General features: G+C 37.9%; 6 protein-coding genes, 2 non-coding genes and 1 pseudogene across 8 annotated transcripts in view; 5 read left to right on the top strand and 4 right to left on the bottom strand.

The window, feature by feature from the left end:
• Nucleotides 1-22,467, bottom strand: part of LOC140234956 (serine/threonine-protein kinase PAK 4-like) — a 38,512-nt gene extending 16,045 nt beyond the window's left edge. The window contains exon 1 of the mRNA XM_072314996.1: nt 22,373-22,467. The gene's annotated coding sequence lies outside the window, so the exon portion shown is untranslated. The remainder of the gene's footprint in view (nt 1-22,372) is intronic.
• A 2,815-nt stretch (nt 22,468-25,282) lies between these two features.
• LOC140234949 (uncharacterized) lies at nt 25,283-29,721 on the bottom strand. The gene is made up of 4 exons (XM_072314988.1): nt 29,338-29,721; nt 28,256-28,432; nt 27,609-27,746; nt 25,283-27,178 (listed from the first exon to the last, which is right to left on the bottom strand). The coding sequence occupies exons 1-4, from the start codon at nt 29,429-29,431 to the stop codon at nt 27,003-27,005; spliced, it is 585 nt and encodes a 194-aa protein (XP_072171089.1). The 5' UTR covers nt 29,432-29,721; the 3' UTR covers nt 25,283-27,002.
• Nucleotides 29,722-34,266: 4,545 nt separating this feature from the next.
• Nucleotides 34,267-37,651, top strand: LOC140246149 (uncharacterized). The gene is made up of 4 exons (XM_072325621.1): nt 34,267-34,354; nt 34,714-34,890; nt 35,919-36,056; nt 37,491-37,651. The coding sequence occupies exons 1-4, from the start codon at nt 34,279-34,281 to the stop codon at nt 37,649-37,651; spliced, it is 552 nt and encodes a 183-aa protein (XP_072181722.1). The 5' UTR covers nt 34,267-34,278.
• Nucleotides 37,652-40,101: 2,450 nt separating this feature from the next.
• On the top strand, nt 40,102-43,230 carry LOC140246042 (uncharacterized). Its single transcript, XM_072325524.1, has 4 exons — nt 40,102-40,177; nt 40,555-40,731; nt 41,491-41,628; nt 43,070-43,230. Exons 1-4 carry the CDS (start codon nt 40,102-40,104, stop codon nt 43,228-43,230), a joined length of 552 nt encoding a protein of 183 aa, XP_072181625.1.
• Nucleotides 43,231-47,548: 4,318 nt separating this feature from the next.
• Trnad-guc (transfer RNA aspartic acid (anticodon GUC)) lies at nt 47,549-47,620 on the bottom strand. The gene has a single exon. It is a non-coding gene; the product is annotated as a tRNA-Asp (tRNA).
• A 5,245-nt stretch (nt 47,621-52,865) lies between these two features.
• On the top strand, nt 52,866-79,283 carry LOC140228418 (uncharacterized). The gene is made up of 4 exons (XM_072308640.1): nt 52,866-52,969; nt 66,755-66,931; nt 72,962-73,099; nt 78,822-79,283. The coding sequence occupies exons 1-4, from the start codon at nt 52,879-52,881 to the stop codon at nt 79,004-79,006; spliced, it is 591 nt and encodes a 196-aa protein (XP_072164741.1). The 5' UTR covers nt 52,866-52,878; the 3' UTR covers nt 79,007-79,283.
• A 9,329-nt stretch (nt 79,284-88,612) lies between these two features.
• On the top strand, nt 88,613-132,601 carry LOC140228407 (ADP-ribosylation factor 1-like 2). The gene is made up of 4 exons (XM_072308630.1): nt 88,613-88,804; nt 117,899-118,075; nt 131,039-131,176; nt 132,382-132,601. Exons 1-4 carry the CDS (start codon nt 88,696-88,698, stop codon nt 132,597-132,599), a joined length of 642 nt encoding a protein of 213 aa, XP_072164731.1. The 5' UTR covers nt 88,613-88,695; the 3' UTR covers nt 132,600-132,601.
• Nucleotides 111,737-111,808, bottom strand: Trnad-guc (transfer RNA aspartic acid (anticodon GUC)). The gene has a single exon. It is a non-coding gene; the product is annotated as a tRNA-Asp (tRNA).
• Nucleotides 132,602-138,383: 5,782 nt separating the features above from the next.
• The window catches only part of LOC140245674 (phospholipase B1, membrane-associated-like), a 19,172-nt pseudogene continuing 13,376 nt past the window's right edge, over nt 138,384-144,179 (top strand).

The raw sequence follows: 144,179 nt of genomic DNA, 5'->3' as shown, positions 1-144,179 counted from the left end.
TGGTGTGTTTTTTCACATGACCCGGCATATTGCTTGTCTTCTCCCAGTAGCACTAGAGAGGTACATGTATACTTTCTGGTAAGTATTACATTGGTATTTCATGCACACGAGAATTGCACCAATTGAAATACCATGGTACCTATTACAGTGGTATTTCGCCAATGAGATTGGTGACTGCAAGTTATCTTGGTATTCCAAATCAATTTCAATGTGAATGCACCTACACGTACTGACTCTTCCAGGTAAATAAAACAATGGCAGTCATGATTACATGATTGTACAGTACATGTGGTACAGGATCATGACATTTCGACAGAGATGACACAATGGTATACAGTCATTTCCCCCATTTATGGGGGTGTACAAAGTATGTATACAGTATTATTATAAGGCAGGGACTTGTGTCATGTAACATTTCTTCTTGCGTTGAATAAAGAGTTGCATGTATAATGGCAAAGCAATGCTGTTTACAACACACACAGCTGCACCTGATCCATCTAGCCTATATCTTGACCTTCAGACTTGACCCTGCCTTGGTACTTGTACACGGTCCTGAAGAACACTTGATGCCAAGAGTTGCTACACATGTGTAAGCTACAACTGTATGTCTGAATGCAAACAAGTTTAGCTGGACATACCCGACTGCCCTGTCCGGCCTCCCTCCAAAGCATACCAATGTCACCTCTACTCAGGGTAGAAATTTGTGAATTTCACTGAATTAACACACAAAGTGGTTCCATGGCAGAGGCTAACACCCCTTCAAAGCAGGGACTACCTTTACTCTTCTAGGGCATATTATTTCAATAGTATGAAGATATTTAAGGCTAAAATCAACTTTTTGTAGCAAAGCAGGGACTACATTGTACCTTTACTCTTCTAGGGCATATTATTTCAATAGTATGAAGATATTCTTTAAGTTTAATAATATCTAAGGCTAAAAACAGCTAATAACTATTATAAATCATGCTAATAGCACAGTTACTGGTAGTCATGTAAGACAGCACAGTGTTATAGAGAGTGTACAGCTTTATGAATATGATCATTATTACCTCCGCCAAGGGGGGAGGTTGTGTTTTCGTTACCGTTGGTTTGTTTGTTAGTTAGTTAGTTCGTTTGTCTGTGTGCAAAATAACTCAAAAAGTAGTTCACAGATTGTGATGAAACTTGCAGGAAAGGTTGAGAATGACACAAGTAACAAACGATACACTTTTGGTAATGATCCCAGAATTTTGGGGGAATTTATGAAGGATTTTTGATATTTTGGCAGGTAGGGTCAATGAACTCGGGAGTTCAGGCTGCGCGTATTTGAGGTTTGCATGCGCGCACTAAAGTGCGTGCTCTAGTTTCTGGTAGGGCGAGGCGCGCCGTGCAGTTCAGGGTTTATGACGTAACAAAGGCTTCTACTGTACATTGGGAAAACGGGCAACTTTCAGCACACAATGTAGTATAAGTACGTGTGGGTGGAAATGACTGATATCTCTAGACTGAAGAACAAGATCAGTGGTAGAAATGAGCTGCATGCTTGGCGGAGGTCTGCGCTCTCAGAGTGCTTCTCTAGTTTGTTTGTTTTTTTTTTCTTTTTAAAGCATTCTTGTCATCTTTTATGTGAGCTACGGTACAAATAGCCAGATGCAACACTGCAAATCAGTTGCAGGCCAGTAACTGCTCTTTTCAACAGCTCAAGACAACATCAGCATTCAATCAAGAGGCAAACTTTGGAAGCTGTATAACCCACTCTGGAACACGTGCTTTAAAAATACATGCTCCATTTTCTGCCTGACGGCAAACAATTGGTATCCTCTAATTGTGCAGTACATGGCACTGTACAATGTACATAGGTGGACAAATAGAATTGATCTCTCAAATATCAATATTTTTCTCAATCATAAGTACGTAGATGCGAACTATAAATACGATGGAATTTACAACATTCATGATAAGTCGGATACACTATGTCAACACAAAAATGATAAAAAGAAAATTATTTTTTAGATACGGGTACTGAAGTAAGACTCAGGATCATTGCCAGGTACTTTTGGGGTCAACTGCACTTGATCAGTAACATAACAAACTACAGTGTACACATTTGAAATGCTTTTAAACACATGCCTCATGCCCAATGAGTACTCTACAATTGTAGATGTTGGCAGATTTACATTTGAAGTCCATCCCTGACATCCAAGATTGGAAAAGAATTACGAGCAATCCAGACGCAGAATGATATATTTCTTCACTGCCTTCATATAGAGAGTTGTGTCATCTTGTGATACTTTCCGGCAAATGGGCCACAATCACTCACTAACCGTACTGCATTAATGCACAAAAGTCCAAAGAGCTTGCATTTACAGTTGAACCTCTCGTATCCGGACAAGTCGGGACCGGGGCTCATCCGGATAAGGGATTTGGCCGGATACGGGAGACTCAATGCTTTATACATGTACATACCGTATAATAGAGCTCTATGGTACATACACATACACATATGTACTGATGTAGCCCATTGTAGTACCACATGTAGTAATGTGTATACTGCGACCTTTTCATTGTTACACTCAGTAACAGACCCCAAAATAGAGGTTCGTGTTTGCAAGCGGAAATCATTTTCTTTTATGAATTCTTGGGATGATTTACCTAAATAATTATTGAGGAATGTATCAAGTATATGTAATTATTGTGTGTTTCCTCCCGTAATCATTAAAAAAAGATAAAAAAATCATGGCGAGATTGCGTCCGGATAATAGAGAGATCCGGATAAAGGGAGGCCGGATAATAGAGGTTCAACTGTATTGCCAATAAGACACCACTTCATTCTCAACTGCAGTGCCAGCGTGTGATCCAAAGCAACTCTGGACTGAACACTGCCACTGCTTTGTACTGTAGAATTCATTTTGTGCGCGATGTGGTCCCACGACAGACAGAATTTCGCCTGGCAGAGTTTTGAGTCTGAGTTCTCCCTGCTGAGCAGCGAGTCAAGTTGAAAAGACCCAGCTGAACCCCTCAGGAGATAGCTATTTCTGCCTTGCTGCTAGGCACAGCTTGTCAAACTACTCTCCAGCTAGCTTGCGTTGCATAGAACTCTGAGCAGTTTGAGTTAAAGGGAAATATTCCTCACTTCAAAAACTACAGGATCTGCATGAATTCATACAGGCAGTGCAGTAACAGCACCATCAAATCTGACGATAACAATCAAGGAGCTTCAAGCAACAACTGAATCAGATCTTGCGTTTTGTCTATCATACACGTGTACAGCAAGGTGTACACCAGTGTACGTAGACCAAAGCATTTGCCCCATTGCCGAGGCAAGTGAAAGTCAATGTCGGGCAAGTGTTTAGGACCACTGAGAAAATATGTCTGCCTGAAATGGGCAAGAAAAAGTTTGGAGCCACAGTCCCCCCCCCCCCCCCACAAACCCACAAAGTCAACTATACTATACAGAAGCTTTTGAGTATTGAAATGCAACACTCTTTAATTTCATTTCAGCAACTTTCCAACACTTACATGTAACAGTCCTATTAATGTCCAAAGTTTGTTATACATTGTAGTACTCCAATGTGTTTAAAACATGGGAATCAATGTGTGCTGTTTATTCCAATGACTGTGTTTTATAAAGCTCCGACTTGCCAGCGATTTTCTATTAAAAATCAGTTTCTTATAATTTTGGACTTCCTTTTCGGGCAGGTAAAATTCAACAAACTGAAAGTCTGCTAGCCTATTCGGGCAAGCGGTAGAAAAGGTTCTGTGTATGTAGCACTCTACAAGATACAGGATTCTAAAGTTCTGCACATTTTCATGAAAAGTATATTTTGCAGATCTGTCAAAAAGTATGATCTACAAAGATGGGGTAGGCCTAATGGTTCAATTGCTTCAAAAGTCTACCACTGGATTTACACACATTTTCACTGAATTTTCCATAAACATGAATTATCTCCTTCACTTTCTCTTCCTTCCGCGCCTAGAGCACTCTGCAGAGTGGATTTGGCGCTATATAAATCATATCATATCATCATCATCATCAATTCAAAACAAGGTACAGTTTTCACTTTACAATGTACAGGCCTCGTTCTCATCAAATCTTAATACGCACTGTGATTACTTTGTGATAGCCATGGGCAGAATGAATTGTTTCCACGTGCTAAATCATCAACAACACATATGGATTTTTTATATTTTCATGTGCAAATAACATAGATAAAATGTATAACACGTGTAGAATTGGATTGTGTGGATATGTTGGAAGTCATCTTGACTGCATTTACCTTTGTAGCAATATCATTTGAACTAAACTAGTGTGCATGTGTGTGGGGGAGATACAGTAACAAGCAAAAATGCATCCTTCGCACAAACAATTTGTATACTGTGAGTGTTGTCTAAAATCTGAGGTGACTCCTTTGACAGACTGATCCAACACATTTACTCGTAACAGAAGATATCACATGTTACACAAAAGATAAAAAAATGCTGTAACATATTCTCCCTTAATTAAACATGAACCCCAAGACCCTGACTCCCAGAATATTTAAAGATACAATTACAATAGACCAATTCTCAGTATGACCTACATGTAGTTTAAGAAAAACATTCATTTGTTGTTTGTTTGTATCATTGGCTACTGGTGACAAAGAGTAGACAGGTCTATCAATTGAAAGAATGCATGATGTGTGTCAGTGATGACTACACTCTGAACCACTGGTATTGTCTACTGTCTTCCAGATAACCTCTGTCCCACCAGTGACCCCTCTACTTCATCACTGGGACGTGAAATTCCTGTCTGATTCGTGCACCAGACAAACTTAGTTGCTATGTTACTTGCAATTAGGAAAGAGATCTGAGCTAGCCATGGGTACAAATGTACCAGGGCTTCCAATCAACATAATAATTTTAATTCATCAAACTTACAGGTTCCATTGACTGATCATGGACCGTACACATGTGCTACACTGCATTCTTATGTACACTGGAGTGTATCTGTAGGCAAAATATCATTCTCAAATCAGGGATAGTAAAATTTGATCCTTTTGTCAGGATGTGAAAAAATAGTTGTATTTTTTTCTCAGAAACAAAAAGCAAACAAAGAAGGGGGTGTGTCTCTTATCATAACGGCAGAATTACAAAAAATGCACACGATACACATATACAATGTAATAAACAATACAGAGTGCCTTGAATGTGTTTTTGCAGAGGAACACTGTCATAATCCCTAACAATTATAAAACATCATCATCATATGTACAATTGTAGGTCTATAAATTCACATGTGGATACACATAAATTGTACAAAGACCATATTATGCACAACAACACACATGATCCAGGGAGCTATCTTTCCATGGCTCAGGGCCTACAACTACATAATCACAATCGATGTGCCCAAGATGAACAAAACAGGTACATCCCTTAAGAATTTTAAGATACACTACTCTTAAACTTCCCTCATATTTGTAGACTCTGTCTTTGCCTGATGACTTGTAACACCTCGCATAGTGTACATGTACAATGTACAGCGTGTTTACCATTTTCCTAGGACATCAGACAGCCTTGTCGTAATGTGCAAAAACCTTTTAATAGGCTTGTGATGCCATGTCACCGGTTGCACAATGTCTTGAAGCCAGACTAGTGTCGAGTCCAATCTTAATGAGGATAAAAGCTCACAATGCATTAACCAATCACCATCATTACACTCAGTGGTTGCCGGACAATGCTCGCTCTGATGGCAATACACAAAAAGTGCACTCCTGCACAATGTAATGTACACGTATGTACGATATTAAACCTGTATGTACAGTATAGAAGTATCATATAATCTATACAGATAAATTGTACATCGGTATACATCTGTATCTTTGTACACCTGTCTCTGGGCTGCCTTCATTTTAAAATCTATTAAATTCTCCCTCAGCAGAACATCCAGTTCTGATGAGTTCTCGGAAGTTGCCATTTTTTACAGAAAAAGATATAAGTATTAACTCCAAGACTCAATGGCTCATATCAACATCTATACTGGTGTTAAAACTACATGTACACATTGCATATTGTTTGGGTATGTATTGCAGACATACAGTGTACGAATACGGCAAACAGTGGTCTTGTATGAAATGCAAACCTCTGTAAAACCAGATGGATGAGAAAACGTATCCGGGCACTTACCCCCTGGGCAACCACCCTCCGGATAACTACCACCCGGATAATTACCCACCAGGTCTATTCCCCCTTAGGGCAACTACCCCCGGACAACTACCCTCCTAGGGCAATCACCCTCCAGGGCCATTACCCCCTAGGACAACTACCACCCGGTCATCTACCCTCCTAGGGCAACTACCCCCAATGACAATTACCCCTAGGACATCTACCCCCCAGATAATTACCCCCTTAGTAACTACCCCCTGGATGACTACCCCCCGGATAACTACCCCCCAGATAACTACCACCCGGATAGCTACCCCCTGGATAACTACCCCCCGGATAACTACCCCCTGGATAACTACCCCCCGGATAACTACCCCTGGGTAACTACCCCCCGGATAACTACCCCCTGGATAACTACCACCCGGATAACAACTCCCCGGATAACTACCCCCCGGATAACTACCCCCGGATAACTACCCCCCGGATAACTACCACCCGGATTATTACTCCCCGGATAACTACCCCCAGGATAACTACCACCCGGATTACTACCACCCCCCTTAACCATACCCCGAATCCCCCCCCCCCCCCGCCCCCGAAAGTTACCACCCGTTGTAATTTTTCCATAAGTTCATAACACCATATCAGAAGGTGCACCTTTCTCTTACACTGTCATCATTTACTCTTTTGGCTTGTCATTTTCTACCGTTATAACACATTAGACGATAAACATAAGAAAAGGAGAGTTGATTGCACTGCAATTCATATTCCCTTAACATTAGCGAGGGACCCTTCGATTAAAGCCATAATTTCTGATAGGATCCGGGCACGGTTTTATAAAAGTTATCAGTCCTGATAAGCTGTCAATTCCACACAATTACCAATCATTGTAGGTCGATCAAAGCAGGTCCATGGTAACAAGTCAGTGACTCGAGCTTATCAATCAAGCAGAACCCATGGTTTTATTGAAATTATTAGAGACTATAACAAGATGTCATAACTGGCAACTTTTATCAAACGGTGCCCTAATCTGTCATAAGAGTAAAATTACAGCTTGTTTTACATACAAGTAGAATTGTGCTAGTTTTCAAATTAAATGTTCTCGACACTGAAATCAAGTTCAAATATAAGTTAGTCTGATTAGAAAGAGTAAAATATTACGAGTTTAACGGTATTTTTTTTATTATTTTACAAAACACCCCTAGTTGTTAACGAAGTCTTTTGTCCTCCACCCTCTTTTTGAATAGATCTATAGAGAGTTGTAGTTGACAGAATCCTTTTTGCATTATAGGGCTGCTCTGTTTTATCCCGGCCATTTCAAGAGTATTTTTTTTTCACAAAAATTTGAAACCTTCTTGGAATAACATGCTCTTTGATATTTCGTAAGGGGTTTCTAATTATCTAATCCAAAAGATGTTTAAAACCTGAAGTTAGGTATCGACTAAAACCAGACGATAATTGTGAAAAAATGTTGGTTTTTTTTTTCCAATTCAAATAGCAAACGTTGTTCGAAAATAAAAATGAGAGACGTAATTTTCTGGGGGAGAGTTACTGTAAGAGGGGTGATTGGTTGGAGCCTAATTTTAATAAGGAGTAATTGTCAAAGGAGGTAATGCTCCGCGGTGATCATACCAAGGAGGTGACAATCTCTTCCCACATCCTTGATAAGTACTAGTTGTTAATGCCCAATGATGCAGTAGGGCAATTCTGAAATGAGCGTTAACGGTATGACAGTAAAATAGTTACAAAATTGATGAAACAATGCAAAGAAAGCAAATTAAGACAGAGACGAAGCACACAAATAAAGATACAGTGAACTCCCGTTACAACGAACACGGTTATAACGAAGTTTCGTTTTAACGAAGCAAAACTTCTGGTCCCAAAATTATCGCCATTAAAGTCTATGGTACAAAATTCGCTTATAACGAAGACGGTTATAACAAAATTTTCGTTACCACGCAGTCTTTTCTGAGCGCCACTGACAAAGAAAAACAAAAGAAATGTGCTCCTTTACAACGAACTGCGGATCGCATTCGAAAATGCGTAGCGGAACAAGAATTTTTATAGCGTCTCTGCATGCATGAGCGAACGCTTCACATCATTGTATGTTCACTCCGTGTATCACGCACAGTTTCCGAGGGGAACTTGCGTTATTGTAATACAATAATCTGAATTCAGATAAGGTTTGTTTAATTGTTCCCAAGTCCTTTGATACAAAACACACAGATTTTGATACAACTAAATGTCCGTAATAGTTCGGAAATGAAATATTAAGCACATTTTGGCGTTATTCCAAAGGTTCGTTAATCCCATGATAAAATATGATTCTTATTCTTATTCTTATACGGTTCGTTAGTCCGAAAATGATAGGAATTCAAAACGTTCGTTAATCGGAACATTACAAAAAGAATCGTTAATCCATGGTGGAAAAAGGTGAGTACACTAACAAAACTTAAGAATTAAAATCCTTATAATCGTCTTACGATAAATAAATCTTCGAAATAACTAACCTGTCTAATTTTTTTTTTTTCATTAACAAACTTTCTTCGGAATAACGAACCTTATTTCATTTCGGATGAAAAAGCCTTCGGAACAACGAACTTTCTGAATAGTGAACCTTTCTCATTTTTTTTTTTTTTTTTGATTTATAGTTAACCTTCAGAATGACGAACCTCATTTCATTTTCAGATCAACGAACCTTCGGAAAATGAACAATATATTATTTTAACTTAAATTATGAACTTTCGGAATAATGATTCTTCGGAAATGCGAACCTTCAGATAAACAAACCATCGGAATCCCGGGAATGGCAAAACTTCGGAACAAGGAGCCTTCGGAGTAATGTAGTTAAGTAAAAAAAAAAAAAAAAAAAAAAAAAATAACCTTTGGAATATCGAACTGTAACCAAATCCTACACCATCATTTTCTACACATGTGTGACAACACAAACAACTTTATGCTCTTTTTAAAATGTAATATTTAAACGAAATTAAAAAGGTACTCTCCCATTTCACATAGCTTTCCAGCGTATGATGAGGATTCAACAAACAGAAATTTATTTTTATGCGTGGTTTCCTTCTTTTCGTTATACATTGCATATTATTATAACGACATTTCGCTAAAACGAAAAAAAAAAACAAACAAACAAACAAACAACTGTCGGTCCTGGGCATTTCGTCCTAACGGGAGTGCACTGCACATAAACACACACGAGATAAATCCCTTGTAATGAGAGAAAGAGGAAAGGTGAGTAATGAATGACAGGAATAGACTACCTTCACGGTACATGGACAGAGAAAAGCGAGAGGGAAGAGGAAGATGATGGGTCAAAACCAGGGCACGTGAGGTATGAGATATAAGCTCCTCAAAATAAAGAAGTGTTACATGGAGTTGTGGTAAACGATAGACGATTGTGGTTTAAAAAAAAATGCTAAAAGTGAAGTGTAACATTTCTTCAAAATGTCTTTAGTTCAATGGTAAAGGCATTCAAACTTAAAACTTCTTTTATACTACTATCAAGAGAAATCCGAAATTTCGGAACAGTAAAAGAAAATACAGATTTAGCGAAAATAGTTTTGGTTAAAGGCATTGACATTTACTGGATTACCGGGTAGGATATGCAGGGACAGTTTCGTTTTTGATGAACATAGAGTCAAAATACAGAAGGGAGGAATTAAGCTTGTACATAAATCGTCCTAAATGCAAACGATACATATCGTAAATCCTTAAGATGTTGTTTTCATAAGATGAAGTATCAGTATGGCATCTCCGTGATTCCTGGCAAATGATACAAAGAACTTCGTTTCCTGTAGTAATAATATTCTTTTTATTACAAGTAAAAGTTGGGGGGGGGGGGGCAATGACCCGGGAGGTAGTTATCCAGGGGGTAATTGATTGGTGCACTGTCCTGGGGGTAATTTTCCTTTTGATAGTTATATAGGGGAGGGGGAGTTATCGGGTGGAAGTTATATGGGGTCTAGTTATCGGAGGAAGGGGTAGTTAATTATACTGGTGGTAATCATCTGGGGGGTAGTTATCCGGAGGGTAATTATCCGGAGGGTAATTATCCGGGGGGTAGTTATCCGGGGGGTAGTTATCCGGGGGGGTAGTTATCCGGGGGGGGGTAGTTACCCAGGGGGTAGTTCTCCGGGGGGGTAGTTACCCAGGGGGTAGTTCTCCGGGGGGTAGTTACCCAGGGGGTGGTTCTCCGGGGGGGTTAGTTACCCAGGGGGTAGTACTCCGGGGGGTAGTTATCCAGAGGGTAGTTCTCCGCGGGGTAGTTACCCAGGGGGTAGCTCTCCGCGGGGTAGTTATCCAGGAGGTAGTTATCCGAGGGGGTAGTTATCCAGGGGTAGTTATCCGAGGGGTTGTTATCCAGGGGGTAGTTTTCCTAAGGGGGAATAGCCCTGGAGGGTGATTGCCCTAGGATGGTAGTTGTCCGGGGGGGTAGTTGTCCTAGGGGGTAATTACCCTGGAGGGTAATTGCCCTTGGAGGGTAGCTGTCCGGGGGGGTAGTTGCCCTAGGGGGGAATTTTCCTGGGGGGTAATTATCCGGGTGGTAGTTATCCGGAGGGTGGTTTTCCAGGGGGTACTGTTCCTAGAACCTGAGAAAAGAATGGTGAACAGTGTTGACAATATGGGTATGATGTTGACCAGTATTTTCAAAACCAAATGTTCTGTGTATTGACATCTACATCGCATGAGTACAAAATGTGGTATGTACAATGTATGTACATGTGTATGTAACAATGTGTCACTTCTGAGACATACATCTGTACTGTATGTACATTTGTATTAAACCGTATGAAACAACTTGCAAGGTTATAAAACAGTGTTAGTAAATTTGATTTAAAGCAATGTACATGGTACAATGCATCTGAACTGAGTATTTTTTTTTCTTGAATATTGTTATGGCGCACAAGACACTGTCAAATGCATGATAAATGGTATGTACATGTACATTGTACAGTGTACAGCTGTATATTAAAGAGGAATTTAAAAGCTTTAACACAGTTACAATGTACATAATACTGCATTAAATGTGTGCAGTTAACTCCTATTAATCCAGTCAAGACTGCTTTCATACATTACCAGTTGATTGCACCCTTACAGTAGGTGATACAACAGCATAAATTTTTAAAAAGATATAGGAAATACACTAGACAATTTTTCCAAAAACAAAAAAGCATGAAGAGATCCATTGGTCAAATTATCATTACATTAGACTTACATGTAAGTGCAGCAATAACATATTACGTAACTGTATGTACAGCTATATAATTGTACATTCTGAACTGAACAAATATCACATTGTGATACAGAAGAACAAGTAGGATTGAGAAACAAGATTTTAGTTACTGTATCAATGATGTGCTACATGTACTACATCTGTATTGCATGACCTACAATGTATTGTGTAGCACACATGTTTGTGCAGTAATGTCCAGCACTGCATTGCTACTGTACAGTGTAAATGACACAAAATATTTGCATTCAAAATGACTATGACAAGCCTGTACTTCTAACTTACAATTGTACAGGTAGGTGGAAGAATTCAAACATTTCTACAGGTCTCAGTGATATCATGAGAACAGTGATTTTGATGGCAATGCAACATTTGGTATTATTCTGTGTTTTGTTTGTACATAAACATGTAACACTTCATCATGTGAGAACAGGCAATGAGCACAACCTACTGTACACTGCTTGTGATTCGGGAAAGTAACAGTCACACAGAACTTTAAAGGCATAATTTTAATACCATTTGCAGATGAAACAAAAACCCAGCATTAGTGCTTTAAAATAGTTTCAAAATATGAGTTAGGGATAGAAAAAAAAAACACTATAAAAAAACTGAATCAGTATAATCGATGTTAAGTATTGTTAAATACAAATTGTGAACAATATTTATAATAAAAATGTTTCCAGACTATTAAACTAACCACAGTTACAGCTTATTGAGAAAAATACTGATATCTCCTTATATTTTAGGCTTTATTGCGAAAATTTTATATGGTAGAATGTTTTGTGGTACAACAAACCTACGCATATGCATCAAATGTGATATTTTAAAAAATTTTAAAATCACTGCTCCCAAAGGTAAAGAGGACCTTTAATTTGATGTCCATAGAACACCTGTGGGCGGGCTCCCTTGTTAATCTGACTGCAAAATCAAATGTAAGTGAGTAATGCCTGGAATTCCGTGGGTGGGGGCCTTGCAGAATTAGCCTTCTATATTCAGCACACCAGCATGGGTGCAACATACTGACATTTCAGAGTATACACTGTAGATCTCATATGCACATTCCACACTTCTAAGATTTAATCATTCTAATGAAAACAAAAGGAAGGTGCTGCATAATATTCTAAACAATAATGTGTCAAAGCTTTAAATCACAGGGTAACTAGGATTAATTAGGAATCTTCTACCTCTGCAAAGAAGGTTACACATATGTTTTGATGTTTGTTTGTTTTTGTTTTTGTTTTTGTTTGTTTGTTTGTGTGCAAAATAACTTGAAAAGATGTGAACGGATTTGGATGAAACTTACAGGAGAGATTGAGAATGACACACACACACACACACACAAAAAAACACAAACAAACAGATGATTAAAATTTGGTAGTGATACACAAACTTGAAAAGATTCTATGAAGGATTTTCAATATTTTGGCTGGTAGGGTCAATGAACTTGGGAGTTCAAGCTGCGCATTTTGTAAGATATGTTTCAAACAAAGGACTACTCATTGTGCAATCATATATCAAGATTTGACATGCTCATTTAGCTAATTTAACCTTTCACTGTTCTTTATACAATGAAATTCACAATGCATTCTTTCATGAAAATAAACTTGAATTTGAAGTCATCTAACTTTGATATTTAAGGAAAGGAAGCAAAGTACAACTGTACAATTGTGGATACAAATACAAACACATTCCCCCCCCCCCCCCCAACAGGAGTGAGCACAAAGGATACCCCTCCTTGATATTGTTTCGTAACTCATTAAAACCACAGAAACATACAGTACAGCTGAAGATATCTGCACATTACCCTATAAATTTACTTGTGTTGTGTTGTTGTATGCCAGTTTGTATGATTTTTATTTCTGATCTTTTAAATAGTTTGACCTCTAAAACATGGCTTAAAATGGTAATCACTTGTAGAAGTGCCTTGGTGTATGCAATTTGTAGGACACTTTATTGGACTCTTGCACGCAAGCCTAATTGGGAGTTGCATTAAAGAATACACCATGGAGTTTGTGACGTAAATGTAAGGGCCTTTCTCACACAAAATTGAGACAAGAAAACTTGCGATGTTGTAAACTGTGTGTCCTCGCCTGATAGTAATTTTTTCGTCGGAGTTACACTTGCAGTAACATCATGAATCCCGAGGACTCTAGAGAAAAAAATATCAAGTTACTAGAAGTGATCATGCCCAGTTCACTCATTCAGCACACAATAAAGGAAGAGCAGATGTGGAAGTCAAGTACAATATCAAAATGAATCATTTTTCTGCTCTGTTCATTCTCATTACAGAACACTGCCAAGTTGTGCATGAAGTTGGAAACTTTTTTACTCTCACTTTACGAGTTTTTGTACAAAGTTTATCAGTGGATAAGGTGCAAGGCAACTCTCCCTTTAACTTTGTGATTTTTCGAACTTTGCAAGTTTTCAAGCCTAATAAGAATGGCCCTTGTACACTGCCCCTTGTACAGTAGCTATTGTATCTACACATACAATTGTAATGTCATTTGTAGATTACATGAAGAGACTATAACTTGTGACTTCAATGTCTGTATAGTCCACGGGTCTGTAGTATGGTTAGAAACAGGTTTCAGATTATAGACTGTATAGTGACTGCAAGGCAGTGCATTTGTACAAAATGTACATTGTAGTGTAGGCCTACATAAAAGTAATGTAATCATGAACATTTAAAAACCCTCATACACATATACATGCAGTTTAATGTGTCTCAATAATCATTAAATATCAGGCCATACAGGTTTAATATGCACACAGAATGCTTGTCTTGAATTTCATAAATGCTTGTGAATCAATGGCTCAACAGAAATGTAATTGAACACTGCCACCTTAGGTTAGATTTTATGTTTCTCTCCTTGATTCAGGTGTGTGTACATTCTGAATTGATCACTGTGTCTTGAAATGATATTACAAAGTATTGTTGGTAGACCCTTACTCTCTTTTTGAGCATATTGAGGTTAAAGAAACTTAACCTACAGTATAAGGCCCAGACTCAATCTTAAACAGCAAGTACATTGTACAATGTACATGTTGCACATGTGACTGAATTCAAGCTTTGGATTTCATAATTGTAAATGAGTCTTAAACACATTTTGTACAACAGAATGTTCTTGGCCATTCTCACAAACATACCACCAGGTACGTGTAATTAATGGGAATTAATAAACTTTGGTCAGAGGCCCAATCTCCCTCCAATGTAAATAAAGCAAACCTGACTTGTAGTCCATACAATGTGTACTTTCCTTCAAGTTGTACACTGTAAGTGATGAACTTTGCAATATGATATCCACACCGAGAGCGTCCCACAACATGATTCTGATTTAATGATTTCCTGCTTGCTACATGTGTAAATCCTAATTTTCCACACAAAAATAAATAAAAATGAAAGTCTACAAGCAGTAATGATGATGATGAAAATCCCACTTGCCAATGAACATGTCTGATGAGCTGCAACCTGCTATTCATTTGAACCACACAGTTACAGAAATTTTCAAGGCGTGAAACTCCAACGAAAGGAGTAAATACCGATAACCACATCCCATGTTCAAATTGACTATACAGGTACAAGAATAAACAATGAGAAACTCAATAAAAAAAATATATGTCCACATCTGTATAAGAAAGTTCCTGAAATGTCAAATTTGATGTCTTTTTATTAAAGTGGTAATTGCTTTGCGGTTTTTGGTTCATGAATTTCAAGAAAAAAAAAAGACAATATCATTCCCTACCAAAATGATCAAAACTGGATCTACACTGTAAGTACATGATATTGTATTTGCAAAATAAAGGCCTGTTTCACATCGAGCACGGTCAGACTGGCAAAAGATCGAGAAGTTTAAGATTGCGAAGTTTGGGCCATTGGTACACGCGCGCAAGAAAGAGTGCGCCGTCTGATGGCTAGTGATTGTGATGTAACAATGCACATCTGTACATGACAATGGTCTCCCGCTTCGGAGACACCGTCCGCAAACAGATCGAGAGGTTTCGCGGAAAGTTTGCGGTCACACTGGCAAAACTTTGAGATCTTAAAGATCGCGATCTTAAACTTCTTGATCTTTTGCCAGTCTGACCGCGGCTATTGCCTAATCAATGTAATATGAATTTGCAGTCTGTTTCCTGAAAACTCCAAAGCACTGACTGTTCTGCTGCTTTGACTAAAATTCTTTTTGTTGCACTCACTTTGAACATGGAGTAGACATTTGCCTTGAATTGGTTAGTATGCTTACAGTACACATGAACCTCATGTTTGCACTACATACACCATGACAATATGAAAGGGAATCATGCTCTGACGTAGCTAGCTATTGTGAAAGATACATGTGCATGGATTTTTTTTTTTTTCATTTCCATTTGTTATTATTCAAGTGTGCAGCACTAATTAAATGTTGCATCCTTCTCTATAATGATTTTGTATTGTTGCACTCTAGTATCATATGAATGAAGTGCAATGAGCAGGATTTTTCACAATGGTCACCTATGATGCAAGTGTATACATGTATGGGGCGCATACTGTACAAACTGTGTGTAGTTGCAACTTGTTAGCAGGCTTTACAAAATCAGTGCAAGTGCATCACTTACCCCCATATCAACACTAGTGTACAGGAACACATGTGTACATAGAGTGAGAAACAAAAACATCCAGACAAAATATCAGTATAAATACCAGTAATCAACACCAGACAAAATATCAGTATAAATACCAGTAATCAACAATCATCTATGATAAATTAATTCAAAGACATCAAAACATCATCAAAACAGTGAATTACTGTAAAAGCACTCTATGAATAACTACAAATTACTAACCATTCCTCTGCACTATGTTAGTGTCATTTCTACATTCTAACTTGTATCATACGACTGAACTGTTCAATAGAGAAATAAAGTGTAAAAGAACTTGTATACAAAAATATTGCAAAGCTCTTTTTAAGTCATTGTAGCTCATACACAATTTATGCTGTCAAAAAAAAATCACACAATACATTCACACGATGTGAGTATAAATCAATTACTAATCAGTGTACATATTGTATATCGTGCATGTAAAGTACAGTGGGCAAAATGTTTGTATCATGGTCAGAAGTGTTACAATTCACTTTGGCCAATGAAGAATCAAAGGAATTTGTGTAGTTCTGATCATGAAGGACCTGTCCGACAAAAGAGGATATTAAAATTCCTTCTGAGATTAAGCAACTAGCCATGTACCAATGAGTACAGTGACATGCTATTCCCATTTGTAGCTTTTCAATCAAAGCATGAATAGATGAACCCTGCACACTCAGGAATCTTCAACTGAAAGCATTCCACTTCCTTTATAGCCAACATACACTATAAAAGTAATTCGTGTAACACACACTCACTCTGCACTCGAAACGTTGACTGGGATATTCATTTGTGACTGAGCATCTTTGTTGCCGTATTTGACCCTCATTTCTCACACGCTGAATACACATCACCCCGGCATATTGACTTTAACAATGTGCCTTTGATAGTAATTGAAACACATCAATCACCATGCTCACGACAGGCATGAACTTCTGGGGGCTGCGGTGTAAATCTCACGACTGCATCCTTGTGCAGTATGATATTGTTGCAAGCAGATCTATCTCATTAAGAAAGAGAAAGTATGAATCTTTTATTTTATTTATCTATTTTTATTTTAAAAAGATGTTTCTCAAAATACTAATTTGACAATATAAAGAAGCTGGTAAACTTATGCTCAATTCAGACTTCAACCTGGCTCTGTCTTGTTTCGTGATGTGCATTTTGTTTATAGTACTCCTCGCATTTACAGCTGTACAATGGTAACATAATTTTAATTCCTATTTGACAACATATTAAGAAGTTTTCTAGTTCTTTGATCTCTCTCTCCAATTGCCCAACTGCACTGTTGTTACATTGTATTTTGCATTCTAGAATTTCTCTTATCTCCTGGACATGAGTATACAGTAATTAAAGTCAGTCTTGATGTCATCAACATGTTCCACCCTGTCTAGCATACATGTACCAACATACAATCTTCATGACAAGAACTGATGTACTGTACTTTCCACTTTATCTACTGATTTACAGATCTACTGGTAATTCGCAATTAGAGTTGTAAATACCTTTTTCTTAATACAGTTGTACCTCTATAGCCATATATCAGTGGTATTTAATAGATGGAACCACAATACACAGAATGGAGGAGGCAATGCTGCCATCAACTCACAAGTCTACCGCAGACCTGCATACAAAACTCTAGTACATGTACTTTAACTTTCAGAGAAATCAAACAAAAATGCAGATTGGAATTACGATGACCATTCAGCTCATCTGATTTTAGTCTATAGATTCATTACACTTTCAGTGAAGAACTTAAAAGCAGGCATGGCTCATGCATTCACACAAATGTTGATGTCACAATATTTGACATTATAATACAAATTTGTATAGTTACACCAGAAATTTTTATAACATTAATGGCAAATTGAAAAACGTATTTTGGGATCATATGCGATTTTGAGATGTTATACATGTACAGCTGTATTTCTGAGTCACTAAATCTAAGCGTCACTTGTCAAAATTACCAAACTCCCTTTTTTTCTTCTTCTTCTTCTTTTAATGAAGGCATGATGGAGATTTTGATTTTATTTTGAATTTTGCAGCTCACATGATCCTACTGGTAATGCAATGTGCGGTTGTACATGTACAATACGAATTTCACACAAATTCCTTGATTTTCAAAGAATAAACAGTACACTTCTTATTTATGCGGAAAATCTGGTGAGATCTAGCGGTTCATTTAAAAAAAAAAAATAACACATGGCTGCATTTGCGTGACATATTTGAATCGCTTTGTGGAGTTTGATATGAGAATTTTAAAGGGTGTGTACAGTTCTGGTTGAGGTGAGAATTTAGCTTTTAACGTTTTGCGAGATATATAAACTCTATGAGATGTCAAAGAGTATGCAATTCTAAGGGGTATCAAAAGTTTATTTGATGAAAATCGGTTTTGAAATGGCTGAGATATCCAAAAACAAGGTGAAACAAAGAGATCCTAATAAGAGGCGTGGCCTGTCGCCTTTTATAATTATCACTTTTTTGGATATCTCAGCCATTTGGAAACCAATTTTCATCAAATAAACGTTGAATCCTTCTTAAAATTACATACTGTTTCATATTTCATAAGAGGTTTCTCATTATCTCACTTTGTTCAAAACATGAATCCCCACCTCAACCAGTACTGTACAGTCCCTTTAACTTACAATAACTCCAAATGTTATTGCACAATCATTGATGCTTTACACAATGGACTATAATCTCTTTCATATGATGATGTTAGCAGACATGATACAAGTGCGTGCTTCTCTTCATAGACATAGTGACTTTTTGTTGAATATAAAAAAAATAACTAAAAAAACTTGCGCACGGATTGGATTAAACTTGCAGGAAATGTAGAGAATGACACAAGAACATATGATTACATTTTGGTAGTAATGCGGAAATTTTTATGGATTTTATGAAGGATTTTTGATATTTTGGCAGGTAGGGTCAATGAACTTGGGAGTTCACGCTGCGCATTTTTTTAGGTTTTCATACACGCACTAAAGTGCATGCTCTAGTTTCTGCTAGGGCGAGGCGCGCCGAGCAGCTGAGGGTTTATGACTAACAAAGGCTTCTATAATGGGAAATCGGGCAATTTTTTAGCATGCATGTACTGTACATATGGGTGAAAATCTCTGATCTCTATGGAACAGCAAGATCATTGGTGGAGAGTAGCTGCTCGGCAGAGATCTGCAATCTCAGAGTGCTTTTCTAGTTTCATCTGTTTGTTTGTTTGTTTGTTTGTTTGGTTTTTTTTTTTTTTTTGGGGGGGGGGCATCCAGCTTACTACATTGTAGTATTCATTTCAGGTGTGCATACAGCATGCGCACAGAGAGTGCAATTGAGGCACAGCATAAAAGGTAGACTATTACCCCGTTTATACTGCTAGCGGGTTTCAGAGCCTCCTCGAGGAGGTTCGAAAGCCCACTCTGAAAAAGCAGCCTCTTGTCTGTTTATACTGCTCTCCAAAAGCAGACCCTAGCAGGCCCTAGCAGGCCCAACCCTCTCCTCTCCTCTGATTTATGGCACGGGCTTTTGAGTGACAGTGTGCAAGTTGAAAGGCTTTCTGCAGCGGGGATTGGTCGAGATGGCTGGGTTGTTTATGTAAGCAGGTGATGACCTTCAGCAATTACCTCCGGGTCGGCCAAAAAGCGGCTTCTCGAACCCCCTTTGCGTTTATACTGCAGTCGAACCTCCTCGAGCCTGCTATAGCGGGTTCTGAAACCTCCCCCCATAGGAGGTTTCAGAACCCGACCCGACCCGACCCGATCGGATCGCCTTTTCTGAATTCTGTCTGTTTATACTGAGCTGAAAGCCTGCTCGAAGCGGCTACAGGGGGTTTCAGAACCCCCTTTTTCCTTAGTATAAACGGGGTATATGAGGCAATATAGTGAGGCTTCTTTATCATTTGAAAATACAATGTACGGTAGGGCGATTTTCAGAATGTGTGTACGGCTAGTGTAGGTGAGCTGTTTGGCGGAGCTCTGTGCTCTCCTAGCCTGTGTAATCTAGGTGGAGGACGCAGCTTTGGTCTTTCACTGCGGAGTGCCACTCTAAACGTCTGATGTAGCAAGACTAACATCTTCGCTATTAAAGCGACACGTCTGATGCAGTGAGACTACAAACAGTGGAAGTATCCACTGTTCATAGTCTCACCACATCAGTGAGATTACAAACAGTGGAAGTATCCACTGTTCATAGTCTCACCACATCAGACGCATCGCTTAGCAAAGAAGTAATCTCGCTGCATTTTATCAGACATTTAGCATCAAACAGTAAAGACAATAGCTGCTTCCTCCACCTACATTGTAGATTATAATTTAGAGGCTAGTGCCCTCTGAGTTGAGTACTTTTCTAGTTGCTCATGCAAAGCCATTACACATATAATGTACTCAAGAAATTTGAAACCTACAATCGGAACACTCAAGATTAAAGGGGTTGGGGAGACTTCAGATCAAGACCTGGCATGGTGGAACAGTTGAGTGGATTGTAGTTACACTGTACTAGTAGATTGCATTAGTGTTGGGCCACTGGGGCCTTGGCTGTAAAAAGGGGACTCTGCATCTATATTTCACCAACATATCTACAGCCAGAATGTTTCAATATTGTAACTGCTTTGCACAGGTGGTCAGGATTGACAAAGTTGTCTAGTTTGTAAATGTATGTATACATAAAAGTGTGCATTTACGTCATACAAAAGTACATGTATGATGATATTGTCTCAAAACAGTCAATAGTCTCTGAGGAATACATTTAAACAAGCTACTAAAAACAATTACTTTGCAACATTATAATGCTTTTGCAAAGCGAAATATTTCAAAATTGCTACCCGGTACTACTAGTACTACTGAAGCCATCAATGCAAATTCATTACTGGGATTTTCCAGCTGCTGACAAAAAATGATTAATTTGAACATTAAAATGCTTTTCTACCTAAACACAGAGTACAGTCTAAAGCAGTACTTCTCAACCAGAGGGCCATGAAGGTCTCATACATATAGCCACAGGTGGGCAACACATCAACACTTTACAATGAAACTGACACCCCTCTTAGCACTGCGCGTTAAAAAAAATGAACTTTCACGCATGATGAGACTACGCGCAGTAGTTTTACACTCTTCGCTGGGGATTTGATGATGCCAAAATATTACTGAAAAACCCAATAAACAAGATCAACAGCAAAACAATGATACCATAGATTATGAATGCACACTGGAAAAGCATTACATGTACGTGCATTTCACACGCATTGTCAATAGAGGGTAGGGGTGTTGGTTTCAAAACTACGGCGCAACCGAGTGCGTCAAAATCAAATGACATTAACAACCCACGCGTTTGAAGCAGTTATCTTTGAGCGTGTACCACAAATCACTTTTTTAATGCATGCTAGTGAATTCAGAGTATTTTTTTTACATGTAAGTAAAATTCCAGTCAAATTGTGAGATATTTTAAGTAGAGTGAGAGAAAAAATATTAGGGTGTCGATGTGTTGGACACCCAACTATACAACTTCAAACTAAGCTCAACTTTCAAATGGCCAATGGTCTGAGGTTATTTCCTGCAACTTACCATCAATTGAAAGTCTACGGACACGATAAAAATAGACTCTATACTATAATTAGAACTTGAAAATTTGACTTGCTAGACCATCGAGCATCCACAACCACCGATGATGCGGCGGTAGGTCGATGAGATAACAAACTGAATACTGTACGAGCTGAAATTTTCGCGGTGGTTTTATTTTCGCGAATTTCGCGAATCGCCTTTGAACCGCGAAAATAACAACACGCGAAAATAACAACGCGCAAATAGTTACGCTCAGTTAGACCGTTGCAACCGCGAAATTAACAACACGCGCAAATGTCCTCCAAGTAGCAATTCGCGAAAATATCTGTACGCGAAAATTTCAGCTCGTACAGTAAGTTGGATTGGACACAAATAATGTTTCAATGCAATTGCATGCATGCAATACACCTTCAAAATCTGGTATCCGGAGGAATGTGGATGAGTACATAACCTACAATGGACAATGCAGCAAGTACTCGGAGGAAATCAAGCAGTCAAGCACTGCTTCATCCCATCCCATGTCATGGCCACGATGCATGGCCCACTCGTACTCATACTCACCACCACACCACCACTCCCACCATCCCAACACGTTCGCGTTCGGCACTACCTCGCCTACATACTGTCACTGTACTGCTCGATCAAACAGGCGTCATCGCTTCTTGTTCTAAACGTTAAATCAACACAGCGGTGACGCGTCTCTGGCATTTACCTGTTGACACGCCAAACATTCCACCAGACAGGCGTTTATTCCGTTAGATATATTCACCTACCATGCATTCGAATGGACTTATAAACTACATCTATAAAATACAAATTCATAGGATAGGGGACTTACAAGTTCGTGAAGATCAGATGGACGGTGAGACAGGTGAACAGTCCCTCACACTCACATTCACGTTGACGACGCCATCTCGGAATGGGATCGGATAATGATTGTATACACCCAACATCCGGGTTATTTTCTCACGAATCCGACGCGATTATTTTCTTCAGGACGCGGAAGTAATTCAATGCCATTCCCTGTCAAAGCTGTGCGTCCGTTCGTCGTGTTCGTAAATGGGTTCGCGCAGGGGAGCAGGAGGGTTTGCTTCAGCAAGGAGGCAGAACGGACTTGAACGGCATGGCGAAATTATTATGACGATTTTAATATTTTAATGCGGTGGACTCTGAGTATATAAGCTTCATAACCAGTTTGTTTAGGTATCGGAGCTACTTTTTTTTTCCACTCCAAGATTTTGCTGTTTATTTGTCAGCACCAATTCGTAAAACTACTATCCCTTCACTTTGGTAGTGTTCTACGCGTACACAAAGGAGGCGATATCATTACGGATTATGATCATATATTCTCAGGGTGTGTCCACACTTTCGAAGATATTCTTTTTATATAACCATAGTCATTATCTTGACAATAATGGTAAAAATTGTGGGGATGATAATCATGGCGATGATGACCATGCCTTTAACTGTCAGCGGATAATTGGCTCTAGCCTATACACGTATAGGCATATTCTGTGTCTGTTTAAATCACCGTGACTCATCGCCTGACTTACATATGGCTTAGAATCATACACGCCCACCTGTTCGAAGGCATAACAATCAATAAATTGTCAGAAAGGCGGCTTCCGAAGCCTGGGTCCACCCTCAACGCAATAGCGGGCTATGCTCGCTTCCATGCGAAGAAAGGAAATCACTTACCATGCTGATGGGCGTTCCCTTTTAAAATGAGAGAGTTTGTTGACTTTTTGACTAATAATTAGTTTTAAAGAGCCTTTCATGACAAAATGAGGAGTCATAACAGAAATTGAGAGAGATGTTATATGGCAAATCGTTTTGTTATATGACATAATTGTTGTTGTTGTTGCTGCTGCTGCTGTTATTATCATTATTATTAACACCATCATCATTATTATCATCATCATCATCATTATTATTATCATTATCATTATTATTATTATCATTATTTTGCGTTCGATTCGTGTACCGAATATTGACGCCATACACGTGCGGGTTTCTGTATCTTTTGGCTTATTGCTTATTCTCGTTTTACTTTTCACTACAAGGGTCCCAGATCCGGCGTCAATGAAACGTTCCTCCCGCCTGATTTTCATTCTTTTTTAAGGCATAATTTAACGCAGGGCTCGACATTTATAGCGCTCAGTGTCCGCTTACCCGGGGCATGTAAAATTTCATGTCGGGCAAGTGAGAACTGAAAAAAAAAAAGAGAAAAACTGCTTCAGTTTTATAGTTTCAGTTTGTTTTATTTCTCCACATGTACAAATAAAATCATTATGACAAAATCAGCATTTTTACATCAGGATAATAAACAAGTGTTATAAAAAGAAATATAACTACAATTGTGTATATACATTAGACAGGCATACGGTGTAGAGGGTACCGCTATCGATAAGATGCGCTTGACTGGGATAACTGTCTCTGTATGGGCGATATGGTTTCTTACAATATTCCTTTATTCTTCACTCAATGATGAACCAAACACATACACATACACAACTTGAACTTCCAAGTATTTTCGATTAATTGGCCGCCGATGGAGGACAACACAAGGGAATATAAAGAGACAGAAAAGAACTTCACATGGGCAAAGAAGGGGATACGCGTGAATGGGAAAAATTGAGAGCAGAGAAGTCATTATTACAGTGTTTGAGTCGGAGCTACCCATAGATCCCTACAAGAAAAATAAAACTAGCTTTACCCAAGAATTTGTATCAAAAAATGATCATTCTAAACACTAAACCAATGATTATGATTAATGTGGAGTTCAAATTGATCGGTAAGCAAAATTTCTGTCGAGTAATAGAGAAGATTTTTTTTTTTTTAAAGAATGATTTAAAACACTGTAGAGAAGAACTACTCGTGTGATTAAGATTGTCAGACAATGAGTTCCACACATTAGGTTCTTGGCAGATTTTTGAGCTGGGATAAAAAAAAATAAGGATTTTCTAACAGACAGTCTGTTGCATGACGAGTAATAGGCCTATATGATTTTTTTTTCAACCCGAATCGTAATTTCGATCTCGAAAGTTACATCATCAAATTATTGTGTGTGTATATTACTATATTTGTGTGTGTATGTGTGTGTATTTGTTTATCATTGACAAAGTATACAAGAATAATGTGTTATTGACATGCTTTCAATGTAACCTGATATTATAATGTGAAATAGACTGAAAATGAAACTCACACATTGTACTACAATACAGACATCAATTATTGTCAAATTCATCTTCTACTCGCCTGCCAACATAATTCATCTAATGTGACTGATGTTCATCTATTGATTTACCTCTTACGTAACAATGATGTCGGTGTAAAGCAATACGTGCAACATCAGACTAAGTAAGCGATTGCATGCCTTCATTCTGACTGCATCGAACTACACAAAAACAAGCAACTTTCTTATGACCACGCCAGTAGATGGCGCTCGACTTTTTTTAACGAAATAATATGCCGAAAGTCGTGGAACATTTTTTTTTTTCTTTTAATCAGAGGGTGTTCCAATAATGAAAAAAGAAAGAAACCAACAAATCAAAAATCCACTCCCTCTCCCATTCACTCTCTTACTTTCACAAGCCCACACACAAACACACACACAAACACGCACACACACACACACACACACACACGCACACACACTATTATTGAGCATGGTCATAATAGTGAATTACAAGGTGTATGCCTAACAATAAAAGCATGCAACGTGCAACAATCGTTTGAATCGCTTGGAAATATGTATTTTATTTTACAACAAAATGATGCAGTATCAGAAACAATGGCATAGAAATATACAAACTATTATGTACACCTTCAGGATAAAGCAAGGGCTGCTTCCCTGCCGCATTGCATATTTGTCTGTTCACAAAGGTCAACAGTTGGTCAACAGTTGTCAACAGTTTGGGGGCAAATTATTGTCTCAGGCCCCCATTTTTTTCTCTCTCTTCTTTCTTTAAAACACAACAGTTGTCATACAACCACGGATAAATTTATCATACATTACACAAATTTTTACATAACTATCCTTACAATAATTCATATAACGGTCTCAAAATCGAAGCATTCAACAAACTTCATAAAGTAGTGTAGCAATAAAAAAAATGTGAAAAGTAAAAACAAAAACAAACAAACAACGTGACTGATCGCTTGTTATCACAGTTTTTTCCTCCTCAGCATTTATCTTTTTACAATATCAAACTGTATCTGTAAAAGTAGTTCACACTGACTGAAACATAAGAGATATTATGTTCTTTTTTTTTCAAAACTATACTAATCAGTCAAAGATAGATGAATGTTATCTCAATGAAAGACTATTGTCGGTGCATGTATTCTCGTATCCATATCAAAAACAATGAAAATAGTCTGAGAACACCATAACTAGGTGTCAATATGAAGTATTGACTGAAAGAAACAGAGAGATAATAAGGAAATAGAAAAATTTCGATACGAGGATAGTGGAGAGTGAAGACATACAGATATACTACAGAGGGAGCGAGAGAGGTAGAGAATGATTGACAAAGTTGTTTTTCACCTTTGTTTGATTTCCATACTGCTTGCATGATAGTAAACCTTATCTTCAGCAAACTTACGGAGCTTTGATCTTCAGATTTGGGCAGCCTTTCCTTGAAACATTTCATCACATTATACTCTCAATATAGACACCGCAGATTGCACTAACCTAATAAAGAATTAAAAGAGCTGACGTCGTCTTCACACTCTGACATTCTCTTAAATAAAAAATGAAAAAAAAACTTTTTTACTATTCGGAGGAAAATCAAATTTAGTGCGTGTGTTATTTTGAAAACGGAGGTTTCGCGTTAACCTGTTAATGCTGTAACAGGTTGTACTCTTCTGTACTCTCAAGGTTCAATACTACTTTGTCTGTTTCAACAACACCAAAATATTATATCCTCTCCCCGTCCCTTTTATGTTAATTATTCATGATATTTCTTGTGATTAGAGGTCTTGAAAATGTACAACGACGACAACAACAACAAACTCTCTTTCATCCCATCTATTTATACAACTGCATCATGTGCATGTCTTTTTTTTTCACCCTTTCCCTCATTTTTTCACTTTAATTTCTTAGGTTTTCCTTAATTTTTTTTTTCCTTTCTTGACCAGTTTTGACAATGACGACGAGTTCATTTAAAAGTTTCGTTCTTTCTGCAGGTATTCCAGTAAATCCTTTTTCTGTTCCGCAAAACACGTTTTGCTAACTTTTTTTCCTTGTTCAGTACACGAATAATGAGGAGGGTCCTTGAAAACAAATCAAATCCTGCCTAATATTATGACGGAAATGACTCGCCACATTACGGTCTGGTGACGCGTTCCAGCGTGAGGTCGCTTGGGCCGGCATCGATGAAATTCACTTCCGGTACAGTTCATTTCAACGGAAACTACGTCTATAACTGGTCTCATTTTATACTGCTTGAACGATTGATGTGGTTGTTTCATTGTGACACCTTCCCACCACTCTTCTTAAATTCTCGGATCATCTTTGCCAGCTGATTGAGTCCTTCGTAGAGACCATCCCCGGTCGTCGCGCATGCGCCCTGAATGTGCCACGGGTTTCGTGTCAGGTTGCGCAGGTGCAGCTCATCAATGAGTTTGGTGACACCCGAAGCTCCTAATAATTTGATCAAGGATGATGAGAAAGTGTGGAATGCGTAAGGATATAATTGTTTTCTATATCATCATATCTAAAAGAGAACTTTGACCCAATGTATGTAAGCACTGCAAGGCTGCCGTGATGTAAAGCAGGGAGGTGGGTAAAGCCCTCATAGACATGATGCGTCACAAAATCGGTTGATGTTAACGAATTTAGAATGGGAATAGTATTCATTACCTTCATCCACCTGCAATGAATCAATTCTACCTCATTTGGCTGTTATTTAGATCTGGCCATCGTCCATTTTACTGCACAGTAATATTTTCCCCTAACGCATCATCAGACTCTACATTCCCATTATCATTTACACCACTTATACTGAGTGTGTGCAATAAATTACTATTAAAGATTGGTGAATCCAGACTGAAGAAAAGGAATGTTGTCTCACCTGGGAGATCCTGCTTGTTCGCTAGCACCAAGACTGGAGCCCCCTGTGTCATCTCCTGTGCGTTCACGATGCCAAACAACTCCTCTCTGGCCTCAGCGAAACGTGCGCGGTCTTGACTGTCAACCACGAAGATGACACCTGCAAATAAAGGAGTATATCACTAATTATTTCCTTACTTTAAAACTAATGTGCAAAATCCATAATTGTATCTTGTCCATAAAATTAAAGAATTCTGAGGGAACACTCATTTACTTACAATATCAACTTCTAAACGGAATGTTGCAGGCAGAGTATAATCACATAATGATGTCTACGCTGTGATGGTGATTCGTGTTTTACTACAAATAAAAAAAAAATCACTTGCTGTTTGTGAGAACACGTTATAAATGTCTTCACCAAAGATCTTTTAACATTTAAGATAATACAATATGATCAAATTGGAACAGAGGACGATTTCTCCCACCTTTATGGTGTCTTTCTGAAATATCAAACCTGACGAAACATTACCCCACCCCACACTTTGTAACTATTCGAAAAGTCTGATTACGAATTCATGCATTAATACACACATATTCTTTAGGCGTCTTCATAACCAATATAATCAAATCATATCAAATAAAATCAGCACAGAGAAATGATTAACATACCGTGAGTCCCGTAGTAATAATGCCTCCAAAGAGCCCTGATTTTCTCCTGGCCGCCGACGTCCCACACGGTGAACGAGAGACCAGGGACGGGCGTGACGGTCTCGACGTTGAAGCCAATGGTGGGGATCGTTGTCACGGTCTCGTTCAGCTTGAGCTTATACAGGCATGTTGTTTTACCTGTATCAAAAATAAAAAGAAACCCGATAAAATCCAAACAGTAAGTTGCAGTCAATGTTAATTGCTTCAAGTAGGAGGATGGAGTGGAGAAAGGATGGAAATGTAGTTTGTGTCTTATTTTGTAGTTTACATTAATATGTACGCTGGTGAAGTATCTAATACTTCATGCAGGGGTGAAATGCTACAAGGGTATAAGTTCACCCAACTTCATCTCGCAGAATAAATCACAGCAATGCAAGATACAGTGATTTACATTCCCATATGATACCCATACTCGAATTTCTCGAAGGCTATTGTCTGTTGCCAAAACTGCTGATTTTGAATTTCAAAGAATGTTTTATTCATCAATGACAAAACAAAACAAAACCATTACACTATTTTCACAATGATTTCGATAGCTATTCCTATTAGATAGATTCAACACATCATCGGTCATTAGAAAATGCTTTAAAATTAGGGGCAAGAATAAGAACACAGATTCTTTCAGAACAGATAGGATGGCATTCATGAAATGTCATATTTCTCTGCGCCAATCAAAAAACAAAAAACAAAAAACCATTGTCTACTCCAAAATATTGCAACAGAATAATACGACTTGTCGATCTAGATTTCTAGCTATAAAAGAATATTCGTCATAATAGTAATGTAAAAAGATCGATACAATTCAAAACCAACCAAGGATCTTGTATGGAAGACAAAAATCGTAATCTGTGCACCCCTTTGAGTTTTTTTTTTCTTCTTTTTTAAGCAAACAAGGTTGACAATAGTTGAAAACGAACAGAGAAGCATAACAAATTGAAACATCCAACTTTTAATCTGTCTAGCTTCAGAATAATATAAAAAAAGGTGATCGAGTTCTAAAACAACCAACAGATACAAACAGACAAAAGACATCGCAGACATACCTGCTGCATCAAGTCCAAGCATCAAGACTCTAGACGGACTGCCTTCCGACCATTCCCGAAATAGAGTCGTCATCTTCGAAATCAGGAGACCCATTTTTTTTTTTTTTGTCCGGTGTGTTGCTCCAAAAGTAATGCAAGAATGCAAAGAAAACGTTGAATGATGTTATCCCTATAAAAATCAAGCTCCGCCGGTTTAGTTATCTTAGCAATCGCTTTTTACAGAGGGCGTTACGATAGTAATCTTTAGGAGTGTATTTTCCTGAACCAAACGAACCTCGGGAAATGAATGATAAACGCTGCGGACCGTTCTATTTATTGAGCTGCTGCCCGCGCTAAAATTTGATGATGCGAATTGTGCCACGTGTAAGCGGACACCCAGGACACCTTCCGATATTCATTCTGTATTATAGGTCTGCTTTATACAATACCGCTCGAGTATGTTAGAGTACCCGGATGAGAGATCATGCCATTTTACTATACTGAGTAGGCCTACGTGGCTAAAGAAGCAAAGAAAATGCTAATTTCAATGTGTGTATATAGAAAGCACAAAACAAATCTTATCAAACGTGGCGGTAATGATGCATTAAAAATTGTATTTTCTCACGTTCTATCTTAACATCAGCCAAAAACGTTGTCACGCTCAGTAGGGGCTGATAAGTAATTGATAGGGCCTATCAATCAGTTATTATCAATCACCAAGGAATTATTAGGTAAACTGGTATCAAGAAAGAAGCAGTGAGATTGGTATACACCTGTAATCAAAATGAAACATGGCTGCACAGTGTTACTATACTTCAGAGCTCAGATATACCACTTGGTTTTGAGAGCATGACGTGCGCAATGGCAATTGCCATGAAAGTGATTTGACGAAGAAATTGGAAAATGTTTCCGTCCCAAAGTTTACATGAAATGGGTAATATACGCCAGAGTCAGACACTCCAACTGATCTTGCTTTTGGCGGGACACATCTCCCACTTTGAGGTCCGATTTCGCAAAATCTTTAAATTTCTCCCGCTCTAGCTGCATGTTTTCTCCCTCAAAATCAAGCTTTCTCTCGCTCAACTTTATCAATTGCCGCACATTATGTTTAAACGTTGTAATAATAACAATAACTAACACGAACATAGCGCTTAATACAGGTGTTTTGATTAATAAATTATTACGAGACAAAGAAATTAAATCAAAATACACGATATAATTACTACCAATAACTCTATAATCATATCATATAATAAAAAAAAAATACGATTAATTATCAACGCTCAGTTAGCCCGAGAGCATATCCAACCCTAGAATGTATAAATGAATTATCTTAAAACATATATAAATTAATGGCAAGGCGAGTGGTGAGTTTGACAGGAGTTTGACACTCTGGTTCGCTCCCTGTCACTATTGTTGCTTGTTGCCCTGTCGTCCTGTCAAGCGTACAAACCATAACAATCCCAGCCGAAAAATAAACATAGTCTTTAATGCTCATACGCTTAAAGTGCAATCGGGAATAATCTGTGAATGGAAGGAGAGCTTTATCAACAAGAAATTAGGGCTATCGTTAACTTTTCAACCTGGAGATTGGTGATTTGCTGTTCAGAAATTTGAAGACAAACTGTTAAGTTTCCGCGTGCCCCACGTCCACCATAAGGATAAACACTGGGTCTTATACAAGACTACAGATGAAGGCAAAGATTGCGACAGTGCGAGCAAGGTACTGTTACCGTAGGTGTTCCACGTCATGGGGTTTGACGAATAGCTCTGCTCGCGGTATTGTTAGTGTGCCATTGTTATGCTGATTGCGTTCGACTGCGTGCGTTCACATCCCAGATGTAATGAGTCAATTATCCATTTCATCGCAAGCCTGATCGTGTCATTTATGATGGTATAATCGAGATTTTCGCATCTCCCAACACCTCCCCCCCCCTTTTTTTTTTTTAGGGAAGGGGGGGGGGGGGGGAGTGGCGTGAAACGTGAATCACAGAGGAGGGTGTCAGAGTACTCTAACAGCAGTGCTAAATCAGGAAACCAAATCGGTAGATGTTTCAACACACACAAAAAAAGGAGAAGAATTTGATGTAAAATATTTTATGAAATTATGAATAGCCAAATTTTAGGAATTTTCCAGTTTTACAAGACATGCAGTAATATTGTATGTTATGTCTCCTCAGAGCTCCTTTTATTTTGATTGGTCTGTAAGAACAGTTTATATGACTAATGAAGAGATTGATCACAAAATGGGCTAAGCGCCATTTTTGACATTATTCAAGAATAAGTCCATTATCAGATATAAAGCAAAATAAAACATGTCCAGTGATGCATCACCTGTAAAACAAATAGGAAATATTCTTAAAATTATGATTGAAAATATCCCATACTTTCTTATTATTTTCTATGTTTCTAGCAGATTTCATATACAACTGAATATAGGCGTAAATAATATCTCAACTTGATTAGAATCAAGTTAACTCGTTTTGCAATCAAACTATAATATATATACAAATACATACAGATATGTATTGCATGTGTGCGTGTGTGATAAAAGATTATATAGTATATATATATATAGACCTATATATATATATATATATATATATATATATATATATATATATGTATATATATATATATATATATATATATATATATATATATATATATATATATATATGTATATATATATATATATATATATATATATATATATATATATATAGATATATATATATAATGATATCATTACATCTTTCTTCTCTGCTCTCCGAACTCAAAATTATTATGCTAACCATTATAAATGTGCAATGAATCTGTGGTATGAATCTGTGCTTCTCCACCATAACAAAGAAAAAAAAAACTAGGTGGTTAATTATGTCCCACAATTAGAAATGATTTAAGCTTGTATGCCAATGATTGAGATCAATAAAACATATAAATAAAAAAAGACTAGGTCGATCAGGTGGAGAAGGAGGAGAATTTTCAAGTGCTCCATATTGCATGGGATCATTGCTGTCTTGAGAATCGTTGATTCATTTTTCTTGGGGGAGGGGCGGAGGGGGAGGAAAATTCTATCAAATACCAAACTGTATGTACCCCCTTGTATAACAAATCTGTACATCAATATTCCCCTATGAACAAAAGAGAGTATAATTGGACGTTAAAATTCCAGAAAGGGAAGTCCCGTTTTTAGCCTACACGCGTGATGATAGGTAAGGAGGATTTCCATGTTGGAAAAAAAAAAAGAGTAAACGAGAGATAACAATAACTCTGGTGAGCCCTGAAAGACGAGTGACGTGGCTCTTGGATTGACCTTTATCATAATATCGCAGCGTCACTGGAAAGTGTGGCGCTTTCAGTTGAGCTAATGCAAGCAAGAAAGAGAGTATTACAGAAACAAACAACCAGCCAACCCAACAAACAAACAAACAAACAAACAACAAACAAACAAACAAACAAACAAACAAGACCCTGTAGAAACAGATGCAAATGCAATCAACGCACAACTATTCAATATTGTTTTGACCCATATGTTGTTGTTGCTGTTGCTATTTTTATTGTATTCACCTCATCAAAATGGGCTTTCAAGTACAGGCAAGTTCTCTATTCTCTCTTGTAATTCCAATGGATTGTGTGGCCAGCATCTTTGCAAGCTTGTCTTTCACGTGAGCCTCTCTCTTTCAATAATTTCAATGATTTCGTTCCAATAGTTTATTATGTTATGCACTTGCCTATTTTTCTTTTCCGCTTTTAAATATTTATGTTGTTGTGTTATGATACATTGACTTTTTGTGATTATTGTATTTGAAAGAATCCTGATATTCATAAACTTTGAATTTAATAAAATTGAAATATCGATTTTTTTTTTTCTGGATTAAATTATTTCAGCATTTTTTTCCTTTTTTTAATATATTTTTTTTTTGTAATTTCGGTCATGCATGTATTTTGTTTTACATCATCAAATTTTCAAAGCTTCACATCGAGAGTTGACAGGCTTAGTGTTATAATTATCTGTGCAGAGGGTGAATCAAATGAAATTAGTATCGCATCCTTTTTGATAATTCGATTTCATTTTATTTCATTTCATTTCATTTATTTCATTCTCATTTTCTTCCAACAAAATATAACGCAAAGTGAATAAGGAATTCTATGTATCATAAGCATAATACGATATACATTACGAAAAATAAACGATAGTCAACAAACTTATAAAGATATGCATACATACCGGAAAATACTAAGTTATATCGAGAGGGGAAAAGACAACTGAGAGGTCCACTAAAAAGCAATGCTTGTATATAGATTGTGGACCACTCAAGAGTTTCTTTAAAAATACTTACTGCAATTACAAATACATAACACAAAAGTAAATGAGACAAATACATAACACAAAAGTAATTGAGGCATTATTATTATTTAGCGTATTATATATTTAAAGTTCATGTGAGAATCTTGGATAGATATAGAAACAAAAACTTTTGCCGAAAATAGATACGGCCTTCATGTATTTCGTTAGGAATGTATACTAGTACTACGGAACATGTTTCGCAAGAGCGTGAGCGATCTGAGGTTGCGCTATACATCCGGGCTCGGATTTGTCGGGTTGGGCAGTACTACAGTAGCCGTCATCCTTGTGATAACTTGTCACAGCAATGATAGTGATGGCATACACGAGGCACGATACGAGTCATCAGACCTTACACGCTGACTATAATGACACGTAAACAATCAAGTCATCGACTGTACAGGCACTATCATTAAAAGTTGGAAGGTATATAGCGCATTCGTTCACTACGAGTTGCACTACAAAAGCGAGAAATACTACAATAGTCCTATAACAGATTTTCATTTCGTCGGATACCGTTCTCTTGTGATTTCAAGAGTGGATTGTCGTTCTGTTTGGAGAGTGCTTAAAAAGCTTTAATACCTTTCCCGAACGGATTTACATCGGTGGATAACATGGGTCAGTGTCTCTGTCGGAAATGGTTTCAGCGCAGGCCGCCCAGACTTCTTATGCTGGGACTTGACGGAACAGGTAATTTTTCAGCAGGTCAAAAGCCAGTCGGTCACATAATTATGTGTGATGGTCAGGCCATCATCATCTCAGTTATGTTTCAGGTTTTGTTTTTGTTTTTTTTACTAGATATAGGTATCAGAGCCAGTAACAATTTGAGCCGGGAACCAACTGTCGGGTTTAGGCCTATGACAGGGACAGGGAGGTGAGTTTTCGTCTCACCTCCCTGATGGGGACGAATAAAACCATTAGGCCTACTATAAATGGATTTCTAATGCCCCCATATATTATGAATGTAAACTTGTTTCACAATAATGGCAGATCGTTTGACTACTCGTACATGCACTAACAATGAAGAATTTTGTATTTCTATTCTCCAGGAAAAACTGCTTGTTTATACAGGTTAAAGCTGAACAAAACCGTGCAGACCATCCCTACAATCGGATTTAATGTGGAGACAATCGCAACTAATCGTGGTCAATCGTTCGACATCTGGGATGTCGGATTTGGAGACAAGTTGCGACAGCTGTGGCATCATTACTACTACAACACGGCTGGTACAAAATACCTTTCTATTCCTGTTCCATGATAATAAGACGCTTAAAGAATCTTTCCTTCATTTCAAATAATTAGTTAAAAGACGAGAAACAGCAAGGATAATGACAAACGAGCATTTTGGCATATCCGAAAATGGTATATCGAATATAAAATTGAAGGTCCCATCAATGTAGCACCGTTTTCTTTTTCTCTCTTATTCCCCTTCAACCCCCTCTCCCTCTCTCTTCCGCTCTCTCCCTCCCCCCCCCCTCTCTCTCTGTCGTTTACATACACATCCATTATACTGCTGAGCATTTTAGACCAGTTCGTCATTCCACTTTGCGAATGAGTAGAAAAAGGTTTTTTGTACCAACAGCCATGTTGGTTTGTTAGGAAGCATCTGTGGTGTAATGATTATTCGTGATTGTAATCCTTGTGCTTGCCAGCAGCTTGCTAACACATCTACCTCACAGTATAAGCCCGGTATCTGACAATATTAATAGAAAAAAGTTTCTTAAATACATCGAGTGTAATACAATGAAATGTATTCTCTCTCAAGTGATATTGACAAACCATTCTTGTCACCTGCTATGCGCAAATTCATTATATTTTAACATGAATTATTTGTTCAAACAACGTCTACTTGTGCAGAGTGCGTTAAAACGCCGGGCAATGTATCGTGTCGCTTTGAAAAAGAATGAAGCGTCCAACCAGCTGAGAAAAAAAAAATTAGGCCATTTGTACCCATGTACACATGAACTACAAGAATTGCAAACTGATATGTCTATATGTACCTGCTGTTTCTATGTGTATACATTACACATGAGTGACAATGATAATCAGAATCTGCAATACGGGTATGATCACTATCAATTTAAAATGTGCTGTTGCACATGGCTCTCCACTCTCAGTGATTCTTATTTCTTTTGTGTATTTTTTTATATTACTTATTAATCAAAATCTGTCCTATTGTGTAATACATACAAGACAGCTGTATGTCTTTGTATGCACATCATGCACTAACTATAAACAATGAATATCTTCATAGGTATCATATACGTGGTGGATAGCGCGGACAAGGAACGTTTTGCCGAAGCCAGAGAATTACTGTTCTCAATTTTGCAGGCCCCCGAGCTGCCACACGGGACCCCCATCCTTGTGTTAGCGAACAAACAAGATCTAGAAGGTAAATTTTTTTTTTTTCGATTGATTGATTGATTTAGTGACTGGAGAGGTTTGTAATCACAACCAGAAGCCAAATCTTGTACTAGATCCTCTTTGCATCCATCGTCCATTAGGCAGAAAATAACTTTAGAATATGGCATAAGTGAAGAATAAAGTGTTTCAATGTAAGAGAGGTTGTTTTTTTTTTTTTTTTAAGTAAATTAGTGCAAATCAAGTAAAATGGGGTTTGCATCCTGATATCCCATTTCCAGACAGTATGAAATATATTTCAGAGAGGCTCGCTGGCTACATCATCATGACCACAATATCGAATAGTATTTCATTATTTACGTTCTTCTTTGCAACTTAATGAGCATTTTCAGGGTTAAAGGAGAATCGAAACCCAAATATGTATCGGATGTGAATTGAGGGACTGCAGCATTATTAGTAGAATACATCAGTGAAAGTTTGAGGAAAACCGGACTAGGCCTATTGGTTAAAAAGTTCTACATTTTTGTGCTGCCATCACTGGATGATGGCACATTTTGTAACATCATGTATGGAAAACAATATGAAGAAAATATGAAGCAAATTCAATTGATTATCATTTTTGTTTACAAAAATGAAATATATCATAAGGGAAGAGCACTCGACTTGCCTCTTTCAGAGAGTAGGAGGAATAATATTACCCTTAACATAATTATGTCAGTAACATATAGAGGGAATGTGTAGGCTTACTTGCCATAAAAAAAAAACAATGATAACAATAATAATGATATTAGTTGATATTTTTAGAGCGCCTTTTCCCCTGGATATAAAGCGCTATGAGATGTCATCCCTGACCGCAATAGGAGATAAAATATACACAAATTACCAGGCTGTGACAGTACAAGTCCAGTGCATAGGAAGAAAAAAGAATGAAATCTCGTGGAATTCTCTTTATATTTTCGTTACTTCGTTTTCTATAGATACGTGACGTCACGAATTGTATAGCAGTCCTCTTATTCAGTGATATTTGCACCGAAACTTTAAACATTCATAGTCTTTCAACGGATTGTCCGACTTTCCTCAAACTTCGCTGATGTGTTCTGCCAAAATAGCTGCATTCACTTTCTCCGCTTTTATATTTGTATTTCATTTCCTTTTCTTACTAAAAATCTCGCTGTAGTTTGAATCCATCACCGTATTAAAGTATTTTAAAGCTGTCCATCTTTATTAGACTGGAAGACGTCTTAGAAAAGAGGATCGCCACTCATCGCTTTCATTTTTCATCACCCAAGTTGGAGTAAAGTTAATTGACATGGTATTTGATATTTTTCATTATACAGCTAGGGCAGTTCCTATCAAAAATGTATGATGGCTACTTTTTAAATTGAAGTTTGTTTTCATTGCTATGAATACATTACATTCACGTCAGCATAACATTTGCATTTTGCTCTATCGTCTTGACCACTAGGCTCTTCTCACTTAACCAAACTCACCGACGAACTGCAATTGCATAAACTGGTCGCAAATCCATGGCACATCCAAGGCGCATGCGCAAGGACAGGTGATGGTCTCTACGAAGGACTCGATGAACTGTCACGGATGATCCGTGAGTTCAAGAGGAGGCGTTGAATGTCGGGGAGTCACTGCCCGGATCATAGGGATTAAGGTAGCAACAAGAAGACTCTATTCTGGATGAACTTAACTTCGAGAGAATCGGCGGTATTTGAAAGGAGATACATGTAGATATAAACAGGCAAGAGACTACAAACAGAGACATCTGAGCCCTGTTTTATCAAAAGATATAATCGATTATAAATTTCCTTACCACACAGGCTGCCATAGACTTACAATCGAAATCAACTGTATAATCAATTATAACTCTTCATAAAACAGGGCCCGGGCCTGTATGATGGTCGACGTGTGCATCATCCACTCACGAGCTATAATATGTGTGTGTGTCCCAATTTAACGGCTGGTGTTGTTAACATAATGGCTGTATCGAGACAGAATAAACGAATGCAAACTTTACCTCTTTAAATCATCAATGAGAGTGTGTAAAACTTTGCACGAAAATTTCTACAGGAGTTGTTGCTTTAGCTAAGAAAAAAATATGGAACAATCTCACCACAGTGCACTACCGTTATGACGAACACGATTAGAACGAAATTCCGGTTACAACGAAATAAATATCCAGCTCTCAAAACTATCGGATCTATGTTTTGTTTGTGTTTTTTTTTTTTACCCCGTATTGTTTATTCGTTCGGTTATTACGAAATTTAGATGCAACGAAAGAAACCGCCGGTCCCGAGGACTTCGTTATAACGGGAGTCTACTTATATATACCCCCCCCCCCCGTCCCTCCCTTACCCCTATGAGTAACTAACTGTTTCTAATAATACAGTTTTTGCCCTTAAACAAACAAAAAAATAAAGCAAAAACTTAGAGTGATGACACCAATTTGCTCAGTCCATTTTTTGTTGTATATTGTACAGGGGTATCGGACTCTAAGACATTCGAAGCAAGTTTTTATTTATAACAATGAATACGCCAACAAGTCATTAACATGAAACAGAGAAACATAAAAAATACACAGTTATATATGCATACCGACACTTAATACATGTAATATATGCAATTGTATGTGATGCATACATTGCGTTCACTCGTATAGAAACATGCAGCAACCATAAACATGTTACATCTTTATTCATACACACTTACATATTACTTTACTTTGTTTATATATGCAAATGTCATATTGTATACTTCCGTCGGAAATGAAATAAAATGAAATGAAATGAATTATACATTTATTATCAAAAGCTATCATGATCATGATTTCAACATCTAGGATATAACCATAATCTTTGGCAATTAAGTCAATTTTCTGCTAAAATCAGCATATATTACACAATAGATAATTTTATGTCCTCAGGACTCCGTTATAACTGAACTTTAAATCATTTTAATCAGATTGTTACATTGATTTCAAATAAGAAGAATCAAACCATATACACATCGCAGCCTCACTGGAAAGTGTGTCACTTTGAGTTGAGCTGATGCAAGCAAGAAAGAGAGTATAAAAACAAACATACAAACACTCACACAGCGATTTCGTCCAAATAATCTGATATAAGTTATGCACTTGCCTATTGTTCTTTTCCGCTTTAAAATGTATGTTTCTGTGTTATGCTACATGGACTTTTTGTGATTAATGTATTTGAAAGAATCTTGATATTTAAAACAAATTGAATTGAATTGAATTGAAATATCGACTTTTTTTTCTGGATTAAATTTTTTTAGCATTTTTTTGGGGACTTTTTTCTTTTGTAATTTCGGTCACGCATTTTGTTTTACATCATGAAATTTTCAAAGTTTCGTCTCGAGAGCTCTGAGAAGCTTGGTGTTAGATCTGTGCAGAGGGTGAATCAAATGAAATAAGTAGTCTTGCAGTCTATGTAATAATCAATTACCACTTAGCGTATTGTATTATTTAAAGTTCATGAGAGAATCTTGGATAGATATAAAACAAAAACTTTTACAGAAAATAGATAGGGCCCACATGTATTTCTTGAGGGATTTATAGGACTACTACGGGACGTGTTTCGCAAGGGTGTTAGCGATCAGAGGTTGCTGTACATCCGGGCTAGGCTTTGTCCGGTTTGGCAGTGCTATGACGATACCCTTCATTCTTGTGGTTACTTGTTACAGTATGATAATTATGATGCTGATGGCATACGCGAGGCACAATACGAGTCATCAGAACTTAACACACAGACTATTGCACTTATACAAACAAGACATCGACTGTAGTGACATGCACTGCTCTCGTTAAGAATTGGAAGGTATCGCGACAAACGGAACTCTTCGACTTCGTTCGGCACGAATTGCACTACAAAAACGAGAAATACTGCAATAGTCCTATAACAGATTTTCATTTTGTCGGATACCGTTCTCTTGTGATTTCAAGAGTGGATTGTCGTTCTGTTTGTAGAGTGCTTAAAAAGCTTTTCCCTCGGAGATTTATACCTTATAGATAAAGAATACCTTTCCCGAACGGATTTACATCGGTGGATAACATGGGTCAGTGTCTCTGTCGGAAATGGTTTCAGCGCAGGCCGCCCAGAATTCTTATGATGGGACTTGACGGAGCAGGTATTTTTTCAGTACGTCAAAAGCCAGTCGGTCACATAATTATGTGTGATGGTCAGGCCATTATCATCTCATTTCAGGATTTTTACTAGAAAAGTTCGTTTCAGATCCAGTAACCATTTGAGCCGGGAAATAGAAAAAATAATGGGGAGGCACAAACAGCGGGAACCAACTGTCGGGTATAGGCCTATGACAGGGACAGGGAGGCAAGTTTTCGTCTCACCTCCCTGATGGGGACGAATAAAACTATAAGGCCTACTAAAAATAGATTTGAATACCCCCATATATTATGAATGTAAACTTGTTTCACAATAATGGCAGATCATTTGACTACTCGTACATGCACTGACAATGAAGAATTTTGTATTTCTATTCTCCAGGAAAAACTACTTGTTTTTACAGGTTAAAGCTGAGCGACACCTTGCAAACCATCCCCACGATCGGATTAGCTGTGGAAATGGTCGAAATTAATCGTGGTCAATCGTTCAACATCTTGGTTGTCGGATCTGGGGACAAGTTGCGACGGCTGTGGCGTCATTACTGCTACAACACGGCTGGTACACAATACCTTTCTATTCCTGTTCCATGATAATAAGACACTTGCAGAATCTTTCATCTTTCAGCCATAGATTATGGTTTGTAACTTCACTTATAGGAAGCATCTGTGGTGTAATGATTATTCGTGATTATCTGATTGTAATCCTTGTGATTGCCAGCACATCTACCTGACAGTATAAGCCTGACAATATCAATAGAAAAAAAATTCTTATAATACATTGAGTGTAATACAATGAAATGTATGCTCCCTCAAGTGATATTGACAAACCATTATACTTGTCACCTGCTCTGCGCAAGTTCATTATTTTTTAACATGAATTCTTGTTCAAACAAAATAATGATCGAAATTGTGCAAAGTGCGTTGTTAAACGCCGAGCAATAATGTATCATGTCGCTTTGAAAACGAATGAAGCGCCCAACCAGCTGGAAAAAACAAATAGGCCATTTGTACCCATGTACACATGAACTACACAAAAATTGCAAACTGATATGTCTATGTATGTACCTGCTGTTAAAGTATGTACATTACACGCGAGTGACAATGATAATCAGAATCTGCAATACGGGTATGATCACTATCAATTTAAAATGTGCTGTTGCACATGGCTCTCCACTCTCAGTGATCCTTATTTCTTTAGTGTATTTTTTTTATATTACTTATTAATTAAAATCTGTCCTATTGTGTAATACATACAAGACAGCTGTATGTCTCTGTATGCACATCATGCACTAACTACAAACAATGACTATCTTCATAGGTATCATATACGTGGTGGATAGCACGGACAAGGAACGTTTTGCCGAAGCCAGAGAATTACTGTTCTCAATTTTGCAGACCCCTGAGCTGCCACACGGGACCCCCATCCTTGTGTTAGCGAACAAACAAGATCTAGAAGGTAAAAATTATTTTTTTTTTTCGATTGATAGATTGATTTAGTGACTGAAGAGGTTAGTAATCACAACCAGAAGCCAAATCTTGTACTAAACATCCTCTTGCATTCATCGTCCATCAGGCCGAAAATAACTTAATAAATAATAAAATAAGAATAAAGTGTTTCAATGTAAGAGAGGGGTTTTTTTTAAAGTAAATTAGTGCAAATCAAGTAAAATGGGGTTTACATCCTGATATCCCATTTCCAGACAGTATGAAATAATATATTTCAGAGAGGCTCGCTGGCTACATCATCATGACCACAATATCGAATAGTATTTCATTATTTACGTTCTTCTTTGCAACTTAATGAGCATTTTCAGGGTTAAAGGAGAATCGAAACCCAAACATGTATCGGATGTGAATTGAGGGACTGCAGCATTATTAGTAGAACACATCAGTGAAAGTTTGAGGAAAACCGGACTAGGCCTATTCGTTAAAAAGTTCTACATTTTTGTGCTGCCATCACTGGATGATGGCACATTTTGTAACATCATGTATGGAAAACAATATGAAGAAAATATGAAGCAAATTTAATTGATTATCATTTTTGTTTTACAAAAATGAAATATATCATAAGGGAAGAACACTCGACTTGCCTCTTTCAGAGAGTAGGAGGAATAATATTACCCTTAACATAATTATGTCAGTAACATATCGAGGGAATGTGTAGGCTTACTTGCCATAAAAAAATAATAATAATGATAACAATAATAATGATATTATAGTTGATATTTTTAGAGCGCCTTTTCCCCTGGATATAAAGCGCTATGAGATGTCATCCCTGATCGCAATAGGAGATAAAATATATACAAATTACCAGGCAGTGACAGGACAAGTCCAGTGCATATATAGGAAGAAAAAAGAATGAAATCTCGTGGAATTCTCTTTATATTTTCGTTACTTCGTTTTCTATAGATACGTGACGTCACGAATTGTATAGCAGTCTTCTTATTCAGTGATATTTGCACCGAAACTTTAAACATTCATAGTTTTTCAACGGATAGTCCGACTTTCCTCAAACTTCGCTGATGTGTTCTGCCAAAAGTGCTGCATTCACTTTCTCCACTTTTATATTTGTATTTCATTTCCTTTTCTTACTAAAAATCTCGCTGTAGTTTGAATCCATCACCGTATTAAAGTATTTTAAATCTGTCCATCTTTATTAGACTGGAAGACGTCTTAGAAAAGAGGATCGCCACTCATCGCTTTCATTTTTCATCACCCAAGTTGGAGTAAAGTTAATAGACATAGTATTTGATATTTTTCATTATACAGCTCGGGCAGTTCCTATCAAAAATGTATGATGGCTACTTTTTAAACTGAAGTTTGTTTTCATTGCTATGAATACATTACATTCACGTCAGCATAACATTTGCATTTTGCTCTATCGTCTTGACCACTAGGCTCTTCTCACTTAACCAAACTCACCGACGAACTGCAATTGCATAAACTGGTCGCAAATCCATGGCACATCCAAGGCGCATGCGCAAGGACAGGTGATGGTCTCTACGAAGGACTCGATGAACTGTCACGGATGATCCGTGAGTTCAAGAGGAGGCGTTGAATGTCGGGGAGCCTTTGACAGTCCTGATGTATTTGAAAAGAGATAGATGTAAACAGGAAAGAGACTAAAAACAGAGTCATCGGGCCTGTAATGGTCAACGTGTGTATCATCCACTCACGAGCTATAGGATAATCAGGATAATGTGCGTGTGTACCATTTTAACGGCTGGTTGATATCAAAATGGCTGTATCAAGACAGAATAAACGAATATTAACTTTACCTCTTATTGATGAGAGCGTGTAAAACTTTGCAAGAAAATTTCTACAGGAGTTGTTCCTTTAACGAAAAAAGAGAACAATCTCACTATCTGCCGTTCCCCCCCCCCCCCTTTCCTGTGCTTATTCTCCTTGTGTAATACAATGAGATCCATATTTTCCTTGCTGTATACCTATTGCAATGCTTGCACTAATTTTCAAGAAATAAGTTCGGGTTTTTTTTTACATGTGATATTTTGACGTGGCATCAAAATGGAAAGTAAAAATCAAACAACTCTGAGTGAGTATACTGTTTCTAAGAATACAGTTTTGTCCTTGAACAAAATATAAATACATAAAGGAAAAAAAATTAAAGTGATGACTCTAATTTGTTCAGCCCCTTTTTTCGGACTCTAAGACATTCGAAGCATGTTTATCATTTATAACGATGAATATACGCCCACAAGTTATTAAGATGAAACAGAGAAACAGAATATGTAAATATCCATATACCGACACTTAATATGCAATTGTATGTAATGTACACATTGTGTTCATTCGTATAGAAACATTTAGCAGCCATAAACATAATATCATAATTATTATATACATACACACTTACATATTGGTATATATTACTTATTAAAATCTATCATGACCATGATTTCAACATCTAGGAAATACAGTGTAATGTGCAAATAACCATAATCTTTGGTAATTAAGGCACTTTTCTGCTAAAATAAGCATGCATTACACTGTTATAGAATGATAATCACATGTCCTCAGGACTCCGTTATGACTAAACTTTCAATCATTTTAATCAGATTATTACATGTACATGGATTTTAAATAAGAAGAATGAAACCACAAGTTAGTGTTCACTATTGATTTGATGTACCATTACTGTTTCCATGATAAATGAGGATGTTTTAATTGATTTACCATGGAAAGAGCACCAAGACTACAATCTTATGGGAATCTCTACAACAATCAAACATATTGTGTTTCGCTGTAATGGTGCAAAATCGTCAGGTATGGTATATATAATGACAAGCTAAATTATGTCCTGGAGTGTTTGGCGTGCACGTCAGAGTATGAAAAGTCGCCTTAGAATAGAACACGAACTGTACGAACCGTTGTTTTTGCACATCGGTGTATTTCTTTTATTGTACCAGACAACAGTGAGTCTATTCTCTTTCTCTTTTTTATATCCGTTCCTATGCATTCATACTGGTATATGCACCCAATCAATCGCAATATCAAACCAGGGAGCGTTTTATCGTTTTATCATTGCATTTACATCATGAAGTACAGTATGCTTGTGTCCACGATGGCGTGTGTTGTACCATGCATGTAGTCTCATTTCTCCTTTTTTCTTCTTTTTTCTTTTTTTTTTTCTTTCTTTTTTCCTTCCTAAGATAATTTCATGTCAGTTGATATTGGTTTCTTTGATTTTGTGTACGTATTTCCGAGGGTCCCATACCCTACAAGCTTTGCTTTTTAGTGGGACACTCCATTTCCATTCTAATCTTTGTATTATGTATATGTATATACCTTTGAAAGGAATTTATGTTGTTACTCGTGACCACTTGTACGTTTTCTTTCCAATTGTTACAAAATTCCATGTTCTGCAAACGTATTGTATATGATTTTTCCTGTTTATTCAATGGAAATAAAATTGAAATTGAAATTGAAATTGAAATTGTATACGAACTGGTTGCCGTCGTCTTGTGAATTGGAGTTGGTAGAAGTTATTAACTGATAATTGGTATACAGTCACAATGTTTTAGACGAAGTGGGAAGTAATTCAGACAATCAAAATAATAGTCAGAATGCTAGTGCAACATAACGAAAGAAAGATCCAAGATTTCACACGCTAACTCCGACAATGATATCAAAGTATCTAAATAAAATGATCCGCTAATGATAATGGAATTGATTTTATCGTATCTATGGAAAAGCTGCTTGAAAACAATACATAAGCTAGATGCATGTAGATTAATCATGAAGTAAATTAGCATGAACATCAACCGGAATAAAAATAATGATAGCCCCCCCCCCCACACACACACACAAAGCCCGCCTAGCTCAATTGAATAAAACTATTGGATTTGCACATTTTGCATGAACAGCGGCATTTATAAGCCATCCTGTATTGAATATCCATTGAAAACAATATCTTAAAGGCATAACTTACTATTTGCAGATGAAACAAGAACCCAGCATTCGTGCAACAACCACTATAAAAATTAGAATCAGTAAAATCGATGTTAAGTATTGTTAAATATACAAAATGTGAACAATATAGTTATTACAAAAAAAAAATGTTTCCAAACCAAACCGTCTACAGTTACGGTTTATTGAGAAAAACACTAACATCTCCTTACATTTTAGGCTTTATTGCAAAATTGTATATGGTCGGATATTTTGTGGTACAACAGATTGACGCATGTAAATATCAAATTTGATATCTTGAAAATGTTTTAAATCACTGCTCCCAAAGGAAAAACTGGACCTTTAATGTTAAAAAGTTATGCTACTGATAGCCAGCACAGACGTTCTGGAGCCACTTTGATATCAATTATAATGGAAGGCTTAAATGAAGAAAAAAAAAAACACCCACCACCAACAACAAAACCAACAACACATATCTTCGCTGGGGTGACAAGATATTGCATATCAAATTTTGGTGAAAACAACATATTTGGGATTGATAATGAAATAATCAGTTAGGTGATATCCTGTCCAAATTCTATGAAGCCACCACGGCATGTCAAAGGAAAGGCTATCCCGTTTGATATAGTGCTTTGGCTGCCATTATTTTTTTCTCTCTCCCTTTCCTGAACATTTGACATTGTAGTTAGGAGGTCATGTCTCCTCAGCAACGACGTATACATTTTAATCGATTTGAGATATTTGACATCTAATATGCTGAGAAAAAAAAAAACAATTAAGATATACCTATGTGATAATTTGCATAAAATCTCCATATGTGTCTTCAAATACTTCTTGTTATGTAACGATTGTATATATAGTGTCATTGAAGAGAGTTTATTTTCTCTATTCATTTTGATGATGACCTTACTTTAAACAACTTGAAAATTTTGTTCATCTGTTTTTGCATTCACTCTCTTCATGCTTATGTTGCCTTAACCATACTATAAGAACATCCTTTTGTCATGTCGGGGAATCGACCCCACTCTCCAGTTTGACAGGCAGAATGATATATCGAGGAATGACGACGGCTGGGAAAAAAAAAAAGTTTCGTATCCGACTTCAAGAATAAGCCATTTTATTCATGCAGTTAAACATTTGAATTGATATTCATATTCCTCCAGCATTGATACACTGGTATGTACATTAAATGAATTTGTACGAATTACCTATTATGTACGTCATGTATTTATCTATTTATACGAATAATATCATCAGAGTCTCGGACAAGCTTTTTGGACGTCAATTGCAAGCTTTTTGGACGTCAATTGCAACCTTTAACATGAATTCAACAAAAACAAGTTCGTTTTGTTTTTGAAATTGATATCTTATACTTTTGCCATGTAGATTGCGTTCTTTAGAGGTATGCATTCAGGTATTGCTTGCCATAACTGAATTAACGTGTAATAATAATGTAAGCAATAAAAAAGATGCAATGAAACATATTTTGATGATAAAATGTAAGAATAGTATACGTATTTCATTGTGTTTGTTGTATGTAGGGTCTATATAGGCCCTATATACAACAATATATAGGCCTATATATATTATAGACTCTAGGGTCTATAATAATTATGAGCTCCCTCGTGGAGACATGCATGGTTTATTTAATATTCTTGTTTAATATCTCTAAGATTTATAATATATTTATAATAATTTATGTTAGTATTGACTGGGGCAAATTATTCTTATAGGGCCCGAAATGTTCTCTCTCTTCCTTTTTTTTTCTTTGAAACAACAACAACAACAACAACTGTAATAATTATGTATGTTTATAAACATACATGTATGTATATATATAAAATATAAGAAAATACATACATACATGCATGCACGCACATACATGTCACCGTGTTTGTGTCATGTGTGTCATATGCTGTGATATAACCAAAAAAAAAAAAATATATGTTCTCCTTGGCGGGGAATCGAACCCCGGTCTTCCGCGTGACAGGCGGAGATACTTACCACTATACTACCAAGGAATGCACACGAAATGGGAGTCGCTTTTAGTGCACAATTAAACGCTGCATGTCCCGTACTGCTCAGATGACATGGGCACCAGCACAGGCTGGCACTTTTGCATTTTCGCGAGCTGATCCTTCTCTCCCTCTCTCTCTCTCCTTCTCTCCCTCTTTCTCATTACTTTTCCCCTTTCACTCTCTTTATCTTCAATTATATACCTTTCACAGGTAACGTGGAACATAATGGGAGAAAAGACAAAAAAAAAAAAAACAGCAAAAGACACAAACCCATCCAATTCCAACCAACCTTATGCTTTCAAACTAAAAGATTGCAACTATAAATCCTGAAAAAAAAAGAAATGAATAAAAATCATGAATGATATTTTTCATCAGCGTAAGGTTTTTTTCTGGGTTTTCATCAGGGAGGTGGTTTTCATTGAGAGACAATAACGACAAAGCTGCACTCACTGTTGCATCATCTAAATTATAGAGAGCGCCATCTACGTTGTACAGGTGACTTGAGCAGAACATTATTATTAATTTTGTTTAATATACAATCATGATTGTGGTAGGTCTTTTCGAACACTGCACCTTGAATAGTGATAGTAAAAACAAAACAAAACAAAATAATACTACATATAAGAGGAAATAAATTGAAACAGGAATATTGACGGATTAAGTTTGAAGGTAAAATTACCTTGCTTGTGCCCCCAAAGATTCCTTGGCGTTCTTTCATTTTTCATCTAGATCTATCAAACTCTATATTGTTCTTTCCTATTGAGCAGTGATGTTGTTTGTCCTTGTCTCGTCTTTGTCTTGTCTTGTCAAGTCTCCATTCTTGTCTCTGTCATCCAAACCCTACAAAAATAAAAAATAAATATCTTAACAAAGGCAAATCTGTCCTTAGCTTTGTCCTATTGTTTGAAGCGGCGTGCACAAAGACTACATAATTTTACTTAACCTGACTGGTTAAAACAATTTTGGATATGAGTTTGAAACAGAAAATAGAAACGCCAAACCTTCATAGAGGCTTACATCGTTTCCAGTACTGATAAAAGAATTGTATGAAATTTGATTTATAGACCTAAAGCTTTATAATGAACAAATTAATGCATCACGAACTGTAATGTTACGTCCGATGTGCTGTTTGAAAATAAAACTAATAAAGTTGGATTGTGTCTGGGAGGGGAGAGTAAAGGGGACGGAGGAGGAGGAGGAGTAGAGTTGATTTGTTATCAGCCGTAAGCTTCCCATTTCCAGCATTTCTGTATTCTCAAAATATTTTCAAACTTATACATTTCGTGAGTGTACATTGTGATGTTTCAGTCTCGGTTTCAGTAAGTTTTATTTCTCCACTTGTTTAAAAATAATAGTATAACAAAAATTAAAAAAAAAAACTATTCACAAGTCATGAAAATATAAACAAGATTTATCTTGACAAAATAACATATGATTATATGAATGATACGTCTTAATAAAATGACATATCTTTAAGCAAACATGTAGAGGAGACCGTTATCGATACGCAAATCACTTGACTTGGACAACGGTATCAAGACATTACTGTTTGTAACATATTCTCTCTCTCTCTCTCTTTTCTTTTTTAACTGAAGGAACAGAATAGATAACGTAAAATTTTCAAGTATTTTCAATGTCGTTGGACAGAAAAGTACAGCACAAGGTGGATATGACAGGAAGAAAAAAACGAGAATAAGGGACAAGAATAAGGGGTTACCCGAATACGAAAAGTAGAGAAAGGAGAAGAGAGAAAAGAAGAGAAGAGAAGAGAAGAAAAGAAAAGAAAAGAAAAGAAAAGAGGAGAGGAGAGGAGAGGAGAGGAGAAGAGAGGAGAGGAGAGGAGAGGAGAGGAAAATGGAAGGGTAGAAAAGCGATAGTAAGTGTTCAGGAGTTGGGAGCTTTACAGAGGAAAGCAAAACGAACTAATATTGTCTAAAAATTCATAATTTAAACACTAACAATTTACAATAAACAAATTGTTATAATTTGGGGGTGAAATAAATCTGTAAGCATAATGAAAAGCATAGTGATACATTGCGAGAAGATTTCTCTCTTTTTTTCTAATAGGATGATTTTAAAACATCGTAAAGAAGAACTGCGTCTAAAATCATCAGTCAATGAGTTCCATATATCTGGTCCATGATGCCTTATGGACAATTTTGAGCACTCATCAATTTCATCAATTTCTCTTTAAAAAATAAATGTTCCTTTGGGAAATTAAAAAAAAAAGAGAAGGAAGAGAATGTTCGCCCTCAACATAGTGCATAACATTTACTTCGGCTTGCAATATGCCCTAGCTGATGATTCGAGACTGGGGGACGAAATATTGGTGGAACAATTAAAAGGGATGTCACAATAACGTTATTCATGTCGAGTGTTGTCAAGTAGGCCTACTGTCCACACACACACGACATGAAACCGACCAGGAACCATAATATATAAATACTTAATCATGGATTATATGATGGCACGTTGACTTTATTATCCTGAAACTGCAATTCAGCTACGAGAGCGTTGTCCTCTCGTGTTCGGAAACAGTAACCTATCACATCGTTGCATGCAACACTAAAGCTTTTTATGCTGCACTTTAGCACTGCAATACCAAGTGGTCATGGTATCTTACAATCAAATGTTTTGTATCCATGCTTTCAGACAAGAAAACAAAATTTGCTGTACTTCCTCTTCTATAGGCCTCCACACTATCATTTTGAGATAGTGATTTTGTATAAGTATAAGAGATTGCTTTGAATATTAGCGGGAGTGGAAAATCGCTGGCTTAAAATTGCTTTTATTTGTTATCTTTGCAAAGTTACAATTTACAGACACAATAGTTTAAACATCAATAATGATATTGATAATGGTTACAATGAGAGTAATCACATAATATTACTGCTGTTATGACAATGGTTACGTTGGTATTGTTCAATTGCTGTCTTTACCTTTCTCCACGCTGGATTGTAGATTATTTAAAGGTGATGTAGATGATATAGACTAAAGAAATGCAACAGATAGAAGATGCACTTAATACACTGCGCGAAGTTGGTTTCAAATAAAATGGATTCAACTGAAATTTTAAAAGTTAAAAACAGTTGGATTTTAGTATTGACCACCTCAGAAAAAGCTTGTTCTCCCCTAAGTTTAGTGCACAACACAAAGTATAATTATACTACTACATTATATTTCCGTCTTGATCGGATATTAAATTAGCTTGTGCTCATTGAATTGTTAACTCTGGGAAATATGATAGCATATATTATATCATTGTGCATTCTTGAGTCGGAAGACACATTTTTAGCGAGATCCGAGTTGAATTAATGCTGTTCTGTTTTATTTTTCTTTCTCTATTTTTTTAAAATTAGATTCAGTAATAACTGCAAAAAAGTACATTATAATATTGAGTCGTCAGAAGAGTGTGATGGTGCCCCCCTCAAAAAAAAAAAGAAAAAAAGAAAAAAAGAGCGTATGATAAGAGCCCGTCCTATGTGGAGTGAATGTGCTGTTAGTACAGTGCTCATCCGATAATCCGGAACCACTTGAACTGGTTAAATGCAACGAAATCCAACGTAAGAAACTCTTTGCTTTCTATTTCACCGCTTAATCGGAACCACAAACGGATTTATCTGGGCATATTTTGGCTGATCCACTTCTATTGTCCTTTATCAATGCCTAAAAATGATAACTAAATCTTTAGAAAATTATCACAAAGGTTTCTTTGTAATTTAAACCAATAGGATTATTCTCTATCCAATCCCAGATAGCTTCTGCCGCTTGCACGGCCTAAGCATTTACGCCGTTGGGCAGTACTTCATAGGACGGTGTGCTGGTGACAGCTAGTACGAATCACCTTCACCACATTATCGTCCATTATGCTCATTCTGTGTGCATCTGAGTACGCGCGATGTATGTATTTGTGGACGTATGGTGTAGGAAAGGGAAAAAAATGACAAATGATTGGAACAAGTATATGCAAAATATGTTCATCTCTATGTTCCATACATATAATGTACATGTTGTTCCTCTAAATTACGTAATAAAAACACGTTCAAGATACTACTTATGCCTATGCATTGACTACGTGACTTTTTGTGCTGTGGTGGAAATCCCGACCGCTCCCGATTAAGCGGGGACACTGCATACGTCAAAGCTGCTCGGTGGCTCTCTTCAGTGAATATCACGCGCGTGATGAACAGTTGACCAATTGGGAAGCAAGTAGTTTGTCAGATGTTGTTGATAAAACTTCATGTCTTGGTGTTTGATACAATGTTTACAGGCTTACATACAACTTTTCGAAGTTAGGGGATATCTTTCTGAGACCGCCCTCCAATCTTTCTGATTTGAAACTGTGGTACAGCGTATTTAGCAGACTGTGATCAAAGTCTTCATGATATTCTTACTGTAAGCCGGGTTTCACGGTCTTTAGATTGCTGCAGGATAATGGCTGGAATTAAAGAAGACTGTACTGAGTCTGTAAACGTACAATTCGAGATAAACCGTCTAAAACTAATGTGCTAAATTGATTGATGATAATGAGGCAGTAAATATGAATCCCAATAGGGAATTTGGTTGACTAAAACCATTCGAAAGCAAAACTACACAATTTGAAAACAGAAAACATTATGATCTGAAAGCTATACGTGATGATATAGTATATGTGAGATTTTGAAGTTGATGCTGACCCGGGTAACTTCATCAATCAACGTTTGCAGTATATAGGCCAATCTGAACCTCCGTTTTCAGTGACCCATGGTTTACGCGGAAACAATCTGGGACAGCAGTGCAACGTGCTAAACGAGATATCGCTCTTCCAGAGTCAAAGAAGGAAGTTGGTCTGTCACTAGCTATTGTGGTAAAGGATAGCGTACCAGACTAGTAGTTCAGCTGTGTGGTGTCAACGCCTGATTGTACATTTTATCTATCAGGCCGTGCGTATTGTCTTCGTCAGAACACCACAATTGGCAGAAATACACCTAAAGCTTCAAGGCGTCGAAAAGCTGGGTATGAAGGTGGACCAGGAAGCAGAAATGACCGAAAAGGGGGAAAAACCCGTGAAGCAATGACAGACCAATATTTTGCCTTGTTTCTCTCCAGCTCTATCTCTTCCGGTCTATGTCGAAACTACCGCGAGCTTTATGGCAGAGCAGGACTGAGGTTGGAATATCACTGGTTCAGCAGTATATGAGCGCAAGCTTTGTTCTTCTTCTTTTTCTTCGTTCTCTGTTTGGATATTAATAAAAGACACCTGTGGCGTGAGGGACCGAAACATGGGCCAGGTGATGACGAAGATTAGCAGTGCCTTCGGAGATTGGTCCAAGAACCCGACTCGGGTTCTCATGGTGGGATTGGATGCAGCGGGTAAGGATCAAGTGCCAGCTGTATGGGGCTGACGATCTCACATACTACGTACATAAATGCCTCTATGCAAGTATTATGCATATATATATATATATATATATATATATATATATATATATATTAACTAAGTTGTCCATATATAGATAGATAGATATATCATATGTGTGTGTTGCAGAGAGCAAGAGAAAGATTGTAAGCTCAAACTTTATTCGTGACTTCATCCAAAGTTCAGTTCTTTTTCATTAAACATTCATTCATTTATTTATTTTTTCATCTCCACCAGATGGTGGCGTTAGAATGCACTATTGTCTAATAAACTGTTTATTGTAATATGTGATAATTGTTTTAGACATATTGCTACTGACAGCAGTTACTTTCAAACCATTTGTATATTTTGTTTTGGGATTTTGTTTATCAGTCATTCGAACATCTTTATGTAACTCAGTCAGAAAAGTTTGACGATTTCTTTCCTACTTAGCCACGACAATAAGAGTTAAATATTGAAAGAGTCAGTCAGCATGTTTGCACTGTGGATTAACTCAATTTGGGTTGACAGCCGGAGACTCTGCAACTAGTGTCATATTTTGTTCCCTGCGCCTTGTGCCCTGATAAATCCAAGGAGGAACCTAACAACAATTAGAATCATTAACATTGCGTTCCTGTGTGTCCATATACTGTAATTTGCACAACTTGATAATGGAAATGAATCCCACTATATTAGTGCGTTCATTCAAAGAGTCATTCACAGTGTCTTTCAAGTGATTGCACATGTGTTTTGACTTTTGGGTCTAGTAGTCGCGCCTCTCGTAAAATCCCTTTTGTCAGTAGGTATTCAACTATGAACATGATACAATCTTAATGTGACCTTCGTACTCACCTGATATATATGTTATATTGTCATAATTCATAAGCAGCAGCATTCTTGCCAGTACCGATTACCGATAACGCACAAACACCCGAGATATAAATATCGATAGACTTCTTCCGTCTTGGTCTTTCTACTCGTAGAACACTGCATCAGAAGCCTGTGCAGACTTACAAAATTATCACCCAGAGTAAATGTTAATCAGAACCATGATGAAACACATCATTACCCAATTTTTTGATTCACTTCACTTCAATTCAATTCAATTCAGTTCAATTCGAATGAAATCCAATTCAATTGGGATCAAGATACTTTGTAATACATTTAGGGATTTCATTTCAGGATATTAACTTTCTTCTTCCAAAAACAGATTCAAGAACCGCTATAACATGTACTGTCCACTCGTGAATCTGGCGAAACTGAACGGGAATCAGCTCCTCCTGCTATTTGACGCATGCACTCTTGATGCTAATATATAGCCATTTTCATAAACCTTTTTAACCCTGTGAATTTTGTGAACCTTAAAGGACAAGTTCACCTTCATTAACATAAGGATTGAGAGAATGCAGCAATATTAGCAAAACACATCAGTGAAAGTTTGAGGAAAATTGGACAATCGATGCAAAAGTTATGAATTTTTAAAACTTTTGTGTTGGAACCGCTGGATGAGGAGACTACTAAGGCTCGTGATGTCATATGAGTACAACAGTATAAAGAAAATGTAAAGAAAATTCAACATATTTTCACTTTTTTCGCATAATAAAAGAGCACTTGACTGGCCTCTTTCTATAGGCAATGGGAATAATATTACCCGTATGTCAGTAACGAGTCGAGGGAATGTGCACTTTTTTCAAAAGATGAAATTTTGTGAAATTCTCTATTTTTTTCCTTATATTGTTGTACGCATATGACATCATACACTGAAGTAGTCTTCTCATCCAGCGATGACTGCACAAAAACTTCAAAAATTCATAACTTTTGAACGGATTGTCCGATTTTCCTCAAACTTTCAATGATGTGTTCTGCTAATATTGCTACATTCTCTCAATCCTTATGTTAATGAAGGTGAACTTGTCCTTTAACGATATGAAAACTCATAGAAGAGCCGGATATGCCCTCCTGGACTAGATTTGGCCTTTCCCCGTTGATGTCAATTCATGATATATTATGATAGCAAAATATAATGTAACATAGACTTTGAGTGCCGTGATTTCATTTGCTCTTCTTTTGATAGAAAATATCCAATCAAAACCACGAATCGCACTATAATAACCACTAACTTGATCTGGAGACCAATGTTATAGGATCTTTGAGATGTGTAAAAAGTTTTCTTTGTTGTTGTTGCTAATTCCTCAACGTCCCTCCACTAGATTACATACATTGTACCGCGAATCACTGCATTTTACTGAAGAACAGCCATGGCCAAAGCTTGTTCCATGCTGAAATAGAATAAATGAATGAACAGTCACTATAGAAAAAGGGAGATTTGTTTTAGTTATGAACTGAATCAAAGAAATAATGATGATATCAATCACTGATGTCACTGATAGTTGATGGAACAATAAATATCATTTCTGCTTATTTATTCCAGCATGATATCATAGTCAAATGTGAACCTAAAATAAACATTCGGACATTTTGGTAGAAGTCTGAATGGAAATTTTTTTTTTTTGCTTCCTTTTCTTGTGTTTCTTCCATTTGTTCGATTTAGGCGAAAACAGTGCTCTTAGCTGATCTTATAATGATTATGAACATCAATTCAATTAAATTCACTTTTTGTATCATGGAGTGGAACACCCCTTGTCGGCCAAAGGCCGGGTTTCAGAAAACTAACTCGAAAGACATGATGAGATATGAATGTCTTAACTATACACCAACAGCTCAGTGTAGCTTTCAACGAGTATCTCCACCTTGTTCCTAAAGACAGCACAAGAACAACAGGAATGAAAGTGAAAACAGTGTCACGAGTATACAGCTCCTATGATTATGCACTAGAAACGTGACACATACCGGAAAATACAATTAAGTATAACGATGATCAGTGATGGCTTGATTACCATTTGACCAAAATCAAGTATGGACTTTACTTCTGGAAAGAACAAAACAACAACATTGTTTTCTACGGTTTCTTTTTACGCCCTTGACACTTACATTTCAACATCATTACAAATTTGGTATTGGCATCGGCCAAAATGGTCATGTTGGTCATGCGACTTCAACCTTTACAAGTTTATGGTTATTGTTAATGGGGTTTATTTGCTTCGAAATCAAAGTCCAAACTTGAAGTGAGAATTATGAATTTACTCGTTACTTGGTTTTGTTTTCTTTTCATATGATGATGAATGTAACTGAAACTTCATCTTTTGGAGTGGCAGGTATTGAATGAACAAACCCAACGTAAACAACGCCCATTTTCAAACTTAAAAAAAAAAAAAAAGAATCATCTATCAATGGATCATGGATTCCTTGCTGTTGTCTTGTTTTTTGCAGTAATCGCCTTTGAAGGAAACTGAAGTGTCCATGCAGGACTTCGATGTAAAACAGCTGTTATCTGATCGTTTTATCCTATGTTCAAATGAATGAATGAATGAATGAATAACAAATGAATTGATAGATAAATAGATAGATAGATAGATAGATAGATAATTGAATAAATAGATAGATAGATAGATAAATAAATAAATAAATAAATAAATAAATAAATAAATGAATAAATAAATAAATAAATAAATAAATAAATGTATACGTAAGTAATAAACAATATCAATCTATTCGGGTAAATTGGAAATCGTTTGGCGGAGAACTGCCAAAATGCTGATTTTGCAGCAGTTTCCTATCCATGTAAACACGTTAACTATGCTTAGGCCCTATCATTATTTCCCTTCGCAAAATATTGTGCATGAAATAAAAATGGAAACTTCTGGCTTTTGTCCTTTTATTTCGTTAGGGCTTCACAACATCACAACCGTCTTTAAGACCTATTAAATTTGCATTACAGTAAAATTTTCCAAATTCAGATTTATATTTGACGTTGAATCGTGTTTGCTTTTTGCCATATTTATTGTAAAACACGACAGACTACGATAGTTGAGTAGAGAGGATGTCAGTTTTTATTTCATCTTCAACACTCTCCCCCCCCCCCCCCCGCGCGCGCAAGTGTTGTTGAAGCTTAGGTACAGTTCGTTATTCCGACGGTTTGTTATTCCGAAGGTTCGTTGATCCGAAAGCGAAATAAGCTTCGTAATTCCGAAGGTTTGTTGGTATGCTTTTTTTTTTCCTCTCATTTTCGGATTTGAATAGCGAACTTTCTTTCATTTTCGGACTGTGAGGATGAGGCATGTCAAAAACATTACTTCTATGGGGGGTCTGGAGAGAATTGTCTATTTTTGCTCCGTATTATAGGTGGACACATTATTAATGCAAAATATCATGAAATAACGCGTTAAAGCACGATTTCAGTTGGGTAACGAAAACGCGAAATAAACACTAAACAAAAAGTAAGTTCCCCCTAAAACAAACCTATGTAATTTATGAATCAGGAACCTTTGAGGAAATCTGAATACATGATTATGTAGCTGTATTTCTCGGCTACCCTTCATGTGAAATTCAGTGGATATCACTTGGTCACGCTTGAGTGAGCATGACTTAAAGTCAAAATGGTCACTTTTTGAAGTTCACAAGCCCAATTTTGCAACTTTGATTTGGTGATATCGGAACAAATTTCAATTTTCCAGGATAAAAAGGCATGCAACGTATAATTTATATGCTTCGTATCGTACCATGTGACTTGTGCACAAAATTTCACGGTTGAGTGAGCACGGGGTGAAAATTACCGAAATGGCCGATTTGACATGTTTCTCGTGGTAATTTCTGTCAATTGAGATTGAATTCGTGTGTTGAACAGTTTTTACACACAATTCACGTAATTTCACTGTTGAATGAGTACATTAAAAAAAGAGAACAATTTAAATTGTGCAGTAAGAATTGCGATAATTTGCGCACTAATATCAACTGCATGATGCTTTTTTTTTCATATTGTGCTAATACCCACACGCATATCAGTGACCACCTGACATTTCAGTCACGTTTCAATAAGCACGTAAGGCTGGAAACCCTTTTTGTACCCTACATAATGAAAAATTGGCAGTTTGGCCATAATCCCCATGGTAAGTTCATGTGAAGAGGAGGAATTTATGTTTTTGAAAGCTAACAATGGCTTATGCATGCAGTGTGGTTTATTTTACGGTTGAATGACCACATTATGAAACAATGATTTATCTTATTGAAATCATCCAGCAGGTGTTGCTTTAATATTCTGCATTTAAAATCATCTGAAAACATTTCATTATTGCGTTTTAGGACCGATATAAATGTTTCAGTGATCCTTCGCATTCCTTCAAAATTTTACACGTCAAAGGGTGCCTGGGGCCGGAAACCCCCCTTATAATCCATGGCTACTTTTTTTAAATTAAATATTGAAGTATTCCTGGGAAATTGGTCTGCGTTTATTTTGATGACATTCCTTTGTTGGGGCAGAGATGAGAAATTATGCAAATTAAATCTCCGGGGATTTGTCCTCGCTACTGAATACTGATTTTGGCATTAAGTTCTTGATGTCTTTGTGATGTCATGAAGTCATGCATTAACTCAAGGAAAAATAAATGCAATTGGTCATTGACATGGTACCAAATTGTACTTTTGTTAAACATCAATATCCTCCCGTGCTGCAAATATGCACTGAGAGTCTGGAGACAGATATTGATTGTGGTGAGATAGTGGCCTTTGTTGTTCATGTGGTGTTGATGATTGTGATGGTAATGATAGTTGCTTAAAATGTTGGTTCACTATTATGCGATCGTTACGGCAATATAACACAGATTGGGTAGCATCTTCACTCACTTTTTAGGCTCTATCCGCTAACACCGCTGAATACGTCTTCATAAACAAAACAAATGTAAATCTTATGGGAATTTCAGCCACGATAAATGGTTTTGACCCGCACACTTTGCTCATCTTATGTGCTCACTGAAGCATGTCACCATGTAATTTTTTATTGAAATGTTATTTTTTTCATTGGAATAAGAGTAATTTTCCAACATTGCAACTAAAACATAAAAAACAATGAATACTTTTTCATTATATAGGGTAAAACGGATTTTCCAGCCCCACATGCTTATTGAAGCGTGACTGAAATGTCAGGTGATTATGCACAGTGGTATTTAACACAATACAAAAAGCATTAAACATTTGATTTCAGTGGGCAAAATTATCGCAATTCTTACTGAAAATTTAAATTGTTATTTTTCTTTGTTTTTAATGTGCTCATTCAACCGTGAAATTACGTGAATTGTGTGTAAAAACTGTTCAACATACGAATTCAATCTCAATTGACAGAAATTACCACGAGAAACATGTCAAATCGGCCATTTCGGTATTTTTCACCCCGTGTTCACTCAACCGTGAAATTTTGTGCACAAGACAGTGACATGGTACGATACGAAGCACATAAATTATACGTTGCATGCCTTTTTATCCTGGAAAATTGAAATTTGTTTCGATATCACCAAATCAAAGTTGCAAAATTGGGCTTGTGAACTTCAAAAAGTGACCATTTTGACTTTAAGTCATGCTCACTCAAGCGTGACCAAGTGATATCCACTGAATTTCACATGAAAGGTAGCCGAGAAATACAGCTACATAATCATGTATTCAGATTTCCTCAAAGGTTCCTGATTCATAAATTACAGAGGTTTGTTTTAGGGGGAACTTACTTTTTGTTTAGTGTTTATTACAGGTTCTTCGGTAGTACGACAGTCTAAGAGCATACCCATTCGTGGTTGCTACGTAATTTGTTCATATTCGATTATCTATAATCAGCAAATCCCGAGATGTATAAGCATGTTTTTACCGATCTTCTGCGCTATGTGAATTGCATGGAGCTTGTCGGAAAAAGAAAATGATTGCTAGGGCACGATCGATCGTCAGGTAACGTTCTACCTATATCCGCAATGCTCTTCTGGGCTCTTCTGGAATAAAAGTCATATGCACACTAATATATCGAAATTATTCTACAATTTTGAATTCAAAATACTCCAAAACAACTCATCTTCCTGGCAAATCGCTTCAGCCAGGTAAGTTTCTTCCTAGACCATTTCGATGTATTGCAAGCAAATTTCAGATGGTGGAAGATGAATTTTGAGTCCTTCTAAAACTATATGGCCCGAATTCACGAAGGTGGTACAAATGAAACCATGGTTTAAACCATGGACAAAAACTATGGAGCGCCAAGTGTCGCATGGAATATTTCGCTACGAAATCGGTCATTTCGTCGATGAAATGATTATTTTGTAACGAAATGACAACAATTTGTATCTAAATGAACATGTCTTCCCGAAATGATAATTTCGTTAACGAAACGGTCATTTTGTTGACGAAATAACAAATTTCGTAACGAAATATTCCGTGCGGCACTTGGCGCTCCATGGTTTTTGTCCATGGTTTAAACCATGATTTCATTTGTACCACCTTCGTGAATTCGGGCCTATATGTGTTGGCTTTAAAATTAATGTGATTTGTGGCAGTATGTACACAGCAACCTCAGGATATCTTGCTAGCGATATGTGAAAAATAGAGCTTGATCATTCAATGGAGTATTTTGAGATCATTTCAGCATAGGGTGGTGGTGATTTGGTTCAGTCAGTATAAGAAATCTGCCTTCAAATCCAAAGGACCCCCTGGTTCGATCCCCAAATCTAACCGAGCAATATTGTTCGTAATCATACCATCCACTCTATAGAGTAAGAGGCAAAACACCCTGTCCCTCGGATAAAACAAAATGGAGGTCTCGTGTGTATAAGAGAGTCACAACTCATACATGTTATCATAAGGACGGTTTCATTCATTCATCACAAAGAGCAGGGTGAAGTGGTCCCAACTTACATCCAACTAGATTTCATGGAAGACCAGCTATAGCACGTGATATAGTGCGGCTGAATGTGAGCTATCCAGCCATCTGCTCAGATGGATTAATAAAAATGAAACAAGCAACCAAATACCACACTTTATCCAAGTATTCAAGTGTATACATCATGTATAATCTAGTGTGAAGGAAAAAGTATGTGGTTTTTGATAATAGCCATGGAGCAATATGATTACAGTATAATACTAATAGTATTGTAATAGTATACGCGGCGCGTGATCTAGTACTCGTATAAATAGTGCGTAGTTAGTGTTACGTGGCAGTCATGATACTTTCATTACGTCAGTAATATGTCTGACTCTGAAAGACGACCTTCGATTCAGTGAAGTGCTATAGATATAGATCTATCATCAGGGCCCTGTCGCATAGACTTCAACTATTAATATCAAAACATTATTAGACCTAAAAGCAATAGGAATACATGGTTTGGGGACTCAATGCTGATGTTAATGACTGATTTATAAACACAGAGCACCGTTTTGTGTAGCGGGGTGCTGTTAGTTTTGGACGGTTATAGTTATGTTAATACCGGCCGTACTTCCCTTTAACCACATATGTGAATGTGCGATTTGCTTAAATCTTTTGCCATGTCCTGCCCAGTCATTGTTGATTATAACAGTGGGTAAACTTGATAGTTGTCTATTGCACACTAAAGTTGAGTTGTAGGCTATTCAAGACTTGAAAGTTTTATAACCCAAGGAAAAAACGATTCGAGAACTCTTTCACGGTATAAATGATCGGGGGACCCTTGTGAAAAAAAAAAGTATCACTAGCTCCTTGCTAGTTGGTTTGCTATCAGCCTTTCAGCTTCTGACATCTCAGTTCTTGACAAGAAAGGTTTGAGTATCACATTCATGCAGATGTCCTAGAAATAATATGTTTTGTCTTGGGCACAACGTAATGCCCAAATTATGGATGATGTTGTCACCCTACAAACTCGAAAAAAAATGCTCTAAAACGTACGCGGCGGCAATACTAGATTCTATGCAATTCAATTTCTATGAATTAATTTGATATTCTAAAATTCCAATCTTGATTCTAGCCTCTAGCAACTGAACAGAAATTTCTATTAGATTTTTGAGTTTCAGTTTGATGAAAACATGAGTCTTGTATGTCACTTATACATTTAAACAAACGTAATAGTAAAAATCAATGCTAATATCAATAAAATGGTAAAATTGATAGTGATTATGGTGATGATAATAATATATGGTGTAATTTTCTATGGTCAAGGACTTCTGGTTGCTAAAGAACATTAATTTGATGGCAGACAATGGCAGACAATGAATGCGGTCCGAATAGTTTGTCTAAACATGGAGCTACAATTAGCTCCATGGTCTAAACTATCTTGTTTGTATTGAACATCACAATATAGTATTTCCGGAGGATGGAGGGAGGGAGAGGAGGGGTTGATTTCGACAACCTGACGTGTCTGACAAACGTCTTATGATCCTTATTTTCATTTGCATTCCTGTCACACACGCCATAACTGTGATCATACATTCTCATGGGTGTGTGCCAGAAAAAGGGTTTGCAAACTTCAAAAAACAATTACAAAGTTGCGTGAATCTCTTTCTCTGTGATTCTCCCCGAAACCTATCATCAGGTTTTAAAATTTTTAAGTCTTGAAGAGCCTAAAACTCAAATTTAGGGTGTCATTATTATAGACAACTATTAAGCTTGCACATTTATAAGATAAACAAAAACTGGATAAGGCATGTCAAGATAATTAGGCAAATCGCATATAACATAATAGGTTAAAGGGAAGTGCGTCCAGCATATAGCATCAAAACTAACAGTAGGTACCCTTCCGCACAAAACGGTGTGTTGTGTTTATAAGTCAATCATTAACATCGGCAAAAACTCTATCATCGACTAAAACCCTGGATTCTTATGTCTTTAGGTCAAATTATGTTTTGATTTCAATGGTTGATGTCCATGCGACAGGACCCTGATCATAGATCTACATAAAAACCGAGCACTTTACTAAATAGAAGGTCTTCTGTCAGGGTCAGATAAATCACTGTCGTACTGAGAGTGTTATGACTATCACGTAACACTTAAAGGGTGTGTACAGTTCTGGACGAGGTGAGGATTTAGCTTTTAACGTTTTGCGAGATATTCAGAAACCACTGTATGGGATGTCAAAGAGCATGTGGTTCTAACGGGTATCAAAAGTTAATTCGATGAAAATCAGTTTTGAAATGGCTGAGATATCCAAAAACAAGGTGAAACAAAGAGATCCTAATAAAGTTGTGGCATGTCGCCTTTTATTATGAGCACTTTTTTGGATATCTCAGCCATTTGGCAGCCGATTTTCATCAAATAAACTTTGAATTCTTCTTAAAATTGCATGCTCTTTCATATTTCATAGGAGGTATCTCATTATCTCACTTAGGAATGTTCAAAGCATGAATCCGCACCTTGACCAGTACTGTACAGCCCCTTTAATGCACTACACAAGTAAAAGATCACGCGCAGCGCATGAACTGCTACCATTGCTCCATGACCTTTATCGAAACTACATTTTCTTTGTCATATTCCTTTACACTAGATTATACATAATATATGTACTTAACTATAGTGTGGTGTTTGTTTGTTTGTGTCATTATATTCCATTTTATTTTATTTTTTTTTGGAGATCTCATCGAATGTCGGAAAGTAAACGATTCCCTTGTATAGCTGCGGACTCGTTTTGTGTCATTTTTCTACGTGCATGCACACCACTTGTGATTCTTACTCCCTATATCCCTAGTGCGAGATAGGTCCCGCATGACCTCTCTTGTTTCTTTCGATACGTGGTTGCAGATTCACAATGCGCACCACTGATAGGGGTCGTCACCAGTGCTGATTGCAAAAATATGAAGATATTGATATTTGTGTTAATGGACTTCAGTCGAAATGTCACGTTTGTGAGGTGAATGGGGACCTCAAAGAGTTTCAGAACTCGTGATTAGTAGCCACAGATAGCATGGATAGGTCTATTATACTTTCTCCATTGCGAGGCATTTCCGTCGATTTGATAGCGTCCGTTGGTATTGGCGGAGCATGGAGTAATCGTGGTAATGTCGACGAACCACGGAAACATACCTTTTTCTTTTTCGATTTGAATCATTTCATTTCATTTTTTTTTTTTTTTGGGGGGGGGGGGAGTTCTGGTGATGTTACAAATTCCTGATTGTACTGAGGTATTAGTACCGTGTGAGGAACTTTCAAACCATGCACCCCACAAAACAAAACAAAGCATGAACAGGAAAGAAAAAAAAATCGTTTAAATGTTTTTTGTCTCAATCTGTAACAGACCTGCAACAAGTTAAACCGTTCATTTCTTTATTCCTTAATAGACATGATATTCTTGCATAGGACTTCAAGCGAATGGACCTAGCTGCCACCATTGATGAATTGCTTGCTTCCTTACCAGCCGTATTCAAAAGCAATGACTGTGATGTATATCCTTCTTTTGGAATGATGAATCTAAAAGTTGTGCAATTACAGGGATACGTGACACTACTTTATCATTTTGGTACAACCCCTTATTCCGAGGATTCGCTTAGAACCGGTGTGTGTCAAAACTTTCCTATCATTGCTTTTCATCTAGCTGTTGTTGGTTTTTTTTTATAAATCATAACTGGTGTAGTTGTTGTTTTACTTGTTTTTTATTTTTTTAATTTTTTTTTGTAATGTTAATGTAACATCCCCTCACAATAATAAAGATAATGCGCTAAATCTATTCTCTTTCTAGTACGTACAAAGCCACAGGCTCATGTTCTTCGAGCGAGTAAAATATAATATTGATATTCTTGTCGTGACTCAACTTCGAAATAAAGATCAGACAGATATATAATTGTTATTAATATTTGTATTAGTATTTGAGACTGGGGCGTATTTTTTTTTAAATGGACACACAATAACACAATCACACACACAGGCACACCCACACATACACACACCCACACAGAAGGAAAGAGAGAGAGAGAGAGAGGGAGAGAGAGAGCTTAACTTGTCTCATTTCCTTTTAACCAGTTACCACACACGATCCCGGAAGTTTTCACTTGCTCCATATCCGATATGAGACAATTGCTCTATACACCATTGGTTTCTCCTTTCAGAGGCAGAGAGGTGACGGGATTTTCTGTGAGTTAGGATGGAAAACTCAACTGAATTCCCTGACCTCAATGTGCAATGCAATCTATTTCCTGGACCCTTCATTGCTTAATCAAAAGATTACTTCATGATTATTAAGTGTACTATAATTATATTGACTGTTCTGCATTATATTCTGTTCGGTGATTGGTCGTAATGCAATCACATGACTACTGCAGCGAGGATTGAAGTCGTTTTGATATGAGCAGTTACTACGTCACGTCAGGTAACATAATTCGGGAATTTGACTGGCTGCCCATGGGGCTACAATAAAATGATGTCTGTATTCATTTGGATCACATATAACATGACATAATATAACATAACATAACGTAACATAACATAACATAACATAACGTAACGTAACATAACATAACATAACATAACATAATATAACATTGCATAACATAACATAACATAACATAACATAACATAACATAACATAACATAACATAACATAACATAACATAACATAACATAACATTACATTACATTACATTACATAACATAACAAATATTATCTTGTCTGTAGTTGTAATGTTGACCTGACAGTCCTTTACCTGTGGGAGTTATATTTTCCCTCAAGCCAATATTTTCTCTGAGTGCTTATAGTCTAATCTGTTGTTAAAAGATAATTCTCGCGGGGATGCTAAATGTTATATTTCACCTGTAAAAGGCAATGTCTGTGCCGTATATAATATGATTGTGTTTGTTACGTTGACGATGAGTTCGAGGTTGAAAATATTTTTTTTTTCCATTCAGTGAATTTGAGTGTGTGTATGATCGCATGCTGACAAACAAAGAAGTAGAAAGGGGGAATGAAACCCTAATTAAAGATATGGCTAAAAAGATCAATCAGTCAAGAAACAACATGAGTTCAACAACATGAGTAATATTTGCAACCCTTCCAAGAAGTGATGAGAAAAAGTAATGACAGTAAGTGAATACTCAACTTTTGACTGAGTTGTCATATGACAGATGGTGTAAAAAGAATGAACAGAAAATACACGTTGAAAAATAAACAATGTTGTTTCGTCATGCTTACTCGTAATTCTCCCAATCAATGACCATTTCGAAAAGTTGTCAAGTACTTGGGCCTTTATCTCGGTTGTTTCTATACATCCTATTCATTCTATGATTAGGAGAGAGATGAAGTGAGAGAAGAAGAGATGGATCGAGAGAAACACTTTATATACTTGCCCACAATATCGCTGGCGTAAGATCAAAACTACATCATAGTGATGACCATTGTGTCTTGTACCCTATCTTACTTTTGAAGTTAGTCGATTGCGATAATACACACAAGGCAGGATATGGGTTTTCGATGTGTCGCGATATACTTCTAATGCAGACGACACATGTAGAAGAGTTGTACAGTATTTGCTGAATTTTGTTAACGTGGTGGATCTATAGTCATTGTAGAGATACTGATGATGAGAACACGTAGAATGATCACTGAATTACAGCTAACAATAACGTGGAGAAGGATGAATAGTTATGATGATAATCATGACATATACAGAATATGACAGCTGTATGATATTCAGCTATATCACTTGCATAGTGATGATACTTTCATTTATTTCATTTCATTCATTTACTTCTATTTTCAACAAAGAATATAAGTGTTCAAAATACATCTTGCAAATCTCTACATTATATCGAAATGTAATATAAACAAAATATAATAATAATAATGCAATAATAATAATTAGATTGAATTAACAATCACACTTGTGCCCTTGAAATATCGCACTGTAATGTTATTTCCGACTGTTTTCCCCCTCTCCCTACCCAGGCAAGACCACCATTCTGTACAAACTTAAGTGTAATGAGACGGTGCAGACGATACCCACCATAGGTTTCAACGTCGAGACCATCACCCCAGTCCCCGGCTTGACTTTCACCGTGTGGGATGTCGGCGGTCAGGAACGACTACGGGCTCTTTGGAGACATTATTTCGTAGGAACAGAGGGTGAGGCGGACGTTGTTGACGACAATGACCACGACCAGGAATAAATGCTTGTTTTCAATGATTTCATTCGCTGGAAGATAAGATTCAATTCTTTTTGTGTAAATAAGTAATCGACAGACCAAGTGTTACATCTATATCTGCATATTCCACACACACAAGGGGAAGGGGCTGGGGTACACCATTTTTTGGGGGGTTTTTGGCACGAATTTGGGGAAAAGGTTATCAGAATTTTCAATTAGTGATGACATCACATGAAATGTACTATCACTGTTGCTATTACTATTACTCCTACTCTTACTATCACTGTTACTATTACTATAACTATAACTATTATTATTAGCATTACTATTACTATTACTATTACTATTACTATACTATTACTAATGCTAATACTATTACTATTACTATTACTATTGCTATCACTAAATTGTTACTGCCTTTCTAGTGTTATGTATTATTGCTGCAATCGCATCCGCCTTCGATCTCCTACATAGCGACGATGCTGTGCTATAGACGGCTTACAGACAATGATTGTCAATGCACTTCTCTTTCTTACTCATTGTTCTGCGTCACTTATGGCATGCACGGGGGATTCGGTTTCTATTACGGACGGACGTGATCGCAGTTGAGACCGTTAAAGGGTGACGCACGACCATCAAATGTCATCAGACGGCTTACAATATGATTATGTCATGCCCCATTTATTTAGCTAAACCTGAAGATAGAAAATCTGTAAATGATTCTGAAGTGAACAATGACAACGACAACAACAACACAATACAATATTTGTGTGTCTCCAGTGGAGTTTTAGCAGTCTACACACAATCAAAATATACACTGAATGAAATCAGGGCCCTTTCAAAAACATGGTTTGACAAGACCTTCGGTTGGATTTCCTGTGATAGGTTTGCCAATAGGTATACAAGCGCTCAAGCACTATTGATTGTATAACAATGTATGAAGTGACAAATTCTAGAACGAGCTGAAACTGCATACGCTTGAAAATACCAATATGAAAATTGTAGCGTAAGATTGACACCGCTTCGTTTATGGGGTTCCACATTAAACATGCTACCATCATTCATGTGTGTATAATGCATCATTTTATGAGGTTGTGGGATAGCAATAAATTTGCGGTGGTTTTCCCAAGTAATACCCAAGGCTATATAACAAATGAAACAATGTAGTATATTCGTACATCAAGAGTTAAAACTCTAAAATCCGATTTAGAGTGAGACATCGTAAATGAAGGATCTCTTAGGTAAGTGTAATTTACTTTTAATAATAATGTATATGTGAAAGGCGTTTCCCCATTATAAGGAAAGAGTTGTATTGAGCAACATGCTGTAATATAGTGTTCGAATTTACTTTTGCCGGTTGGTGTCTTCGCTTACGACTTTATACTTGTATTCTTGAGATCGAATACATTCAAAATTGATCATCCCGATGATCCCAGCAGCAGTGACAAGTAGCCTAGCCAAACCAACTATTGAGAAGACGACGATATTATACAAATGAGGCTTACACTATACTGTTAAAGTGGTGATGATATTACTGACAGGTTTGGTAATGATGTAATACCGGATGACAGCATCATGATTATTCAAACAGCTTTCATTGTTAAAACCTGATAACATTTACGTTATTAACTATCAAAGAGGTTGTTTTTTTTTTTCTAGATAGATTGCCAAAGCAAGTTTCATAATTGCAAAATTCAGATTTTGTTAACTGCTATATGACGGGAGGAAAACTTGTCGAATGGGAATGCTGGGGAAATGGGGGGGGGGGGGTGGTGAGGAGGAGGGAGAGAGGAAAATGGAGGGATTATTGGGGAGCACGTCACGAGCTCGAAACCCACGAGTCAAACAGCCCACCAGTCATACAACCCACGAGTCATATAGCCCATGAGCTAGACACTGAATGATCGAGGCCCATGAGCTCGACATCAAGTAAAATATAGGGTCTATACGGTCCGCCAGCTCGACACCAGGTAAACAAGCCCCACAAGCTCGACTCGAGGCAATAAAGGCCCACAAGACCGATATTTAATCAAGGGGCTTAATATAATTAGTGCCGATCTCATGGGCCTTTTCCCTCGTGCCTAGCTTGTGGGCCTCATTTGCGTAGTGTCGGTCTCGTGGGTTGTATGATTCATGGACCTGTTTTAAATGTCGAGCACTTGGGATGATCCTGATCGTTCATCAGTTGGACAAAATATCCACCATCGATGAAGACTTAATTTCTCATGAGTATGTGTTTGTGCAAACACAAAAGATGATTATTGCCAAGTACGTTGTAGGCCTTTGATTACGAAACTAAATCACAATACCCCTGCGAATGTATATACTTGTCACATCCAGCAGCATAAGAGTCTGCACGATGGACGAAGAAAAAAAAAATCCTAATCGAAAGTATAAGTGCATTGTCACTTAACTATCAACGAGCAAATGCTTATTCTATATTCGGAGGTGTATTCTGTGAATACTGACTTCATTGATATCCCAACACGACAGTAATTCGCTCAGGGATATCCAAATTAAGTGCAATAGTATCACAAAATAATGATCATTTCCTCTTTTACGTTACATGCACAGATTGGAGTCATACCATTAAGTTCAAGGGGAGGAAACGTCTCAATTTTCTACGATATCCAAGTGGTCATTAGGACTTTAATAGGTTCAAGATCCAAGATTACGTATACTACGGTGTGAAGACGTTCCCGTTACCACTTCAGTCATTTCTTGCGAAATCGGTGTTGTTTGGGATTCTCCCCTGTGTATTCATACCACTGCTCTAGAAGGAAGCTGGTGTATCGTTATATTCAATAAAGTGTTTATGTTGTCGGAGACATCACTATTATCAATTTCTTATTATAGGTACGTAGTGTGGGCGCTGGGTTCCATGCATCATAGAGCATGCACATGCAGAAGAATACTCTATAGGTGTACTAGAGCACCATTACGCGTACAGACCTCTGTGTAGTGTCATTGTGGCAGCGTAAATCGAAAGAGCAAAGGCCCTCGATCCCATAATCTGGTAGCTTCCTACTCAACTTATATGATTGAAACTGGGAAAACGGAAGTTCCTCGGTTAACAGAAGGGAAGTGATAAATACCGGTAAAAAACACAGTATAACCTCTCATCCAAAAAAGCGAGGAGTTGGGTGAGAACATAATGCTCTCAAATACATTGTAGCTACGCCATATAGGGGGAAGAAACTGATCGATCATGATAAATTTGAACAATCTCTCATTGTCTCCATTAATTACTCATCATCAGGCCTTCGTGAAGTCTGTAAGTGCCAACTGGCACAGAAAATCATATCATATCATGGTTTACCTATACACACTGTCCAAAGTTCATTGCACCGAAAGGGTTAAGAATGATTCCCAGAAAGCAAAACGTATTTATAGGATGTTCAGTCCACAGATATTGCATCAGAGTGCAGTAGCATGCAGTGTGAAATCAAACGTACATTACTTCTATTAATATTGCTGCCACATTTAACATGGCACAGTTATACGGGTAAAATTAGAACATGTTCAAGCATCCACCAGGAGTGTGGATGTTTAACGACATGGTTATTTAAGCGCATAATTAAAGTGTGCATGCTTAAATTATATAGGCGGTGAGAAATTGGGTCAGTTTCACTTCCCGCAAAATTCTACCATATCAAACTCCTCTTACAAGCACTAGCGATAGAACAACCATCTCAAAAAATTACGCGGTAATATTCTAAAACTCTAAGAGCAATAAAGGCATCGGACGATGTAGGTTTTTGAACTCGCATAACGCCATATAGTAACTACATAGGATACATTCATTATGATTATCTGCAGCTCCATTACAAGTGGAGCAGAGAGGCCATTTTCATTCCAGATTTTTACCTAGTAATCTATGGCGACGCAACTCGACCGAGTTACTGTTATATTGGGAGTAAGATAGGTACAGGTTTATGGGTAAATCTCATATACAGTGCGTATCAAAAAAAAAAAAAAAAAAAAAAGGTAATCCAACTTTGGAGGGCTGGGAAAATTGTGAGCTATGGAGAGCGCAATGTTGGTTGTGAGTAAAGGAGAACTCTTCCTCTTTCCATTGATACCTAATTATGTTGATAAATGTCATGCATGACTGAGCACATGAACTTTTAAGACAACAATGACAAATTGCATTTTTTCCAAGTTTGCGTGTTATTGTGAAGGAACAATACATGTCTCACTGCATGGATGAGATTTGTCATTGAAAGTGGTCAAATCATCAAGCCAGCCTGCACGACTGCAAGTTCGTATTTAGGGTTTCGTCCAACCTTTTATGGTTCATAACCTTCGACATGGCCTTTTTGTCGGTAACTTGGTATTTCCCATAAAGGGTAAACCATTATTCATTTTTCTCTCTTCATCTGATATTCAAGACATGGTTTGTCGCTGCGAACTGTGTTTTGAATATGAACAGAGAAAATGGACTGTGTGGGTAATGTGTGGGTTGTTGGACAGGTGGCCATGTTAAAGGTTATGGACCATGTAGGAGAAACCCTAAACACAAACCCTAAACATAAACCTGCATTCGTACAGGCTTTCCTATTTGGCCACTTTCATTGGCAGATCTCATCCATGCAATGAGACATGCATTGTTCCTTCACAATAACACGCGAACTTGGAAAAAGTGCAATTTGTCATTGTTGTCTTTAAAGTTCATTTTCCTAGTCATGCATGACATTTTTTTTAGTCAAAATAATTAGGTAATTCCAATTCAATTCAATCATAGTTTATTTCCAATCAACGAAATCAACATATACAAAGTATACATGTCATGAAATGATATTGTTCAAACATTTGCAAAAGATTGTATACGAGATAAATTATATAACAACATATATATATATATATATACAATAATTAGGAGGAACAATGCATATATACTTCGTGGGTGTTCGGAAAGTAAATTCGATTATGGAAAATAGTGATCCACTAAAAAGCAAAGCTTGTGGGACGTGGGATCACTAGATAAATAATGAGTAAACAATATATTATTCCAAAAGTTTTTTTTTAATAGCTATTGTATTTAATATAGATATTTAAGTCATTTGTAGAGAATATATACATGTAGTTATTTTGAGATACGCAGGTCGGGAAAAAATAAAAAATAAAAATAAAGTATCAATGCTAATGCCCAGACACTGTTCATTGAACCGCGTGTACCGGGAAAATATGACAATGGTATCAATGGAAAAAAGAAGAGTTCCCCTTTCCTCACAGCTAATATTGCGCTCTCCATAGCTGACAATTATAAAATTGTACCCCTCCAAAGTTGGATTACCTTTTTTTATACACCCTGTATAGTATTAATATCGCAGCACTCATCATCCAGTTACAGTGTTCGAGTTAAAGGGTATGTACAGTTCTGGTCGAGGTGAAGATTCAGCTTTTAACGTTTTGTGAGATATTCAGAAACCACTCTGAGATGTCAAAGAGCATGAAGTTCTAAGGGGTATCAAAAGTTTATTCGATGAAAATCGGTTTTGAAATGGCTGAGATATCCAAAAACAAGGTGAAACAAAGAGATACTAATAAAGTTGGGGCATGTCGCCTTTTATTATTAGCACTTTCTTGGATATCTCAGCCATTTGAAAACCAATTTTCATCAAATAAACGTTGAATCCTTCTTAAAATTACATGCTCTTTCATATTTCATAAGAGGCTTTTCATTATCTCACTTAGGAATGTTCAAAACATGAATCCTTACTTCAACCAGTACTGTACAGTCCCTTTAACACGGTCATTTTATTTAGGATTCTAGGTCAGTACTTAGATGTTTCCAGGTTAGCGGAGTTCTAGGTCTTTTGTCAAAGGCACAAAAAAAAAAAAAGAAAGAAAAGAAAGAAAGGATTTGACCAATCAATACGACTGTAGACTCCGGTGAGATCACTAACATATTGTACGTGTATTCTCTCTATCTCTCCCTCCTGTGTATGTTTATTATGTGAATTCATATTCATGCTATTTTTTATAACTATGATTTTCTTTTGTTCAGGCATCATCTTCGTCATCGACAGCGCTGACCAGATGCGGTTTTTGGACGCGCGAGAGGAGCTCTTCAACATGTTGAGATCGAGCGACATACTGGACGGCACGCCGCTACTTATTCTGGCCAACAAACAGGACATGGCTGGTAATAATTGATACCCTATCCATTCCGAGCGACCCTTTTTAGATCACACAGCGTCGAAAATGTTGGCTGAACTAGAACTTTGGGAGGCTGGACATGGGAAGGGAATGGCCTGTCGCAGATTTTTTTTTTTTTTTTCGGGGGGGGGGGGGGGGGGGCAGGGGGAGGGAGGGTGGGGGAGGACTGACCGGACTAGGACCTTCCCAAGAACAATGTAGAATGGAAATCTATATTCTGCTTTGCAGCCACCGAAATTCAAACATTATGAAGCTGATAACGATGGTTACAGAGTACCATTGTATTTTGTCCTGTCCCGTCTACCAATGTCATTATAATGATAAAGTCTCGACCCAGGGTAGCCTCTTCAGTGTTACCGCTGCTCTACCAGAGGGCCCTGCAATTATTATTACCCTAGCGTTGCCAGGTATCCATTTATACACCTGGGTCGAAAGGGACATGGTGGGTAAAACATCTAGTGCAAGGACTGGACGGGATTCGAACTCGGCTCCTCTTCTCGGGAGTCTGGAGTCTTATCCACTATGCCACAGCGACCCCATAATTCCTCTGGAGAATCATACAAGTTTTAAGATGCCGGGAGATCACAGTGTGTAGTCACATTAACCCATGGAGCGTTTTCACCTCTAAATGCAAAGCCACTGGAATTGTCTTATAAAATTGTCTTATAAATGTGTTATGCATTTACCAAACTGAATCTTATAATATATTTTCTGCCAAGTTGGATACTAAGGCATCTGGTCATGACTTCGTGTTATTTCTCCAAGGAATTACACCATTTCACTGTTTCAGGCGCGTACGATAATAAGTGCGTGATTTTTTTTTTTTTTTTAAATCCACTGTATGCTTTCTTTTCTTCTTTTTCTTCTTCTTCTTCTTCTTCTTCTTCTTCTTCTTCTTCTTTTTCTTCTTCTTCTTTTTCTTTTTCTTCTTCTTCTTCTTCTTCTTCTTCTTCTCTTCTTCTTTTACTTTTTTGTTTTCTTTTTTTTAGGGTGGGGGTGAGGGATAATTCATTAGCACATCTGGCAGACAGTATAAGCACCCAAAGAAAACAAAACATCATTTATAAATAACGCCGAAAACAAAGAAGAATGACGTGTATTATTATTTTGTGGGCGGCCAAATTTCACTCGGTGGAGGAATTAGGTGATGGTCCGAAAGTTTTAGAATGTTTTATCTACATCACATGTGCATAGAGTGACCGGTATATCGTCGTTGTCCAAGTGTCGTGACAATATCAGGCCGCATTTCCTGTCGGGGACCCAGGCAACCAATTCACTAGCCGAATTAACTAGATCATTGGAATAAATTCAATTTTACCTCTCAACTTTGTGGTATTTACAGACCAGTGAAATCACTGGGGGAAACTTGCTCACTGGTGTTCGCAGTATTTAGGCAGGTGGTGACACAAATGAGTTTGACACTTATCTGAGTTTAATTTCTTCGAATGAATCAGTTACGTAGGGATCGGAGGAATGAGCAAAAAGCAAACAAACAAACCAACAACAGGCAGAGTTGTATACCTGATATTTCGTTCTTTGTCGGACATGAATAAGAATACAGGTACAGTTGTAGTAGGTTACAGGTAGAGGAAGTGGATATGACGTAACAGAGAGGAGGTCAGACATGTCCTGTCTATCATAACCACCTTGAATATCTTCTTACAAGAAAGGGAATGGTCGAACTGACTGCCTTTCCTGTCTATTATTGTTTTCAGTCTGAAAAATAAAATACAAAGCAAAGAATTCATATACGTGAGCATGATGCCAATAAAAAAGAGTAATAATGACATCAGCTACATCAATAATAATAATAGTAATAATAATAATAATAATAATAATAATAATAATAATAATAATAATGATAATAGTAATAATAACGATAATAATAATAATAATGATAATGGTAATCATCATCGTCATCATCATTATAATGACGATGATAATATTGATAATAATGATAATAACAATAATAATCATTATTATCAGTAGTAGTATAGGTTTTCCCATTCATTTTCAAACTTTTTTCATTCAATTTCACAAATTTTTACTTCAATTTCGTCGCGGAATGTCGGGAGTAGGCCAATCTTACTTTCAAATTCGTCTTTCGTCGTTCATTTTCAAATAAAGTCCATTCAATTTAGTCATTTGGCATACATTTTCGTCATTTACAGTTCAAATTCGTCAGTCTCACTCGCAGCACTCAAAACAGCAGGATCGATTTCGTCTTTTGTCAATCATTTTCGTTAAATTTTCATTCATATTCGTCTCATATCTCTACCCGGTGTGATTTTCCAGTCATTCATGTATTGTTTTTTTTTTTTCCTGTAACCTTTCACATTTTACATTCAGGAGTTAACATACACACAAGTGCCCCCCCCCCACACACACACAGATACAGACACACACACAAGCAATCCGATTACACACTGATACAACATGTTCAAACAGACGTATACCGTCTCGCAAACGAAAACACTGACAAACGATTTCTTGGCAAACATGATCAAAGACAAAATTTAAGTGTAGAATTGTCGCCTGTTTAATGTCAAAGAATGGATAACATAATTATCTTTACTGCTTTCCAGGGTACAAAATTTAAGCTTTGCTTCATGCATTATGATGCGAAAACCTGAACATTACGAGTTAAAGTTCAAAATGTGACACTGATATACTGTCCTGCGGGTTATGAATTTTGACTGTCGTTTATCCTTCAATCATTTTCGTTGGCAGTCTTGTTTTTCGTGTGTATTGTTAAAGCAAATGGTTAGAGAATAATGTGTAACGATACAGTTTACGAGAGAAAGTAAAAATATGTCGGCTTAAAGTTGGTTAACCATCAAAATAAAGAATCGACAATATCTGACTAATTTGAATGAAAAATTCATGAAATCGTGTGAACAAAGACGAATTTGATCTTCACATTCTGCGATCCGTCAGCGGGAGGGACGAATTTGAATGACAGTTGACTATTCTGAATGCTATGTCTTCGAAAATGTTTGACGAAAAACGAATTACAATGACAATTGACGAAATTGAAGTTAGGATTTGCGTTCCACCTGCTTCTCGGGACGAAATTGAATAATAAATCTTTGAAATTGAATGACAAAAGTGCGAAAATGGATGGGAAAACCTATAGTAGTAGCTGGAGAAATAGTAGTAGAAGAAGTGGTAGTAGTGGTAGTAGTAGTGGTAGTAGTAGTAGTAGTAGTAGTAGTAGCAGTGGCAGTATTAGTAGTGGTAGTAGTAGTAGTAGCACTAGCAGTTTGAGAGTAGTAATGACATCAGCACCTATAATTCAATGCCTGCTCATTTGTAATTTGCTAATTTTCACACTTTTAGTTTCACTCTCTGACACGTAGGCTACATCTATACCGGTAGTTATATTACGCTGCATGGAAGGCATAAATAAACTTGTTCATGGCACACCTCTGAGGCCGGTGGTCACGTGGCGATCAGCAATGCCCATGACACAACACTTTCGTTCGCGATCAAGATTCATATTTACCAGAGCTATATAGGTCCCACACACGTCGCATGGAAAACTACTCAGTCAAATTATCGATTGTACAATAATCATGTACATGGTGTGAATGATTCAGCATTGGCAGGAGAAAATTGATGCAAATACAAGTGCAAATTGCAATATATTTGATGATAACACATCCCCAACTTTAATTTGATTACAATAAAATGGAAATGAAAGGGAAGGAGAAAATCCCCACGTTTATATACGTTTGCATAAATCTCGAAGAGCCAGAAAACTATTAGTACAACTTTTATCTCCCCCTCTTTTTTCTTTCTTCTCTCTCTCTCTCTCCCTCCCTCTCTCCCTCTTTCTCTTTCTTTTAGAATTAACATGATAATCTATATGTTTCATATTACCCGATTTTGGCATGGCCAGATCATGAATATATTACCTGCAATGACTATTGAAAGACGGAATCAATAAAGTTGCGGTTCGGCTGAAACTCATGTTAAAGGGGAAATCCACTCCAAATAACACTTAGTCTGATAAAACAGAGTAAAATCTTACGAGTTCAACGGTAAAATTTGACTAAAATCGGATGAAAAATATGGAAGTTATGACATTTTGAAGTTTTGCTAACTTCCACAAAACAGTTCTTGTACAATGAATATGAATATGCAAATTAGTGAGCTAACAATGTCATAACCACAATTTTCCATTGATTGTGTTCAAACAAACAAAAAGTTTATGTTTCTGTCATTGATGGCTCGGTCACAAATACCATTAAGAACTGCTACGAACGATTTTTAGACAATTTCGTAAGATCTTCTTAAGAAGGCAGTGCGAAATCAGCTTTCGTAGACCCTTCGTAGACTTTCGTAAGTTCGTAGCCTGGTCGATGGTCTTGTCCAAGATTTTTTTTAACTTCTTACGAAACCGTCTCTTCGTAAGGCGGCCGTACGAACGTCGTACAAACATTGTAAGAACTACGCAAGATTTTGTAGGGTCGAGAGACAATTCTAGAAGCCTTAAATTCTTACGATGATTGTAAATACGCCTTAAGTCGTTCATAGAGGACTCTTACGTCTTTCGTGAGAATGCCTTACGAACGTAGATTCGTACGGTGTTCTTACGAACAACTCTTCGAGTTTGTAGGCCGCTCGTCAGGGACTCGTAAGGCGTAGGTACACAATTTGTGCAACTGTTGAGTTTTAGGGGATATAAAGCCAAACGCGCGAAGTTCAAATCCTCACTCTGTTCTAGGCGTTCGACCAGAAAGAATCTCTGTTAAATATGGGACCAAAAGGGAAGGCAATCAAAGGGGGAAGGGGAAGAAAAGAAAGGAGGGAGATGAGGAGGAAGTGCGAGAGGGGGAGAGTTGGATCAACAACCTCAAAAGATGATGGACATCCGAAGTGACAGGGAGGAAGCGGTAAAAGATTACGAGGAAGAGGACAAAATGTACAAAAAATCGTAAAATCTTCTTACGAATGATTTGAGAGTGCCGTGAGTTGCAAGTATCGCGACCATCTTACGACAAAAGAAGTCGTAAGATGGCCGTAAGTCTAACGAAAGAATAACTCAAGGCATTCCTTCGAACAGTCGAAAGAAGTACGAATTCTAGTGTCATTGTATAACTGAAAATCATTTCGTTTCTCTAAAAGGTCTTAAGTTGTTCTTGCGAATTAATCAGCGTTCGTACGAAATTCGTAAGAAGGCGGTAAGAATCTGTGTCCCATCTACGAATCTCTAGGAACTCCAGAATTCGTACGAACAGTGACATTCGTACGAACCTTCGTGACCGTAGCTTGAAGTCTGAAACATGATGTTATTCCTGATTGAGTAACTTCAGAATAGTGATCAGTTAGATATACGAGGATTTGAGCCTCGGGCATAATTGCGTTTGAATAAAAAATTGGAAATTTCAAAAGTTTATGTACAAACTATATGGCAAGTTGTGAGGGGATGACATGCTCACTTGCTCATTGCATATTCATATTGAACGTTCAAGAACTTTTTCCCGAAAAAGTAGCGAAGCTTCAAAATGTCATAACTTCCTTATTTTTCATCCGATTTTTATCAAAATCATACAGTTGAACTAGAAATATTTTACTCTTTCTTACCAGACTAACTTATATTTGGACGGGATTTCCCGTTTAAATCACCAAAGCACAATATAAGACCCTAAATTGTCATAGCTTAATATTATGTGTATGTTTTTTCCCACTGTTTTTTCTGGTAGAAGCCGAGCCTGTACAAAGATTGGCAGACACTCTCGATCTGAGAAGCATCACCAAGAACCCGTGGCACATCCAGCCGACGTCGGCGATCACGGGTGAGGGCCTCTACGAGGGCATGAACGCCATCGCCAAGATGGTGAAACAGTTTAAGAAGGATAACATGAAGAAGGATCAAGCAGCGTCATGATCGACTGGATCTCTCTTGGCGCCCATTTTGCCCTCCCGTCTTGCCGTCCGGGTGGCGTTCGGTCCACCTTGCCTGTCGGCAATCGATGTGACACTGCTTGTTGAGTCTGCTCGGCGCTAAACAACACTGTCGTTGCCAATAGGCGAAAGCGACTTCCTGTCCTAACCCTCTGCGTGCCACATTACATTACCTTCTCATAGGTTTGTGTGTGAAATTTATGCAAATCTGACTGATTGGCACCGAAAGGGTGAAAGGCATGTTTGACTTTGCTGTTGGAGCAACAATGAACGTAATTGCGTCATCGCATTTCTTCGATATAATGTGAACGTATGATCGATCATCGAATACCATGGGCAACTTGATGTGTGTGTAATGTAGATTGCACAAACATTGCGATGGACGTTCTACGATGGTCAGTTTGGAACCAGTCACCAGGCTTGTCACGACTTCATAATCAGTATTCTTCAGAGTCTGTATGGATATGATTGGTACATTGCCAGGCATCCTTTCATACTAGTCTTGTCAGCAGCTTTTGCTGTTTACTTTCTGGAAAACGAATGGAAGGACAATAGTGACTTTGGAGCAGCGCTGATGACCGCGACTTCATTGATAAAGAGGAGAAGTCAGGTGAATGCACGATATTTGCACGCGATGAACGCCACCATACATTAAAGGGACCAAAAAAAGACAGACATTTGCCATTTTCTGGATTTTAAGTCAAGATTTTGACAACAAAAAATCGCAGAAATACCGGGTGAAGTATATGGCAGACTCCACTAGGAAAATTTGTATGATGGATAACAAACATATATGCTTATGAATAAATACAATAAGATAAACACAATGTAGATTCACATGTTATTACATACTTTATATACGTTGTATAAAGTGGATAATCAGGAAATGTCTGTGACGGCATACCCTAGACGCGTCACTCTTTCACTCTTCACAGCAGGTCTGGTATTTTAACGTCTAGGATGATCGTCTAATAGTATTTATTCTATGATTGACTAAGAAAGCCACTTTAACGCTCATGGTTCCAGTGATACGTAAATTCTTCAAGAGCAGACCAAATCGTATGAGTGGTGATATGACGCGGCAAAATAAGGCATAAAGAAAGTCACAATACAAAAATAAAAATATCACGACTCCTCCAAAATGCAGGCAGTAACCTCACATGCTAGTTTTCTCCCCCTCTCTCTGTCTCTCTCTTGATTTCAAAGTCAAGCAACATTTTAAAGCAGTGTCTTCATTTTCAAAATGATATTGCAAAAGCAATAATTTCAAGCTCATTTAAAGCTGTCGTATTTAGGTCGATTTGAACAGCTGGGCTCAGCTGCACTAAGTGTAGCTGCACATAAGAATTTCTTTATTATGAATTAATGTGATAGACAAAAGTTATGATAAATGTATACATGCTTTGCTAATGATTGTATAAAGTTAAGATTATTGTCATACATATGGGAAGAAGGAGCAAATACGTGTATTCTCATTTCTCGTAAAACTATAATCTTTCTTAAAATTCATGTCAAACAGCACCTGTTTGTCTAGGTGGTGCGTAAAACATGTATATTGACATTGCATTATTATGCGCAATATAATATCATTTTCTAGCTTGGGAAGATCAGAGGGGGCAACCCTGTTTGTGTATCTTTTAATGTCAGCCGTTGTATGAATTTACTTTAAATCTAGCATCTGAAAAGGGAGGTGAGAGAAAATCTGAAGTGAGGCCATGCTTATTTATATCTCTGTGCTTCTGGCGTTTATTAGAGCTAAGATTGACAGTAGTACTAATCAAGTGAGAAACTGAACAAAACGTTTACCGCCCTCTACAGCCGAAGTGTAGATGTGTTTTTCCAATAAATTGGAAAGCAGGTTGGTTTTTAAATTCACTGGGATGAACATCTGTGATGTAATGATTATTCATGTAATCCTTATAAAGATTGCTTGCCAGTATATTCGCCTGACATTAAAAGTGGTATTTGGCAATACCAATAAAAAGATTCAATTCAATGCAAAATAATGAACTGGATGCTATCCCAAGTGCTTTCCCAACGGATCATTCTGGTCATCTGGTCTATGCAAGTTCATTCTTTATTTGAACAAGATTGATGAATCTCATAAATTGTTGCGAAAAGCTTAGGCATTATGTCGCTCTGAAAACGAGGGAATTGCCCCTAACTGACTGGGGGAAAAAAAGGGTCAGTCGGGCGAATGTAACTCCAAACTGGCTTATGGGACTACATTATTCGAGTTCATTCCTTTTTTTTTTTTAATCTCTCTGCTCTTGGTGACCATGAACAACCATACACGAAATTGAACTGAATTGGATTGAATACATGAATATCTAGACAAATGCTCTCTAGATTGCCAAAGATCTGAATAGAAAATACCTGGTATAACGTATTCCGCATTCAAATCCGCGTGTGATGAAGGCTAGAGGCAGTTTTTGTTATTTTTTATTGCGTCGGACGTAATAACAGCTGTTGTTGACGTCATCGATCATGAGTTCATCGTGTTCATGCTTGTGGGAATCTATGACATTGTGAAATAATTGAAAATGCATATTTACGAAATTTACAGTTATATAATCATGTTACATATTGTTAATGATGAATAAATATTACGTTGTACATACACGGTATATTGTGTCGTCGTATTATCTGTCATTCTTATTGACATTTTTGTTTTTAATTCATTCAAGATATCTGAGCATCTCGTTTCTTTATCATCATGATAGTATTGAAAGGTTTCAAAAAGAACTGCAATTTGACAGAACAGTGTCAAATTATTTGGTGTAGAGAAAAAAGCTGCCTGGAATAAAAAGAAGATAAAAAAGACCCAAAGAGAAAATAAATACAGTTGTATATCATGAGCTAACATGGATTGCAGATTTAGATAAAGCGTGTGGTTTCATGTCTACATAATGCCTTTATTTGTTTTGTCGTCACACCTTTATTTCTTTCTTGTTAAAACCTCGTTCACCTGTTTGGCAACACAAACCTTTCTCAAGGATAAACCTTATGCTGCGTGAAGTGAGAAAGGAAATAGGCTTCAAGGGCATGGTCGTATATGTAAATTTTAGTCGAAAAAAAAAGACATGTTCAATCGTATCAGGGCAATTACCCCCCGCGGACAATTACCCCCTGCCAAATATTGGTTAGTGATAAGGTTTGAGTAAAGATTAGAAATCAGGGTTAGTGTTAGGATTAGGATTCTAGGTCAGGGAAGGGTCTGGGGTAATTGCCCTAGACCCATGTTTAACATATAGCTCTATATACTTATAATATATATATATATATATATATATATATATATATATATATATATATATATATATATATATAGCGAAAACTTTGAGCAAAGAAAATGGGTCTTCATCGGGATTCGAACCCGAGACCTTCGGATTACTAGACCGGTGCTCTACCGACTGAGCTATTGAAAGCCCTAGATCGGTGTTCGTCCCAAACCCTTAATTCTCTTTGCTCGTTTCTGGTCAGTTTTCTGTTCCTTGTTTCAATATATATATATATATATATATATATATATATATATATATATATATATATATTTATTTATATTTATATAACGCCTGAAGAGATCCTTGTCATTTGATTGGTTTTTTTAACATTGATCATTCGGCCCATTTCACTATGACGTCATCATCCGTGCAATTGTGGCTCCATTTACCCTGCAATTTTGGATCCATACGATTTGCTCCATTGCACGCTCGCTGAGAGCCGGCAGGATGTTAGGAGTATATGTTTGACAAGGAGTTGAGGTGTTAAACGAGAATATTGTGGTAGTGAGAGTTAAATCGGGAATCCTACTGGAGGAGTAAGTTAAAGGGCTCGTAGCGAAGCCAGGTTTTGTTTTATAAATAATAGGAGGAAGGGAGAGTGTCAGGTTGGGTTCGAGACGCAGGTAGGTTACGCAGGTGAGAGGAGAGGGTCAAGTTGGGGACAGGTAAGCGGATTGGTCGAAAGAGGGTTGTCAATAATTCAGGTGGGAGAAATTAATTAAAATGACTGGATAATAGAATTGCAGGAGGGATTTAAGGGTTAGTTCAAAAGAGCATGCATTGTAGGGAGAGAGACAGATTTTTTTGGACGGAATTTTCGGCACCCACTTTTGGGGAAATTCCGCCCAGACTTCTGCACACATTTTTTGGAGAGAACTTCTGCGAGCAATTTTGGCAAGAACTTTTGCCCGGTTCGGGAGAGAACTCTGCCAGATATTTAAAGTTTAGCGAAGATGAAGTCCTCAGAGTAGCAGATTTGAAGATGTAGCCCGGTGGCATAATTTCCTTCTGAACGTTGTGGGGAAAGACCGAGTTGGCAACACACAGGTGGACTGAATTGAATTATAGTGGTGTGTCGTCCTGAACATTGATTGATCTCTGCCAGACCATTTATTAATATATAGTGCCGTGGGCCGAACTTGAAATTCTGACGTGGGGAACGGCTAGTAATTTCGAATGACAATGCAATTGGCGGAAAATCGGAATTTGATTCGAATGGGAACGCCTGTCCGTGCCACTGTCCGACGAGTTTGACGTGTAAAAGTTGATTGTGAACTGTGCACACCACCCACCCCTGATGCCCACTAATATCCCGAGGAGGCCGAGGAGAAGGTGAAGCGGAGCCCAGACAGCCAGATCGACACAGCCGTATACCAGCCGTCGGGGAGATGCTGCGGCGAGCCACCGGCGCGACGGAAGCGGTACGGGTCGAAGGCGACGAATGCAGCCACCAGCGAAGTAGCGCCAGCGATAAGGACTGAGCGAAGGAGGACTTCCGTAAATGATTGCAGTTATCCCCGGACAATATCCCTTCCCAATTAACCCCCCCCCCCCTTGCACTTGCACCCGAAGCTGTATGTAAGTACAATAACCGAGATGAGATTGTAATAATGCGCATGCCCGTTTAAATTGTATAATAACGTTTGAATCGCCAGTGTCAAGTAATCATTGGTGGAAATTGATTGAACAAGAGGAGATTTTCCCCTGGAATAAAGGCAATTAACTTTATGAATTTGATGTAACGTCGTTTTTAATTTTTGTCCTTAATTTGCTTAATAATTGATGATGATGTGGCAGGTGTGTCTGCTAATACGAGTGCACTAACCAAATCCCCTCGCGTCTTACAGACCGGGCGCTAGCCCAGCCATCCCCTGCCTCTGGTAGCCCCATCAGCCCAGGGTGGTGAGCTGGGGCGGGAGAGTAGAGGGTTATATATATATATATATATATATATATATATATATATATATATATATATATATATACATAATATATTTAACTTACGTACGACCTTTGGTGACTTTCTACGACAAAAGAGAAGAGAATACAAAAAGCAGATCAGCTGTGCGTGTGCACGATTATAGTATGAGAGTTCATTCAACTTTTTTTCTTCTATTTTCCCTTTAGATCAAGGATAGGTTCCAAAGTAAGATGCAAGCTCATCACATGTCTGTGCAATAGGTTAGGTGACGTATAGTACTGGATATTCTTCCTTGAATAAGAGATTGCTAATTTCTATCAAAATTTCATTCGGTGAAATTTGTTTTACGCAGAACAAAACACAATAATAATAATGGGTGTATGAGACCCATTAATCTAGTGTGATTGGAAACAAACAGAATACACTGTACTTAGATAAACCTCCACCGAGACAGAGAAATAACGAAATTACATGTTATTCTTTCATTATAGGCAATCAAAAAGAACACCGCTTTTTTTTTTTTTTTTTTTTTTTTTTTTTTTTTTTTTTTTTTTTTTAGTGACGTTACATCTGATGTGAGCTAGAGATGCAAGAGAGATAAACATACCAAAATAGAAATTGGACGGTAAGGTGAAGTAGTGAATGACGAATGCTAAAAACTGAATTCAAATCAGGGAAGACGGTGAGATAGTGATAAATAATGGTTGATATTGACTGTAGAGAAAAAGCTGCCCGGAAAAAAAAAGATAAAAAAAGACCCAAAGAGAAAACAAATACAGTTATAATGTCATGAGCGAACATGGATTGCAGATTTAGATAAAGCGTGTGGTTTCATGTCTACATAATGCTTTTATTTATTTTGTCGTCTCACCGTTATTTCTTTCTTGTTAAAACCTCGTTCACCTGTTTGGCAACACAAGGAATAAAGATAACACCTAAGGATATCTTCAACTTCTGAAATGAATATCCAGGGGATTACTGATGGGCGTAAATGTATTATTACAACGATACATTTGAGGAGCATTCCAGTCTTGCGTAATGTCGGTAAATGTGTCTATTGACGGAATGACGTGTAATAGATACTTGCAAACAGTTGAATTCAATCGGATAATTATTTTCTTAATAGTACAAGCATCAGCGCCTCAAGCAAACAGAATAATTCAACAGTACGGTTAGTCTGATGATATTCAACATCGTGTTCTATATTTACGTTCGAAGTTAAATCGAAGAACACATCTCATGGAAACAGAGTATGAGGATGGATTGTGTGGGTTTTTTTAATCAAATGCACATACTGTAGGAAAAAGTGTGAAGAAGAACAGGGAAATACAGAACATTACGTTCCTATCTAATTTTGAGAACTCTGAGAAAAAGAGCGTGGAGATGGACGCGTTTTATTAGACACCTATACCAGCAAAGGGGGGGGGGGAGCAAAAATAGAGCGCGTTATCCCATGTGCATGAGGATGTTGTGTCATCTGCAGAAGACACGAGACAATCCCGCCATGGGCGGATAAATTCTCTCACCTTTTACTTACCTTTGGTATCAGCAAGGATGTGGAACTGGCAACTGCGCGTCTCGTCAATGTGTGTATGATCACCCGAATCTCGTTATTACAGTACGGACCCTTAGCACATTATATTGCAGGACCCATACTGTTCTACTTTATTCCATCTCGAATCAACTGAAGCACAGGACATGGAAATCAAAATGAGATGATTGTTGATACAGCACTGTGTTTATATTTATTAGAAAGAATGCACTACTAGTAACCTGCTTTTTTATTTATTTGTTTGTCTGTCTGTTTGTTTGTTTGTTTTTGTTTCTAATGACGGTCTGCCCAAGGAGGTATAAGGCTTGTTTAGGCCGAGTACATCCACGGTCTAGCAAAATAATCGTCTTCAGCGAAAAATGTGGGAACCCACTTAAGAGCATATTTTGTGAAATGTAGAGTCCTTAATCAGAGATCAAGATAAAACAAAAACACAGAATGTAATGTATACAATCTTAACAAAATGCTTTCCTGTCGCCCTGTTATGATAGTGAGTCTCGGGGGTGTTGCAAGAAAGTTGCAATCTATTGCAACTCCCCCAAATCAATCGCAAATCCTGCATGTATTGATTGCAAGTTGCTATTGATCTATCTATTACAAAGTTTGTGATAGACAGATTTGTAATTGATCGCAACTCGACTTCCGTGCAACACCACATTGGAGTTTGAAATGAGAATTACACTGGACGCAGGTATACGACCATCACGCCTCCGATTTTGTAAGTTAATGTATGAATAGAAAAATTGAAAGAGAACGCCCCCTACTGGTCAAAGCAAAGGAAACTGTGCTGATCGCTAGAAACTGGGTGTGAAGAGTTCTGCAGTGAAGGACGAACGTTTACTCTACAATCTGGCAAGACTCTCGCAGCCATTATATGTCTTTAGATCCATTAAGAATGGAATGTCGTGACCACAGAGAAAAATCCAGAGGTTGTTTTTGGTAAGAAAGATCGTTTTCATCATCACTGTTTCACCTTGTTCCCTGCACTACATATACATGTGCAGACATGGTTGGACAACACCAACTGAGAGATTTGAAAAAGAAAAGAAAAGAAAACCCGCAACGAAACCTTTCTGACGAATGAAAAATCAATATTTGGCTAGTGAATTTAATTATGATATCAAGGCTTTGGAGAGAGCAGCCATTTACACTGAATGAGTGTCCCTGAGTGAATAATTGCAGTATTATTATTACTATACTACTACCAGACTATTTTAGGCCTACTTCTGCTACATAGTATTACAACAATGTACTGCTGCTAGGGCGCGTATACTACTAATATAACTGGATGAATAGGTGTCATTTCATCTGAAGGTCTTTTGCTGAAGAGACTCCAGACACCTGTAGACGTTGTAATGACATTTGAAGAAATCAGATCTGAATATAGAGAAACAATATATCTACAGCAGGGTTCTGCATCACGAAGGTCAGCTTGTATCGTTGATTAAGACAAGCAGGAAAACTGAAGAGAATAAGAACATATACTGGTTAGTTACTTGTGTATTATGTGTTATCCATCAGATATGGTTGATAATTCTTTTCAATATTTGTGTGTGTGCGTGTGGGTTTCCTTAACCTTACGGAAGTCTCTATTATTTTAGGATTGTTATAACTGCATGTCAGATTTAGACAGAGATTTCTATTATGTAGTTATGATCTTCGACAGCAAGGAAATGATTATACTGCGATGATGGGCTGTAAGTTGTACGCATGCGCCTCAAAATATATGAAGGAACATTGTTTAGACATGATGGCGGTAGTTCACGTAATCATAGTTAACAGCCCTTGTAATGTTAGGCCTGTTGTAAGTGTAGATATGTGGAATCATGGAGGGGGTTTCAATAATTTTGTGCATGAGAAAACTGCAAAGCCCTGACCACCTAAGCCCAAGCATAATCATGACGCACTCTATTTTATGTCATTATCCCTCTGTGCACTGTGGAAATAGAACTCATCTTTTCACTAAATAAACGTTGCATCTCGGTTTTCTATCTCAGATATTCCGAAACGGAAGTGATACATGTTGCCTGTGGGGTCATGTTGATGTATTTCGCAACCGAGCGTGGGCTCCGCCGAAACGCGGCCTACCTAAATCCAGGATTACTTATATACAGCTAAGCCCGAGCACCGAACCGTACCACTCCACACGACTCTCGCAAGCTGTTACAACGGAACGTGCAGACAGGTAGATCTTTTTTTTTTCCCCGCTCGGAAGCACGGCGAAATCTGATTGACTAGAGAGACGTTCAGTTCGTACCGCACACGGCTACAGAAGTTTTTAACCTGTCGGATATACTTAGCGGTGCGTGCTGTAGTATAAACCGTTAGCTCCGAAGTAATCTTTTTTTAAATGCTCTGGTCAGAGCATTCATCTGGTTGAATGACATTTGCCGTGGTTACCACTATATTGTGATTGAAGAAGGTTGACATGCAAGTTCTGACGGTACGCTGTATTTCTGCGCCGATCCGCGGTTGGCTCGAGCCCAAACTTGGTCAGCAGAAGCTCAGAAATCTGCCTGTTTCCAACACGCTGTCTGCCTGAACAAGAAACAGTCGGTGGATCTCTTGAAGGTTGAATGTGTTTCTCCGCTCTGTCCAGGACCGTCCAGCTGTCAGATTTAGCAGTCCAGAGACTTTTCGCGATCAGAAATGTTGGCAAAGAGTCTAAGAAATAGCCACAACAGTGAAAGGGGCGCTAACAGTGTCGTTTCCCTAATGTATTTGAAGGTATAAGAAGTCGAAGGAAAGTTTTTCAAAAAGCGGTGCAGATTCGTGGGAACCCTTATAGCTCTCATGAGCCCCATCTCGATAGCTGTGTACAGGTCACGGGAACTAGGAAGGAATATTTCTGAAATATTCTCCAGAGCCTTCACTTCACTTCGTCATCGTCGAACCAAGCAAGAGATTAACTCACCATGGGTCACGTAATGGGAAAATTATCGGATATTTTGAGTGTGGACTGCAGATTCCCAATAAATGGAGATCGCGAATCGAGGATACTGATGTTGGGTCTCGACGCGGCAGGTAAGCAATCAAGCTCAAATCAAAATCAGTAATACTATAGGAATGTATTCATGTAAAGCCCAGTCTTCACTGTTTATTTGTTTGTTTATGTATTTATTTTGTTGTTGTTGTTGTTGTTGTTGTTTTGATATTTTTCACGAAAGTGTCCGTAACTTTTCCGATACAGAATTACCTGGCTTTTATGAGAAAAAAAAATAATGCAGGCCTTGCATGCCTTTGGGGTTTGAAAGCAAATCTCCGACAAAAGTGGAACTTTTTTAAGGTCGCAGATATCAAAGAATCGTCACCTGATGCTCTTTGAGCTGTAATCCCTACAATCTACACCCATTTAAACACCAAAATTCCCGATAGAAGAAGAAAAGATAGAAGAAAAGAAAAGAGAATTAACACATCTTCACAACGCATGTTTTGGATACCACAAGTCCGCTGATCTTTCGCGCTGAATCTAGATTTCATCATCGATTGTATAGCGCTTATACTCTGCATGCTAGGACCAGGGAGGTGTGAGAGAACCACCTCCCTGCTAGGACCTATATCACCATTCAGAATAATAATCTACTTTCTGCATGCATCAGGTCAGAATGTGCACAACGAAGAAACGAGAAATAGTCCGTCTGTGTGTGATATCCCCCTAGTATAATCGGCCCCCATGTATACATATATATATTTAAATATATATATATATATATATATATATATATATATATATATATATATATATATATATATATATATATATATTCATATATATGACCATGTGTGTGTGGGTGTCTGTGAGTGTGTATTTCATACCTGTGTGATCTGGTCGCTGTATCTCACCATGTAGCATGTTGAAATAAACAGACATTAAAAAGTCGTAAAATGTGCATACGGTGTTTGAGAAGTACTCTAAAAGATTGTGTGCCTTCAGTGTAGGAACGACCATCAGATACGGTCAGTAAACATTTAAAGAGCTATGGTAAACACTAGTACAAGTGTACCAGCGCAGCCTTATTCAAATTCATGAAATTAAAGCGCAGTCTTCCTGTAGATACAGAGACAATAGTAAAAATAAGGTTTATCTCTCCGACTCTATGATGTACAGGAAATGCACGTTTGCTTGCACACACCAAAAAGTCTTTCACGCGGCATTAAAATACTGATCTATACGTCTTCCGAGAAGAAGAAGAAGAAGAAGAAGAAGAAGAAGAAGAAGAAGAAGAAGAAGAAGAAGAAGAAGAAGGAGACCTACCCGCTAATAGAAGCATGTACTGTAGCGTCGTACCTGGACAATTTCATTTAGTCTTTCTATTGTAGGTGTGAGTTGGGAAGCCCTGTAGGTGTCGGACATAATCGCAGCCTTTCTTTTGGAAGCGCCTCGGCCCGGCTCAGCTCAAACTGAGGTGGCAACAAGGGGATTGAGTAGGTGGTAGAGAAGTCTTGCAAAAGCTGGACAACGCAACTTTTACATGCGTGTCAGCGTTTTGTCATGCTAATTTTTGATCGGCGATGTGAGAAAGGTATCCCACAGTGAGATATCCATTCGTCTATACTGTCACTAATTTGCTAGACCAGAAGATTAGGTGAGATAGACATAACACATATCTCTGAGCTGAGCCACGGCACACAACTTTTATTTCAGTGACAGCTAGTTCGAGCAAATTTTAGCTCTCAGGAAGTTATCCTTCAATGATATCACAATTAAAAATATGAGGCAATATCAATCTATGTAATGCAAACAAACATCGTTATGAGGTGTATTACTGCCCATGGGATTGAGAAACGATATCAAAATATGGGATTGAGTACTGTCCCTTTAAGTTATGGCCAAATCAGAGATTCGTATACTATTATGTAAGATTATTTGGCTCTATAATTATATGCCTTCGTAACCATTGGTGATGTGCCGCTTTGAGCTATACCAGACCTGCCTATCTGATTCTGTAGGGGGCTACCTGGAAACTTAGATGTCTTTTCATGCACATGAGAACAAAAAGTATCCCTGAACTGAGTATTATTTTCGCCTGTTATTGAGGTACATCTGAGACACAAGTTTAAAGTAGCTCCCCGAGTCCGCTTTGGCGTGTTGGAACCTTCCTAAATGTTTGAACATTAGCAGCCCTGCATCCAAGTCAGTTCTTTTACACCTGTCGAACGGGAGACAAATTGTTGCCAGTATACACAACTTTGCATTTTAACAGCAGTCTAGCCGTCCAAGAGCAAGCAGTCAATAGAAATAGTTTATTGTCTATCCGCCACATAACTAAAGTGGTTTCCTGCAAAATATTCATACGTGTTGTACGCTTCTCAAAGAGGAAGAAGGAACTACAGGTATTGTTAACTTTCACATTTTCTCTTTTTCTCTTCCCTGTTTGATATCTACTCCTCTGACGGAATTCTCGGTGCTAAAAAATCGCAGATGCTAGTTTAATCATGTGTTACAGCTATATACGGAGTGGACTACATACTTCCCTTAAAGGTCCAGTTTACCTTTGGGAGCAGTGATTTCAAAAATGTTCAAGATATCACATTTGATGCATATGTGTAGGTCTGTTGTATCACAAAACATCCTACCATACAAAATTTTTGCAATAAAGCCTAAAGTATGAGGAGATATCAGCATTTTTCTCAATAAACCATAACTGTATACGGTTTAGTCTGGAAGCATTCTTATTATAACTATTGTTCACATTTTGTGTATTTAACAGTACTTAACATCGATCATATGGATTCAAATTTTTACAGTGGTTGTTTCTATCCCTAACTCACATTTTAGAACTATTTTAAAGCACTAGTGTTGGGTTTTTGTTTCATCTGCAAATGGTAAATTATGCCTTTAAAGGGAAGGTAAACCCAAAGAGCAATGTGGATTGAGTGAAAGCAACAACATTAGCAGAACACATCAGTGAAAGTTTGAGGAAAATCGGACAATCGATGCAAAAGTTATGAATTTTTAAAGTTTTGGTGTTGGAACCGCTGGATGAGGAGACTACAAGAGGTTATGACGTATGAGTGGACAGCAATATAAAGAAAATATAAAGGAAAATCAACAAAAATTCACTTTTCTAGCATTATGAAAGAGCTCTTGACTAACCGCTTTCAGAAAGCAGGGGGAATAATTGCTACCCTTAAAATATGTCAGTATCAAGTTGATGGAATTTGTGGTTTTCATGAAAAATGAATTTTGTGAAAAATTTCTTTATATTTCCTTTATATTGTTGTCCTCTCATACGTCATAACCTCTAGTAGTCTCCTATTCCAGCGGTTCCAACACCAAAACTTTAAAAATTCATAACTTTTGCATCGATTGTCCGATTTTCTTCAAACTTTCACTGATGTGTTCTACTAATGTTGCTGCTTTCATTCAATCCACATTGCTCTTTGGGTTTACCTTCCCTTTAACTTGGTTTTGTATCCTTGTTAAACGCTAATAGCTCATATTTACTCGTCTGTTATTTACCTTTGCTACAGTTATAATTATGAGTAATCAAAAATTTTCTTTGACAAGAACCCTGGCAGGAATAAACTGCCATTACTGAGAGTCAACGAGAGTGGATCTATTATAGTAGATAGTAATGGGTTGGATTTACCTATTAGGAACAACTTTATGAGTTGATTCACAAAGTACAATATCAGGTAACGATGTGATCTAGCGTTCAAGGACACACTTGGTCTTATTCGGGAAAAAAAACAAACAAACGGTGTGTGCTAGAACGTATCAGTCCACGCGAGAATTCATTCCAACTGTACTGTGTGTTAACTCATCAAATCAATATTGATTTACATACTTTTCCTTTCTGTTGCCTGGACGTCAATACTCATCCACCAAAATATCCAATGAATGCCCAACTTTCAAGGACAGTTCATTGTAATATGCTTTACAACCTGTTTGAGAGTGGATACATATAGTAATTGATGATTTTGGAGAAATTAAAAAAAAAAAACTCAAATAAACAATCACATTCACTAAACCACATCTGCCAATATTTCACTGGAGTGGGATGGGCTAGCAGGTTGGTCCATGACCTTGTCTTCGAGACATCCGTCGAAATCTAAGATTATAAAAAACACTTAATGACACTCACGATGATCATCATGCAGTATTGCAAGTGACAATACTTCGTGGTATACTGCATACAGAGTAATCTTACAGGTAGTTCTTGACACTTTGAAAAATGTCCAAGTGCGATCCCACGCCGAGTTCAAGTAAACATGAGTTCAAGTTGATTTTGACAAAGTGCAAGGAGTGCAACACAATACCACAGGTTTCATCGAAATCGGATGTGAAAGTTATGAGGGTATGGAATGATCAAGTTTCACATGTTTTCACTACAGAGTGATCTTGATCGCAACCACAGTCATGTGCAAAAACGATGAGATAATGAGATTATCAGCTCAAAAATCTTCCCACATGTTTGTGTACAGTATCATTTGTGTTTGGTTGATAATCTAGCAGCAAATCTTTATTGAGTTATAAGAACTTAATTTGATGGAAACTTAAATTTGATGAGAAGAGTAAGTTTCTATTTATGATTTAATGTTACATACACACACACACACACATAATAATTGCATAATTATCAAACTTTAACTTTATAAGGTTTGAATCAGGGAGCAAATTGCTTGCTACATCAACTCAACTGTGTCCGAACATTGCTGTTGCATGCATGGAAAGACAAGTATGGAGGGAAATTACTCACGTCCATCCAGCGAGCTATTTAACCAGTTGGACAAATAAGGGGGAAAACTTCGGTCGTTTAGCTATGATATCATTCTCTGCAAGATGTCAGAGTTTGCATGTGTTTAGATCGGCTTGGTCACTCCTCTTGTTGGCGACAGATGCGAAGTTTTATCGGACAAAAGGATACAGACAATCACTACACGTCGCTTCCTCCATGGGGGCCCTACTCCTGAAAGTGGGTTCGCTTTTTTAAAGCCCTCTCTTCGTAGGTTTTTAGTGACTAAATTTCAAGAGAAAGTCGCTACTTCAATGTGTCGTGACAGTTTCTTTAATGCAACAAAAGGCTTGCTTGTATACGGCACACACACACACACACACACACACACACATCCACACACACGCACACAAAACATGATAGGCACTAATACCAATAAGGGTTTGGATTTGTTCGGTTTGTTTGATCGATGAATATGAGGTTAGCATGAAAACAAATATCTTGTTCTGATATTACGTGCACTCGTGTACTGTGCGTGAAGTGTTTCACAGGGAAGTCACCGTATCAAATTTAGCCAGGTATTGTTTCTTTATCCCCAAATCAGGTCAAGATATTGTTTTATAGGCCCTACATGTAGGCCTATCCATACATGATCACACTATTTATATTATGAATGATCTTGCTGAATTGGGACTGGTGAGCTCATAAGGTATAGTATTTTCAAGGTGCGTTCTATCATTGCGTGTTTGCCAATTTTACACATTTTCGTGCCCTATCATGCCTGGTGGTTTTCGTGAACGTCGGCGGTTTTCCATATTTCTAGACTTTTCTGTCACCATTCGCTCACCATGGTCCTTCAGTACACTCCCTCATCGCTTGGACGGAGCCCAACAGGTGGCGTACATTGATGAGAACGGAAACAGAACTCGGCATAATGTACTTCATATTGTTTGAAACGACTTGACTTTATACGAGTAGGACGGCTAGGAGACGAGTGGCCCAAACCAAACAATGTACCATCACCCCGCTATAAAGGTTCATGGTGGAAATAAACATCATCGTCGTTAATAAATCGAGAAATTTTCTCTGACAGAATTTGACCCAGACGCCTGTGCCATGACGAATCTAGTGCTATTTTCGTCCTTTGCAACCTGTACTGTTGTAGTCTTGTCGAGAGAAATTTCACTTATTTTTGTGGCCTCAACTTTTGGCGTCACCCAACAAACGCCTACATTCATTGAGTACTCATCGATCACGTAGCCCGCAAACTTGCGTGACATGTTCATGTGTGTGTGTGTGTGTGTGTGTGTGTGTGGGTGTGGTGTGAGATGTAGGATGTGTGTGTACATGTGTGTGTATGCTGTGTGTTCTTCTTACTCATTGTATATGTCTGCAGGGATGCCATAGAAACGGATGTATCATAGGCCATGAAGACTCCCAACTTGGAGTCGCTTATAGTAAATTACAATTATGAATCATCTTTAGATACCCCGCGAAAAGCAAACTGCGTCTGCAGAATCTAATTCTGCATATCAGACTGTTATAAGGTTCTGTATAGGTCCTACATGTCATAGAAAATCAATCTTATTGTAAGTTTGCGTAGTGGTCTACGTAACGATGTAATCCATGATTGTTTAGTCTGGTCCTTGTAGAGCCATATTCATGAAGAGCGCGTTATCCAAAACGCGGAAACTAATTCTTCTGAGTATTCGAACCGTCGAACTATTTTCGTTCCCATATATAGTTCCAGAATGTCATCGCTTTGGTTTCAAAGTCAGTGCCCTCTTTTCACGGTTTCAACGAAGCCACGACAGTATTTAAGGTTTAGAGGAGCATTAGGTATAAGCATCAAGTTAATCCTATTCGAGTAAGCGATAAGCCTCCGAGCCCAGGCACCTACTCACGCATTTTCGAGACTCTCGTCTTGTTGCTAAAACATAACACATTATATCAGAAACCTTCATTCAAACATGTCAACGGTTTCCATGGGGGTATCCTGAAGCCATGATTATTATTGTAGGTTGAGGCTCTCTATCCGCTCCTTAGATCAGATTATTTTATTTTTAATGAATGTCTTGTCTAAGGTTGCGGAACAAGGTGCATTCGGGAAGGAGATGGATTCTGATCCCCACGCATCTCCAGAACAGGTCTGGTAATGAAGTATGGAAGAATTCGTTCCATCTATATACGGACACCCAAGCACACACCGAATGAGAGATCAACTTTGGTGCTCTGCCGACTTTCCTGGATGTAATCAAGGATGTAATGAAGAATGAATTCCAGTCTGAGGGACGCACGGCATGCTGTATAGGGAGATCTGGACAGGAAGGACTTACTGGCAATTATCATCAGGTTTTCTTTTTTTTATGCCGTATTATAAACCACGGCCGCACGGCGCGCCAATTGGCCCAGGGTGGCTCATAATATGGACACTAATTCCGTCTGATCCTTCGTGATCTCTATACGCGGTTGAATAGACCTCGGCCCTGATCGGAGAGCATCGTTAATCTTTAATCATCTGGGTCCATTTTTCTTCGAACCCCCCCCCCCCCCCTGTCGAAGACCTAAGCGGAATCTGCTAACAAACTTTCAAATATACACCTTAAAACAGATTTCTTTTTGTCCATTATAGATCTGACTATATTTAAAACGTGCTGTCTTTCTCTCCGATGAACAGCAGGCCTCGGACATGGATATATAAAATTGTGCCTTTTTATCTTCTCGTTTGTCTGTGTTTGTGTGCTCTACCCTGCTCTCTGAAGGTCTATATTCTTTCCTGTCGTTACAATCGAAGACAACTCTGTGTTGCAATGTCAATGATGGTCCTGAAAAAGATTAGGATAAGATTTCGTATTACTCTGGATGGAGAGAGATATAGCGAGAGACGTGGAGGGTGATATACTGGGTTAAAGGGTGTGTACAGTTCTGGTCGAGGTGAGGATTTAGCTTTTAACGTTTTGCGAGATATTCAGAAACCACTCTATGAGATGTCAAAGAGCATGCAATTCTATAAAGGGTATCAAAAGTTTATTTGATGAAAATCGGTTTTGAAATGGCTGAGATATCCAAAAACAAGGTGAAACAAAGAGATCCTAATAGAGTTGTTGCCTGTCGCCTTTTATTATTATCACTTTTTATTTTGATATCTCAGCCATTTCAAAACCAATTTTCATCAAATAAATGTTGAATCCTTCTTAAAATTACATGCTCTTTCAAATTTCATAAGAGGTTTCTCATTATCTCACTTAGAAATGTTCAAAACATGAATCCCTTACCTCAACCAGTACTGTACAGTCCCTTTAAGATTAGTGGTAAATGTGGGGAAAAGTTTGTCATGATTGCGGCAGGATGCCGAACATTAATCATGACTTGTAGCATTCCGTCCAATGGTCCATTATGTTCTCTGGCAGCGATTGCTAGTCAGTTGCTTCTTCATTGACAACGCAAGTAGGACGAGACTACTCAATGTTGTGAAATCAAAGGCTTGCCTTTAGTACCTTGTTGGTGAAATAATTCCACCGTCTGTGTGAATTTTGTGATCAAAGCGGTTTAGAGCCTTCTGAACCCTATTCCTGCTCCAGCAAAGATATCATGATTTAAAAAGTTCATTCACAATGTTAGGAATGCCAGCGGGATGGGAGCTTGTTTGCAGTGGTTGATGAAGGTAAATAATCGTCTTCAAATATTTACTTATATTGGCGGCATGATGTGCTCTCCTTTAACTTCAAAGGGATGTAAAATATTACGGTGTACTTGTTGCCTCGTGAATTCACAAGACAAGTGCAAAATTCGAGTGGTTTATATACCATTAGAAAACCTAAGTGGGATTTAGCATAGATAAATAAAAAAAAAAAAAAACAGGCAGACAGGGAAACAAACTATAGACCCCAGTTAGCACTTGAACGAATGAAGTTAGCTTACTTGGTGTATATATCGAACCAAACGAAAATACTTCGATTTTTTTTTTTGATTATTGATATTTTCCAAAGATTTTAATTAATACACATGTACGTATAAAGTATACGAAGTGATGAGCCCAAATCTCAAGTCTCTATCAATAGCGATAAGTTCCCTTCGGAGATAGCTGTGAGCTTCGGCCAGTAAAAATCAGAGTGTTGAATTGACATGAAGTTAAATTTGTCGATTCACGGTGGGTAAAGAACAAACAATCGCATGCCTTGAGACTTTCAACCCCTTCTGTTTGAGGCGAGTTTCCTCAGTTCATCGTCACATTTCGAGCCCGTGTGCCATTTATTCCATTGGGTGGTTTTTTTGTTGTTGTTGTTGACCATATAAAGTAGTGACTGACCATTTCACATGGAAATCAGCTATAGAACTTCAAAATATAGCAAAACAATTTTGACCCTTGCTTCGCGTTGCATTATTGGTGATACAGCAACACGTGCCTGTACATGTACTCATGCAGTCCTTTCAGTCCTCTGAATATGACGATCTCAAAGATTGAAAGACTTTTTATATTTCGGTTAGGACAATCAAGTATTGAAAAAAAAAAATCACACTCTCCCCGGCTTTTCACTCAAATGTTCCTCATAAAGCAACGTTTCCAAAATGTTTCTAACCAAATAATGTCATGAGTTGTTTTTTATGCCTCCGCCACGAAGTGGTGCCGGAGGCAATATGTTTTCGGGTTGTCCGTCCGTCCGTCCGTCCGTCCATACGTCCGTCCGCATTTGTTTACGCGATAACTTGAGTAATATTGACTGGAATTTTACGAAACTTGGTCTAAGTATAAAGTATGATGGGGCAATTACTTGATTAGATTTTGGGTGAAATTGGCTAAAGGCCAAAGGTCAAGGTCAAATCATGAAATTGTATCTGTTTACGCGATAACTCAAGACTGGATCACCCAAATTTCCCCAAACTTTGTCTGAAGATGATGTATGATGAGACAATTACTTTACTAGTTTTTGAGTGAAATCAGATAGAGGTCAAAGGTCAAAGATCAAGGTCAAATCCTAAAATGTATCTGTTTACGTGATAACTCAAAACTGGATGAAGCAACTTTCGCCAAACTTGGTCCAAGGATGACATAAGATGGCGCCATTAGTTAAGTAGTTTTTTTAGTGAAATTGGCAAGTGGTCTAAGGTCAAAAGGTCAAGGTCAAATGGTGAAAATGTTGCTATTTCCCCCATATCTATGCAATGCCCGAAGGTATTTTCTTGAAACTTAGTGTAGACATGTACTACTGTGTAAAGATTCTCCAGAGAGAGTTTCATGTCATAAGGCCAAAGGTCAAAAGGTCAAAGGTCAGGTGAAAATGTTACAATTTCACTTTTCTCGCAAAAGGTTCAATGTATCTTCATGGAACTTGGTACATAGGCATGTACTGACTGGTAGGGATTATCTATGGAATTTAGGGGTCATGGGTCAATAGTCAGGAGTCAAAGGTCAAGGTAAACTCCACAAAATTTCACTATTTCCCTCATATCAAACTAGTATGCAATGCTCGCAGGATTATTTTTGAAACTTAATATATACATGTTTTACCTAATGGAGAATCTCTGTGAAATTTCCTGCGAGAAGGTCAAAGGTTAAGGGTCAGAGGTCAGGCAAAAATGCAAAAGAAAAAATTCTATTCTATACTGCAATTACACTTTTTCTTCATACCTTGAAAATTACTCAATGCATAAACTTATAAAAGGGTTGGTCAAAAGTCAAGTAAAAATCCTCAATTCCCCAAATACATGTACCTGCACTTTAGACAATTATAGCAAACCTAGTTCAAGGAAAGTGAACATTCAAGACATTTCTGACAAACCTGTCATTTCAGTTTTTTGCCAGTTATGTGAAACTGTCATCACACATTGTGAAGACATTGTACTATACACCTATTTGGAGAATCATGCATTATGGCGGAGGCATACCAGTCGCCATAGCGACATTTCTAGTTTTTTATTTATCTCGTCATGTAATACTAGATATCAACCCGAATACATTCCTGTCATTCATCGGTCTAAGACTGGAAATTGCGTGCTAGTTCTAGCAAATAATACTCGACCGCATTTGAAAATGCTCTATCTTTTTCTTTTCGTCCTAAACCTACACCATATTTTGTATTTCGTAGATCTGTCTATCTACAAGATCCAAAACAATCTATATTTATCAAAAGATAACAACCCAAAATCAAAATAGAACCAAGGGGAATTGGGAGCCTATGCATTAGTCATTGAAATAATATCAACTGAATATATTTCATGACCCAAGAAAACTGTTACTGTTCCTTTCATGTCATCTTTGCTTGCATAATTAAAGCACGTCATTCCCCCGTCATCATATTGGCAACTAACGCATTTTTGATTGCCTTTCTCTTTTTACCATAATTAGCCGAACTGTGATCCCATGGCAGCATTGATGACAGTAACCTTAGCTTTACCGTGAAGAGTTCTTCCTCCTTTTCGTTCATTTACTTTGTATTCAATTTCAGGAGGCTGCGTATCTCTGAGCAAGAGCTATTTATGTGCTTTCTCTTTGCTTTGTTTGGCTTTTATCAGCCTTTTGAGAGTGGGAGAGAAAAGGGGGGGGGGGCAGAGGGAGAGCGCCGCGGTTGTATTCCTAAATACAAGATACATACCAGAGTAACGGTTACAGCTCGTTATTCCGAAGGTTCGTTATTCCAAAGGCTCTTTAGTCCGAAGATTCGTTATTCCGAAGATTTCGTTATTCCGAATTTCATTTTCGGATTAACGAATCTTTGGAATAACGAACCTTCGGAATAACGCCACAAATGTTCGGATTAACGAACCCTTTTTCATTTTCGGATTAACGAACCTCTAGGTATAGGGAATTTGTGTGTTTCGGATTAACGAACCTTTGGAATAACGAACCTTCGGAACAGCGAACCATCGGAATCAGAATAACGAACAGCACCCCAGAGTAACCGAGTCTTCTCACGTGAACACACATTGTATAATTATCATGATGGGTACATGGTATTATATACCAGCATGAGCAGACAACAACAACAACAAAATCCTATCCCAAATGTTGTCATCATAATGTACTGCTCTATGACTGTATAATTCCCTTTAAAACAGGTCCCATTACCCGTCATGTACTTGGATTTTTGTATAGCGGCGAGGATGGTTTTCAAATTCCAAAATTGCACCTAATTTAACGAGTTGCTTGTATTTCCGCATTTCAATGCAGTGACGGTGCGTGCATAGTGTACGTCAGTGAAATGTAAATTGATGGATGGTAAATTCAAGCCTGTCAGGAAATGTACCAGAACTCGACATCTGTTTACCGTATGTCCACACTGACTGTGTACACACTATAGGGACAAACACGTGAAGAGGACTGGCGTTTTCGGCACCACAAACGCCGTCATTTTTTTCTCTCTTTCTCTCCTTGGACACCTGCGGATCATTGTCCGGTTCAAAAGGCAGACTGAAATGAAAAGAAAACAGAGAGGCCGACTCAAACCGACTTATTATAGAGCTCACTTTAAAAAGTCGGTCACTGGCTGTAGGGAATGGATGGAAAGTATGGTTATTATATTATGTATGGCACAAGGACGTGACCTTCGGTCAAACCATTTTTCCTGTCTACTAACTCCATAGCTGTTGAAGGAGCCATCCTTAACATAAACACGTGCTTGTTGTATTATTATACATACTGCTTGATCGATTTTGGTCAAAATACTGGTACTCTTCCGTCACAACACATTCCTGCTTTTGATATGTAAAGTGTCCCTCCCGTGGAGTTTATTATTTATCATTATCGTAACATTATCTCTACATGATATTAATAATGGTGTTATTTGCAATATAGAAAGGTAATGAACAGAAACTTACATGAGAAACTATAGAGCGTATAGCAACATTGTGAATTATAAAGTCTGTGAAATGTAGGCCTATTTATTACGTCCATGGAGCAGTCACATAACATAGACTATACAGAGCAGGATGGTACTATACTAGATAAAAGGTATGACAACGAATCTATGTGCATTGCCATTCGTTGTATGCGGCTAAGCAATTTGAAACATTCCCAGTTAATAGTCGGATACATTCTCAGTGTAATCGGATATCCGGTCACCTGGTTTCCCGTTACCGACCTCATGCAATCCGGTATCAATGCACTTTTGTGGTATCGACTGGAGAAAACAATCAGGATACAATCGACATGATGAATGTTCGATAATGCAATGGTTAACACCTAATTATTATGGTTAATTTTTACTGTATTTAATACGGTGATGTTATACAATGATCACACACATTGTATCATAAATTTTGTGAGGCGACAATAGCTACGAATGAGAGATGGTATATTAATAGTGCATGCTGTATAACAGCCTGTATATGAAACCTTCGCAGATACAATGGCAATTTTAATATTTTTCTTTTCCAACTTCGTGCTATCCAAAGACTCCTACATATGGACTCTATCTCTCCAAGTATAGTCGATATAAATGTACCTTTTCGTGACAACACAAGCTTGCCACATCCAGATAACTGAGCTCCAACTGGTTTCGTGTGATTTCACAGGGTGCAATAAAGCGTCATATGCTACTATCATCATCTCAGAAAGCAGAGGTCACGACGTCCATATGAAAGTATGATTTTGGCCCAGCCCATACGGAATCGAAGCCTCAAAAGAATGAATATTTCTGTTCCCCTTTTCCCCTGTTTTATCCATAAACCTTTGACTTCACCCTCAAGTTGCTAGAGTGATGTTCTAAACTAGGGGGAGTTCACGCTTCCGGCTTGAGTACTTGCGGCTTCCAATGTGAAAACAAGGAGGATACGCAGGCAACAATAATGTGGGACTGAGAGATGCGTGTGCCCGAAACTGGCATGATTAATGTTTATGGAAAAAATAAAAAGGCAAAATCAACTGGCTCTTGTGTATGAAATGTGGTTCAACCAGGCCAAACAGAAAACTGCTGTGTGGTAATTATGCCGTCCCCGATGGCATCCAAGCGTGAAGCGGATTTCAATAGGCGTTTGAGCAAAAAGTCAAGGGCGTGAAATTCCAATGAAAAGTGATGGAGGTTAGGTAAACACAGGTATACAATTCTAAAACAAGACAACAACAAAGAATGTACAATAAACCCCCCTGACTAATAAGGTCAATCGGAGAAGGTTTGGGATGAATGCCGTCCTCACAATATTGGTCAGCGTCATTTCTTCTAAACAATTTCGTCACTGGTGATGAATCGGGACGGCAACGGAAGTCCAAACAAGTAACGGACACATCCACTGTATCATTATTATCTTTTCTTTTTTCTTTTTCTTTTTTTTAAACTATGAACACTGAATGAGATAAGAGCTTTTGGCATTGATAGGCAATGTCATGATATCTCCGCGCAGGAATGAACTTCATATTGGTATTACGTCAAAGCCTAATATAAGACTTGTCGGCGTCGAGATTGGGTTTAACCCCCTCAGATGCCATATCAAATTAATTCATGAGTTCTACTAAGTATTAAGGTTTTCAAGCTTACTGGAATGCAGTCACGTAAAGAATGCCAGAGCTACACGAAGCAATTCTTATTTTCTATGTCTGTGTTTCACACAATTTCTTTATTGGTTATAGCCCTTTCGTAAACTCACTCACAGTCCTAATTTCCTTGTAGACTAAAAATTGAAACTGAGATCTGGTGTCAGTGTCAGTAGCTTGACTTTTGTGTCAAATATCTGTGTTTAAAAATAAGTCTTTTTGCAATTAATTTTGATGGGCGTTAAATGATAGAAGTTGATTTCCAGTCGTGTAGAGTAATCCCTTCCTTATAATCGGAGGTGTCACCTCCCTGTTATTATACAGTAAAGGGTACTTTTTGTACCGCTAAGCAGCTATGCAATGTGCGTAATGCTTGTACTTGGAGGACAGTAATGACTCTGAAGATGCATTTCGTTTATCTATGCGTGTGTTTTTCATTCATCTACTTATTCATTGAGTGATTAATTTGCCCATGATTCATCTTTTCATGCATTTACTTTATTCAGTTGACGTGATAGATGCCACTTGATAGATCCAGATTTCTCATAGCTATGTAGAGTCAGACAGTTAATGAGGGGAATCTATGATATTGTGATAGTGACAGTGTCATTGTATCGTGTGTCTGTATTCCTTTCAAAATAACCGCACGAGTCAAATTATTGTGACGTCATGCAATAGACACCGCGTCGTTTGTTGATGAATGAAAAATTTAAATGGTGCTTAGTAGGAGTATAATAAGAAACAATACATTCAGTGCGTAAAGTTCATTTGCTTTTTTTTTCTGTGACGTCTTGCAATGTATGTTGACCACACTTATTAATCATAGAGAGAGATAGAAGAAGGGAAAGATTAAAGTATGTAAGTAGGCAGGTAGAATGGGAGAGAGAGTTAACGAGACAGAGTGTCAAATAGCAAAGACAACAGTGAAATATTTTTAGCATTTCCGCATTTTATCATGAGGAAGTAATCATCACGATTGCCGCAGAGTTCACGACTGCTCCGCGATAGATGTGCCCACGAGTAGAGTAAATACATGACTGCCACAATAACCCGTCACAAGAACAAAACCTGTTATTGACAGGTTATAATCACCTTATGACTGAGTATTTCTGCAAGTTCTAACCAGCATGCAAACCTCTTTCGATTCTCATTAATCAACATTCTTCTATTTTTGTCAATGACGTCATGAAGCTGAAGCGATTATCCAAAGACCTTTTATTTCTTGTCAATGCTCTTCGTTTTGATAATCCATCATAATTATTTGGGAAGCCTATACTTTGGAATTTCGTTTAGTTACCTGGTTGATATTTGTGTGTGTGTGTGTGTGTGTGTGTGTGTGTGTGTGTGTGTGTGTGTGTGTGTGTGTGCATGTGTGTGTGTGTGCGCGTGTGTTTGTGTGTATGATGTTTGTGTGAGTGTATGTGTGTGTGTTGATTTCGTTTGACTTACTTCGTCGGATGTAATCATAACGAAGGCGCTTCTTCGGGGGAGTCAAAATTTCCTGCAGGATGTATTCTAATCGCAACTGCGGCCAAGGTTATTTCGCAAAACCTTTACATCTATTCTCGCCAGTGTTTGCGGGAGAGAGAGAGACAAAGAAAAAAAAAGATAGAGCACTTTACGATACAATATTGCACACACACACACACACACACACACACACACGCAACTCTTTTCGTCATGATCATGGCATCGCGTTATTTTGACATTGGCTTGACGTAATCAGATCCGCGCCAGACTAGCGCGCGTAATTACTTCCGAGGTGAATCACATCACACAAGACGAATATTTCGCTTTAAAGCCCTAGTAAGCTCTTTGAAACAAAATAGAAGTGTTTTGAACTCTCTGACATTTAATCCCATGTTTCTGAGAAATAAACATTACCGACTTTGGCAAAACGTACACATATCAAGTTGTTATACAGACCGACAAGCGTTTATGGGTTAGTGTTCAGACATATTCATACTTTACACAGCAATATTTTTGTTTGTGGGTTTGTTGGCATGTTTGTGTATAGTTTTGGAAGGAGACTCGCTTTCAAAATGCAGTGTAAAAATTCATCTAGAAACTTGTCATATTTTCCATTTTATTTTCATAAGTATAATGTACTCTGTCTTTTTGTATTGTCTTCCTTTCATTATGGTTTGACCTCTTATCTTTTTTTTTTCTTTTTTTGCTCTACTCTTTTTCTTCCTCTTCTCTTTCTCATTCTCTATCAGACTATCACATTTTAAGGATGTTAGAAAGACATGAAAGTGTGGAAAACGTGTTTCTCGGACATTTATTTTCGGTGATATTGAAAATAAGAATATTCCCCTGTAACCACATCCATGTTCCAGATAGGTCAACATCTTGCTCCCCCCCCCCCCCCCCGTCTTTGCCTGCAAGATAGAATCCTAGGAGGTATCAAGCAGGAAAGACCTGAGACCGTTAATGGTATAGATGATACCTCTCCCTAAGTAATGAACTTATCATCGACGAGGTCGCGGGGGAAATAATTAGATTTCGAGGCGTCAAAAGATGATTCATGACATCCGGATATCCGTATCAGTGGATAAGGCGCAGCTCGGATAGTCTGTCAGCTCCAAGATCAAACGCGTTCCAGCAAAAAAGTCTGAAATCAAGTTCACTCAACTTCAGGTGTACCTAGTCTCTTTTACTCAGACACCAGTTTGAAGAGTCTGGCTGCTTTGGAAACAAAACAATTTGCATGATTATGATATACTACCTCTAAATTGAAAAAAAAATGTATGTATATAAATAGATAAATGAATGAATAAATGAATGAATAAATAATAGATTATTGACTATTGAACGTAGTCAATAGAATGTGACTTTGAAGGGCGGATTGCACACGAGTTGTGACGTATTGAAAAAAAACTCTATCTCTGTTATAGTCTGAAATCTTTCAGTCCTGAATAAGGTCTTCCTTTACCGTGCTGCCTGTACTCTTTGTCATTCAGTTATTTAGTAGAGAAGGAACTGTCATCCACCCAACAAGGCTATTTCAACCCAGACACGATCTCTCCAATAATGCCTGCCTTCTATTTTGTGTAACAGTCTTGTGTTATGTCTTTGTCCATAATGATATGACTGTTTGATTTAAGTGAAATAGATTGATTAAATAGAGAGAATAGAGATGCAGTTACAGTGCCCAATTTCATGTTATCCCATCATCCGCAATTATGGAAGTCATGTCGGGCCAAAATCTCCCGCTATCTCATTTCTCCCGCATCGGAATTCGGTTAAATCCTAATGGGTCATCATCCTCGGGATATATAAGAATCTTTCCGCAGACGACGCGAGTCATGAGACAAGCGCAGGAGCCTGGTGTTCTCGTCACAACAGCAATCAAGACCTTGGCAGTGCTTTGCGATGGCGCTTCCAGGCATGTCTGCAAGCCTAAAAATGATGCCGAGTTTCCAGTCTGTGCGTATGTAAGAATGTGCGGTTGTGTGTGTGGTTAGAATCGTGTTTAAAGTGTCCTTTTTTATAATTTCAAATGCTTGGACAAATAACCTGCCGAACCCGCTGACCTGCGTAACCCTCGTTGGATCAAGTTCATCAAAATTATCAATGACTATGGAACATGTATCCTTCCTTTTCAGTTAATCTGACGGAGATCAGAACAGCAATGATTTTGTTCTATCAAGTGGAAATAGAAATAACAAACGCAATGTATATTTCGATGAGATTAAAGTTGAAACAATTATGTATATACCTCAACAATATTCAATAACTATATGCAAAAATCACGGAATTTTAGAATCATGTGGGAATTCTCGCCTTAATTTCCTTAGCAATGTGACCGAAAAAGGCAACAATTCACTGAGCTATACCTTGAATCACCATCTGAAATAATATTGCAGCTTTGTGTGAGATTCCGAGAAGGATACACTTGACGTCTCTCTTCAGAAGGCAGGGGGAATAATATTACCCTAATCATATGTCAGTAACAAGTCAAAAAAATGTGTACTTTATTCAAAAAGTGAAGTTTTGTGAAATTCTCTTTTTAACTTTCTTTATATCGTTGTACGCACATGACATCATACACTGTAGTAGTCTTCTCGTCCAGCAGTGACTGTGTATACTTTAAAAATTCATAACTTTTGAACAGATTGTCCGATTTTCCCCAAACTTTCACTGATGTGTTCTACTAATATTGTTGCATTCACTTAATCCACATGCATATGAAGGTGGACTTGTCCGTTAAAGGACAAGTTCACCTTCATAAACATAAGGATTGAGAGAATGCAGCAATATTAGTAGAACACATCAGTGAAGGTTTGAGGAAAATTGGACAATATTGATGCAAAAGTTATGAATTTTTAAAATTTTTGTATTGGAACCGCTGGATGAGGAGACTACTAAGGCTCGTGATGTCATATGAGTACAAAGGTATAGAGAAAATGTAAAGAAAAATCAACATATTTTCACTTTTTCCGCATAATAAAAGAGCACTTGACTTGCCTCTTTCTAAAGGCAATGGGAATAATACCCATAACATATTATGTCAGTAACGAGTCAAGGGAATGTGTACTTTTTTCAAAAGATGAAATTTTGTGAAATTCTCTTTACATTTTCGTTATATTGTTGTACGCATGTGACATCATACACTGCAGTAGTCTTCTCATCCAGCGATGACTGCACAAAAACTTCAAAAATTCATAACTTTTGAACGGATTGTCCGATTTTCCTCAAACTTTCAATGATGTGTTCTATTAATATTGCTACATTCTCTCAACAGTGCTCAATCCTTATGTTAATGAAGGTGAACTTGTCCTTTAAGATACTTCATGTCTGTCGTCAGGTCTTACTTCAAGCAGATCTGTTTCTGTTTCTGTCTTTTGTCTGTAAAATTTGACAATCAAGTGCAGTTGTGTTTGAGTGCATTTTCTTTTTTGTCGTCTTATAGCATTTTTCTCATCACTCGACTTATTTTGTGGTGTTTCTCTTCTTAAAATATCAAATTTCGGTCTATGAGTGTGGAAACCACCGCGACATCGCAAGTCTGAACGAGCGGCTGATCAGAGTTTGAATTGTGATGCTCGTTTAATATGAACGTGTTGGTGCTCGTCCACTGAAATAAACGAAACTATCCTAGTATCATGGGAAATAACATCAATCTTGAAGTGGGCAACCAAGCCGATCTTTCAGTTAGATTAGATCGAAAACCCAAAATAATGGTAGAAGGAACTGTATAGCAGCTACGCTGTTAACAACAAATTAATATTGTGAACCTGTTCAACAATCAACATTAACGCTCCGATGTTTAGTGTTACATGGAGAATGGATCTTCATGATTAATGTATGAATATTTTACCAAAAAAAGACGTTCAATAGACGTATTGTCCAGTTCCTATACATCAACAAATAGCGATGAGAAAGCATCCCATGGAGCTCCACCTTTAAAGGTACTGTTTACCATTTGGGGCAGTGATTTAGAAAATGTTCAAGTTATGACATTTCATGCATACGTGTGGGTCAGTTATATCACAAAACATCCTGCCATATGAAATTTTCGCAATGAAGCCTAAAATACAAGGAGATATTACTATTTTTCTCAATCAACCATAACTGAAGACGGTTTAGTCTAAACAAACAATTCTATACTAACTACACCTATTGTTCAAATCTTGTATATTTAACAATATACTTCACGTTGATTATACTGATTAAAGTTTTTACATTGGTCGTTTTTATCACTAACTCAAATTTTAGAACGATTTTGAAGCACTAAAGCTGGATTTTGTTTCATCTGCAAATGCTAAATTATTCCTTTAAACATAGAAATTGGGCAGATGCCTCGTGCGCAGTGATGTGTGTTTTGCTGCTTCGTATGATTACCTACTGCAATCATTCGCACTCTGCTGATAGAAGTCGAGTGTTCCCGCCAATTGATTGTGCACAGAGTGTGGAATCATCCAGATGTTTGCAATATATACAAACATCTTCTTCTTTTTTTTTTTTTTTTTGGGGGGGGGGGATAGTATTGAGGTTGGGTTGCAAAAAAAGAAAAAGAAAAGAAAAGAAAGGCAGAATCCGTTTACTATTATGGTTATATACTATAGCTTTAAGTAATATAGCAGCTTTTTCTTGGAGAGTATAAGCTGCAAGCGCTATATATTTGATATATATCTCAAGTCGAAAAACTGGTGTGCTATTTGTATTTTTGTATGTTATGATAGTGACACTATCGACAGAAACTCAAACAAACAGACAAATAAACCAGTTCCATTCTTCTGCCATATAAGGACACGGTGTATCTAGACTAGCTATCGTTGACGTAAAACCCGTAAGTAGCTTTGATAATGATATTTATCGAAATGATACATAGGTCTGAAATTTGATGGGCCTCGTACAGTTTTAGTTGTAATGCATAGGGATTTATAACTAGGTTATAACCCTCATACCAGTCATAGTCCACCAAAGGGAGGAGATTTTCGATGGAAACCCTCCGGCCCGATGGTCCGAAGACCAGTTCTTTTGTCATCAACCCAATTCTGTTACCTGTGGACCATGCTATGTACAGCGACCTAGTTGATGAAGTTTTTAGAATTGTCGCCCATTTCGCTCTCATTTCAACTGTCGAGAATAAAATGATGACAAACGAGTGGGAGTGGGTTTGAATGGTTTTATCTCTTCCGAGAATTTTGTCACTGAAGTGCGCTATGAGTTTCGAAAGTGACGTGTTTTGGTATCATGTCAGCGTTGCCAATATTACTAAGACAGAGATGATTTATTCATTCATTGGAGTGATTAGGTTGTATCGTTTCTTTTTCATTTTTGGTGTATGCAAGTAGGCTGATATGATCATGATCATGTATGTATGAGACATGTCTGTATAGCATGTATGCATGTAATATATATATATATATAGGTCCCTTCATAATTTATGTATCGGTCGGTGATTGGTCATGATAACCTCTTGCCTAATGCAGCGAGGATCGAAATCGTTATGTAGCGAGCAGTGACGTCACGTCAGGTGATATAACTCCAGGGCACCACTTCATGAAAGTCGTCAGCCCTGGCAAGTTTTTGAGTCTCTGACAATTACCATAGTATTCAGTCAGCGACCAGAGCTTCTCAGCCAATCAAAACCACGGATTTTACTGAAATTGTCAGAGCCTGACAACTTGTCAGGGACAACAACTTTCATGAAGCGATGCCCATTAATTTGACTGGCTGCCGACGGGGCTAGAATGAAATGATGTGTATGGTAGACCATTCATGATTATAATAAAACAAATATCGCCTTGTCTATCCTTGTACATCTGACAGTCCCTGGGAAATTATATTTCCCTGGAGACAATGATCTCTTGGGGAAAATGTAACTCCCGCGGATATGCCAGGTGTTATATTACACCTCTAAAAAGGCAATATCTTATGTAATATCAATAGGCAGATTCAAACTTTAAAAGGTCACACTGTAGGCAATGCCGATTGCCTGCCTCCTGTTTTCGACATCGAGCTTGATTTGTCTGAGAAAGTAATTTAGGCGCGAAATCGACCGTTGCACGTACTATATGACAATCACATCTGCAATATACCGCCGCACTTGCAGAGAACTGTGAGATTGACTAGACCGCGATATTATATCCCCTGTGGATATCCCAATGGCGTGGCGCCTAGCCAATGTGGTATGTTGCATGACAAACAATGGCCCGAATTCACGAATATGGTACAAATGAAATCATGGTTTAAACCATGGACAAAAACCATGGAGCGCCAAGTGTCGCACGGAATATTTCGTTACGAAATTGGTCATTTCGTCGACCAAAATAAATGACCGTTTCGTTAACGAAATTATCATTTCGTGGACGAAATGTTCATTTAGTTACAAAATGTTTTCGTTACAAATAATCGCTTCATCGACGAAATGACTGATTTGGCGCTCCATGGTTTTTGTCCATGGTTTAAACCATGGTTTCATTTGTACCACCCTCGTGAATTCGGGCCATTATGTTTATATTATACACACACACACACACACACACACACACACACACACACACACACATTATAATATATGCATACACAAGCATGTAAACACACACACTTCTGTTTCGCGCACACTCAAGCACGCAGCATACACAGGACACTATACCACTTTTAGAGGTGCAATTTGATAGTGTGGAGTCTATAGTATAAGATTCAAAACTTGTAACGATTTTGCCAGTGTTATGTATTCTATTCGCTTTAAGTCTCTGTTATGATTATGATAATCAGACTAATCACAAGAAAGAGGGAAGGCCATTATAATAGTATATGACTTGTGGCTTGTACACAAATGTCATATGATTTAGTCATTGACGGTGTAACTCACCATCCCAGAACTGATAGTTGTTTACCACGTCCCACGGTTGGACGATTCTATCGAAGTCATACCGAAGATGATTGTTTGCGAAGGTGTGCTAATACTCCAAAATAAACAACGCCACACAATAAGGTGGGCCTTGACATACCAATAATGTAGATGTCTTGACACGTCCAGAGAGGGTTATATCACGTGACACTCTCAAAAGACAGGTAAACAAGTTCGTCATGACACGACAATCGTGGCAATGAAACGTCAGCGAGACAAAATGGTGCAATGAACCTTTCCTTGCGCTATTCGTCATTTCTACTCCAGTATGGTAACGTTCCTAAAGGTTATACACTTACAATAACTAATTTCAAATTCCCCCCTTCAAACAAGATTGACGTAAATCACGATGGTGCAGATGACTTTCAGGGGTAATCAGTGAGGTATGTAGTTGATCTTAAAACACCAAAATACTGTGGCTAAAAAAAAAATTAAAAAAAATTGTTCTCCTTGGCGGGGAATCGAACCCCGGTCTTCCGCGTGACAGGCGGAGATACTTACCACTATACTACCAAGGATTGCTGATTTGTGTAGCTGCTGATTCGTTAATTGATGTGCTTACGCAGCAAAGCGTGCAGTACTCAACGCTGATCACTGCTGATTGCTGATTGGGCTATAGAGAATGAAGAGCGGTAATATATAGATCCATGGTGGTGAGATTCTCGTGTATACTACTCCATATGGGGACAGAGATTTCTGCATACCTCACCCACTTAGCCAATCACGGAATTTATATGACTTTTCCTGGTACAACTGTATTTGATGTTCTAGCTTTATACAGTCGTATAACATATCTAGGGACAAGACGAAGAGTGTTCATCGTTGTTTCAGATTTTATACGTTTGTCATTCAAATAATGATGTTTAATATACTACATATTATGCACATGTATGCACTGAATGGAAATTAACCTGTTATAATTATGTAACCTTGTTTTCAGGTGGACACTCTTTCAAGATAAAGTAAAGTGATGATAAAAAGAACGTCTTTCATCTGTCCTACCCCATACAGAAACTAAATACTTCGAATACATGAGATTGAAGGATAATTATGTGCAGCAGCTGCTGTCATAATTCTAGAAATGTGGATTATCATTATTACAGATAAAAATTTAACAGTGTTTATCATTAGTCAACTGCAACAGGTGTTTTTCATGACTTTTCAATGCATTCTTAGATGTTAGATGCCATACCGAATAACATGATCATGTTGATTCACACTTCGTGGAAAAAGGTTTTTGCGGAGCTCTACACTTTATCAAACTAATCGACCTAAAGCTGAAAAAAGTACCATCCACCTAACTTCATCATGCTGCCGGAAAAAATAACTATCCAGAGGCCTTCCTGGTGGTCATCGTGCAAAATATTTTTGTAGGAAGAATAAAGGGCAGATCAGTTCCCCAACTACCAATAGCAGATAAGCCTCTCTCAAAAAGATCTGTGCCCCGTTTCATGAAACTTGTTGTCAATAACAAGTTATGATAGTTTGTTATAAGCTACTGAAATCTTTGCATTTTATTGGCTGAAAGCAAATTTGTCATATGAAATGTAGCAGTTGTTACTGATAACAAGTTTTGTGAAACGGGACCCTGATCGGTAATATTCATAAAAACAAACAAACAAAATAACCGACACACATATGCTAGAACGTTTGTCAAAACAACCGATGAGAACATCTTCTGAAGCTACCGTTTCTCGTCTTTCGAAGAGAATGCCTTGTTTTTGATATTCATCTTGCTTCATTTTGTGATGGGAAAAGGATATTGAATCGAATATGAATTGAATACCAAGGAGGTACTTCCTTGATATGATGAACACCTCACCCTGTGATTGTGTGTGGACATTGATTTCCGTGTGGTCTTCTTCATAATAGAAAACTAAGAACGTCTAAAGTATCTGAAACATGAATACATTTTATTTGCTTACACATTCATAATATATATATATTTATTTATTTATTTATTTAACATGATGTATTTTCATACAACTTTCTTCTAGCAATGGGATGGGAGTTTGGAACGTATCTGCAAAATGACTCAACTTGCCTATTGTCGTGATTATGCCTGTAGGGTCGTGTGGTGTCTTTTTTAAGATTTATTATTTATGTTCTATTTCAAACGTAAACACGATAGGCATATTCATGGCAAACGTGCATATAAACGAGGAAGCTAAAATGGAGTCTAATGACAATTTCATTCTGTGTTTCTTTCATGATGCAATGTAGTCAATGCAGTACGGTGCGTATCTTTTTATGTATTCAAGCGAGTGATATATATCGAGCTTCCTCGAAAAGCGAAAACGAAACTATTACATGGTTAGATGACAAAACAATCAAACGAAAAATCTAAATTTATCGAAGATTAATTGCGGATAGGATGAATAAACAAAAACCGACAATGAGAGCAGGGTGATACTCCAGCCTCGTGTCTGAGTTCAAATTATGAAACACAAGTAAAAAAAAAAACACACACACACACACAAAAAAAAAACAACTACAAAGCTGGTCAGTCTCTCAAATAATTATAGAGCAAATTTTGATAACTTCCTAATGCGTTTGTGTGTTTGATATTTTAAAACGACCCCGTAAAATCAGAACAAAGACGTTATGACAAATATTTGTTATCTACCGTGAATCTGTCGATCAAAGTATATAGGCCGGATGCCCCCCCCCCCCTTCCAAAAGAGAGGAAATAGTTACATGTATGTTGAATTATAACATGTAATGTGATGTACGTAACGTAGTAGATTGACATGATGTGTTTCAGTGAAAACATGTTTATAACAAAAAGGCCAGCGGTGTGCTCATCCATTACAGATTCTGTAAAGCTATACTGCGGGGGGGGGGGGGGGGGGAGGGGAGGGGGGCGAAGTGAGATAAGACATGGTAGCAACACATATTGTTGATAATTTTGACAGCCTATTTTAACGGGCACTCTATCGTTGGAACAGTAACATGACAGGCACCAGTTGGCAATGTTGAACCTTTGTTTCTGTCAATGTATGATTACCACCACCAGTTGCATAGATTATCTCGAGCTTATAAAATCAGTACAGTGAAATAGGTCTGTGCTCTATATACGGTTTTATGATTAATTTTTGTGACCGCATTAGCAGGGGTACGCATGGGATGTAGCTATTACGTTATGGGCCAACTTATAAAGCATAAAAACGGAATGTGCATTTTCATGTTTCGTTTTGACACTCAATCAGTTTTTATCAAGAAAGATAGAATATTTCTTGCAGGAAAAATCTGAGCTGTATGACATTTAATTGATTGTCTCTATTGCATGAGAATGAACAATGGGGGAAAAAAGCGGTTAAAATGATTATGCAATGCGTCCATGTACTGAAAATCTTTGAGTGAACATAATATTATCAAGGAGGTACTAGGCGAGCTCGCCTTGTACCTCCTTGGTTCTTATTGGCTCTGTCCTAAAGCACAGCGCCTGACAAACACTGTGACTGTCAGTGTGTCATGAATAATCATGAAGCCGAAAGGCCCTCTTTTGATTTCTGGTCTCACATTATACGCTGCGATGCACAAACACCAGTGTCACTTGATATAAGATATTTAGATTTTCTGTTGTTTTGTTTTACTACAAAAATGATAGGAGATTTACAAAGCGAATTACCATCATCAAACTATGTAGGCCTATCTACCAGTGCCAGGAATGTCTGGGAACCTGAGGGGGGAAATGGTCATTATATTTCATAATGGACGAGTCTCAGTTCATGCTCGCTGTCTGATTTTCCTTTAAAAGTAGCAGAGGTCAACTCATTCATCATGAAAAGTTTCGGTCACGCACTTTTGTTTCGGAAGCGCTTATGTTGATTGAATTTGTGTCTGGATACAATAGTTTGTCATGCAAATATCCATTTTATGCATGATTGATCATGTATATCGCAGTCCATTCAAACAAAATTACAAACAGCTGCTGCACACTATGAATGTACGTTAACGAACACAATAAATTGTCATTTACACACAAAAGCAATGCTTTTTCTCTGTTTCTTTTTTTTTTATTATTTCTTCATAGCAATGAAAGCATGTGAAAATGCTTAGCTCCGGAGCGATTTCATCACCTTAATCTGTTTGTTGTTGTTGTTGTTTTGTATTGTTTTGTTTTGTTTTGTTTGAGGTACGTCATGTCCTCTTTCATTCGACTACAAATGGAGTTAAATCTGTGCTCTTTCCCCTAAAGGAGATGGCTAGTAACTGATCAGTGGGAATCAGTGGGAATGCTGGGGGATGATTGTTCCAATTCTTGAGGGATTCATTTAAGAGTACATTATATATCTATTGTTGTGTGAAAATTATTTGCTTCAGAACGGTCTCATAGTCAAGTAATGTGCAGTTTAATGCCCCGTCACTGTACAGGCATGCTGGCCTGGAACCATTAAACTGCACATTACTTGAATACGAGACCATTCTGAAGCAAATGATGTTTACACAACAATAATGTACTCTAAAATGAATCCCACAAGAATTTGAATAATCATCTCCCAGTATTCCCACTGATCAGTTACTAGCCATCCCCGCACATCGAGAGTCAGAAAAACGGCGAGAGCTGTATGTCGCTCTGCAGGTGCATATCGCTGATGGCTCCGGGCTCCGGGGGCGAGTCATAGCCGCCGGAGAGGTGGTGGCAGGGGTAGATTGAGGTCACCTGTGCCACCTTTCAGTTTCCATTTCGAGTTCTTGAGACGAAAGACGGGAAATCGACAGGCGCACGTCTCTACAGCTGCCCGACATTTTGACTCCGTAACACGTGTAGCAGGTGATGGAAATGTATGATTCGGGCCACGCCAAAACTGGCATATTTATACCGATCGTTGACATTTTATAGCGAGTTGGTCGAACTTTAGTATGTTCGTTAGCGATGACGGCTATTCGCTTTTATTACCACTCAGTATTATGGCAATATTAGTGCTAAGCCTGAAATCTCCATGATCACTTAATGAAACCTTCCAGTTACCTATATACACGCTTCTGAACAAATCACATTGAAAGAAGTTGTATATAATCAAAAGATTTTCAGCTTGTTAAATCTACACCATGCACGCCACACATGATTACTGAGTATATACCGTGTTTGATACATAAATGGTCCACAGATTCTTCGCTGCGTTACGAATCAATATCATTCCACTAATCCCACCCGAGTCAATATTCAGTTCAATCCACACCGAACTCTGCACAATTTAAATGCAGTTCCACTGCATGTTCAATTGGCGTTGTAGATGCAGTAAAATGCACCATAAATCGAAGAAGCTGAATGATGCAAGTTTCAACAAAATCGGACGCACGGCAAGAAAGCTACGGAACCTTAACTGTTAACAGTTAACATTTTAGCCCCATCAACATCATTACCAATCAGGTAATCTGATAGTCTGTGTAAATGCTCTTGAATTACCCAGACTATGCGCCTTGGCGTCTGTCTCATCATTTTGGATAGTCTGCTGAGATATTTCTGTACCCACCCCCTTTGAGAATGTATAATGCAGCGTAGCAAAACCTTGACGCCTTTACAATAACGAAACAAATTGCTCACTAATGGACGTGTTAATGAGCTTCCTGCCCCTTTGTTTTACAAAGAGGAAGGTGTTCATAATATTCTCAGAACTTGCGCTTATCTGCGGTGATCACAACGCCATTTATCTTCTTTGTTCAGCGCCGAGGTCAAAGCCACCCGATATAATGCTGCCCTCTTTCGCAAGCCCCGATTTCCTTTCAACTTTGTGGCTTACCCTTAAAAATCACGATAATAATTAAGCTGATGTGAATAACGATGGATGGTACAGTTTATACGTCATACTATTCCCACCATGGATATTAGTGCTGAAGGCACTGCACAACCTACATATAATCATACGCTAGCAGATAAGAAGCCACCTTCGGCTAAAACCTGCCCACGGGGTTTACAGGGATAAACAAATGTTCTCTGTGTTCTGCTTGTACTAAGATTAAATGTTCATACCGCAAAGGTACCTATCAGCGGTTTGAAGATCAAAGCGTTCGTTTATTAAAATCGGCGTTGAATTACGACCACAGAAGTCAGCACGTTTGTCAATTCTTTATAAAGAGTAGACAAATCAGTCTTTGTTGGACGGAAGTGTAGGGGATGACACACTGTTCACAGTGCTAACAAAAGGGTAGAAGTGTGGTCAAGTGATAAAAAGCATTTTTTTTTTGCATGAGCTTAAATAGTTTTAAAAGAGTATATAATGTTATATTTTGTGAGTGTATTTCTTTACTTTTGAAATGAGTGTATAAATTACATAAAAATGATGTGATATTATCATACTTAACCTTCAACCTTCAAAGAATACGTTGATATTAGCCGCCATTAGACCCCAAACACTGGTACGTCAGAATTAGGCTAGCCTGTATAGTTGAAAGAGTAACCTCGTAAAACTCGTTGGAACCTAATCTTCATCAAAGTGCAAAAGAATGACAGTAGGTGAGGTATGTAATCTGGCAGCAAGAGAGCCACAAGACCCAGGAGTTTTCTCTAAGATTTCTACTGTCGTATTTTATACAGAATAATGATAAACGTCTCTGGCCATGCATATCATGTTTGTCTTTCATCCTTTTCTTGTTTCACGCAGGGAAGACGACTATCTTATATCGAGTCAAATTCAACGAGGCCGTGACGACGATTCCCACGATCGGTTTCAACGTCGAGACCGTCACGCCTGTACCCAACGTCACACTCTGCGTGTGGGATGTCGGCGGACAGCAGAAAGTTCGCGCGCTTTGGCAGCACTACTTCTGCGAGACACACGGTAAGACTGAACTTCACTCCGTCATTCAGTCGTGCGTTGCTTTGCTATTTTGCACCAAGATCGTGGCAGTTACCCTCTCTGCACAACGATGAGACTGTAAAGGGAACTGAGACTTTATACTGACAAGTATCTCCCAGAACAAGAATCTGCCATCGTGACCATTTTATTATCTCCTGTTCTCCGCTCACTCCATTGGCTACCGGTCCATTCCCGTATTACTTTCAAGATCCTACTTCTGACGTACAAAATCACACGTAATCTTGCACCCACATATCTTCAAAACCTAGTCTCTCTTCGCTCCTCCTCTTCTGCCAGACCCCTCCGTTCATCCTCCTCACTCCAATTAGTTCATGGCCCACGTACAAAACCCGTTATGGTGACCGAGCCTTCTCTTCCTTTGCCCCCACTCTTTGGAATAAACTCCCTCTTTATATTCAGAATGCCCCATCTGTCGAATCATTTAAAATTCTTCTCAAAACTCACCTGTTTAATCAGCTGTAATATTTTTTTTTTTTTCCCTGGAGGCGCACACAGTCAGTTATTAATTATTGTATCATTGTATCATATGTTTTTTTTTCTTTTTCCTTTTGTTGCTGTTAATATGCTGGTTTTGTTAATGTTATTGTGTTTTCTAGTTTTCGAGTCTTCTAGTCTTTTTATATGAATAGCACAAGTGCGCTTAGAAACGCCAGTATGAAGCGCTATATATAAATGCAATTATCATTATTATTAATAAACCACGTTTCCCCTCTTGTTAAGACACCATGATAATTCACGTCATTGCATCCTTTGAGGATACAACATGCTAGCTGCTTGAGCAGGAATCTGAGTCCCTTTACTCTTTCTCTCTCGTTATTGTGTCTCTTGCTCCTCTTCTGCTCCAAATTCGGTCCTTCTCCTCCTAGACAGACAGAAGCTATAATCACACGTTCAGCTTTGCCGTCACTTATATCTATCCTATTCCCATCTTCTTTTTTCTTCCCCAGTATATTTCCTTTAACATTTGTCATCTTGTTCTTCCACAATTTTTCTCCGTTCTGCTAAATCCTCCTTTCCTTCTCCCCCTCTTCTTCTTCTTCTTCTTCTTCTTCTCCTTCCCTTCGCTATATCTTCCTCTTCATCTAACTTGTCATCCTCTGTTTCCTCCAACATAATTAGCCAAGTATTTTACTGCTCCCCGTTCTTCTTCCCTCAGTCTGTTCTCTTCCTTTTCTGTCCTCATCTCTCCATCCTCTTTCACAGCATACACACTGATCCCTTCCCCTCTCAGTGTCGTTTCGTTGTCAAGGAGATGCCGTCCTCCCTCGTCCCCTCTTTGCTTGAACTCTTCTCAAGGGTCAGACATCGGAGACATGCGCCCCTTGAGGACGATTACTGAAGAGTAAATAAACCAGATATGACGCAGGCCAGATAGAATGTTTGGCACAAACAATGTTGGATGCTTGAGGCTCCTTGACGTGTGACTTTTCGTAACCTCCTCGGCTCTAATCGGCAAAACGAACTTCACCGTCATAAGACCCCCCCCCCCCTCCTCATAATATGAAAAGTGTGCCAACAATCGACTGCTGGAATTTTGCAGTCAAAGGCGTTTTCAACTTTGATGTTGGATAAACCTCCTAACCCTTGTTGAAGACATCCCATAGAATTCCTCGAAAGCTTCCTGTCATAGGGTGATTATCCCCCTTTTACATGCCTTTCAGATATGAGTGGAGCTGATGAAAAACTAAGGTTCCCTTCTATTTAATAACGCCATCGTTGGAAGAGAGAGAGAGAAAAAAAAAAGGATAACACAATATGTCGAGGTGAAGATTCAGATGCTCCTTGCTCTTCTTTTTTATACCGCATCAGACATTCTTCCCATGACCTTTGGTAACACTGTTTTAGAGCGCTCTCCTTCCGAAGGAAAAGCCACAAAAGATTTCCGATGTATGCGAGATACATTCAGAAGTATGGGGATAGATGTCGGAGGTATGTATTTAGATGAACAGAAATTGATTAATGATACAGGAACAAAGGACAATATCGGTCACTGTTTTGCTAATTCGAGAGAAATGTCAAATGGATACACATGCATAGACATTTAAATATACAAATTAGAAGAAACGTGATAACAAAAACTATGCAGATAATAAGAGTAGATTGGTAAATATAACACGTGCTTTTATAGAGTATAGACAGAACGAGACATGGAAACAATTGGGTGGGCGAATGGTTACCTCAGAACATCCAATTACATAATTGCACTTTAAAGCAACTTATACATGTAGGCCTACTTCAACACTTTAATGTGCAATGATGATCTGCAATAAATGGACTAAAACTTAAAAGCAAGAGTAATGGATTGTATGCACACGCAAAGAATCACATACGTAAGCGCGCACATACATCAACGTTGTTTAGTTTGCTGCTTGATATTATCACGATACTTTTTCTCTCTCCGATTGGGATATTCATCATTCTATTTCAAGAGGGGTGGATCCAGGAATTCTGTAAAGGGGGGGGGGGGGATGGGCGCAGCCTACTAATATTTCTGGTGCCACTTTCGGGTTTCATTTAATTTTGTATCTTTTTATTTATTTTGTTTTTAACGAAAAATAAAGGGAGGGGGCGTGCGCCGGGTGCGCCTCCCTCTGGATCCACCACAGTTCAAAGTGTAATTTTCATCAGTACAAAACATCTAATACATTTTAATACTTCTATTCAGCAAAAAGGCAGTTGGAAACATAGAATGAACTGTCGTGTCACAGAACATATTATCAAGAAAACAAGTATCTGAGCAAACATCATATGTTTTTTTCTGAAACATGTTACAATTATTTCCTGCATTCTTTTAAATTTCATTGTTGTAATCCCTATAAAGTGATAAGAAAACTTCATACTATTCATTTTTTTTTTAACAGTCATAAATTTCTTTTCGTACAAGCATAATAGTACAAGATCACGTCGAATTATTGACACCAGTAAAACCGTGAATTTCTGAAGAAATTATCACGCTAAGCTACATGCATGAGGTCGGGACCCCTGGCTGTCTTCCGCAATTATTTACCAGCGGGAAGTCATGGGAGAACATTACGGGTGAGATGGCGAAGTTCATCAAGAATTCTCGGAAATGCCGGCTTCCGTTCGAACCCCATCAGATTTGTGCTGATGCTGTCAATATCAGGCTTGTATGCGACAACAGAAAGACAACAGCAACGAAAGTTTCGCTATGTTTAGACATACAAACGAGAAACGACACATTTTATTGTTTCCTGCAAACAATACGTTGTCGAGATCGAACAGCTGGATGGGAGGCCTAAAATGTTGACGTGACATTTAAGGATCCATGTTGCACCGCACCTCGACCACGTTTAGGTGCATGACAATCTCCAATGACATGTGGACGTGTCACTTTTAGATCAGTACTTTACCGTCACGGTACTCTACATTCTCAATTTACTCGACGCCCCCACCCCCCTCTTCCACCTTACACAAAAAGGGGGAGAGAAAGAAGAGGAAAATGCGTTTTTAATTACGGTTGGAAGTAACAAGGTCATTGGTTGGTTTGTTCGGGTTGTCATTGTCGTAGGCGAGGCCCGGGTCCAAATATTAAACGTCTGGGATCAGTTATGGAGGAGAAAGAGAGGATTACCTGTCATCCAAGCCAGTTGAGTCATTTCGTATTTTTATCACGAAGAAATGAGTTTGGCGCTGTCAAAACTCACTTGGCAAAATGCCGCGAAGTGATTTCGACAACCAACCGTTCATGAGCGCCACGTACGCCTTTAACTGAGAATGTTTGAGATGATTATTGTCCTACTGCATCGCTTTGGTAATTCTGTTGTAATTCTGCAGTGTCTTCTAAGTTTTAAATCTTCTATTTATTACTTTTGCCAATGCGCGTCTTAAATCGCATGGTATCCACCGGGGACAATATTTCTTCAACTAGTCGGGAGGGCTGGAGGGGAAGGGAGGGATATCTCTGCATGGCGGTAATTGCAGAGACACTGTTGTGACCCTGCTATTCTCATAGTCAGGGTCGAGCTAGATATTACTGTCCTGAGGGTTTAGGCCTAATCTATTCCACCGTCAATTGATTTGTAGATACTGTTGCCAGTCGTTTCAAATGGAGCTTGATCATGATGGGTCATTTTTCGAAGGTCACTTATTTCTATTGCAATGATTTTGAGTGGCATTCGTAATAATAACTTTATTTCGTCGTATCTAAAATACCAGTATTTTTGTTTTGTCGCATGGGACTGTAGGACCATATAGAAAGCCTCCAGGAATTTTCTTTTACTATCTTGATCTTAAAATTTAGCGAGAATTTATACACCCAAAGCTGTATTAATTGATTACTTTCAATTCCGTTATTATTATTATTCATTCATTTATTTCTTTGTTTCATATGGGGGGGGGGGGAGTATTCGTGGCTTTCATCGTTATTAAGGTAAAGGGTTGGATATTGCCATGAACCCAAAGGATCTTAAGTGAAACATTCCACAAAAAAGACTAATAAGCATATCATTATTTTGAGACAACAACACCCCACTGCTTGTTTGTATTCTGGCACCCAAATATTGAGTACGGAATAGATGAGTATCGTCAACTACGAAACCTTCAACAATATGGACAGATAACAGTGCAATCGGTCCATTCCAAGGTAGAGTTGTTTTACCCTTTATGTCAGGAGGTATCACATCCGGTCAAGGTCTTGACCGGAAATAAACCATCCTTGATATGTAGGCCCTGAAGTACATACTTCACTAATTTTCAACGACATCAGAAGATGTCAAAGATGAAACGAAATGAAATATAATGATGTCGGTATCTCATAATGTGAAAGCAGACATGTTCATGGGATGAAATTTTCGTGATTTGTCGCTGGCATTTAACGCGTATAGCGTAGACAAAAACTTTCCCATGCATCACAATTTCGCAAATCATGGCTCCTCGGGAAATTCGCGAAAATTTCATGCACGCGAAAATTTCTAGTTTTACAGTAAACAAATCTCGAAAGAAAATACAAATAGGCCCTAATGCTTGTCAGTCCTCATGGAACATTGCGGTTAGAAAACAAAAACTTAATGTTGTTGTTCATAGATAAAGAATTTGTCCTTATGATGCATGAAAATGTACACAAACAAACAAAACAGAAACCAAACGATAAAGTTTGTTTAGAACGCGGAGTTTACGTTGGGTATATCACCCAGATATTTTGGCTAGTTTGGTTTGCGGTATCCTGATTTATTACCATCCCCTTACGTTTTCCTACACAAAAGCGCTCACACAGACACAGTGCGTTCGTGTGTGTCTGTGTCTAAAAATAAAGGTTTGTTACCCAATATGAACTGGAACTTGAGAGCAAGCACACGCCCTCGTCCCTGACTCAATGTTTGAACACCGAATCCACTGCGGTAAACGCAAACAAGGGAGATATGGTTTGCAAAATGAACTAAAACTATATAGAGAGTCTTCTCTTCATATACATTACGCATGTATTGTATACCTGTCTTGTCTCTTGTATATTATTATATAATTATGGAACTATCCTCATTGAAGTTTTACAAGATGAACCGATGCAATAAATCATTGGAAATAGTGCATGTATTAATGAATACTTCTACAATTCTATGGTTGTGTGTTTTTTGTTTTGTTTTGTTTTGTTGTTGTTTTTTAATTAGACTAGAAGGCCGCGTGCACTTTTAAGGGAAAAAACAAGGCAAATACTTTTCATAGCTAAGGAGACATGCACAGAGGAGTTGATCTCTTTATACTAACGGATTTCAAAAGACAGGAATGATTACTTTCACCCAAATACGGTGTATTTTTTTTTCACTCTCTTTCGTCTATACATAACTGAATTAATCTACTGACTGGAAACAAGACGTCCCTTCGTAATTTCGTTTTACACAGTTGCCAAACGAAGAAATTTTAAGATCATGAAGCAAATGTCATTACATGAAATGTCTGGTTATGAACAGGAAAAAATCATCGCTTGAAACAATTCTACGTTGCAGCTTATACTAAGTATCAGGCAGCTGTCAGGTATTTCTCTGCTGTTTCCTGTCTTCGTAGAATATAATTCTTATAGACATTGAGTAAGCCAAGATGTAAAAAAAAACATGTCAAAAGTCTAAACATCCATATATCACTCTGATCGAATGAGCAATGAGTTGTGTTGAACAAAATAGAATGTGACAGTTCGATAAAAGTAAATTTTGTCTTTTGTTATTTTTTTTTTTTGGGGGGGGGGGTCTTCTCGTTTTAATTAAACAGATTGTAGGACATCTTCTTCAAAACACATATGATTGCGGAAGGCTGTTTGTGATCACCTTCCCTTCCATATACCATCAATCTAATCACAGATATTACAAATGATTTGAAAATGCTTGATATTTTGTCGGAATTTCTGAATGATTTAACCGACTGTTTTGTTTTGTTTTGTTTTGTTTTGATGATCGCAGTTGGCAAAAGGCAATCATGATGTGGAACTTTCACTACAGCATAACTCTGTATTGGATATCACAAGCAAGTGACTTGCTATAATGTTTAGAGAGAAACTGTACGATATATTAATGTTTTGATTTCAGATCTACTTCACTTGGATGTAAATCAATATTTCACGGACACCTTTAGGGGATATTGAATCCCACTCTATAAACATGCATATGACTGATTGATTGATAACGTATACCTGTCCGATGATACCGATACACCATAATTATACATCGAAACACTTCAATCCTATCCGATTAAAGAGCGCTTGCCAAGTTTTGATGCCATACACATTTCACATCCTCCAAACATGAGAATGCATTGATTACATTCGAGGAGGCTGTGTTGGCTCTCCACTCTGGTTAGCAAGATAACTGATTTGTTAGCTTTGGACGGGGCTTATAAATTCAACGATGATCGTCTCATGTGATAGGGCCTATTTGTGTGTAAAGTGTCATAATTAGATAAATTGTAGCTGTTATCTCGGCAAGGCGCAAGTTTCAGTTCAGATCACTGGCGACAAAATCCAATTCATCTTCGCTGATCGATGACGCGGAAATAGCGTCGGATGAATACCAAAAAGTACTGCACTGATGCATGACACTGTCTTCATAAAACTTCGTATAGGAAGACACCTCGTAGGGGAGATACTTCAAGTTTTGCTCATTAACCGCTTTAGTCCCCAAAACAAGTTTTTTTTTTTTTCATTGAAATTATGGAAATTGTGATAACATCCTTTTTTTTTGGGGGGGGGGGGGGATTGGGTGATGGGTGAGTGGGAATGGTTGTAATCGACCAGTTTTGAAATAAGAAGTTGTAACGTGTTTCAAAATATTTCTATGGGGCCTACCCATGACCTTATTTTGCGAGCTACCGGCCAAAAATGTAAAATTTGAAAACCAAAACACTATCGAATGGCATATTGAATGGTCAATGGGTTATCGACTAACCGCTCGGTCTGATAGCATGCTCAGCGCTCATGATGTAGTGAGTTGACAATAATTGTAGCTGGTCGGAAAGTCGTGTTGAGGAATCCAGCTGTTGTCACTGTTACTTTGGGACTATGAGTCATTTTTAGAGTGAGGCTTCGAGGGTATTTTTGGTATCTTTTGGCATTTATTATATATACAAGAGCAGCCGGGTGATGCTACCACACCCTTGTCATCATCACTAATCAACGTACAGTGCTGGACAGTGGCGTATCTAAGGGGGGGGGGCAAGGGGGGCACGTGCCCCGGGCGCCACTCCTTGGGGGCGCAAAAAAAAACGAAAAAAAAAAAACGAAGAAGAAGAAGAAAAAAAAAGGGAAAAAACGAAGAAGAAGAAGAAAAAAAAAAGAAAAGGAGAAGAAGAAGGGGAAAAAAAAACCTCGCCCGGAAGGGGGGAGGGAGAATGGTGGGGGGGGGGGGCATAAAACCAAATCAAACAAGATAAAAACAAAACATGATGATGACGCGGACAAAATGACAATGTTTATTGTGTTCACGCAAAAATTCCATGCTCTGTGAGCTGAAATACAAAAATTTTCGGCTCGCTCGCTGCGCTCGCTCGCCAAAATTTATATAAAAAAGAAGGTAAGAACAAAACGTGATGATGACAAAATGACAGTGTCTATTGTGTTCACACATGTCATTTTATATTTAGCAGGCAAAATGTTTCACGGAGCAGCGGCTGCAATTTCGTTCTGAAGCGATCGCCAATTGGATCAAAAGAAGGCGCCAACGGTTTCGAACATATGGGGGGGGGGGCGCAAAAAACCCCGAATCAAACATGATAACAACAAAACGTAATGATGACGCGGAAATGTACAAATTTCGGCTCACTCGCTCGCACTAATTTAGAGTATTTTTTCAAGTCCTCATTTTGTTGGTATAAATCGTTATCTATAAGGCCGTCACTATATCTTGATTAGAATTGTAAGATTTAATAAGCAAAAAATGACAAGAGTTTCATGATTTGTAAGCTGAAATACAAAAATTTTCGGCTCGCTCGCTGCGCTCGCTCGCCAAAATTTGTATAAAAAAAAGAGAAGAAGATAAGAACAAAACGTGACGATGACGCGGACAAAATGATAATGTCTATTGTGTTCACTCATGTCATTTTATATTTAGCAGGAAAAATGTTACACGGAGCAGCGACTGCAATTTCATTCGTTCTGAAGCGATCGCCGATTGGATCAAAAGAGGACGCCAACGGTTTCGAACATACGGGGGAGGGGGGCGCAAAAAAAAATCAAAAAAGATAAGAAAAAAACGTAATGACGCAGAAATATACAAATTTCGGCTCACTCGCTCGTACTAATTTAGAGTATTTTTTCAAGTCCTCAGTTTGTTGGTATAAATCGTTATCTATAAGGTCGTCACTATAATTGTGAGATTTAATAAGCAAAAAATGACAAGAATTCCATGTTTTGTAAGCTGAAATACAACAATTTCCGGCTCGCTCGCTGCGCTCGCTCGCCAAAATTTATATAAAAAAGATAAGAACAATACGTGATGATGACGAGGACATATACAAATTTCAGCTCACTCGCGCGCATTAATTTAGAGTTTTTTAAAGTCCTCAGTTTTTTGGTATATATCGTTATCTATAAGGCCGTCACTATATCTTGATTAGAATTGTAAGATTTGGCAAGCAAAAAATGACTAGAATTCCATGTTTTGTAAGCTGAAATACAGAAATTTTCAAAATTCATTACATTTAAATCACCCTCAAAAGATCCCTTTTAAGTGCTTGAAAAAGCATCACGTTTACTTTGTTTAAGTCCCTACCGGGATGGTGTTGGGGTTGAACACTTTTTCAGAAATTAGGGGCGCAATTTTCGTGCTTGCCCCGGGCGCCGTTTTCCCTAGATACGCCACTGGTGCTGGATCAAGATTTGTTGCACTTTCTGGAGTCATTGTATATGGAAATACAATGTCCCTTTATGCAAAGATCCCTGCATTGTGGATGGGCCGGGGGGGGGGGGGGGCGGATGGATGGGGAGGGCTTCTGGGAAAATGTATGTATACGATACGTTGGTAGGCCTATAACGGTACATTACAACCGCTAATAGTATCGACTCCTTTTGATTCATTAGAGTCGCTCTGAAAACTTTTCCGTCTTTCTTCCTTATTTATTTTTTTCTCAATTTTGTCTCAATTCAAGTGTGGCTTTTACATTCTAAAGTCAATTTGTAGTCACCTGAAACGTATGGGAACAAACTTTCATTGCGTCAGCAACGTTATATACATTCTTAACTGACTGCTTAACCCTTTCTGTGTCACAGACTTTGGACAGTGTGTACATTGTTGTGGGGTTTTCTGTACCAATCGGCACTCAAACCACACAAAGGGTTAAATTGCAGGATTCGATACAGCACTTGCTCCCAAACGTAATACCCTAATAGAGCGAATCATCCTTACATTCGAATTCATATGAATAAATAAAAGTTGAACTTTCGGAGGAAGGTAGTCCGCTGTGAATCTTGGAGCTCTCTTATTTTCCCTTCCGAGAAAATATGAAATAAGGTCATATCCTCGTGCGTTGTGATATGGACAGGAACTGTTTCATGCATATACTCAGTCATTAATAGCTCCGTCCCGCGCAAGCCCCCTCCCCTACCCCCACCCCACACTTACATTACCATCTCGTGACCCCAAATTGACCCCATAGAGAGGTGAACATACCAGCGTATAGTATCGATTTCGACAGTTGACGATGGGAAACGAACATTTCCGACTCACCGAGGCCAAGTTACCCGACCCTTGAAGGTCCTACACCCATGCCTGAGCGAAGACATCCCCAGGGTGTATGATACACCCCTTACGAGGGAGCAAACTCCTATTCTGAGACATCCAGTAAGTAATGGCTCCCGTATGGAAAGTAGGTTTTCATCATCGACAAAGAAATAAAACTCTAGAACAAATATCTAGACATCGACCCCAAGGAATAAGTTAGATTTTTGAACTTCAGATGAAGCAAGATACTAATTAATAGTAACCATCGTAACGTACTACTTACAAACAGGGAGGTGGAACGGTCTCTTTCCACCTCCCTGTTACAAAGCATCATATAGCAGAGAGTTTCCGCTACAGCATGGACCTGGCTGCTGCAGCAGTAACGATTCAGAGTTAAATGGACGATTATCTATACTGCTGCTATGATATATTTGCTACTATATTTTCCACAGTTACTAAGTGCCAATGATAATGTAGGCTTCGAGTATTGATAATGATGATGATTGAATTTAAGAAACGAATGGGCCTGTGGCACGACCACTGCTCCAGACTGACTTCGACGTGCTACCTATTAACCTAAGAACAATAATAATGATAGCGAATACGGCGATGACGATTGTGTTGACATCGATGATAATCGGGTTTGAAATGACTGGTATACGCAAAATCAAAGTAAATCAAAGTGGTCCTAATGGAATGTGGGTCCCACCTTTTATTAGGACCTTGTTGTTTGTGGATGTCTCAGCCATTTCCAAACCGATTTTCATGACGCAAACTTTTAATTACCCTTAGAATAGTATGGTCTTTAATATTTCATATAGGACTAAGTGTTTTTTTTTTTTATTATCTCGCTAAAATTTAAAAGCTGAATCCTCATTTCGACCAAAACTATACCATCCCTTTAAATGTCATAACCTCTTGAAAAATAATTATTGTGGTTTTAGTAACCGGCCGTCTGTATCCTGTATACAGCAAAGCAAAGAAATGCATTGCATGCTGCAGTAATTCAGCACGACCGCATTACACGCCACATACGGAGAAGAGAAAAGTACGATACCACATGTTCTCAAACGCCCATGCTGTGTAAGTAATGTTTTAAAAAGCGATGCTTGAAAACTCCCTTTGCTCCTGCCGGTGAAGTTGTCAAATACACATAAGTCTGCTTGTAGCAGATCTAAAATTCAATAGCAACACGGAGCTGACTTTTAGTATCGTAGGCGTTTTATTTAGTATATGCACTAAAGCAATCAACTTTTAGGTCATTACTGTGCATCTGTTTCAAAGGTTTCTCTGTACGCATCTAGGAGATATCAATGTTACCAAAATCTCCACCTTAAAGTATCCTTCGGAACTAGATTGTATAGTATGCGACATACATGAAATCGATGATACCAACTCACATGAAATCGATGTTGTTTTATTTCAGTTTATCCTTTCAAGGCCTATTTTCTAAACAGGGGGTGTCATCTATCCCATGTTATAGCTAAACACAAATAAATGATGGCGGCGTTCATGTGTAATAGTCGTTTGTTCCACTTATTGAAATTCGCCTGAGATTTCTTTTGTTATAGTTGGATTTTTTTTTTATAGATTCACACTACCAGATCAATTTCCTGTAGCTTCTGTGCCGAAAAACACAATCTAAATCGCTGCCTGCGTGATAAGTGTTCCTTATACCTTCTTTGCCTCTTTTCATCTGGTGTCGTTATTGTAGTTGCCTGATATGAAATAAATAGCGTGAGAGAAAAAAGAGCGGTGCAATAAAGCATGAGCGTGTCTTAATTTCCGCCGTAAATTCCGCTTCACTAGCCGAGTGAATCAAAACAATTCCGAACCGGGTGTGAACACCAGTCACATGTACGATTTCCCTCCATTATGTTGTTTAGTTAGTTTGTTTGTTTGATAAATATTGGTCTCTTTACTACACAGTCATCAACATAATGCGTTTATACAAGAGCAATGGCACACATTAGGAGATACACTCACGTATTAATCAATTTTCGAGTGAACTGGATCTCAACGACAGTATACACTGACTTATTTTCATCGACACAGAATTTCGTATGCATTACTACATCGTGCGTGTTAGTAATCACTCTATCAAACCGAGATAACACTATACTGTACTGAGTGCGTGGGCTTTTCTGGTCATTCACAAGTTATGATGATTTTTCTTTCCGGATGTGGTGATGAGAGCTAGCGCATGGAAAAAGCTTGTTTGTTGGTACGAGTCAAGTTTATTCATTATCCGTCCAACTCAATATTTATTATTATTATTATTTTTTTTTTTTTTTTTTTTTTTTTTTTTGCAAATACGATGGTCCCTGAAGCGTGAACCACTGATTTTGGATAATCTGTTGATGTCACTGACCGTGTCAGGGGCTCGTAATAAGCCTGAACACAACTCGTGATTGTCCTTATGTTAAGGGCATTGGTGAATTTCTTTTCATGAAAATGTCATCACGTGTGGCAGATTATTTATCTGCTTTTAGAATATGCGCTGACACTGTTATAATTACTTATCTCTTCCGATAATAACATATGTTTCAAGCCAAATATAAACAAACTGATAGCAATGCGGACATTGGAACAAAATGATGCCACATGCATGCAACTTTCTAAATCCCTCAAGTTTGAGTTACTGATTTTTGTTATCCTGTTGTTCACTAAAAAGAACGATTAAGTACACTGTCCTCTTTAACTTTCTCCACAGATGTTTTGTATATTTTCATCACATTTTTTACACTGTATATTTTTCCCCATGTAGGGCTCGTGTTCGTGGTAGACAGCGCAGACAAGGCGAGGCTATGGGAAGCACGAGACGAACTAATGAGGGCGCTAACCAATCCCTACATGACGCCTGGTATTCCAGTGCTCGTGCTCGCGAACAAGCAAGATCTTCCTGGTACGTCATCTACATCACCTCTATTCCAGAGTGAATGTCATCCTAATGTAGACTATCAGTGCCATTTTTAGACATTAATTCTGGGAGGATTAATGAAGGATTATGTGAAGATATTTGTTGCTCAATCTCCCCCAATCTCGCATACCCCCCCCCCTTTCACCCTGAAAAACGGGCGTGATGAAGAAATGGAACAAAATGTAACAAAACGTAATGTACCACACCATCCCATTCACGCAGAGTCAATACCTTTGATCATATCAGAACTAATGAACGAATGTCCAAGTTTAGCTAGTAGTTTAAATTGGCGTGGAAAAATACACATCAAAATCAGGATAGCGACCAAAGTAGCCCGAGTACATGGACATTGTGTAGCGATTTGTACATTTACTTTTGAATAGAAATAGGTGTATTTTAATACCAAATTCTTGAAGTAATACACTAAAGATTCAAAGGGATGACTTTATTTGCAAATTTGAAAGGGAAACGTCTACTCTGGAGATGATAAATGCTATGCACAAATTTAGAACGTGCGCGTATCAAAACTTCCCCTCATAAGCTTGACTAAAGTCTGATGTGTTCATACTTCTGTTGTATATGATCTTGGCATTTTCGGTATCGCTTTTCTTTCTTCATATGAGATAATACGGGGTTTGTATATAGGTTTAGACAAAAGACAGGTAAGAGGCGTACTTCTGATTTATCGCAGGTGAATGTGAGGATTATAATATTTCCCCCACTGAACTCAAAACAATGAAAGTGAAACATTTGGCATACGTTGCTTTGCTTCACAAATCGAATCACCATGCCTTCTTCATTGCTATTGATCTATTGTTGAAGCACACGACATCAAAAGTAGGTGCTTGATACTTTGTTACGCTTTCCACACTATAGAAATGTTATGATCTATACCTCCGATCAGAGAGTGGCAGATTTCAAGATACCAGTTCTCCAGATAGATTCAACATGTTATTATGACTTCTTCTTTTTTTTTAAATTCCTATGTTTCAAACAATATCATTTATTCAATTGTGCGGCGATTCCGTGAAATTACGTTTTGTCGTCTTTCGCCCGTCATCCTGATGTCATTTTACACTTGAGACTAAGCTATAGGGTGATGATATTCTTCCAGTTAGAACTGTCACGCCGATGTATTCTTTGAATGCAAATTCCATGATTTTGTTCTTTCATTGTCTGAATATTTTCAGGTGCTCTGAGCGCTTCAGAGATTACGGATATAATGGACCTCAAACGACTTTCTCCAAACCACCCGTGGTACGTGCAGCCCACACAGGGAAACACAGGCGTGGGACTGCACGACGCGTTCAAGGTCCTCGCCCGGATGGTCAAGCAGTTTCACAAGGACTTGTCCAAGGCAGAGCTGATAAACCGACACGAAAGTGGACCTGATGCGACAGAAGTCTGATAGTGGCTCGAAAATTCTCGGACAAACTCATTAAAACAGACAAGTCTTAGGAGCAGTCTACCAGATGGAAATCGATACTTCCAATTATTAAATATTCATCTTTATTTTTTATACTGTTTTTTTTTTTCTTCTGCTGATGGAACAGCCTGATGACAACAACTGGGAGATGAACATGACATGTCTGTAGAGACCTTGTGTTTGTGCTCAGAGACGAATTGCCTCGGGTCTTTTCGGAGGTTTTACGTGTTATACATTGCATGCCACCTGGCTCTGTCCATAGTGTCAAGAAGAGTCTGGAAAGGAAACGGCGATTGAAGAACCCGGAAGTGAAAGTCATTACACCAAGCTGTCTTCATTATGATTATGGAACACTCACTAGAGGTGCAGACTTTATTGGGCCTTGTCAGCATGTCTGATGTCGGCTAATCACAAACATGGTAGGCCTATCAAGGCCTCGACGGACGTGTACAGTCTATTCGCCATATACGTGCAATGTATTGTTGCCTTGTGTGAACTACACTCTTTCAAAACACATCGAGTTCTTCCAACAAAAAAAACACACTGTACCATACATAAAGGGGGCATTTCAAGTATTATGAATCTCATTTCTCCCTGTGTTATTGCTTGATATTATGAACAGGTTATACTGATTTCTGTTATCACTGTATAGGTAGATTTACATTCACAGAGAAAACGTCCCCCTGTGATTGCGCCATCAGTGTGCAAACGCCATCGCTTTGCCCCCACAATCCAGTATGGAGGGGCCCCGGGGGCGGAAACTTGATTGTTACCTCCGCCAAAAGGGTTACAATACGTTTTTGCTGGCGTTGGTTTGTTCGTATGCCTGCCTGTTGACAAAATAACTCAAACAGTTATGAACGGATTTGGATGAAATTTTAGGAAAGGTTAATAATGACACAAGGAAGAGATAATTAAATTTTTGTAGTGATCCCGATCAACTGTCTGATTCCAGGATTTTTTTTTCAATAAGCCAGTTCGGAGATAGCTCGTGTGCACATGGGTACAAATGACCTTTCATTTTTCTCAGTTGGTTAGGCACTTCACTAAATTCAAAGCGACAAAATGCAGCAGCTTGCCCAACATAGCAATTTATGAAACTCGTATTCTAACAAAGAATGAACCTGTGTAGATGAAGTGACCAGGATGGCTTGTCAATCAACACTTTGGGAAGCATCTATTTCATTGTGCTGTTTTGAATATATTAACAAACTTTTTCTGTTAACATTGCCAAATACCAGGCTTGCTGTCAGGTGGATGTACTTGCAGGCACTATTTATAAGGCTTCCATGAATAATCATAGCATTACAGTTGCTTATCTCAGTGAAATTAAAAACCAGCTTGTCTCTCTGTACAAACGACCTTTTTCTGCTCATGCTCAAACTGGAACTCCGAACTGGCTTATTAACTGCTAAAAGGTGCCAAATGAACTCTAGATGGCGCACTTGCTTTTGCGACTCTCAGAGCCTTTGCGCTGTTGGCCAGAAAGTATAGCGGAGACAGCGACGGCTGGTCCGCAGTTGGGTATGTTTTCATTGTCAAGGAATCCAATAATGGAGATGATATGAATGTAGGGTTATAATACAGGGTGGAAATTATAATATGGGTGGAATTGAACTACTTGACGAAGGTCTGTGCTCTCTGGGTGCTTTTCTAGTTGAAAAAGAAATTCCTATCAGAGATAGAAGGCCTTGTGAAGAATGACAAAACAGTCGAAGAACAATGGGATCCACTGCTTTGTCAATTCTTACTGTAAATTGGTGCCCCTTTAATTAAGCTTATGGGTAGGAAAAAATCAAAGCCATGTGTGATCGTTTTGTGTTGGTAATACTGTCGTATGTTATTCAGTGATGACCAGACATTCGTGGCGAAAGTATTCTTACATTCATTTTAACCTAGAAAATAATGTTCGCCAGACCGAGGGTCATCTGTTGTCGGTTTGTTTTCTTTTAAAGCATTATCATCGATGGTATTATCATTTCTAACACAAGAGGGCGCAAGAGCTGCATAACAATACGTGTAGTTCTGTGAGGAGTAGAATTCAGAAACTCCTATAAGAATAATGATTATTGTGTGGACTCGATTTCATCGAGTAAATGTAAAATGAATGACACGAATATGATTCAGATATGCGTGTATGTTGTTGTCCTGTTTGTGGATCTGAGATCTCTACTTGTTTACCTGTAAATAGACGAAGAGTAGATTTGATTGCTGTACATACCAACCTTATACTAAGATCTACTCCTAAATGAGATTGAATAATATCGGATTTGTCTTACGATGTAAGTATATGTTTTAGAGGGCTTTGTTTTCTTTTTGATGTTGATTTTTTGTTTGTTTCTTTGAAGCGGAGTGGTCAAAGTGTGTAATCAAAGACTCGAGTCTTAGGTCCTACCTACCGGAGGGGTAACACACGGAGCTTGGGTTTAGTGCCTTGAACGCTTAGACAGAGTTTATGTGTGCTGTTCTGTACCGACAAATTAATGTGTCTCATTTTTATTTTTTTTTTTTGCTTCGTTCTTTCAAAAGATAGTAAGATTTGTTCCTCTTGTTCATGCTTCCGTTTCGTATACTTTCAATCCAGTGTTTGTTTTAAGTGAGATTAGTTTATAACTGCATGGTTTTTCATCTTCGTTGTTGTTTCCATGGACAATTTCCTTAAAATAGAGAGGGACATCAAAACGCAGATACTTACGCAGAGGTGTGGATGCCATTATGTGGGATATAAAGACATGCAACTCCAACTTAAAATTTAAAACCCTCGTTCCTTTGTTCTAATTTCCGTTGTTCAAACTGGAATTACCTTCAAGGTATTGTTCATGACCTAGATACCAGCACATACGCCTTCGAAAAATCATCACAGATCAATCGATCAATCAATCAGTAAGTTGTTGTTGTTCATTTTCCATGGCTGATTCTGTGAAGATGGCTGGATAGCCCATATTCAGCTACAATAAACTGGTCTTCCATGGGGTCCAGTTGGATGTGGGGTGGGACCACTTCACCGGGTTAGACACCCTGCTCTTTGCGATGAATGAATGAAGCGGGATCTTTTACGTGCATGAGCTGTGACTCTCTCATACACGGGACCTCCATTTTATGTCCTATCCGAGGGACAGAGTGTTTTGCCTCTTGCTAGAGGGGACGGTATGTTTACACACAACATTGCTCAGTCCAGACTCGGGTTCGAACCCGGGCCGCGTGATCGTGAGGCAGACGCGCTACCGACTGAGCCAACTCACCGTGATTGAGTCAATCACTCAATCGGTTAAGTCGGATTGAAGTGACGAGATCCATGGATACGTTCTTTCCAGCAGTCTCTCTTGATTTTCTTGATCTCGGAGATGTTGCGTTTTAATCATTCAATCAGTCAGTTAACCAATCAATCAGATAAGTCATCTAGAACTGATGAGATCCCTGAATAAGTTCTTTCCAGCAGTCTCTCTTGTCTTTCTTGATCTCGGAGGTGTTGCGTTTTAATCATTCAATCAGTCAGTCAACCAATCAATCAGATAAGTCATCTAGAACTGATGAGATCCCTGAATAAGTTCTTTCCAGCAGTCTCTATTGTCTTTCATAATCTCGGCCATGTCTCACGTCTCCAAGAGACCAGTGTCCATTCTCGGCAAAATCAACTTAAATGTTTTATGTCGTAATGGGTCTCCAGATGGGTATCTCTCCTCTTGCGTATGCCACAGCGGAAGTCATAATAATGACATGAAAAATTTATATTTAACACTTGCCATGCAGGTTAATTGGTCCGCGTATTTTTTTTTTTTTACCAGTATTTCAATTTTGTGACGAAGCATACATTTCGTTCAAAGAATGTATAATATTCAGAAGAAGACGAAAGATGCCAATTGTGAAATTGCAACTCTTGATGATAAGAACATTAAAACATTCACCAGTTTAAATATCGAAGAAATATCTCGTTTTGTCTACTCTGTATTCTGCTTGCGTGGTTGCTTTGAGTTTGAGTGCATGTCTGCATTGATTTTTCTGACGGTACACACATAGTGGTTAGATACGTAATTTTAAAGATAGGCCTACAACAAAAAGTAATCATACGCAAGTAGTCAGCATAAATCAGCAGCACTTTACATGATCATATGATCTTTGACAAAGAACTGAAATAGGTAATAGCTGAAAGTACAGCGGTAAGCCATGTTTACTGAAAGTACAGATTATATTGATGTATTTTGATGGCGTCTTCTGGAACCAAAGGATATCTATATCACGTGGACGCCCGCACACATGAACATGATACACGTGTCAGGAATATTCGAGAAATGAATCACAAAATCAGCCGTTAACCCTTTCACACCCACAACCTTAAAACTGCACATACGAGATGGCAATGGCAGGAATAACGGAGAGGACAGTGAGGACTATAGAGAGTGGGTCTGGAGTGAAAACTTTAGTCTATTTAAGTCTATTGACAATACGGTATCAAGTAAGCCTTCTTCTATATTATACGTGTAATTTTGTGCTTTTGAGCGCGTGTTTGGGTGTGATAATACTATGAATATTATTATGAACGTGTGATTTAGCTTAACCTAGTGACGGACTTCCCCTTCCCCTTGACTATTATGACTATAGAGAGTTCTCGTTTGTACATTTGACATAAGAGATAGAACGTTTTTTTTTTAATGTTTCTAAATGCCCGTATAGTGATATACTTTGTGGAGAATAATATACGTGAATATAAAAGTATCAAGATAATGGTTCGAGCATCCATTGGGCAGAAAAAAGGGAGAATAACAGCCAAAAGTCTGATGTAAGTCATAATCCTATCCCATGGACCGGAATCACCAACTCTAACGTATTTAAAAGAAGCTTGAATCCTTCTTTTCAGTGCTTCGCTTCTTCTCTCAATCACAAAAGTATTAAAATCAGTTTTTCTGTGATCTTTTTTTTTTCAGTGAGTACTCACAGTCTTATATCTAAACGTCTTGTTTCACCACAAGATAACTCGAAAAACACGAGATAAAAAAACAACAACAACAGTTGGGGCTCTTTGTAGAGGATGGGTACGCACAACCTTGGTAAATGCAGCCAGTAAAGATACCAAGTCTGGCCAGCCCTGGTTAACAAGTTTCATCGGAACAGATTATAGATTTTATCGTCTTAACTGAGACGACCGCACCTTAGTGGCTTCATCGGATTTATAATGCAGCCAGCCTCTCCTTTGGGTCGAATTCTAAAGAACTGGAGAAAATCCTTCGACTTAACGTGAATGTCGACCTACACAATATAGAATCACCACCTTTTTTTCGAATATTCATCCAGAGAGATGTTTCTTCAACTTAGCCAATTTTTCGACTTGTGAAGGGTGGGGTGGACTAATGCCCACCGCACACTGTTCGACTCGTGACTATACGACTGACAGACTTTGGATCCGAAATAAATCCTAATGGCCATAGAATAAACATGCTTGTTATTTATGATCCAAAATCTGTCAGTCGTATAGTCGTGAGTCGTATAGTGTGCGGCGGGCTTTAGGTGAAGTTGATTGTGAATCTGAAAGACCCTTTGTGTGCGTGTTATAAAGCCCGCATGGTGAGTCTCGAATAGGACTTAAGGGGGGGGGGGGAAGTACCTGAAAGCTGCTCACATGACAAATTACGACGTGAATGAATAGATAACTCTTGCAGGTCTCCCTGTTTTCATAAGACAGGCCACCAGCCAAAGACGACAGGTGTAAAAAAAAGCAGCAAGAATCCATTCATTCTTCGGACATACTGCAGCATTCAAGGAAAGTTCGACATGGCGGCGAAATGGTTTTTAAAGATTGGCATACCTCTACTTGTATTTGTACCACTGTCACAGAGTTCTCTGGATATTGCAGGTAAGCGTCATTTTATTGTCAGCATTTTAAAATGAAAGAAAGAGAGAAACTGATTACTGTAAAGATGTTTACTATTCACTGAGTCATTCATATGAGTTGTCTTCAAATTAATGAGTTATATAAACTGAAATGAAGGGCAATGCGTAGCAACGAAAACACCATAAAGGACGTTTTGTGGAAGAAAGTGACAAGAAAGGTGAGTTAGACGGAGAAGGTAACACAGTTACAAGTTTTTCGCTTTGGTTGATGATAAGACAATGGTTTGTTAATACCAGGGGAGGTTGGTACGCTCCTTCGAGAATACTAGTATAGTAAAGTCTAAAAAAGGATCGTCTTGACGGTGAAAAAAAGGTCTTTTTCCTCCTGTCTATCTTTCTTCCCGCTCCTCATCAGAAGTATGATTTATTGAAGGTACTGATACTCATCATTACAAGACTAGTTATTTCCAGTCATAACTCTAGATCTTTTCCGTTGAGAGGTTTGTCTCGAAGAGAGACTCAACTTTGCAGCTCCACAAAAATCCAGTCCTCTAGCTCAACGAGTGTTTACTGATCCATCTAGCACAAGGCGGGATAGTGTCAAGAAGCGTTACATTATCTTCGAGACATTACCAAACGGCGACAATGTTCAGCAAGCCCTTTTCATGCTGCCGCGTTATGCGTTAAGCTTGAAACACAAATTAAAGCCAAAACATCATAACATGAAAATGAAAATTACTATTATTGCCCATAAATCTTACGTTAACAAAATTATGTTTTGCTCCTGTGATTTTGGTAATGGCCAGTGATAGTGAAATACTGGTATGTTCTTTTCAACTTTGCACACATAAGAACTGCATAGCTACTGCAATTTGGACTTTGCTGCTTTTTCGTCTTTTGTAGAATTTTCGTGATAATTGAAGAGCGTCACTTCTTTTTCTCTCTATGTCTCTAGTATTCTGAATGACAAACATTAATAAAATTGATACAAGACCACACACGTGTTTCCTTCGAATATATATATATATATATATATATATATATATATATATATATATATATTTGTTTTTCTTTTGGAATATGGGAGCAAGTGTACGACATGAGAACATTTCAACGCCCGGAAGAAGTAACAAAGGATGACACTGGAAAATCATCACTCAGCCCCTCTATCGCATCCGTCCTCCATTTAACCCTGCATGATAAAAATCGGGTAAAATATGAATGAAGAGAAAAGGGAGCGATGGTGAGATTCGGAGACAGACGGATTTAATTGTAGACGTCAGAAGTCGTGCAATTTAACATCCTCTACTGCATTTTCCCTCTTCTTACGTTAAAGTGCTTAGTAGCAACTGTAATCCACTGATTCCAAGAGTGTTAGAACTATAATACACCTGTGATGCCTTTACAAAAGTGCGCTTATCTTGGTAAGAAGGCTCAAGGATAACGTGGCACGTTGACGCCCCGTTGCGTAAAGTATCACGAATTTCTTTTCTTGGAAGTTTTCTATTTTGTTAACTCTTAAGGAGTTTGTTGGTGTTGTTTTATTTTTGAATTTTAACAAGCAGCAACATGAGACTTGTCATAAGGCCCAGACATTATCTACGTCTGTGAGAAATGATTCTTCCCAGCGTGAAAAATTTCACCTCCCACATCGTCGAATTTATTGTTGTCTTACATATTGTTTTTTGGGGGGGTTTTTTCACGGTGTATATTAACCCTAAAAGAGCCGGGGGCGACATTTTCCGCGACCATTCTTTTTTTTTTTTTTTTTTTGACCGCACCCCTCGCTGACTTCTTACTTTCAAGTCTCGCACATCTTATTGACACCATTTTCGCGAAAATCTGACATACCGTTATGACGCTGCATGACCTTTACATGCTTGTCAGACCGAAAATGGCTCAAAAATGTGATTTTGTGTACAAAGTCTATGCAATAGAGTTTTCTCACCTTATTCAAAAAGATATGATTATTTTCACTTTCAATGCCTGAAATCAATTAATTTTAGCATGATTATGTTCAAAATAGGTTCTGTAATAAAATTTGTGGAAAAAAACGGAAAAAAGGTCGAAAAACAAAGAAATATATAAGACATTCTTAGAATAAATAGAATACAATATCATAAGAAATTAACTTTGATACCATTTTTTTTTTAAAAAACGTTGTTAAAAAACGTTGTTATGAATGCTACAAGGAATAATGTCACCAAAAATTAGGATGCCATTAGTTTTATTTTCTGAATTAGAGCAAAATTTATGATTTCACGCATATTAATTAATATGAAATATAACAATTGAAAAATTCCATTTTTTAAGAGTTTGGTAGATTATGCGACAAGTAATGTATATGCCAATTTTCAGGGCGATTGCACAATCGACGACCGAGATCTTGGGGGGGGGGGTTGAATCAACCCTCCCCGGCCACAGAACAGGCCAAAAAAGCCCGGCCTAGTTAGGGTTAAAGGTCCTGTTTACATTTGGGAGCAGTGATTTAAAAAATGTTAGATATCACTTTTGATGCATATGTGTAAGTCAGTTGTATCACAAAATATCCTACCATATAAATTTTTTGCAATAAAGCCTAAGACGGCTTAGTCTGGAAACACTTTTATTATAATTATTGTTCACATTTTTTATATTTAACAATACTTAACATCGTTTACACTGGTTCAAATTTTTGCATTATCCCTAACTCACATTTTAGAACTATTTTGAAGCACTAATACTGGGTTTTTGTTTCATCTGCAAATGGTAAAGTATGCCTTTAAGTTGTATATTAGATGGCTGATGTTTCGATCTCTTTTCTAATCAATGGCATGAATATAAGAAAGCTATAACAGCATATTCACTTGGGTTTTTTTTTTCTCTCTCTGCAGTGCGTATCAATCTATAAACAATCAAGATTGTCATAGGTCCATCACATTTCACAAAACTTTTTGGTAACTCTCTAAAATCAATACTCTCTAAAGTAAACATGGATGGCTTTATTATTTTTTCTTTTTATCTTGTCATTCTTGTCTGTCAGCCCAACAAAACCTGAGTGACGTCTTTGTAGGAGTTCTAAAGAGAGCAGAGAAGCACTTCTTGAACTTGACGCATGTCCACAGCGAAGCGAGAGCTGATGTCAAGGAGGTGAGCACTTTATCGTCACTTAACACTGATCACCAGCGGCATCACTTCGATACGAGTACTTGGGAAAGAACTACTCTGCTCAAGATTCGAGCAATTGTCAATATTTCCGAGTTTATTTTGTTACATCTGTTGAATCAACTATGATTGAACTTGAACTTGAACTTGAACTTGAATCTTACAATCTGTTGAATCTTACTTGGAGTCATTGTGGTGTCAAGGAATAGAAATGTGATGTCTCTGAAAGAATTAACACAAAATTGTTCTTTACTGATATTAAGCCTATATACTGTTTCCCATTGGGAGCAGTGATTTAAGAAAATGTTCGAGTTATCACATTTTGATACATATGTGTAGGTCAGTTGTATCACAAAGTATCCTATCATATAAGAATTTCGCAATAAAGCCTAACATAAGGAATAGATAATTTTATTATAACTATTGTTCACATTTTGTGTATCCAAAAATTTTTGTTGTTTCTATATACCTAACTATCATTTTAGAACTATTCTGAAGCACTAAAAGCTGTTTTTTTTTAATTGATCTGCAAATGGTAAATAATACATTTAATCAATGATCTGGAAAAGGATTTTTTTTTCATTATAATTCTGATTCTGTCCTGGTTTTACCTTTGGCCCGAGGAGATATGAAGATTTCCCTATACTGCCAAATGTATGATTTCAACAACCTGAAAATTCACTCGTTTGTTCTGAACAGCAGACTTTGCGTGTATGTGTGTGTGTGTGTGTGGGGGGGGGGGGGGTTGTCATTTGTCTCGATAGTATGCTACTGTCAAATTCATAACTTGTATCAATATCACTATCATCACCATGACATCGCCTAGGTTGGGTCCAACTTTTCTTGCCCGCCTTCTACTTCGCCAACAATACCCACATCAGGTAAGCCCGGATGATGTCTTGAAAATCTACACTATACAGTCATAATGATAATACAGGAATATCAGGTCCCCGCAGACACTTTTTGATGATAATGTTATGGTTAATTATAACAAGCATATTTCAAACATATAAAGTTTAGAAGAAAGACATTCCTGTGATTTGTCAAAGGTTCTGCCCAGGGATTCTTCAGAGCAAAGGTCGGGAGTGGGGGTGGGGTGGGGTGGAGAAGGAGAGAGTTGTCCCATGACCAGGCCAAGAGTACTCCCCATCACATAACCCCAATACTTGGAAAAGCCCTGACATCACAGATAAACGTTCCGCGTGGCCCCCATGTCTTATATTACGTCAATAATTATGACCTACTAGTGTCCAATGGAGTACATTCATTCAGGAATTCAAATTTACATCTAATAGACTGACAAAGAGATAGAAGTCCACTGTAACGCATGTCACTTGGCATTGATATATATGCGGTTTTACAGTAAACAGAAGATGGTAGAATATTCTGACTAATACCCCCATTCCACAGAGATTTTTCTCATCGGTCACTCGTCGGAAGCAAAGTTTGTTGCTTCCGGCCACCCACTGAAGTGTATCGGATCGCAGTCTAATGAAACCAGCTTGTCGACTACTAGTATTAGGTCAGCATCATCGGACGATCTTGCCTCATCGGATCATCGCCCGCCATGTCTGACACTGACCTGATAGGCGACCAACACGAGTCGGATTCGTCAGACTGCGGTCCGATGCACTTCGGTTGGTAGCCGGAAGCAAATAACTTTGCTTCCGAAGAACGACCAATGAGAAAAAAAAAATCTATGTGGAATGAGAGCATTATGCAAATTAAATGTCAATATTCATATCAAATTCTGGACCCCATTGCTAAAAACGGAAGTTTACACCCAGAGTATCTAGCAGTGGAGTCCAGGTATGTCATAGCCATCAAATCAATACAGTACCAATGAGTACTGCGAAAATTTATGCATTTTTTTTTTCCAGGGAGCAATTTGAAAGTAAATGAAATGTTTCACATTTTTAATTCATTTGAAGATGATTTAATGAAATTCAACTTTATTGGCAGAATTTACGTGAAACTGACACACGATTATCTCGATAAGCAATGTGCAAAAATTGTGATTCAGTTCATGAAGGGGATTGAAAAACCTGGCTGCTATCTGTTATATTACTAAATATCATTTTCCGACGGAATCCCATTTACTTTGCTTATTTTCCACTAATAAATATCATTTTAATGGAAAGATTCGTTCCAACTCTTAACATTCAGTTTGATAAACTGAGTAATTTTGAAGAAGATATGTTTATATCTCTATAATAATCACATTTATATTCATATTCATATTTACATTTATATATAGCACAAGAGGAGTTAATGGCTACTTATCTGCAAAATACGGCAATCTGATGCTATTCTAATTGATGTCTTTGTATAAATGCTTGCTTTTATGTTTTGACCACACACCATGAATCTCAGTGCATCTCTTGAGACCTGGTGACATTAAAGTGGTAGCGGCGATGGGTGATTCACTTACGGTTAGTATCTTCTCTATTCGGATATTTTCAAACTTTTGTCTTTTATCTATGTTTTGCCATTATACTGTTTTCTCTTTAAGCTTTCTTCATATTGTTCCACTGACGTCACGAATGAAGTGATGACATCACATTAACTTGTCAAAACGTATATAAAATCTAA

This window comes from Diadema setosum, chromosome 1 (genome assembly GCF_964275005.1).
Source record: "Diadema setosum chromosome 1, eeDiaSeto1, whole genome shotgun sequence".
Lineage (NCBI taxonomy): Eukaryota > Metazoa > Echinodermata > Echinoidea > Diadematoida > Diadematidae > Diadema > Diadema setosum.
This window is presented reverse-complemented; position numbering and strand designations above follow the sequence as displayed.

Excerpts from the sequence above, each read along its gene's own strand:
- LOC140234949 (XM_072314988.1), bottom strand. The coding sequence starts at position 29,431 with ATGGGTCTCCTGATTTCGAAGATGACGACTCTATTTCGGGAATGGTCG. Across the intron at positions 27,747-28,255 it reads TTATTACTACGGGACTCACG|GTGTCATCTTCGTGGTTGAC; the intron begins GTATGTTAATCA and ends CTTTATTTGCAG. Across the intron at positions 27,179-27,608 it reads GAACAAGCAGGATCTCCCAG|GAGCTTCGGGTGTCACCAAA; the intron begins GTGAGACAACAT and ends TCAAATTATTAG.
- LOC140246149 (XM_072325621.1), top strand. The coding sequence starts at position 34,279 with ATGGGTCAGTGTCTCTGTCGGAAATGGTTTCAGCGCAGGCCGCCCAGA. Across the intron at positions 34,891-35,918 it reads TTACTACTACAACACGGCTG|GTATCATATACGTGGTGGAT; the intron begins GTACAAAATACC and ends ATATCTTCATAG. Across the intron at positions 36,057-37,490 it reads GAACAAACAAGATCTAGAAG|GCTCTTCTCACTTAACCAAA; the intron begins GTAAATTTTTTT and ends CTTGACCACTAG.
- LOC140228407 (XM_072308630.1), top strand. The coding sequence starts at position 88,696 with ATGGGTCACGTAATGGGAAAATTATCGGATATTTTGAGTGTGGACTGC. Across the intron at positions 118,076-131,038 it reads CTACTTCTGCGAGACACACG|GGCTCGTGTTCGTGGTAGAC; the intron begins GTAAGACTGAAC and ends TTCCCCATGTAG. Across the intron at positions 131,177-132,381 it reads GAACAAGCAAGATCTTCCTG|GTGCTCTGAGCGCTTCAGAG; the intron begins GTACGTCATCTA and ends GAATATTTTCAG.
- LOC140228418 (XM_072308640.1), top strand. The coding sequence starts at position 52,879 with ATGGGCCAGGTGATGACGAAGATTAGCAGTGCCTTCGGAGATTGGTCC. Across the intron at positions 52,970-66,754 it reads GGTGGGATTGGATGCAGCGG|GCAAGACCACCATTCTGTAC; the intron begins GTAAGGATCAAG and ends CTCCCTACCCAG. Across the intron at positions 73,100-78,821 it reads CAACAAACAGGACATGGCTG|AAGCCGAGCCTGTACAAAGA; the intron begins GTAATAATTGAT and ends TTTTTCTGGTAG.
- LOC140246042 (XM_072325524.1), top strand. The coding sequence starts at position 40,102 with ATGGGTCAGTGTCTCTGTCGGAAATGGTTTCAGCGCAGGCCGCCCAGA. Across the intron at positions 40,732-41,490 it reads TTACTGCTACAACACGGCTG|GTATCATATACGTGGTGGAT; the intron begins GTACACAATACC and ends CTATCTTCATAG. Across the intron at positions 41,629-43,069 it reads GAACAAACAAGATCTAGAAG|GCTCTTCTCACTTAACCAAA; the intron begins GTAAAAATTATT and ends CTTGACCACTAG.